Here is a 117,718-nt window from a genome sequence, read left to right as displayed (position 1 = left end):
CGGGCTGCAAGGACCCCACGTTACTTTGATTGACAGCCCGCACCGAGGCCGCGCGCGGGCTGCTGGGACTCGTAGTCCGTTTCAGAACCGCTCAGTTCCGGTCTTCTCGGAGGTACGCGCAGGGAAAACTGAGGCTCGCCCTCTAGCACCTCCCCCCCCCCACTCCCTCCTGACCTTCCATCTCCACGGAGACCCATCCCTCGCCCAACATCCCTGCCCAACCTGTGGTCAGGACCTCGGGAATGCATCTCAAGCTCTTCCCTTAGGCGAGCAGCGACTTCGTGGCTCCTGCCTCCGTTTACCTATCTGCAAAATAGGGTGAAAGGGGGCTTCATCTGCCCCACGGGCTAGCCGGGCTTTGGGAAGGAAGGGATCAAGTTGAGCAAGGGCCTCTGGTAGGCTGAGAGGAGGGCTGGCTTCCCCTCTTATTGGCGGATAACGGTGGAGCCGGAGCCCCGGCCAAGCTTGTCCACCCGGGCTGGGTGTCCACGAGGGTCCCCGTTTCTCCCAGGGAGGGGGAGTGGTCCTCCCCTTCCCAGCGCCAGGAGCCCCGAGCCGCCTTCCAATTGGCTCAGACGAGCCCACAGCCTCACGCCATTGGTTTGCGAGATCTTGCTCTCTATTGGCCAGTTGTCGTCGTGACGTCAGGGACCCAGGTGGGAGCTCGGCTTGTGGATTGGCTGGCGCTCCCAGCCAACCACCTCGGAGAAAGGAATTTCCACAGTAGCTGGGGCGGCGAGGCTGATTTAAGGTGGTCTGAGCAATCCCGAGTCCCAGCGCTGCTTCTCGGCTTTTTCTTTCCCTTTTTTTTTCTTCCTTTTTTTTTTTTTAAACCCACATGCACATCATAAAAACTCAGCCAGAAACCAGAGGCTGAGCCTTTTCTGTAGAGTTGGGAGGAGAGACTGGAAGGAGTGAAGCTCCTTCGATTTTTTTTTTCAAACCCCTTCCCCCCCATTTTTGCAAATGGGGAAACTGAGCCTCCCAGCAATCCAGTTAGGGTATGCCTTTTGAGGTAGGGGGGATTTGGCTGGGGATTTCCCGAACATCTTAGTTGCATTTCCCTTCCTCCCCCCCCAAAAAAAATTCCCAGCCTACAGCACCCAGAGGTGCTGTCTCTGAGAGACAGTAAGAAATGTGCCACCATCTTCCAGGCAGCTCTAGTGCACCCTGAGCCAGGGTTTGTGGTTTGTGTGTGTGTGGGGGGGGGGTGTCTTCTGGCTTCCCAGATTCCCTGGCTGGGAAAAGACTCCTTCCTCCAGGAAGCCTCCTCGGGGGACCCCCACAGCCCTGGCTTCCTCCTTTTGTTCTGCAATGACTAGGGTCTGGCAAATGTGTTCATAGGGTGTCCTTCCTTCCCTAGCCTTCCTGGCCTGGGCCCGACTCTCAACGTGCTATAACAGAAGATGGATCTAGAATTATTTGCATTCAGGGTGCTGGTGCTGGAAGGCGACCCAAAAGGCCCTGGAGAATTGGGGCTGGGCCTTGAATGCCAGGAGGGGGAGGAATTCCAGGAAGAGAGAGATAAGACACCAAAGAAAAGCCTCCCCACCCCCATGGGGAAGAATACAAATTAGATCATCCTGTGCTGGCGACTGGGGGTGTGGGTGGGGTTTTCTAGGGGTGTGGGGAAGCTGGCTAGGCCTAGTAGGGCTGGCTTGCCCCCCCCCCCCCCCCCGAATTAAGAGCTGCTAATGCATCCCCAGGGCAATAGGAAGCCATTGGAGAGTTTAAAAAGAGAAACTAAACTAAAAGGGGGAAGTCACCTCCTAGAGATGAAATGATTTGTGGCCTGGCCAGAAGAGGAGGAAAGGGGGTGGGGTGTCAAGGGGGAGAGGGCTGCTTGCCAAGCTGAGAACCACCAGCCCCAGAGTTGGTGAGGAAAGCTTGTCCATTTGTCCAGCTGAGCAGAGAGCCTGGAGCTGAGAGTTGAGAAAAGACCCTGAGTCTGAGGTCAGGGGCTTTGGAAAGAGAAGGCCCAGTGAAGTAAGGGATTTAGGGGTAACCTGATTAGAGGTGTCATTATTTGATCCAAGAAGGACTAATATTGGGGTCCCTAGTGATGGCTTGGAATGGGGAACTGGAACCACAAACTGGCACATACACACACACCTCTGACAGAACTAGGAAGAGAGGCAAGGCAAGGTGTTGTGTTTAAACCAGGCGCTGGTGGCTCACACCTGTAAATCCTAGCTACTCAGGAGACAGATCTGAGGATCTTGGTTCAAAGCCAGCCTGGGCAGGAAAGTCCATGAGCCTCTAATGTCCAGTTAGCCACTAAAAAGCCGGAACTGGATCCGTGATCTGTGATCCGTAGAGTGGCAGCCTTGAGCAAAAGAAACTCAAGTGCCCAGGCCCTGAGTTCAAGCCTCAGGATCAACACACACACACACACACACACACACACACACACACACACACACACAAAGAATGAAAAAAGATAGCTGGGCCTTGGTGGCTTACACCTGTAATCTTAGCTACTAAGGAGCTGAGACCTGAGGATTGTGGTTCAGAGCCAGCCTGAGCAGGAAGTTCGGTGGGACTCTTATCTCCAATTAACCACCTATAAACCAGGCGGTAGAGTGGGGGTCGGGGGAAGCTCAGGGATAGCACCAAGACCATGAGTTCAAGCCCCACGACTGACAATTTTATTTTTGCCGGTCCTGGGGCTTGAACTGTCCCTGACTTCTTTTTGTTCAAGGCTAGCACTCTACCACTTGAGCCACAGTGCTACTTCCTGCTTATTCTGTTTTTACATGGTGCTGAGGAATTGAACCCAGGGTTTCATGCATGCTAGGCAAGCACTCTACCGCTAAGCCACATTCCCAGCCCCCTAACCATTTTTAAAAAATGTGTTTAGGAAGGATAAGGTGGAGGGTGCAAGTTGCTTAAAGGGGTGACCAGGAGGAATAAGAAATAAAGGACAAGAGATACAGGAAAAGGGAACAGCATGTGCAAAGACCCTGGGGTTGGACCTAGTGTAGGGTGTTGGAATCCATCTGTAACACAGAGAACCAGAAATAAGAGTTATGGAGAGGAAGAAAGGACAGTGTTCATTTTTAAAAGCCTCATGGGAAGATAGAGGTGATTGAATTTTATTTGCAATACAGGGGAATGGACCATAGGACTTCATGTATATTAGGCATGTATACTATACCAGCCCTGAACTCCACCTCCAGTCCTAGATTTGATTTCTTTTTCCTTTGTTTTTTTGGTGCTGGTCCTGGGGCTTGAACTCAGGGCTTGTACAACAACACCAGTTCTGGCTTTTTCTGAGTATTTTTATTGGAGATAAGAGTCTCATGGACTTTCCTTCCCCGGGCTGGCTTTGAATTGTGATACTCAGATCTTAGCCTCCTGAGTAGCTGGGCCACCAGTGCCTGGCCTTAGACTTGATTTCTGTGTGGCAGGAAGGAGCCATTGAATACTTAGCACACCCTCCCGTGACTTCAGCATCTTGCTTCCTCTGACTTCTCACAGCTGCTAATCTTCAACCTCTCCTGGGTGCACAAGAATGTGGGCCCCATTTGGGCAGTCTCTACCACAAATAATTGTAGTATGCTTGGGGCTCCTTTTCTCTCATCCTGATTGTCTGGGATCAGTTTCCCAGCTAGCCTGAGACCCCTGGGATCCAGAAAGACATCTGGCTAGTGGTAGGAATGGAGCAAAAACTGGCTAGTGTGTGTATGTGTACGTGTGCATGTGTATTATAAGAGCCTTGTACCCTTTGGTTTACCTACCTGCCAACATCCAATTGTGGCCATGGTGGCTGAAATTTCTGCCCCAGACTTCCCAGGGTCTAGTCATTCCCAGTGTTTGCTGATGGACTTGATGAGTGACTCTGGGGTTTCTCATTGCAAGATTGGAACTAGAACTCCCCTGTGTAGGTGGCAGGCTGGCCGAGGTGGGTGGCCCTGGCCTTCCAAAGCTGGGAGTCCTGTAATCCAAGAGGCTGAGAGCTGAGGATGAAAGTTCGAGGCCAGTTCAGGCAGGAAAGTCTGTAAGAGTCTCATCTCCACTTCACCAGCAGAAAGGCCAGAAGTGGAGCTGTGGCTCCTGAGTTCAAGCCCCAGGACTCGTGCGGGGACACACACACACACACACACACACACACACACACACACACACACACAGAGCCCATAGTCTAAGAGGGGAGGCTGTCCAGTCTGCTGGTGGTGGCAGCCACAGTAGCCGAGGGACAGACTGACCACTGAGGCCCACGGCAAAGGCCAGAAGCCGGGGCCGGGCTGGGCTTGGCGCGGAGCCTGGCTGTGTCCCCGGCCCTGTCCCTTCCCTGGCAGGTGGCCGCGCTTGCAGTTTGGCTGAGCTGCTACCTCCTGACCCTTCCGTGGCCGCCCAATGTCACTGGCGAGGGAAGCCGCGCCGACCCCACCCCGCCGGCCGCCGGGTGTTTGTTTGTTGAGTTGCAATGGCCCAAGGCGGGGGAGGGGCGGGAGCCCGCGGGCCTCAGTTTCCCCGGCGGGCAGGGATGCCGGGCCGGGCGGGGGCGCGCGGACGGGGGGAGCGGGCCGGGCGCCGGCCTCAGTTTCCCGGGCAGGCAGGGGGCGGCGCCGGGGGCGCGCGCGGGGGGCGGGGCGGGCGGCGGCGCCACCTTAAGGCGGCTCAGCCCGCGGCTCCCGGCCGAGCCCCGCCGGAGGGAGGCGGCTCCGCGCGGGGTCCGCCGCCCGCCCGCCCGCGCGCCCGCGCGCCCGCCCGCACCGAACCCCAACCCCGCCGCGGCCGCCCGGCCGCGCCGCGCCGCGCCTGCGCCTCCCGGCCCGGGGAAGAGGACCCCGCGACCTGGGGCGCTCGCCCGCCGGGGACCCCGGGTCTCCGGCCCGCCCGTCCGCCCGCCCTCCTCTTTCTCCGGGCATCGTCCGCCCCCTCCCGCCCCCCTCCCACCTCAGCGCCTCCCGGGATCCGCGCCGACCCCCTCTCCGCTCGTCCCCCCCAACTCCGCCCCTCCCCACCTTCAGCTCCCCCGCGGCTCGGACCGGCAGGATGTACCCCCAGGGAAGGCACCCGGTGAGTGGGGGGCCCGGGGGCTGGGGGAGCCCGGCACTGCCTCCCGGCTTCCCGCGGAGCTCACACCCCGCGTGCCCCCCACGCCCCGCACCCCCAGACCCCGCTCCAGTCCGGCCAGCCCTTCAAGTTCTCGATCTTGGAGATTTGCGACCGCATCAAAGAAGAATTCCAGTTTCTTCAGGCTCAGTACCACAGGTGAGGGGCGCAGGCTGGGGGGACCCCGCCCTGGAGCGGGCGCACCTGGCCGGGGGCGGGGCCGGGGGGGGCCGCAGCCTGGCTGAGCCCCAGGTGAGGTAGGTGGGGAACTGGGGGGGGGGCTTTCAGCGCGGGGGTGCTGAGCCCCAGAAATATGGAAGAATGTTGGCGGCTGGGGGACTGAACAGGGGACCCCAGCCTGTCACCCTGTGCATCCCGTTGTCCCCCCTGGCTCCTGCCCAGCCTGAAACTGGAATGCGAGAAGCTGGCCAGTGAGAAGACGGAGATGCAGCGACACTATGTCATGGTGAGGGCCTGGAGGGGCCGCCCCTGCTCCGACTCACCCTGGCCCCCCCCCCTCCACTTTGAGCCTCATTTTTCCTGCCTGGAAGCTGGGCTGGCCAGGATTCCATGCTCTCTGTCCCCATCAGCCAAGCCCCACCCCTCCCTGGGGACGCCTCGGTGTTGCCCGAGGACCCTGGGCCTGGCCTGTAGAGGGGACCACATAAGGCCCTGTCCTGGCCAATATCCGGGGTTCCTCTTGCTGCGTTTCCTTTCTGGGACCCCATGAAGCTGGGGGGGATGTTCTATGTCTTGGGATCCACCCAGCTTGGGGGCTCTTAGAAGACCCCCGAATCACCCAGCATCTATCTACCTGCCCTCAAGACGTTCTAATGGCCTTTCCTTCCCAGTACTACGAGATGTCCTACGGACTGAACATTGAGATGCACAAACAGGTAACCAGGAGAGGGGTGTCCGGGTGTTTGTGTCAGAAGCTGGGGAGGGGCTGAGTGTGGGCCGCTGGGGGCCAAGCAGACCCAAAGGGAGGGGTCGTCTAAACCTGCAATTTCTATGAGGTCCCATAGGGCCAACCTGGGCATAAGGACCCGGACAGAGCTGGGTGGATGAAGCTGGGTGTCCTCGTGGAGGGGAGCACTCAGCAGAGGCTGTAGAAGCAACTGGTATTGGAGGAGGGAGTTGGGTGGGCAGGCTGGGAAGTCCCTTCCAGCCTGGAGACTGAAAGTTTCCTGATGGAGGCCTGAGATTCTCACAATTTTGTTTTTGTGTTTGTGTGAGTATTGTGACTTGAACTCAGGACCTGGGCTTTTTCGTTCAAGATTAGCACTCTAACCACTTGAGCTACAGCTCTACTTCTGTTTGTTTGTTTTATTTCTTCCCAGTCCTGGGGCTTGAACTCAAGGCCTGGGCACTGTCCCTGAGCCTCTCTGTGCTCAAGGCTAGCCCTCTATCACTTAAGCCATGGTGCCACTTCCGGCTTTTTTCAGTTTATGTGGTACTGGGGAATTGAACCCAGGGTTTTATGCATGCTAGGCAAGCACTCTTACCACTTAGCCATGTTCCCAGCCCACAGCTCTACTTCTGGTTTGATTTTGTTTTGTTTTGTGGTTAATAGGAGAGGTGAGTCTCCCTCCCACTTCCCGTCTGGGCTGGCTTTGAACTGCCATCTTCAGATCTCAGCCTCTTAAGTAGCTAGGATGACAGGTGTGAGCCACCAGCACCTGACCCTCTTGCAATTTTGAAGGGAGATTGGTCCTAGTGGAACTGGCCTGCTTCTGAATGTGATTGTGATTCAGACTTCAAGCTTCTGAGGCTGTTCCTTGGCTCTGAGTTTGACCCCAAGGCTGTCTGGAGTTCTTCCTAGCTTGCTCTCTTCCTGTTTCTGTCTATCTCAGTGTCTCTCTTCTCGTGCCAGTACTGGAGCTTTAAACTCAGGGTCTAGGTGCTATTAGCTTTTTCACTCAAGGCTACCACTTTGATCCACAGCTTCACTTCCTGCTTTCTGGTGGTTCATTGGAGATAAGACCCTTTCCGGCCCTGGCTGTCTTCCAACTGTGATCCTCAGACCTCAGCCTCCTGAGTATCTGGGAATGCAGACATGAGCTACCAGTGCCCAGTTATTCCTAGTTTTCTGACATAGATCCTCAGGGCTCTGATATTGACCCGAAGGCTGGGTGGCTCCTAGGTTCTTCCTAGGGTTCTGATAGACCCCTGTCAGACTCATAAATATTAGAATCAATGGCAGAGTCTCATGCTGAGGGTACCCTAGGGGTGTGGAGAAGAGCAGTGGGCTAGGAGTATGGGTACCTGGGGTACCTGCCCTGGCATGCTTTTCCAGTATGCCTGGGCTTTGCAAGGTATCCTTCCTTGCCTCCCTCCCTCCCTCCCTTCATTCCTTCTTTCTTTCCTTCCTCTCTCATTTTTTATGCCACTCCTGGGCTTGAATTTAGGGTCTGAGCACTGCCCCCAAATTTTCATGCTCATGGCTTTTGCTCTACCACTTGAACTACAGCTAAACTTTCTGCTTTTTTGATACTTGAGATAAGAGTCTCATGGACTTTCTTGCTCAGGCTGGCTTTGAACTGGGATCCTCAGATATCAGCCTCCTGAATAGCTAGGATGACAGACGTGAGCCTTCAGTGCCAAGCTTACAGGGAGTGAATTCTGTGTGGAGCATGGCTTAGTATCACAGATGCAGGCAATAGACTCGCTGTAAGGTGGAGGATGCGGGTCAGGGTCTAGGCCCTGGGAGCCTGGCTACGTGTCCCGGTGCGGTTGCCATGCAAACTCCTGCACATGCGCAGCATGCACCTGTAGTGGGCCAAGCCCAAGCCCTGGGCCCTTCACAGTGTGTGGCTTCTGCGCAGCCTGTGCCGGGTATCTGGCACAGACCCCTCATTGTCTGGGATGGCCCGGTGCCTCTGCACGGGCATGGCTCTGCAGCTGCGTCCTGCAGCCCCAGTTTCCCAGGCTCCTAGCCTTTCTCTGGGCATCCAGCTACGGCAAGGACTCCCTGGCCTTAGTTTCCTCACTCCTTAGACAAATGCTTCTTTTTTTAAAAAAAAAAATCTTAGATTTACAAATGCTTCTTTAAAAAATCTGCCTATCTGTCAAACCTTTAAGTTGTTATACAAAGGGACCACTATTCAACAAGTTTATAAAAATACAATAAGCTGGGCACTGGTGGCTCACACTTGTCATCCTCACTACTCAGGAAGCTGAGATGTGAGGATCCTGGTTCAAAGCCCACCCTGGACAGGGAAGTCCATGAGACTCTTATCTCTAGTGACCCACCAGAAAACTAGAAGTGAAGCTATGGCTTAAAGTGGTAGAGTGCCAGCTTTGAGTGCAACTAGGTCCAGGGATAGCGCCCAGGCCCTGGGTTCAAGCACCACAACTGACAAAAAATAAAATTAATTTTGATTGATGTCACCCCTTTCATCATTCTCCTCTTGCAAATGCATCTCAGATTTAAGGGTAAGGCTGGAGCGTCTTCTGTTCTCTCTCAGCTCCTGACTCTTCTTGCTTCCTCACCAGGCCGAGATCGTTAAGCGGCTCAGTGGAATCTGCGCCCAGATTATTCCCTTCCTCACCCAGGAGGTGAGTGGGGCCAGGCTGTCCTTGGGCAGAGGGGGTGGGACATGGGCGGGGGGGGGGGTGTATAAGTGGGTGGGGCAGGGGGATACCCGGTGGGCATGGTGTACGTGGAGAGTGGGCGTGACATGTGCATGGTGGGTGGGGCATAAGTGGAGAGTGGGCCCTGGCATAAGTGGGAAGTGGGGGCAGGGGCATGGTGTGCAGGGTGGGCATGGTGTGAGTGGAGAGTGGGTGTGGCATGGTGCAGTGGGCAGGGCATGTTTCTGGGCAGCTGAAGGCTGGCGCTGTGGCCAGGGATGCAGAGGTGAGGGGCGGTGGCAGCTGGGGGTGAGGCTTGGAAGCTTCTTCTCTTGGGTTCTGGTGTAGAGCTGACTATTCTTAGCTGGGCTTTGGGGCCTGAGGCACGAAGCGTGTCTGTGTGCTGGCCTCCGCACCTGTAGTGGCCAGGTTCAGGTGAGCTCAGGTGGTGTTGCTGCATGGAGGGCAGTTGGGTGCCCGGTCACAGATGCTCGGCCTCAGGGGCTCGGTCAGGGCAAGGTAAGGAGCAGCCATTGCAGAGGACTGGGTGACACCCCAGACAGGCAGACGCGCACTGTGGGACCCACTCTCACTCCTGAGATCCGGGCTCCTCAGATCCACAGAGGCAGGAACTGCGCTGGCCTTGAACCTTGGTCCTCAGATCTCAAGACTCCTGAGTAGTCAGGCTTACCGGGGTGAGCCACTGGTGCCAGCCCCAGCCTGTTTTTAAATTCATATTCAACAGGTCCAAATAAGAGCGAGTGCTTGCCGGGACTGATGGAAGCTCTGGGTTAAGAGATGCAAGTACCAACAAGAGAGAAGTGGGGAGAGAAGGAGGGAAGGGGACGGAGAGAGGATGTCAGTGGCCATTCCTGTGATCCTAGCTACTCAGGAGGCTGGGGTATGAGGATCACAGCTCCAAGCCAGTCCAGGGAAGGAAAATCCCAAAGAGCCTTATCTCCAATGAACCAGCAAAAAGCTAGAAGTGGAGCTGTGGCTCAAGTGATAGAGGATTGCCTTGAGCAAAAAAAAAAACAAAAAACAAAACACCTCAGGGACAGCAGCACCCAGGCCCTGAGTTCAAGCCTGAATACCGGCACAGAAAGAAAGAGAAAAAGGGAAAAGTGGAGCAGGGCTTAGAGCAAAGACGTGGACAAGCCGGGTGCTGGTGGCCCAGATATCAAGCCCCAAGACTAGCAATAGGGAAAAAAAGGACATGGACTGAGCAGGGCTTGGGGTGCCTGGCGGGGGCCCCCTCTAGCCTGGGCTCTGTGTTCTAGCACCAACAGCAGGTGCTGCAGGCGGTGGAGCGGGCCAAGCAGGTGACGGTGGGCGAGCTGAACAGCCTCATTGGGGTGAGTGGCCTGGCACCCAGCAAGCAAATGCAAAGCTGGGCTGGTGGTTGGGCAGGCAGCCAGCCTAGACTCTGATGACCCTGCAGCCCCCCAAGTGGCCAGACCCTCTGCTCACATGGATCCCCAAGGATCCATGCATCGGCCTGGGGTACATTGTGGGTGCCTGGCCTGCTCGCCCTGGCCCATCCTTTCTCCCCTCTAGCAGCAGCAGTTCCAGCCCTTATCCCATCATGCCCCACCCGTGCCCCTCACCCCGCGGCCAGCCGGGCTGGTGGGGGGCAGCGCCACCGGGCTGCTTGCTCTGTCGGGAGCCCTGGCCGCCCAGGCCCAGCTAGCAGCAGCAGCAAAAGAGGATCGCACAGGTGTTGATGCCGAGGGACCCAGAGGTGAGTGGGTGGCCCCAGAGGGGCTCTGGCAGAGGGTGGGGGGCACTGGCGACGGAGGAGCAGCAAGGCCAGTGCTGTGTGTCCTTGGGGAGAGGCTGTCCTTCTCTGTGCAGGAATGGGTTCAATCCACTTCCTGCAGGGTTGTTGGATGGATATGGGAGATTCTACTTTTTTTTTTCCTGGTGCCCATCCTGGAGTTTGAACTCAAGGCCCAGGCACTGTTCCTGAGCTTTTTTTTTTTTTCTGTTCAAGGCTGGCATTTTGACCACTTGAGCCACAGCTCCACTTCTGGCTTTTTGAGTGGTTCATTGGAGATAAGAGTCTCATGGATTTTCCTTCCCCAGACTGGCTTTGAACCAGGACCCCTCAGATCTCAGCCTCCTGGTAGTTGGGATTATAGGCATGAGCCATGACATGATGGCTGGGCTTGGATAAGGGAGATTCTGAGCTGCAAAGAAGGTTCTGTGAACTGGGTTGTACTGTACACTCCAGATTCATGAAATATGAAATCCTCATCCATATTCTCTCTCTCTCTCTTTCTCTCTCTCTCTCTCTCTCTCTTCCTCCCTCCTTCTTTCCTTCTCTCCCGCCATCCTCCAGTGGAGAGAGCTGTAAGCAGGGTAAGTTGAGGCCTGGAGGCCAAAGCTGCTGCCTGTCCTGACTCTGGGGGTGCAGAGGGAGGAGAGCCCTGGGATTCTGGGGAGACCAGAATTCTGACTTTCATACTGGGAGCCTTTTGGTGAACGAGGTGCCCACAGCATTGGAGTTTCCTTTGTTCAAAATTGCCAATCTGGAGCCGGTGGCTCATGCCTGTCATCCTAGCTACTCAGGAGGCTGAAATCGGAGGCCTGGGGCCTGACCCTCCCTCCCCATGTGTCCCCTGTCTCCCTGTAGAGTGCGTCCCCCTCGCCCCCCGAGAGCCTGGTAGAAGAGGAGCGACCCAGTGGCCCGGGAAGCAATGGAAAGCCGAGGGCCGAGGACAAGGAATTATCTGTACCTTACGTGAGTCCGGGACAAGGCCTGGCCGCGGGGAGTCTTCATAGTTCAGGACCGCCTGTGACCCTCATCTAGAACCTTGCCTGGCTCCCCATTGCTTGTGGAGCACTGCCAACCAGAAGAGACTGTCCACCAGGCTGGACTCTTAAGTCCCTGGAGCCCGCCTGCCTGCCTTCCTTCCTTCCTTCCTTCCTTCTTTCCTTCCTTCCCTCCCTTCCTCCCTCCTTCCCTCCTCTCCCTCCTTCCATCCTTCTCTCCCTCCCTCCTCTTTTTTTTTTTTTTTTGCCAGTCCTGGGGCTTGAACTCAGGACCTGAATACTGTTCCTTAGCTTTTTTACTCAAGACTAACGCTCTATCTGTTGCACCACGGCGCCACTTCCAGTTTTCTGGTGGTTCATTGGAGATAGAGTCTCACAGACTTTCCTGCCCTGGCTGGCTTTGAACCGTGTCCTCATATATATCTCAGCCTTCTAAGTAGCAGGGATTGCAGGCGTGAGCCACGGGTGCCTGGCTGAGCTTGGTCTTTCTCCCTGGGGTAAGGGAGCCATAAAAGGACATAGGGCAGCTCACTGCAGGGCAGCAGGACAGGAGGCCCGGAGCCCAGGGAGAGACTGGGAAGCTGACCACCTTCATAAAAGGAGATATGGAAGACTCCAGTCTCTGTCTCCTATCCCTCTCCCAAAACTGGGAAGGGATGTTGGGAGATGGGAGGGAGGCAAGGCGTGACCATGGTGCCCCCCCCCCCCCGTTTCTGACAGGAAAGCGATGAGGACAAAAGCGACTACAACCTGGTGGTGGATGAGGTAAGTGTGGGGGTCTGCCTCCCCTTCCCCCAGGCACAGAGAAAGGGGAGCCCAGAAGGAGTAGATCCTGACAGCTCTTCTTATTGACCCACATGGGCCAGAAAGAGTAGGGGACACGAGGCTAGTTTCCCTTAGAGCCCAGGTGGGGAAACTGAGATCTCGCCCTTGCGAAGCTGTCTTTATGCTTCGCAGGCCTGTATCTGAGGCATCAGGTCCCCAAGATCATCCCAGGGGCCTGGGCTGGGGGGTGGGGGGCCATGGGAAGAGAATACATAGAAAGGATTCCTTCCAACTCCCCACCTCCTTGAACCCAGGACCAGCCCTCAGAGCCCCCCAGCCCGGCCACCACCCCATGTGGGAAGGCGCCCATCTGTGTCCCTGCTCGACGGGACCTCGTGGACAGCCCAGCCTCCCTGGCCTCTAGCCTGGGCTCACCGCTCCCTAGAGGCAAAGAGATTGGCCTGGTAAGGAAAGTGGGGTAGGGGAGACAGGAGCCTTGAAACTTACTTTCTCCATCCTGCAGAGGGGGGAGCCTGGAAACAGACAGAGGACAATGAGAATTCAAGCTAGGCTGGAGCAGGGTGCTGTTTTTCTCCTGATTCTTTTGCCCCCTGATTTCTCCCCCCCACCCCACCCCGCACTCTGCAGAACTTCAGTAAATAGTAAAAAGGGAACTTTGTCACAAAGCTTAGAAAATACATAGGAGGCCTGCTCACAGCCTTACATGGAAACCGAAGGGCTCTTGAAATAAATAGGAAATAAACACAGGGCCGGAAGTAGAGGAAAGCTCGAGCATGGAAGGGGTAGCAGCACTGGACTTGAGAGAGCCAGCAGGCCCTGTGGAAGACACCCCATCATCTGAGCAGAACCCGCAGTGCCACCCCACTGGGGACATCTGCCCCCCCAGGGCTCCTCCAGACCCCTGCCTGGCGCTTCCCAGTGGAGACAGCCTGTTTCTAGGCCGCCCTCCCTCCCCCCTCCTCAGTACGGTTGCCATGGCAACCGCCAGAGGTTAGAGCTCAGACTCTAGTGGGGTTTTTGTTGTTGTTGGTTTTTTTTTTTTTTTACATTTTACTTTAGGGGCTTTGTTTATTATTTTATTTTATTTTTTTGCCTGTCCTTCTGGGGCTTGAACTCAGGCCCTGGGCGCTGTCCCTGAACTCTTGGGCTCAAGGCTAGTGCTCCACCATTCTGAGCCATGGTGCTGGGCACCCCACACCTTGGGCCTGGCTTTCAGTCTCTGCCTATCTCCTTCGCAGAACGACCTTCCCACTGGTACTTCTGCTTGCAAGTCCTCTGACTCCTCCCCACCCCAGGACGCCCCCACACCCGGGCCCAGCTCCACCAGCCACCTCTGCCAGCTAGCTGCCAAGCCCGCACCTTCCACAGACAGCATCGGTGAGCCCTTCTCCATCGAGGGACCCTCTTCCCTGGGGCTTCCAGAAAATGGTGGAGAAACTGAGGCCCAGATAGTCAAAGTGACCCCCTCTGCCTGGTACTCAGAAAAGAGTCAGACTTGGGTCACCTTGGGCTAGTGACTCAACCTCTCTGAGCTTCACTTTCCTCCTTGCAAACTTGAATCAGAGAGCTCTGTGACCCCTGAAAGAAGTTGGCTTTATGACCTGTCTCCCAAGAGCCACCAGGTAGTGGAGGAAATGACTAGATCCCAATATCCCCCCCCCCCCCATAAGACCAGGGCTAGAGGAGGAGGGAGTCAATATTTGGCTGTGGACTTTGAAGGATGTGTAGGAGTTTGCCATTCCAAGGCAAGGAAAGGCATGTGAGACCAAGGAATGGAATTTGTGTAGGTCTGAAGGTGTCCCTGGTATGGTTGTCTTGGAACCCCGACCTATAAATGTGGGCAGTGGGATCTGGATACAGAAATTCTGAGGCCCTGTCCTGCTCCCTGTTGCTCAGCCCTGAGGAGCCCCCTGACTCTGTCCAGCCCCTTCACCACGTCCTTCAGCCTGGCCTCCCACAGCACCCTCAATGGGGACCTCTCCATGCCTAGCTCCTACGTCAGCCTCCACCTGTCCCCCCAAGTCAGCAGCTCCGTGGTCTATGGACGCTCCCCCATGGTAAGTGTGCAAGGCATGGGGGGGCAGTGTTTGGGGGAGATAAACCAGGCGGGGTGGGAATGGGGTTAGGAGGCCCTGGGATTGCCATGCAGGTGGGAAGACAATCTGAGGGTCTCAGCACCCGCAAGCTTAATAAAAATCGTATCAGAGCAACTGGGAGTAGACATCATGAGGAAGAGCAGCATGAGTGAGGCCAGATGTGGGGGTGCATACCTGCAATCCCAGCGCCGGGGAGGCTGAGGCAGGAGGATCTCAAGTGTCAGGCCAGGCCGGCACCAGCGGCTCACGCCTGCCATCCCAGCTCCTCAGGAGGCTGAGATCTAAGGATCATGGTTCAAAGCCAGCTGGGGCAGAAAAGTCCATTAGACTCTTATCTCCAATGAACCACCAGAAAACCAGAAGTGCTGTGGCTCAAGTGGTAGAACGCTAGCCTTGAGCATAAGGAGGACAGTGCCCAAGCCCAGGGTTCAAGCTCCACCACTGACAAAAAAAAGCAAGGTGCCTTGCCCCTGGGTGGTTATTTCCAAAAATCAGGACTGGGGGCTTTGAAAACCCCTGGTCTGCAGCAAGTCTGGGGTTCTAGACTCCCTGGATAGACACTTTGGAATGAAAATCTCAGCCTTTTTTTTTTTTTTAACCTGTCTCTGTCAGGGTCTTCTGATAAATGGAAAGTGGGGGATTGGGACCAGTGAGCCTGGGAAGGGACAGGACATGGAAGGCTGGGGTCACAACCCCCAGGAGAGAACTTTTTGTCATTTTTGGCAGATGGTGTTTGAGTCACACCCCCATCTCCGGGGGTCATCCATCTCCTCCTCCCTGCCCAGCATCCCCGGTGGAAAGCCGTGAGTACTGGGCGGGTCTCCCCACGTGGGGACCCAGCTGTCTCCTGCCCTCCCGAGGGGGAGATGGTGTGGGGTGGACATGGGGTTTCCCAGCACTTACACTTCCAGAAAGTCCCTTCTATGTGGTAAATGGGGTTCCCTGCTGAGTTTCTGGAGGAAAAACAGCAAACTCCATGCTAGTAGTTTTAGGGGGAGGATGGGTAGATGCTACCCCTAGGAGACAGTTGGCCATATCTGGGGACTCGTGTACATGTCAGGACTGGGGGCTCCTGGCATAGGGTGGTTAGAGACCAGGGATGACCCCAGGAAACAACCTAGTGGCAAGTATCACTAGAACTTGCTGTAGTCTGAGAATATGTTATGTATTATATATTAGATATAATTTTTTTTGTTGGTCGTGGGACTTGAACTCAGGGCCTGGGTGCTGTCTCTGAGCTCTTTCTCTCAAGGCTAGTGCTCTACCACTTAAGTCATGGCGCCACTTCTGGTTTTCAGGTGTCTCGTGGAGATAGGAGTTTCATGGACTTTGGTGCCCCTGGCTGGCTTCAAACCACGATCCTCAGATCTCAGATTCTTTTTTTTTTTTTTTTTTTTACCTGAAATTATTATTTTTTAATTTTTTATTTATTTATTTTTTCAAATTTTTATTATCAAACTGATGTACAGAGAGGTTACAGTTTCATACGTTAGGCATTGGATACATTTCTAGATCTCAGATTCTTGAGTAGCTAGGATTTCAGGCGTGAGCCACCAGTGCCTGGTGTCTGAGAATATTCTAGACTTAGCATGGTCCACTCAGGTTGCCTGCAAGCATGTATGGTTTCTGAGCACTCACAATGCGGCCACAGTAGCTCAGCTAACGTTTTTTTTTTTTTTTTTTTTTCCTGTCCTGGGCCTTGGACTCAGGGCCTGAGCACTGTCCCTGGCTTCTTCCCGCTCAAGGCTAGCACTCCGCCACTTGAGCCACAGCGCCGCTTCTGGCCGTTTTGTGTATATGTGGTGCTGGGGAATCGAACCTAGGGCCTCGTGTATCTGAGGCAGGCACTCTTGCCACTAGGCTATATCCCCAGCCCTCAGCTAACGTTTTAGCCATTCACAGTCCAGTTATGTACTGGACACTAATGGCTCACAAAATCCTAGCTGGTTCAGGAGGCTGAGACCCGAAGATGAATTTCAAAGCCAGCCCAGACAGAAAAGTCTGTGACACTCTTATCTCCAATGAAGCATCAAAAGGCAGAAGTGGAACTGTGGCTTAAAGTGGTAGAGTGCCAGTTTTGAGTGAAAAAGCTAAGGGACAGTGCCCAGTTCAAGTCTTAGTCCTGGCACCAAAAAAAACAAAGTTGGGTTATATAACTGGCTGCCGGGCTGCTGGCCCCCAGCGATCCACAGCTGGGCTCCTTAGTGTCCAGCATGCACGCTTAGGTGTCATGCCCACCACTGGCCCAGTGCCCTGGCCTCTGGCCCCCAGCTGCCTGCCCAGCCCCTTGGCCACCTCTCCCTGGTATTCAGAGGCTCCCAGGGGAGGGAGGGAGGGAAGGAGGGAAGGAGAGTGGCAGCGGCTGGGTCCCCTGGGTCAGACCCCACACCTTGCAGGGCCTATTCCTTCCACGTGTCCGCCGATGGCCAGATGCAGCCGGTGCCCTTCCCCTCGGACGCGCTGGTGGGCACGGGCATCCCACGGCACGCGCGCCAGCTGCACACGCTGGCGCATGGCGAGGTGGTCTGTGCTGTCACCATCAGTGGCTCCACGCAGCATGTGTACACGGGCGGCAAGGGCTGCGTGAAGGTGTGGGACGTGGGCCAGCCCGGCACCAAGACCCCCGTGGCCCAGCTGGACTGCCTGGTGAGGGCGGGGCTGGCCGCGGAGTGGGCGGGGCGCACTCAGGGCGCAGAGCCAACCAGGAGAGAGTTACAAGGCAGCAGGGGCGGGCCTTAGGCAGATGGGTGGGGCTTGTAGTGGGAATGTAGGAGGAGGGGCTTGCATGTAAGCCAATCAGTGGGGTCTGTCGGCCTAAGGGGTGGGGCTTAATGAATGGCCTTTCAGCCCAAAATGGTGGGGTTACCGCAGAGGGGCAGAAAACGAGGTTTGCAGGGAAATGGGCAAGCGTTTACAGGCTGATGGGGTGAGGTGTAGGCCGAGGGCCGAGGGGGGATGCTTCCGGCTGTGGGCGCTGGGCTTTCAGGCTGGTGGGTGGGGCTTGTAGAATAGACAGCCCTTGAAGGCTTAGAGGGCAGGGTTTGCAGGTGGATGGATGGACCTCTAGGCCAATGGGTGGGGCTCAAAGGTTGGTGGGTGGGGTTCCATAGCCACGGGCGGGCGGGACTTACAGGCAAGTGGGCAGGGTTAAAGGCCTAGGGCCAGATTTATTGGCCAATGACATGAGGGTGTGCAGGTGGAAGGGCAGGGGTTGCATAGCTATGGGGCAGCAGTTTCAGGGCCCCCAGGATGAGTCTTCCAGGCGCATGGGACTGGACTTGTAACCGATGGGCGGGGTTTGCACGGACACAGTGCAGGGCTTGCTGAGCCACCACGGTAGGCAGCCTCCTCGGGTTGCGGTCCAGGCCCAGACCTGCCCTTGCTTCTGTCCTCCACCGGCTCCAGAACCGGGACAACTACATTCGCTCCTGCAAACTGCTGCCCGACGGCCGCAGCCTAATCGTGGGCGGGGAGGCCAGCACCCTGTCCATCTGGGACCTGGCAGCACCCACACCCCGCATCAAGGCCGAGCTGACCTCCTCGGCCCCGGCCTGCTATGCCCTGGCCGTCAGCCCCGACGCCAAGGTCTGCTTTTCCTGCTGCAGCGACGGCAACATTGTAGTGTGGGACCTGCAGAACCAGACCATGGTCAGGTGGGTGGGCCAGGGCTCTGGGCAGCCCTTTCCGGTCCTCAGGGCCCTGGGCAGCCCCTTCCGGTCCTCAGGGCCCTGGGCACCTGAGGATGGACTCGGACTCTGTGGCAGACACCACGCCTTTACTCCCCAGGCAGTTCCAGGGCCACACCGATGGGGCCAGCTGCATCGACATTTCTGACTATGGCACCCGGCTGTGGACAGGAGGCCTGGACAGCACCGTGCGCTGCTGGGACCTGCGCGAGGGCCGCCAGCTCCAACAGCACAACTTCAGTTCCCAGGTGCGACTGCAGGCCTCCCGGAGGGGGGTGGGTACCTACCCCCAGATGCAGGGGTCCCAGTGCCAGAGAAGGCCAAGGGTAGAGCTTCAGGTGTTATGCATTGCGTTTGTCAGTTGTGTACCTGCTGCTGTTCAGGGTTTCTGCAGGTTCTCTCTTTCTCTGTCTCTCTCTCAGACATACAGTTGCCGTGGGGTACCTTGAAGTTTCTGCCCATACTGTTCTATAGACAAAATGCTTTTATTTTGTGTCTTTTCTTTTTCCAGTTGGCAAACTCCTACTCATCCTTAAAGCCCACCTGCAGTTTGCCCTTCCCTGTAAAAACCCAAGGGCCAGCTATGCTCGCAAGCTCCATGTCTCCTCTCTGCTCTTATTTTTGGCTTCAAGATTTCTTGGCTAGGGAAATAAGGGTGCAGGGGGACTTAGCTGCCCATCCCTGGTCCCTCAAGAGTTAAAAGGGCTGGGAGTCCCACGAGGAGTTCCCACTGTATGTGGAGCATTTCTTACTGGTGCACACTTTGGGGTTTGATGGTTCAGAGCTTCACCATGCGCACCTAATGTTTGGCTGGATTGGTGCTATGCCACTTAAGCCATGCCTCCTTCCTGGCTTCTTGTTGATTCCTTGGAGAGGGAATATCATGGGCTTTTCTGTTCAAGCTGGCTTCAAACCTCAGTCCTCCAGATCGCAGCCTCCTGAGTAGCTGGGATTATAGGCGTGAGCACTGTTACCCAGCAGGAACATGCATACAAAGCCCTTCACACTTCTCTGCCATAAGTTATTTTATTCATTTATTTATTTTTAGTGTGTGTGCCAGTCCTGGGGCTTGAACTCAGAGCCTGGGTTCTCTGTCCCTGAGCTTCTCTTGCTCAAGGCTAGCATTCTACCACTTGAGCCCCAGCTCAAGTGGCTTTGGTGGAGTCTCATGGACTTCCCTGCTGTGATCCAAAAATCTCAGCTTCCTGAGTAGCTAAGATTCCCGGTATGCGCCCCTGTGCCTGGCTCTGCCATCCATTCTTAGCTCCCCTGGAGTCTTGTCTGTCAACGAGCCTTGGGGAGGTGGGCGCCGGCCGCCCTTCCTCGGGGTGCCTCATGTGGAGGCTCAGCAGAGAACACTTTGTGCTTTTCCAATCCAAACAAACCCAGAGTACTGGCAAAGTTCCAAGCTGCGTTTCCGAAGTTCTGGCTTCCAGACCTGCTCTTTCATGGTCTCCTGTGACCTTGAGCGTGCACACTGACCTTGAGCCCAGGCTTCCTCAGCCTCCACCATCTGCTGGGGGGGGGGGGATGGCCACTGCCCGGCTCAGCTTCCTCTTCTCCCCCCTTCCTCCCTCCTTCCTTCCCTCCCCTTTCCACAGCCCTGTGTGCTCACAGCAGAAAATGGATGTGCGGCCCCAGGGTTCTGTGTAATTCTGATTAATATTAATGACTCAACACGCACTGAGCCCGCTGAGCACCAGGCCCCAGGCCAGCTGCCTGCCTCCTGACTCCAAGGGGGCTGGTCTGGAAGAATGGGGGAATGCCACTGTTGTTTCTGGGGATCCCCCCAGCCCCCACCAAAGGGTCTGGAATTGCCACTCTTCTCTCTTTAGATCTTCTCCCTTGGCCACTGTCCCAACCAGGACTGGCTGGCCGTGGGCATGGAGAGCAGCAACGTGGAGGTGCTACACGTGCGCAAGCCCGAGAAGTACCAGCTACACCTGCACGACAGCTGCGTGCTCTCGCTCAAGTTCGCCTCCTGCGGTACGGTGCCTGTGCCAGCCTGGGGCTCTCTACAACTCCTTGGCCACTCCAAGTTGGGGGCTGTCCTCTTCCCCACCCCCACCCCCTCAAAAGAAAGTGAAGTGTGATGATTAGCAAGTGGTTTGCAAGCATATCAAAAGCATATGATCTGCTGGTGCTCACACCTGTAATCCCAACTACTCAGGAAGCTGAGATTTGAGGACCATGGTTTGAAGCCAGGCCAGGCAGGAAAGTTCGATTATCTCCAATGAACCACCAGAAGTGGCGCTGTGGCTCAGCATGGTAGAGCTCTGGCTTTGAGCAGAAAAGCTCAGGGACAGCGCCTGAGGCTCCAAGTTTAAACCCCACAACAACAACAAAAAGACCAGTTAATGTTTGTAATATTTCACATATTACCCTGAGTTCAAACCCCAGGACTGGAAAGAAAAAAAGTTCTTTATGAAGATGGGTGCCAGTAGCTCACGCCTGTAATTGCAGCCAGCCACTCAGGAGGGAGGCTGAGAGCTAAGGATCATGGCTTTAAGCCAGCCCGGGCACAAAAGTCCGTGAGACTTTTTTTTTTTTTTTGGCCAGTCCTGGGCCTTGGACTCAGGGCCTGAGCACTTCCCTGGCTTCTTCCCACTCAAGGCTAGCACTCTGCCACCTGAGCCACAGCCTTTTCCATATATGTGGTGCTGGGGAATCGAACCGAGAGCTTCATGTGCAGGAGGCAAGCACTCTTGCCACTAGGCCATATTCCCAGCCCCTCCATGAGACTCTTATCTCCAGTTAACTGGAGGGACGGGGGAGCCAGAAGTGGAGCTGTGGCTCAAGTAGTAGAGTGCTAGCGTTAAGCAAAAAAAACCCCAAAAAACAACCAAACTCAAGGACAGCACCTAGGCCCTGAGTTCCAATAAAACCTTATTATTGTAAGAGTCAAGGTTAGTTGGCAGCCTGCACTGGCCCAGCCAGGCCTCCTGAGGACCCCCTTTTCTCAAGAGCCAGGGGTCCCATAGAATGCTCACTGTGCCATGTGGATATGGGGGACGGAAGGAGCTGCCCTGCCACCACCACCCCCCCCCCCCAGCCAGGCCCCAGCCACCTGCACCTCAGGCCTCCCTCCCCTCCCCCTGCAGGGCGCTGGTTTGTAAGTACTGGCAAGGACAACCTGCTGAACGCCTGGAGGACACCCTACGGAGCCAGCATCTTTCAGGTACTGGGCTTCAGGGCATCTGAAGGGGATTGGGACAGAGAGAGCACCCATTCCATGTTTGATGAACCCCTCCAAAGGTCTGAGGCCCCAGGCCCCAGGGCCCACTTCCTGCCTCTGCATCCACCTATTCCAGAGGTTTTCTCTCATGTATCTGCTTCGCTTCCTGAGCACTGTGGCCTCCATGCTGGAGCGTGGGCCAAAGCTTTGCCTTTTCATGGCTGAGTAGTATTCCAGTGTGAGGATGGGCCGTGCTGGGTGTCCACTTATGTGTCCATGTTGCGTTAGCTACTGTGCATGCTATTACTCTGGATGTCTGAGGCCAGGTTTTCTGGGGCTGATTTTCATTCCTCTCGAGACATCTTGGAGGGTGGGTTCAGGTAAAACATGTTGAATCACTTGAGCACAAATGGACCAGGCCTGTCATCCTAGCTACTCAGGAGGCTGAGATCTGAGGATCACAGTTCAAGGCCAGCGGGAGCAGGAAAGTCCGTGAGACTCTTATTTTCAATGGACAACCAAAAAGCCAGAAATGGAGGCATAGCTCTAGTGGTAGAACACTAGCCTTGAGCCGAAAAACCAAGAGGGTGAAGCCATAGTGCCAGCGCATGCATGCACGCACACACACATACACACACACACAGGCACCACTGTTTGATGTGTACTAAATGTACTTGTCCTGCTTTACGTACATCACATACTACCTGAAGAAAATTTCATGCAACCTGTTTTACCCTAAAGTGCTCTTCGCCTCCTCTAGTGTTCCAGTGAACACGGAAAGAATTTGCACTTTTTTTTTTTGTCCTGTCCTAGGGCTCAAACTCATGACCTGGGAACTGCCCAAGCTGCTTCTGCTCAATGCTAGCACTTTACCATTTGAGTCACAGTGCCACTTCTGGCTCCTTTTGTAATTTATTGGAGATAACAGTCTGACAAACTTTCCTGCCTGGGCTGGCTTTGAACCACCATCCTCAGATCTCAGCCTCCTGAGTAGCTGGGATGACAGGCGGGAGGGCTCCCCGGCTTCACACTGTTTAGTCACACCATTGTGCCATTGTAAGTGGAGCAGTTGTAAATTGGAAGTCACAGCACCCCGGTGGTCAGCTCCTCACCACCCCTCTTCCTGCTTCCTCTCCCCCTCCCTGTTGCAGTCCAAGGAGTCGTCCTCTGTGTTGAGCTGCGACATCTCCAAGAACAACAAATACATCGTGACGGGCTCCGGGGACAAGAAAGCCACCGTGTACGAGGTGGTGTACTGAGACCGCCTCCCCCTGCGCCCCGCCTGACTCCCAGGGTGCCCAGGATGGGGAGCTCGGTGTCAACCCTGTGCCGGCTGGTGACCGGCTGTCCCTGCCGAGGTGGGGTGGGGCGGGGCTCTGGGAATAAACGTTCTCCTCACACCTGCCTGTCTGTCTCGGGTGGTGAATGGGCTGCGTGCACCCTTCTTGGCCACATCCTGGTCCTGCCAGAACGTCTGTGTGGCCCAGTGCCCGCGGCTCACGCCTGCCATCCTAACCACTCAGGAGGCTGAGATCCTCGGATCTTGGTTCAAAGCCAGCGGAGGCAGAAAAGTCCCTGTGAGACTCTCATCCGATGAAACCACCAGAAAACTGGAAGTAGCACTGTGGCTCAAAGTGGTAGCGTGCTAGCCTTGAACAAAAGAGCTCAGGGACAGCACCCAGGCCCTGAGTTCAAGCCCCACAACTGGCCAAACAAGAAACTTCTACATGGGACAAGGAGGTGTCTGTCCATCTTGGCAAAGGCCCCCAGATGCCTCTGGTTCCCCCCTCCTTGCACCCCCGGGCCAGTGATACCCTTAGGGAGAGGAAAGGCTTGAGTTGGAAATTTGCAGGTTCTAGTCTGACTGGCTGCTCCTGTTACTTGAGGTCTGGGGGTGACACAGCCAGACGCCCTCCCCCCCCCCAGCCAGAGGGCAAAAAAGAGCCAAGGGGCTGAGGTCCCATGATCCTCTTCAAAGACATGCCTCCAGTGATGTAATCCTTCTCCCCAGACCTCAGCACTGAGGCCGAGCCCAGCATCATGATCCAAACAGAATGGAGCCACGCCTGGCTGAGGGGGTGGGGAGGGGGAGTGTTAGGAATTAGGAACAGGGTCCCCACTCACTGTGCCACTGATGACTCTTAGAGCCTGGCCCACAGTCAGATGTCATTGTCCCCAGCCTGGGGGCTGCCGGCTGAGCTGGCAGGATCAAGGGCGTGGCCCAGGGTCGGTGGTGTCCACCTTCCAGGCCTTCCCAGGCTGGGCAGGGCAGGAGCCCTGGCATCCTGCTAGGACCTCCCAAAGGATATAGGGCTGGGTGGTTCGCTGGGGGGCCCCTTGAGGGCAAAGCCCAAGGATCTGACTTCACCCATTCCAGCCCCAGGACCCCCACCCAAATTGGGCTGGAAAGCATGGGACCCAACTGTGGGGACCTAGCAGGGCAGGGTACATACTTTTTTTTTTTTTTTTTTAAGTTTTTTTTTTTTTTTTGGCCAGTCCTGGGCCTTGGACTCAGGGCCTGAGCACTGTCCCTGGCTTCTTCCCGCTCAAGGCTAGCACTCTGCCACTTGAGCCACAGCGCCGCTTCTGGCCGTTTTCTGTATATGTGGTGCTGGGGAATCGAACCTAGGGCCTCGTCTATCCGAGGCAGGCACTCTTGCCACTAGGCTATATCCCCAGCCCCAGGGTACATACTTTTGATGGCCACTCTCAGAGTCATGGGTGGCATCCAGCCTCCCCCGCAGGGGATTGGACACTCTCACAGCCTTTTCCACATGCTTTATTACCTTGACAGAGACCAGGACCAGTGGAGCCCCTCTCCCCCAAGTCCCCTCCCCCACAACCTGGGGAGAACAAGGAGTGGGTGGGTGCCCATGTCCGTTGCCACTCAGTAAGTGATCTGGTAGACCGTGGCGTGGTCCTGGGAGCCGGTGACCACCAGACGGTTGCTGGAGGACACGGCACAGCAGTTGATGCAGGAAGCCTCGGGGACCTAGGAGGGTGTGGGAGGCAGGGAGCGCTGGGGTCACTCGGGGGAACCCACATCCCCCACTGCTATTTGCGTCCCCTCCTGGAGCCACCGTGGTACCTGGAAGACCTTGGCTCCCGTGGGCATGGCGTGGATGGTTACCATATCATCTATGCTGACGCTGGCCCACCACTGACCTGGAATGGGGGGGGGTGTGTGGGTCACAGCAGCAGCCCCCCCCCTTCCCACACCAGCAAAGGTCCTGGGTCACCCAGAGGGGTTGGGCAGGGCCTGGTGCTGCTTTAGCAGAGAATCCCTGGGGGAGTGGTTTCTTTTTTTTTGGCCAGTCCTGGGGCTTGGACTCAGGGCCTGAGCACTGTCCCTGGCTTCTTCCTGCTCAAGGCTAGCACTCTGCCACTTGAGCCACAGTGCCGCTTCTGGCCGTTTTCTGTATATGTGGTGCTGGGGAATCGAACCTAGGGCCTCGTGTATCCGAGGCAGGCACTCTTGCCACTAGGCTATATCCCCAGCCCCCCTGGGGGAGTGGTTGACACCCAGTCTGCCCATCACTCACCATACGGGGAGAACTGCACCCCGAGAATGGTGCCCCCTTTACTGCCCACCACGTGTGCTGGGGCCTCTGTGGAGGGCTGCAGCCAGTGCTGGCCATTGGCCAGGCCCAGGAGCACCCAGTCTCCCTGGGGACTCTGGCTCAAGCTCATGATCTGGAAGGGGGAGCAAAGGACCGTGATCAGACCCGAGAGGGGAGGAGGGGGACCGGGGCATGGGCTCCGCTCCGAGGCCGGCCAGATGCCCAGGCACTTCCGGCTGCCACAATCTGTAGAACACACAGGAGATTTACAGCAGAAGCCACAGGGGCACCAGAAACTTCTGTGCCAGGACTGGGGCTTGAACTCAGGACCTGGGATCTGTCCCTGAGCTTTGTCCCTCAAGGCTGGCCCTCTACCACTGAGCCATAGCCCCCTATCCCACTTTTTGCTGGTTCCTTGGAGAGGAAGAGGCTCATGGACATTCTTGCCAGGGCTGGCTTCAAACTGCGATCCTTAGCTCTCAGCCTCTGGAGTAGTTGGATTACAGGTGTGAGCCACTAGCACCAGGCTCGGTTCAGCCACCCTGGGGTGCCTGGCCATGCAGATCCCAGCCCCACCACGCACCTGAGAGTCAAATGTGAATTTCCTGAGCTCCCCCGGCACCCGCAGGTCCCAGCAACGCAGGCAGGCGTCCATGCCCCCGGCCCACACCTTGTGGTTCATCACCACCAGGCTGCGGGCTCCATTGGGGTGGCAGGAGATGTCCCTGGAGAGAAGACACGAGGGGAGGGGGAGGACAAGACCCCAAGAATGTGCCCCAGTCACCACTGACTGCTAGCTAGCTCCCTGCCCCAACAGAGGGTCTGTCACTCCAGAAAGGGGGCTCGTGAGGCGGAGCTGTGCCTGCAGTCCTGGACTCCATCCAGCACCAGTAGCCTCCCTGCAGTACAGAGCCTCAGGCTACCCATGCTGCCAAGAGGGCCCCAGAAATCCCCTCACAGCCCTTCAGGCCGCCGCTTTCCAGAAACATCTATGCAAGCACAGTCCACAAAATAAACAGTGTGCCTTCTGGGACTTCAAATCCTAGTACCGCCAAAAAAAAAAAAAAAATGGCTCATGCATGTAATCCCAGCTACTCAGGAGGCCGAGATGTGACAACTGAGGTTCAAAGCCAGCCCTGGGCAGGAAAAATTCATGAGACTTTATCTCCAAGTAACCATCAAAAGGTCAGAAATGGAGCTGTGGCTCAAGATGTAGAGCGCCAGCCTTGAGCATTAAAGCTCAGAGACAGGGCCCAGCACGCCCCCCCCCCCGCCCCCCCAACCCCCTAGTTCAAACCCCATGACCAGCCTGGAAAAAAAAAGTTACTTGGTAAGAGAAAGCAGGGAGCACGAAGGAGGGAGATGGGAGGACGGAGCAGGGAGAATGGGGCAGGGAGGATGGGGCAGGGAGGATGGGGCAGGGAGGACGGGGCAGGGAGGTCCCTGTCCCACACCTGACCACACTGTGATCCCGCAGGTCCCACAACCGGACAGTCCCTTCTCTAAAGCCGGCCAAGACCAAGTTGTCCTCCACCCTGGCGGCCAGGGCCTGGCAGGAGAGGCCCGGGCAGGGCAGCTGGCTCTTCTCGTACAGCGAGGGCGCCGACAGGTCCCACAGCTTCACTCCGGCCAGGTTGTGGCCGCCGGCCAGCAGCGTGGAGTTGTCTGCAGACAGCAGGCAGGTGCGCAGGGAGGCGGAGCCCGCAGTCCCGGGCGCCTGGGTGGGAGGGCGGGGTCAGAGGATGCCACGCCCCCAGAGCCAGCCCTGCCCAATGGAACTGTCTACCCCAGGTCTGGCCCCGTCCCCAGATCAGGACCGGTCCCCGGGACTGCCTCTGTTCACCGCTGGCCACGCCCCCGTCTCCGGCCCCGCCCACAGCCTGCCCCGCCTCTCACCTGTGTGCCCGGGCGCAGGTGGCTCTCGGGGAACCTGTCCTCGGCCACCTGGCCCACCAGGCTCCACACCTTGATGCCGCCCTTGCTGCAGGTGAAGGCGTGGCGTGAGAAGCTGCTCACCGCCGCAGACAGCACGGACTCCCCGTGTCTCAGCACCCGCAACTTCTCCACCTGGTGCGGGACGGCGAACCGCTTGGACAGCCACGGCTCCACAGCCGTCCTGTCCCACGCGTCCTCAAAGTCTTCGCGGTCCCAGGTTCTCGGGAGGGGAAAGGGGAGATGACCCGCCTGCCCACGGGCTCCATTCTTGCCACAGTGTTGGGGCTCCCAAGTCTTGCTCCCCCCCAGCATCTAACCCTGCACGTGTCCTGCTGGGGATGCTTCGCCTTAGGAGGGCGAACCTTTCCATTCACCCACCCTTGCTTCCTGGCCCTGCTTCCTGGCCTTGCAGGCAACAGGACAGACAGAGACACTCCATCACCCTCTCTCCATGGCAGCAAGCTGCAGGCACTTACGGGAGCTTCAGAAACGAACGCATGGTACCAGGTAGCTCCTGTGGGGTGAAGGGGCTCAGCGGCCAGGCCCCTTCATCCTCCCACACAGCCCTGCGGGTGGGCGCTCACCTGGGCCTCGGGGGGCTGAGGGCTCTCTTTTGGGGAAGGCAGGATGGACTTGGTCACCATGGAAATGGACGGGCAAGTACAGAATTCACTTTTGAAGCAGACCCTTTTACCCAGGATCGTTATTTCCTCCTCCTCCTCCTTTTCTTCCTCCTCTTCCTCCTCTTCCGGTTCCTCTTCCCATTCCAGGTCGTAGGGTCCCAGTACTGTGTTCCCCTGCCCCCGGGACCATGGGAGGCACAGTCAGGACCCCATGGTCCCCTTCAAGCCTGAGGACTGGAAGCCCCCAGTCTATGGCCAGGCAGCCCACATGGGGCTCCAGCCTGGGACCCCCCAGTGTCAGTGGGGTGGGGGGGAGCAGGCTGCAGATGCTGAGTTTCCCAGTCCTCTGGCAGGGCTCCCCTCCTGGGTAGACTGCTTGGGAGGCTCACAGGGTGACACAGCCCTGCCCCCCAGGTCCCCAGCCACTCACCCGGGCCTTCCAGTCGGTCACTATGGCGATGGAAGAGGAGAACGTGGAGAAAACAGGGGTTATGAGCTGTCCCCCCTCCTGTACCCCAACACCACCTAAGCCATCCCCTCATGTCTCTTCTCCCCACCCCCCACGAGATACCTTTCCAGCCGCAGGAACAGATGAATAGGTGCCACAGTTCCTGAGTGAGAACATCGTTCCAGAATTGGGGTTGCCAGCCACTGGGCAGGGGCTCCAGCTCCTCGTCCCCCTGCAGTTGGTGCAGCTGGGCAGAGGCCTCGGGGTCCCCCATGTCTGTGAGGTGCTGGGAGACCTTGGGGCTGGCTGGCTCCTTCGCAGCCCGGCACAGGCCTGGCTGGAGCTGCTGGGGGGATAGGTGAGGTACATGGGGAGGTGGCCTTCTATGAGCACCCCCTGCCGGCAGCAGGACCCCGAGACTTACCTCTGAGGCCTGGCTCTTCAGGAGGTCATTATACTTCTCCATCTGCTGCAAGAAATTGTTTACCTACAGGGAGGGGGCAGCCTTGGATGAGAGTCCTGACAATGGAATAGCCTGGGAAGCCTGTGAGACCCCATCTCAACCAATAAGCTGGGCATGGGAAGTTCACACCCATCATCCCAACTAACCCTGAGGGCAGGATAGGACGTTCACCGTTCACCAGCTAGTGTGAGCCTAGGGCAGGGGAAGGGGAACACAAACTAAGACCACTCCTGGGCCTTGAACTCAGGGCCTGAACCCTGTCCCTGAAGTTTTATTTTTATTATTATTATTTTTTTTTTTTGCTCAAGGGTGGTGCTGTACCATTACAGCCAGAGCCACATGCCTGGCTCTCTGCTGGTTAACTGCAGGGCCTGAGCACCATCCCTGGCTTCTTTTTGCTCAAGGCTAGCACTCTACCACTTGAGCCACAGCGCCAGTTCTGGCTTTTTCTATATATGTGGTGCTGAGGAATCAAACCCAGGGCTTCATGCATGCTAGGCAAGCACTCTACTGCTAAGCCACGTTCCCAGCCCCCTTAACTGCAGCTTTTAAGAGTCTCATGGAGCCAGGTGCCGGTGGCTCACGCCTGCCTAGCTACTCGGGAGGCTGAGGTCTGAGGATCATGGTTCAAAGCCAGCCTGGTCAGGAAAGTCTGTGAGACTCTATTTCCAATAAACTACCAAAACCCCAAAGTGGAGCTGTGGCTCAAAGTGATAGAGCGCCAGCCTCGAGTGAAAGAGCTTAGGGATAGCACCCAGGAGCAACAGCCCCCCCTCCCCCCTTCACAATCTCGTGAACTATCCTACTGGGCTAGCTCCAGCACAGTCCTCAGATCTCAGCCTCCTGAACAGCTAGGATGACAGGCGTGAGCCACTGGTCCCCACTTTCCTTCTCCCCCCCACCAGCCACATATCTCCAGGCTGCTCCACCAACCCCCCCAGGCTTGATCCTACCCCTGGGCCTTTGCATCTGCTACCACCTCAGCCTTAATAACTTCCCATCCCAGATAACCACTCCTGGTCTCTGACAACCTCTCAAGCATTGACACCCAAGTCACCTCCTCAGGGAACCTTCAGGACCCCCAGAAGTTGCCACCCACACCCAACAGGGCTCCCTCTCCATCCCCCTCCTTGTAACCACTCCATGCCAATCCCTACACCTGGCCTGGTCTAACGTCCAGTTCGCCAGGCCCCTCATCCCCAGGGACAGGGAGGCTGGGCCTGCTACAGATTTGCAGGCAAGCGGGTGATGGATGGAGTCGCCATGTTCCGGCTGTGTTCCGGCTGCTGCTCCCTGCTCTGCTCACCCCAGGCTGGGCTAGGATGCAGAAGCAGCCTGGCCTCTGGCCAGCTACATCTGGCCCATGCCCAGGCCTGCCAGGGCCCAGAATGGGCCAGGTGGCGGGGGCAAGGGTGTGGGCAGATGCCCTGGCTGGCAGCTGGGAGCTGGAGCCCCATGTGACCTCCCTTGGAGGTGGGGGAGCACAGCCCGTGCCTGCACAAAACTGGCCACATGGGCGGGGGTCCAGGGAAAGACAGGCCCAGCCCACCTCCTGCAAGGGGCTCAAAGAGAGACAAGGCCTGGCTACCCAGGCGGCTGAGATCTGAGGCTCTCAGTTCAAAGCCAGCCCAGGCAGTAAAGTCCGTGAGCCTCTTATCTCTAATGAACCACCAGAAAACCAGAAGTGATGCCATGGCTCAAGTAGTAGAGGCCCAGGCCCTGAGTTCAAGCCCCATGACCAGCAAAAAATAAAATAAGTGAGACATCCCAAATGTGGGGACCCAGGGGTCTCAACGGAGGACTCCCCGCGAGGCCTTCACTCTGCCTACAGCCCTGCGAGGCACACACCTGCCTCATGGACACAGCCCCAGGGTGCCCCAAATCCTGCAGGATGGGCTCTGGCTCCTCCCTGACCCCAATGCTTTCTGCTTTCCCAGGAGGGGTAGGTTGAGCCCCCTGCACCCCCACTTCCCTGCCCCACTCCATTCCCCACTCACCTGACTGTGATGTTGTTGGATATTCTGGTGGATTTCCTTGAGCTGAAACCAAGACATGGCTCTCATGCTGTGTGACCCCCAGACTCCCAAAGAAATGCTTTCCCTCTCTGGTCCTCTCAGATAGACTACATCCACCACACTCACACTAATTTAGGTCCCCTCTGCCCTCTCTTCCTCCTCCTCCTAGATGTCCCAATACAGCGGCCTCCAGGCATTGGCTCCAATTCTACCCCAGGACATTTGCACAGACTGCACCTGTCATCCCCAGCAGGATTTTAACTACTCCTCAGGAATGCTTCCACCAGGCAAAGTCACTTCCTGTGGAATCCCATGCCAGGGACCCCAGCTGCTGGCACCTCCTTGTCTCTAAGTCTTGTTTGTGCCTGTCCTCTCAGGTGGCCACATTATTATTATTTTTTTTTTGTTGCCAGTCCTGGGGCTTGGACTCAGGGCCTGAGCACTGTCCCTGGCTTCTTTTTGCTCAAGGCTGGGATTCTACCACTTGAGCCACAGCGCCACTTCTGCCTTTTTCTATATATGTGGTGCTGAGGAATCGAACCCAGGGCTTCATGTATGAGAGGTGAGCACTCTACCGCTAAGCCATATTCCCAGCCCCAGGTGGCCACAATTGTGGCCAATCACTGACATTAAATCTATTTAAAAACAATTCATGCTGGTGGGCACCTGTGGCTCACGCCTGTCATCCTAGCTATTCAAGAGGCTGAGATCTGAGGATGGTGGTTCAAAGCCAGCCAGGGCAGGAAAGTCCATGAGCCTCTTATCTCCAGTGACCCACCAGAAAACTGGAAGTGGTGCCATGGCTCAAGCAGTAGAGCTCTAGCCTTGAGCTGAAGAGCTCAGGGACAGCACCCAGGCCCTGAGTTCAGGACCCACGACTGACAAAAATACCACCACCCAGACTCCTCTGAAGAAGCCAATGCTGCTCTCTAGAGGGAATGGGGTGGGGGAGACACCTAGCCCCCCGGGGCTCCTGCCAGCCCCAGGGTCAGAGGTTCCCTCACCATGTGGTTGAACGTCATCAGGTGCTCAGTGAGCTGCTTCATGAGGTGCTCCGGGAGCCTGCAAAGAAAAAGAGGCTTTGGAACCCCAAACCTCAGCCCGAGCCTCTCTGCCCTGGGGGCTGGGAGCCCAGCGGAAGCAGGAGGCCCAGGTCCTCTGCTCTTGTGCAGGCCCTCTGCAGCCCAGCCTGGCAAGGGCTCTGGAAGCAGCACTGGCATCCCAGCTACTCAGGAGGCTGAGATCTGAGGATCAAAGCCAGCCCAGGCAGGGAAGTCTGTGAGACTCCTCTCCAATGCGCCACTCAAAAAGCCAGAGGTGGGGGCTGGGAATATGGCCTAGTGGCAAGGGTGCTTGCCTCGTCTACATGAGGCCCTGGGTTCGATTCCCCAGCACCACATATATAGAAAAGGCCAGAAGTGGCACTGTGGCTCAAGCAGTAGAGTGCTAGCCTTGAGCAAAAAGAAGCCAGAGACAGTGCTCAGACCCTGAGTCCAAAGTCCAGGACTGGCAAAAAAAAAAAAAAAAAAAGAAGAAGAAGCCAGAGGTGGAGCTGTGGCTCAAATGGTAGAGCACCAGCAAAAAAAAAAAAGAAGCTCAGGGACAGCACCCAGACGCTGAGTTTAAGCCCCAGTACTGACACAGACAGACACCTAGGAGACTCTCTTGCCCCAGCCTCCAGAGGCTGGCATTACAGGGGGGCACTGTTAACTGGGGGTGACCTCAGGGTCTGGCCCCCGAGCCACACTCCAGCCCCCTAAAGTGCTCCCCTCAAATGAAATGAACCAGATGCACTGGGAAGGGAGAAACAACAAGGTTTCAATCAATGCTAAGGTGGATTTCAAGGCTCCTGTATGGATATGGGGACTAGGCTTCTGTTTGGGGAAGGGGGGAGGGTGGTTCAGAACACCCAGGGGAGTTGATGGAGCAGATCCTCCCCACCTTGGGCATAGCCAGGCTCAGAAACCCCTTCACCTGTGGGGACCCTTACCTGGGGAGGCTGGCCTTGAGCAGGACCTGGAGGAAGGGGGAAAGGGAGGAGGCTGGAACTATCTGGGAGGAGCAGGACCCCAGTGCCCCCCAAGCACCCATGTTACCCTAAAAGGGATCACAGTCATGTTTTTTTGTTTTGTTTTGGTTCTGCCAGCCCTGGAGCTTGAACTCAGGGCCTGGGCACTGTCCCTGACTTCTTTTCGCTCAAGGCTAGCACTCTACCACTTGAGCCACAGCGCCACTTCCAGCTTTTTTCAGGTTCATTGGAGATAAGAGTCTCACAGACTTTCCTGCCTGGGCTGGCTTTGAACCACGATCCTCAGATCTCAGCCTCCTGAGTAGCTGGAATTACAGGAAGGTGCCACAGTTCCCCTCTAGCTTTCCTTCTCAATTTCTTTTGTAGGGGTGGGTTTCCTAGGGGGGGGACCCAGGGCCTCACACAGGTTAGCTAAATGCTCTACCAAAGAGCTACATCCCCAAGTCCTGAAAATTAAACTTTATCACTACATTCATAAGTAGGAGTAATATAGTATTTACATAGGGGCCTGGGAAAAGATTTCTGGATAAGAGCAATATTTTCAGATTGGCTTACAAAAAAACAACACCTCATATATTTACCATGTGGACCTTCCTGTCGGGGGGAGCATGTCTGAAGTTAAAATATTAACTGACTAGCCAGGTTCTTTTTTTTTTTTCTTTTGGCCAGTCCTGGGGCTTCTGTGTGTTCAAGGCTGGCACGCTACCTCTTGAGCCACAGCGCTACTTCTGGCCTTTTCTGTGTATGTGGTGCTGAGGAATCGAACCCAGGGCTTCATGCATCCCAGCCCCACTAGCCAGGTTCTGATGGCTCACTCACACCTGTTATCCTAGCTACTTGGGAGGCTGAGATGGGAGGATTGTGGTTCAATGCCAGCCAGGGCAGAAAAGTCCCTGTGAGACTCTCGCCTCCAATGAACCAGCAAAAGGAGCCGGAAGTGTATGGCTCAAAGTGGTAGAGCTCTAGCCTTGAACAAAAAGACCTCAGGGATAGCACCTGGGCCCTGAGTTCAACTCTCACAACTGACACACACACGCACACACACACACACTCATTAACTGAGTCTGAGAGGTTGAAGAGGCATCACCTGCCCCACTAGGCCAGCTTAACTAAGAAAGCAGGTGGGGCTGGGGGGGGGGGGACTTGGCTTTCAATTACAATGACCAGGAATGGGTCATTGCTGCCAGCTGCCCAGCCTGGGCTCTCTCCATTAGGCAAGATAGGTGGCTTGGCCCCTGGGTCCCCTCCCACCTGCCCTCCTCACCAAAGTATCCATGATGGGGACGCCCCCAGGGGACTGGTCCTCAGAGGTCATCTGAAAGCAAGCAAGCGCAGACAGGCTTCGGTCAGAGATTCCAGACACAACAAGGAGCCAACAGGCCCTGAAGACATGGCTGGGGCCCAGCGCTGTCCCTCCCACCACTCCCTGCCGGCCTGGCTGCCAGCACCCCAGTGCATTTGGAGGCTACAGCCACTAGCTGGTGCTGGTATGGGGTAGGCCTGCACCCAGGCCTGCACCCAGAGGCCCCGCACCCCCAGGCCTCCCCCCCCCCCCCCCCCCGGCCAGGCTTTGCCCTCTCTGCCATTTGAAAGAGGGTGGTGCCGGGCATCCACAGACTCCCTGTGGGAGTACCTTGGGGTGGAGGGCCCCAGAAAAACCCGCAGAAGGGAAATCTTGTGTTGAGAACCTCCTAAAGGCAAAAAAGCAAAGGGTTGTGTAGGACGAGTGTGCCATGTGAAGCAAAGTAGAATTTGAGAGGGAGAGAGCTGATCCCGCACCCCACCCGCACCCTCCCTCTGGCCGGGACCCTGCAATTCCCCCCCCCCCCCCCCCCCCGCAGGCAGCGGGCCTTCCAGCCACGCACCGCCCCGAGGGTGGCGTCTGAGCCCAGCAGAGCAGTAGCCGCCCGGATCAGCCAAGTTCAGGGCAAGAGGCGGCGCCTCCGCCCCCACGCGGGGGGCCCTTTGACCCTCCGGGCCCCTCCCCTCCCCTCCATGACCACGCCCCTTCCGCGTCCAGGCCCCGCCTACCCCGCCCCCACCCTCCGCCTTGGCCACCTGGACCCAGGAGCCCATCAATGAAGGAGCCGCAGCTGCACGTGGGCTCGGGCTCTCTCTGGAGCAGCCGCTGACAGCGCCGGCCAATCATAAGACGGGTGTCCCACGTGGATCACGTTCCCCGTCGCTGATTGGCCTGCTCAGCCGTGGGCGCTCGTCGGACTGTCAATCAAGGAGACCTGAGCTCTCTTAACCCTTTCCATCCCATTGAGGGAAAAGGTGCGATGCAGAGAAGCCGGCGATTTGGGGCGCAGGGAGGTGCGGGGTGTCCAGGCTGGGGCGCGGATGTTGAGGCTTGGAGAAGGGCCGGATTAGGAGTTTGGTTGAGAAGTCTGAGTTTGATGAGAAGTGTTTTAGCTTTTCCCTGGAGGGACCAGTGAATGCCTTGGGGTGGGTGGTATTTTTCTGTGTATGTGGTGCCGAGGAATGGAGCCCAGGGCTTCATGCATGCTAGGCAAGCACTCTACCACTAAGCCACATCCCCAGCTCCTTCAGTGAGACCCTAATCTCCAATGACTATCAAAAAGCCAGAAGTGGAGCTGTGGCTTAAGTGGTACAGCACTAGCCTTGAGTGAGAAAGCTCAGGGACAGTGCCCAGGCCCTGAGTTCAAGCCCCAGGACTGGCAAAGACTATTACAGAGGTGTGCCCCATCTTGGGACCTACCTCCTCCCCACCCAGTTGCATCCCTTTTATGCTGGGCAAGAAGCTGAGGGTTTTAACAGGGTACACAGGTCAAGATTTTGTGTCTGGTATCTGCTATATGTGAGCTACCAAAAGGGTTTTGCCAGAGCTGGGGCATCACTGAAGTGTATTTTATTTATGGCTTTGCCAGCTCATTGTCTTCTTCTTTGGGTTTTGTTTTGCTCCTGTTCCTGACTGTTGATTCAATGGGTCACATGAGTTTGTCTAAATCTCTCACCTGGCAGCTACTACTGGATGGTACATGTGGCTGCTGAAATTGTAATGAGTTAAAATTGGGGCTGGGGGTGCAGCTGAAGGCGGGGGGAGCACTTGCCTGCCTTCTGCAATTCCCTGATCCTGTCCTGGCACCGCAGAACAAACTAGTTACAGACTCACATCTGTAATCCAGCTATTTAGGAGGCTGAGATCTGAGGATCAGAGTTTGAAGCCAGCCTGGGCAGGGAAGTCTATGAGACACTTATTTCCAGTCAATTACCAAAATGCCAGAAGTGGAGCCTGTGGCTCAAGGGATAGCAGCCAGCCTTCAGTGCCACCTAATTGCCAGCTAAGGAAGGGCACCCATGCTCTGAGTTCATCAAGCCATAGTGCCAGCACACACACATACACAGATTAATTAACAAATTGCACACCTTAAGCAAACCAGTTACTACAGGTTAAATGCGTAGTTGCTACCTGTATTTGGATGTACCATTCTGGACATCCAAGATCTAGAACATCCCATCATGGAGGAACTAGCTCCTGGCACACTGATGTGAGGTTCTGAGCAAAAGCACATATTCTGGGTCCAGCAGGGCCTTGTGATGCATGCCTGTAATCCCAACACTTGAGAAGCTGAAGCAGGAGGAGCCTGTGTTCCAAGTGAGTCTGGGCTCCACCCTGTCACAGCACACAATAATAAAACATACTTAACAATGAAGGCCGGGCACCATGGCTTACGTCTGTAATTCTGGCTACTCAGGAGGCTGAGATCTGAGGATTACAGTTCAAAGCCAGTCCAGGCAGGAAAGTCCATGAGACTCATCTCCAGTAAACTACTCAGAAAAAGCTGGAAGTGGCACTGTGGTTCAAGTGGTAGGGTGCCAGCCGTGAGCAAAAGAAGCTCAGAGATAGCATCCAGACCCTATGTTCAAGTCCTAGGAAGAGCAACAAAATAATAATAATAAACCACACCAGGTTAGTGTTGGTTTTTTTCTTTGGCCAGTTGTGGGGCTTGAACTCAGGGCCTAGGCGCTGTCCCTGAGCTCTTTAGCTCAAGGCTAGCACTCTACCACTTGAGCCACAGCACCACTTTCAGGGTTTCAGTGGTTAATTGGAAATAAGTATCTCAAGTACTTTCCTGCCTGGGCTGCTTTTGAACCCCAAGCCCCAGATCTCAGCCTCCTAAATAGCTGGGATTACAGGTGTGAGCCACCACCACTGGGCTCTAAAGCCCCAGTTTAATTCCCAGCAAATAAAACAACCCCTCCCCCCCCAAAAAAAAGCCCCCAAACTCCACAGAACCCCTCCCTCCATACACACTAGGGCCTGAGATGGGAAGAGATGCAGGTGTGCAGATGTCAGGAGGCCTTGGAGCACGAAGCAGGCCAGGGTCCCTCAGACTCCCTGGCAGGGCTGGGGGACATTCCTCCCCTTTCTGAGCCTCCTCCAGACCCCCTGGCTCAGGGGTGAACCTCCCCAATAACCGGCATTGGGCTAGGTTGTCTTTGTGCCCCCTGGTGGACACCTGTTGCCATTGCACCCTGGTGGTGGTGGTGATTCCTTTCTCCCCCCAGGGCTCTGGGGACAGGACCAGGGTTTGCACTTGGGCCTCTCTGTGGAGCTGTCCCCCTAAGGGGGGTCCAGGAAGGGCCTCTCCTGCCTCTCCCAGGTCTCGTGGAGGCTTCTTGGGTCTCTTGCGTTGCGGAAGCATCGCCCCTATCTGTCTCCACCTCTATTTGTGTGTGGCTTCCTTTCTCCTTTCTTTGTCTATACTGGTATTTGAACTCAGGACCTTGCACTTTCCTTTGTGTTTTTTTTTCTTTTTAATTGTATTGTTTATGTTTGTTCAAGGATGGCACTCTACCACTCCAGCCACAGCTCCAGTTCCAACATTTTGGTGGTTACTTGGAGATAAGACCCCCAGACTTTCCTGCCTGGGTTTGTTTCAAACTTGGATCCTCAGCTCTTGGCCTCCTGAGTCGCTAGGATTAGAAGCCTGAGCTGCCAGCGCTGGCCTGGCCTCCTTTGATTTTTTCCCCGAGCCCTATGTTGCCTAAAATGGCCTGGAAATTTGTGTATTCCTACCTCCACCCCCCAAGTGCTGGAATTACAGGCATGCACTACTGTGCCTACCTAATCACGTTCTCATTTACCTATCATTTGAGGCTCTACTTCAATGCCATCAACAGGAGATTTTTAGGGGTAAGTTTCCCACTTGAAGCCGCTGTACCTCCCCTGAGCCCCCAGCTGCTAAAGTGGCCAAACAAGGATTTGCACCCAGTCCTCAGCTTCCAGGCTTGCACTCTTAACCCTTTCACTGCACAACCGAGGTCCATCCTCAAGTGTGGAACAAGGTAAGTTCTTTCTAGAAGTCTCTGGGCCTGTTGTAGCAGCTTGAGACCATCAGCATTACCAGGGAAAGCAGCATTAGGTCCCTAATGAATAGATGAGTGTGTTTGAGTCAGCAAAGGTGCAGCTCCGGTGAGCGCTGGTCTAGGATATCTGAGGCCCTGGCTTTATCTCAGTGCTGCATAGACTAAATCATGATTTTTTGTAGGTCATTAAAAATTCTTGTACTATTATTATAAAGGTGATTTACAGAGTGATTACAGCTACATAAGTCAGGTAAAGAGTACATTTCTTGGGGCCAGGAATGTGGCCTAGTGGTAGAGTGCTAGCCTTGAACACAGAGAGACTCAGGGACAGAGCTCAGGCCCTGAGTTCAAGCCCCAGGACTGGCAAAAGAAAATCAGCAACACAGACCACTATTTCCATTTCCTGGAGTTCATCTCAGTAATATTGTTTTATATGACCAAATGCAGAAATCATGACTTTATTAAAGTCTCCACAGCAAGGAGTCATTCCTGTTATTTTTTTCTCTCTCTAATATATATGCTTGTGTCAGTTTGGGGCTTGAACGCAGGGCTGGGCTTTTGAGCACAAGGTTAGTATTCTGCCATTTGAGCCACAGCTCTACTTCTGGACTTTCTTGTCCAGGTTGGCTATGAACCTTCATGCTCAGAGCTTAGCCTTGTGAGCAGTTAGGATTACAGTCATGAGTCACCAGTACCAGTGCCTGACACATTTTATAGTGGGTTTTTTTTGTTTTTTTTTGTTTTTTTTTTTTCAGTTCTGGGGTTTATAAACTCAGGGCCTTTCCACTTGCTACACAAGTGCTCTACCACTTGAACCAGGCCTCCAGTTCACGTTTTTGCTGGTTAAAATTGGAGATATGGCCTCACAGATTTTTCTTCTCTGGCTTGTTTTGAACCAAGATCTAGGTCTTAGCCTCCTGAGTAACAAGAATTCAGGTATGAGTCCAGTGCCTGACTGCATCATTTTTCTACTAGGGTCTTAATTGTAAGCTCGACCTAGTCTGGACTAGTTCTCTTATTAACACTTTTTTTTTTTTTTTTTTTTTTTTTTTTTTTTGTGCCAGTCCTGGGGCTTGGACTCAGGACCTGTGCACTGTCCCTGGCTTCTTTTGTCCCTGGCTTCTTTTTGCTCAAGGCTAGCACTCTGCCACTTGAGCCACAGCGCCACTTCTGGCCATTTTCTGTATACGTGGTACTGGGGAATTGAACCCAGGGCTTCATGTATATGAGGTGAGCACTCTTGCCACTAGGCCATATCCCCAGCCCCTATTTACACTTTCTACATAGCTGGCGTGACAGGTCTGCACTGCTGCTGTGCAACTGTGGATTGAGAATGAACCTTGTGTGTCCTCTCCATCTCTGCTTTTTTATTAGAGTGGGTGTGAGTAATTGACACTCAGCTATATTTACTTGTGTACATATATACATACATATATACCATTGAGCCACAGCCCAGCCCAACTTACTCTCCATCACGTCTAATTGAAGGGGTTGGCTTTGTCCAAGTATGAGCCCAGGGCTAGAAAGGCAGTGGAGTAACTTCATTCTGGGGGAAAAATGCCTATTTCATTTCTCCTCTATGCACTTTGCTCTGAGCTGAACTCATGGTCTCTGGCACCCTCTGTGGGTACCACCTCTCATTGCAGCTTCAAATCATCCCGAAGTGACTTAAAATACCTAAGGTGTCACCAGGCTCTCCCCCCCCCCCATCTTTCTCCCCTCCCCTTCCCTTCCCCACCCCTTCCCTTTGTTAGGCAGGTGCTGTACCATAAGAGCCATGCCCCTAACCACTTAGGCCAGGCACCCATCACTAGATTTACACCCCCAATTATTTTGTCGTTCAATATTTTATCTGGGAAGGCTGGAAGGCTTTGGATCATGGTTCTCTGACCTCTGCCACTATAGTAGCTGGGATGACAGACATGAGCCACCATACCTGTTTGCTTTTTTAAAATTAACATTGGCGTTCAAGAAGCAAATGTAAACTGTTCTAATAGTTGATTGATGTGTGTGTGTGTGTGTGTGTGTGTGTGTGTGTGTGAATGTTCGATGTGTCCAACTTAAGAAGCTTCCTTAGCCCAAAGTTCACAACAGCTTCGGTTTTGCCTTTCGGTAGTTGGAGTGGCAGTGTGCTCTGAGGTCGCTTTAGGGTGCAATGTTAGGGTGATGGCGCAAATTCTGAAGTCCTGGCTCCGTCCTCGAGGGGGGCACTAGCAGGTTGAATGGAATCCCCTCCGCCGAGCCCTCCCGGCAGAGCAGGGTGCTGGGGGCTGGAATCCAGCGGCGGCGGGCGGGGAGCGGGAGGAGCGCGCTGGGTGACACTCACGGAATGGTTACTAGATGCAAACGCTGTGGCCTTATGGAGTCCTGGCCCACCCAGCCTCGGGCGTGGGAGATTCCCCATCCCGAGTTTTAGCAGGGTTGGGGGGGGGGGGGAGCGCCAGGAAAACACTCGGAAATGTGAGCGGCGTCGCCATCTCGTGCGCAGGTCGACCGCGCGGGCGGTCGAGAGAAGCCGAAGGACATCACTGTCATAACAACCAAGTAATCAATGAGGAAAAGAAAAAGAAGGAAAGAAAAGCCACCGTGGAGACAGTGGCGTTCCACAGGACTGCTCCGCTGGAAGAAACAACAGACAAGGAAAAACAACTCCCACAGTGGGCACTTGGTGGCCATTTCTTGGCGCGAGTTGGCACGGCAAGTGATGCAGGAAGCGGGAACTAGCGGCTCTTTCGCCATTCAGTCTTCATCGGATTAACTGCGCGCAGGAGACCGCGCCCCGCCGGTCCACTAGGCCTACTCAAGGCCTTTGCCACGCCCACATCCGGTCCAGCCTCAGGGCAATTCCTCCTTTAGACCCGCCCCTGGAGGCCTAGCCAATGACAAGGTCCAATAGCGTCCCAGAATAGCCGGGACTAACGAGGCTCTGGCCAGCGATTGGACGAAGCAAAATGTCCCGCCCAATCTAGAGTACTCACCAATTCCAAGCGCAGGATTCATTTCCTCTTCCGTTTCCCAGAGACCCGGAGGCGGAAGTAGAGTGTCTCTCCGTAGCCGGACGGGCCTGCCGCAGTCCACCGGCTGCTGTCCGTCCGTCTGGCTTTTTTCTCGGTGCGTCGCTGTCCACCGGCCACCGATCGCGGGCGGAAGGGGGCCTTGGCTCGGGCGGCCAGCGTCTGGGGAGGAAGGGTCAAAGGGCAGAGGCGAGGTCGGAGGGCAGGTGGAGCGCCTCCCCCCTCCACTCCCGTCGGGGTTCGTAGTTTTTCCTGTCGGAAGAGAGGATCGAGCCTGGGGCTCTTGGTGGCGGACGCGGGCTGGGGCGACCCCGTGGGCTGGGGACCCTGAGCGGTCCTGACAGGATTGGCGGGCCGCCTTGGGACCCCCACACGAATCTGCCTGATAGGATTTGGGGTGGAGGAGGAGAGGCTTCCGTGGATTTGAAATGCTACGCGGTTTGCTGGGAATTCGGGGAGCCCGGTGTACCGTCATGTCCGGTCTCGGTTGGGAAGGGGACCCAGTCCTGCCCTTCCCGAGTTTTCATGGGCAAAGAATGTCAGGGGTTCAAGGCTCAGAGAAGGTTTGTTTTGTTTTTGGGTTTTTCTGCCAGTAATGGAACTCAGGGCCTGAGCTTGTCCCTGAGCGTTTTGTTTGTTTGTTTGCTCAAAGCTGGCGCTCTACCGCTTGTACCACAGCTCCACTTCCAGCTTTATACCAGTTAGTGGGCGAGAGTCTCGTGAATTTTCCAGCCTAGGCTGGATTTGAACTGCAATCCTCGGATCTTAGCCTCTTGAGCAGCTCGGATTACAGGCGTGAGCCATTGGTACCCAGTGAGGGTTTTGTTTTGCCGGTCCTGGAGCTTGAACGCGGCCTGGGCACTGTCCAGAGCTTCTTTGTGTTCAAGGCTAGCACACAGCGCCACTTCCACCTTTTTCTATTTATGTGTTACTGAAGAATCCAACCCAGGGCTTCATGCTTGCTAGACAAGCACTCTACCGCTAAGCCACATTCCCAGCCTCAGGGCGTTTGACACTTGGTAACTGCAGTGTGCCCAGCCTTGTACAAAAAAAAGGTTCAGGGACCTTGCCCAGGCCTGGAGTTCAAGCCCCTGTCCAGCGCACATGCACACAGGGAAAATGAAAAAGCAAATAAACTCCTCTCCTATGATACTTTTTAACTGTTAAATGACAGGATTTGGAGACTTAGGAGGGACTCTAAACCTGCTTTTTTTGAAATGGTCATAAATTGGTAAAGACATAAGGACAATGGGACATGGTAAAGAGTCCTTAAGATAGATGGGTTTGGGGTGGACTCCCATCTCACCTATCCAGAACCATTGTCCAAGGACGGGGAATTGCTAGACTGGCATGATCTATGTATTCACCCAGCTCAGAAGGTGTAAAGGTACACATAAGGACCTCCATTCTCTCTGGGCACCTCTATAATCACATTTTCTTTTCTTTTTTGCCAGTCCTGGGGTTTGAACTCAGGGCCTGAGCACTGTCCCTAAACTTCTTTTTGCTCATGTGTAGCATGCCACCACTTGAGCCACAGCACCACTTCTGGCTTTTTCTGTATATGTGGTGCTGAGGAATAGAACCCAGGGCTTCATGCATGCTAGGCAAGAACTTTGCCCCTAAGCCACATTCCCAGCCCTACAATAACAATTTTAACAGTTAAAAAAGAAGAACCTCCACTCTGCTACATGCTGGTGGCTCACACCTGTAATCTTAGCTACACAGGAGGCTGAGATCTGAGGATTAAAGTTTGAAGCCAGCCAAGGCAGGAAAGTCTGTGAGACTCTTAAAAAAACACACACACACACCAGAAAACTGGAAGTGGAGCTGTGGCTCAAAGTGGTAGAGCACTAGCTTACTTTGAGCAAAAGAGCTTAGTGGCGCCTAGGACTTGAGTTCCAAGTTCCACAAACAACAACACAAGCCTCCACTCTTGAGTCTTCAACTCTCATCTGTGCATGGGGAGCAGGAAATGTTTCTCTTTTTCTGCCTCTCACTATTTTAACAATGTTATATTGAAATATATCCTTGCTAAAACTTTCACCTGTGAGACTTTTTTCTTCTCTTTATTTACTTATTTTTTGCCAGTCCTGGGGCTTGAACACAGGGCAGGGGCACTTGAGCTGCTTTTGCTCAAGGTTAGTGCTCTACCACTTGAGCTACACCACCACCTCAGGCCTTTGCTGTTCATTTGGTACTGAGGAATGGGACCCGGGCTTCTTTATCTCTAAGCCACACTCACAGCCTGGACTCTTTAAAAGTGTAATTTTTTATTTGTTTTCCGGCCCTTGAGCTTGACTCAGGGCCAGGACACTGTCCCTGAACCTCTCTCAAGACTAGCAGGTTCGTAATTGGAGAGAGTCTCACAGACCTTCCCGAGGACCTCCTTTGAACTGTAATCCTCAGATCTCAGCCTCCTGAATCGCTAGGATCACAGGCTTGAGCACCGTGTCCGGCTACTCCTTGTTCCTCAGGAGTTCATTTGCTCCATGACCTCGCGGCCTGGGCCGAACCCTGACTTTATGGGACCCCAGAGCACCATTCCTCTCTTGCCCAGTCCTGTCCCTGAACACTAGGGGCCATAGGTGGAAAGAAACAATTCAGAGTTCCGATGCACACTGGCCCCTCCGTCCTAGGAGGACACAGAGGGACACCGTGTCCTCTCACTGACCAGGTGAGCTATGCTCATCCTGGGGAGTGACTGGGTCAGCTATGCAAGTCCTAGGCAGCTTGACACTCAGGCTGCAGGGGGCGGAGTCAGCCAGGCGCGCTGGTCACTCAGGCTGCAGGGGCGGGTCAGCCACGCGTGTTCCCAGCACGCTTTTCACACGGGCTGCGGGGCGGGGCATGTTCCCCCAGGGGACCCAGCACTGGGCTAGGAGTGGCCTGGGGACCCCGGAGGTCCCTGGGCTTCTGTTTCTCGGGTTATCTTGGCCAAACTCTTGGGGAAACCACCCAATCACGGCGTCTGTCCAATCAGAATCTCCGAGCTTAGTTTCACAGCCTAATCGTGAGCGCTGCCATCCTAAACTCTGTCCAATCAGGGCCGCGGGGCAGAGCGTCGCTGGACTGGGCTCGCGCTGCTCCAGCTTGGCTGCGAACTGGTCCTGGTGTCTGGTCCCCGCGCGCGCTGCCCAACACTGGCCATGGGGTCGCGGGGAGCGCGGCCCCAGACGCCCCAGAGCAAGCAGAGCATGGAGAGTGCGAGGCGGGAGCCCGAGCCCGGGCAGACCTCGGCGGGAGCGGGCCAGGGTCTCCGCGAGCCCCGGTCCTTGGTCCGAAGGAGAGAATGCTGGGGACGGGGGCAGCCGTGACATAGCGGCCTAGGAGGAGCTGAGGACTTGCGGGCAGCAAGGGGATAGTTTGGGGGTCGCCAAGGGCGGTAGTAGCTTGGGCGGTAAATGGGAGGGGGGCGCCACCGCGGGCCTGTGATAATCAAACGTGTACTTAGACCTTGTTCAAAAAGACTTGCCCCCACAGCACTGGAGGCCCCACAGGTCTCCAAAATCAAAAGCAAGAGGGGGCTGGGAATGTGCCTAGAACACACGAAGTCCTGGGTTCGATTCCTCAGCACCACATACACAGAAAAAGTGCCGGAAGTGGCGCTGGGGCTTGAGAGAGAGTGCTAGCCTTGAGCAAAAGGAAGCCAGGGACAGTGCTCCAGGCCCTGAGTCCGAGGCCCAGGACTGGCAAATAAATAAATAAATAAATAAATAAATAAATAAATAAATAAATAAATAAATAAATAAATAAATAAATACATACATACATACATAAATACATAAATGCGAGAGAGTCCCTGGGGTATGCACGCAGGGATTGAAGTGAGGAGGGCCAAGCTGGGGGGACAGTGATAGGAAATTATCCACTTGGCAGTTGGGGGGAGAGGGGTTGGTAGCCCACTTTTGTTATGGCTCAGATTTAGGGCACCAGCAAGTGGATAGAAGCCTGAGGATGATGGGTTGAGAAACAGGAGACTGGGATGCTGTGTCCTGCTTGTGTGAAATACAACAGCCAAACTTATTAAGGAAACAGTTAAAAAGGATTGCTGAGCTGGGTGTGGTTCGGCACACCTGTAGTCCCGGCACTCAAGAGGTGGAGGTAGGAGAATTGAGAGTTCCAGTCCATCCTGGGCTGCCTTGGAGGAACCCTATTTCAAAGCACAAAAAAATAAAAAGGAAGGAGAGGAAGGTAAGAAACGAGAGAAGGGGAGGAAGGGTTACTTGGTTACTGAAGAATTTGAATCCTCTGCCATTAGGTCTGCAAGCACCTGAAGAAGGAGCCATTCTCTTCCTCCAGAAGCAATAAAGACTTTTAGAGAAGGTCAGGGGTGGAGAAATGGGTTAACTCACAGCAGTGGCTGTAATGCTGGCCTGTTCTCAAGACAGGGAGTCTGCAGGTCCCGCATGACTGACTGTAGGGGACAGTGGCAAGCTGGCCCCAAGACTGAACAACACATGTTTTGTTAGGGTGCTCCCAAGGGAGGCATCCTGGTGGGTGGAGGGGTCTTCCTCTTCTGCAGAGGTGGGTGAGGGGAGTCCTTTAAGCCATCCTTTCAAGCAACATTGTGTGCGTGCGTGCGTGTATGTGTGTGTGTGCCGGGGTACCAGGGCTTGAACTCAGGGACTTATGCTCTCAGCTTTTTCTTTTTTTACTCATGGCTTATGTGTTACCATTTGAGCTACATCTTCACATTTGCTGGTTAATTGGATAGGTCAGAGTCTCATAGAATTTTTCTTGTCCTGACTAGCTTCAAACTTCAACCTTTTCAAGTTTCAGCCTCCTGAGTATCTGGGATTAAAGGTGTGAGCACTGGTGCCTGGCAAACAATTTTAGAATGGGCCATGTGTCCATTTCTGCTTGGTCACCTGAGTGGCAGTGGCAGTGTTCTGTGTGAGAAGGGGCTGAGCAGCTGGCGGGGTTCGGGTGGGGTGGGGGATTGGGGGTGTCTCTGCGCAGCTCCTAACTGTAGATGAAGGACGCCAGCCCATGAAGCTGGGTGTGCAGTCTGCAGTAGGAGGCATCTGGTCCATGTGATGCCCGCGCTGGGCATGTGAGGCCTGGCTCCCTACCGCAGTCACTGGAGTTCACACAGTGAGCCACTGAGACCACACCCAGTCAGAGAACCAGCCGAGTCAGCATGGCCACTGGCCAGCACCATTTGTTTTTAAATAATTTTCAGTGTATCTTTTTTTGGGGTATGTGTGTGTGTGCAAGTACCACGACTTGAACCCAGCTCAGAATGCTCTGAGCTTTTTCACTCAGGGCTAGTACTCTACCACTTGCACCACAGCTCCACTTCCGGCTTTTTGGCAGTTGACTGGCGATGAGCCTCAGGCTTTCCTGCTTGGGCTGGCTTTGGGCCCCCACCCTCAGATATGAGCTCCCTGAGTAGTTAGGATTCTAGGCATGACTACTGGTACCTAACTTATTTATTTTGCCAGTCCTGGGCTTGAACTCAGGGCCTGAGCACTGTCCCTGGCTTCTTTTTGCTCAAGGCCAGTATGCTACCATTTGAGCCACAGCGCCACTTCTGAATATGTGTATATATTTTTCTGTATATGTGGTGCTGAGGAATCGAACCCAGGGCTTCATGTATACGAGGCAAGCACTCTACCACTAGGCCATATTCCCAGCCCTAGCTTCTCTTTTTTTTTTGGCCAGTCCTGGGGCTTGGACTCAGGGCCTGAGCACTGTCCCTGGTTTCTTTTTGCTCAAGGCTAGCACTCTGCCACTTGAGCCACAGCGCCACTTCTGGCCATTTTCTGTATATGTGGTGCTGGGGAATCCAACCCAGGGCCTCATGTATATGAGGCAGGCACTCTTGCCACTAGGCTATATCCCCAGCCCCCTAGCTTTCTTTTTTTAGATGTCTTGTGATGTTTTGCACAGGGCCAGTGTTGGAGCTAGATCCTTTTATGTATATGTTGTGTGCAGCTGGCATCACAGGTGTAAACTACAATGTCTGGCATTTTGATTGAAATGGGGTTTGGCCATTTGGCCCAGGCTAGCATTGAACCATGATCTTTCTGATCTTTGCTTCCCAAGTAGCTGGGATTATAGGTATGAGCCACTACACCTGACCACATCATTCCTACTGTTAATGACATGGATCCTGCGCTTTGCCTTTGGCACAGCAGTCCTCTGGTGGATAACCACTGTGAAGGGAGGGCTGGGATGTAGCTCAGTGGCAAAGCACTTGCCTAGCAAGTGCAACGTCCTGGGTTCGATCCCCAGTACCAAAAAAGAAAACACAAAAAAATAGTTAAAAAAAAAAAACAAAAAACAACCAACCACTGTGAAGGGAGTAAAGAGCCTCAGGTGGAACAGTCTTGAGCCAGGGGCAGCGTCCTACTGTGAGAGATGTGGGAAAATACCTTCCTGCCCCCCATCATTTAAGGGCGAGGCGAGGGGTCATGGCAGGAAGAAAACCCACGGGTGTGACACATGCGGAAAGGCTTTTAAGTTCTTTTCCTACCTGAAAGGGCACGAGTGGACACATACAAGGGCGAACTTGTACTGAGTGTGGGAAAGCCTTCAATGCCCCTCCTACCGCTGTGACCACGAGGACGCACACGGGCGAGAAGCCTCATGTGTGCCAGCACTGCGGGAAAGTCTTCAGCTGCTCCTCCTCCCTCCACGAACACTTGAGGACCAGGAGAGGCCCCGCGGCTGGCAGGAGAGCGGCTAGGCCTTTTGCTACCCCTTGTCCTGAGCACCCACATGGCTACACACGTAGGGTACAAGGCCCACGCATGCGAGCCACGTGGGAAACCTTCAGCTGCCTCACCTACTGTAGGAGGCATGTGAGACTCCACGCACACTGGCAGTGTGGGAAAGCCCTCGGGTAGCTTGCGTCCCTGCGGGCCCACATGTAGACCCATGCCACAGAGAAGTTCTGAGGACACGGCATGGCATGGAGGGTGGCTCGGCTGGGTGTGTCCCAGGCCCTGCGTTCCAGGGTTTTGGGGGTTGTTGGGGGCTTGAACTCCTGGGGATCTTCTTCAGAGCAAAGCTGAAGGCCCTGTCTTAGGTCGGTCAAGCTGGCCCCGCCCTCAAACCCGTCTCTGGCTGCAGTTCCTCTCTGGGGAAAATTCATTTACTTGGAGCTTGACCATATGCAGCTGACTGGCTAAACTCATGAAGGAGTTTTGCAATATGCGTATAATGCAAGGAAGGCATAGGAAAACCATCAGCAAAAGTATCCCTGGGCCAAGCAATGTCATTAGCAGCCCCTTAACAATAGTCAAGGAAGGGATATACTGTTGAAGTTGTTCAAACAGTTCTTTTGCTGTATTTGCCAATTTAGAGTCCAGAGGCGGAGCTTGTTCTAGTCCTGCTATTTGCCTATGGAATTGAAAGAGATCTAAGGACAAATTATTATGGTGCCAAATACCATTCAGATGTGCTACAACTTGTTCCCAAGGATAGCTCGACCCATTATATTTATGGAGGGTCACACAGATAGAGTCAAACCCAACATGACAGCACACCTGTTGCAAAGTTTGTAAAGCACATATTTGTTCTCCCAGTGACAACACAGATTCATACAATGCTTCTAATTTTTGTTCTACCTTATCATCAATCCTGCCTTGAAAGTGCAGGGCTTGCGTAGTATTATGAGCAAGCTGATTAACATAGTGAGCTGTCTGCACATTTTGGGTTAAAGCCAAAGTAGCTGCTGTAGCAGAGGCAGCTAAGGAAATAAAGGCTACAATGCCTGCTATTAATAGCCCGATGAATCGTCTAGGGCTTTCCTAATACCACTCAGTACCAACACTGGACCACACTGCCCTTCAGTCCTAATTAGCACAAGTCTCCCAATCCCTGCCGTCCTAGGCAGGGACCCTGTGTCCCTCTGGGAAGTGAGCCCGAGCTGCGGTGCTACTACATGCTTGTGGAGTCATTCCTGGCCACTTCACGGCAGGAGGTGCTGGACACAAGTGTGTGAGACATGGTTCAAGTGCGTGTGTAAATGAGTTTGTGCTGACTGTCCCTGTCCCCCAATCCCTCCCCAGTCTCACTTCATCCTCCTTGGTCCCCAAATAAGCCAGCCTGTCTGCCATCCAGTTACTGCTTAGCAGATTGGGTCAGCACGTCATCAGCTCAGTGGACCGCAATGTGTCCACACTGTGCCAGTGGTGAAGAGGAGCTCACTGCAGAAACGAATAATAGAGGAATTCACTTTACTGGGAAGGCCAGGCAGGGATATGCCTGGTGGTGTTGAGTCAGAGAGGAATACACAAAGTTGACAATTTGATTATTCCAGTGCTTTTGGATTGGGCTTCACTGGGTTTTGAACTCAGGGCTTTGTGCCCACTAAGCACGTGCTACACCACTTGAGTCATGTCACCAATTCTTAAAGTTACTTTTCCTAGCAAGAGTTTATGGTTTGGTTTTTTGTTTTATTGCCCAGGGGTAAGCCTTGACCATAGTCCTCTCACCTAATAGCTGGGGTGACAAGTATGCACATCCCCAAGCAATTTTGTGTCGGTCGTGGGGCTTGAATTCGGCCTGGGTCTGTCCCTGAGCTCCTCAGTGCAAGGCTGGTGCTCTACCCACTTGAGCCACAGCGCCACTTCCAGTTTTCTGTTGGTTAATTGCAGAGTCTCACTGTCTTTCTTGCCCAGGCTGGCTTTGAACAGCGATCCTGAGATCTCAGCCTCCTGCGTAGTTAAGATGACAGTGTGAGCCATTGGCACCAGCTTGGCTTGAAGATACTTTTGAAATGAATTGGATTGATTTTTTGGTGCGGCCAAGGAGTCAGGATAGGAAACTGACCCCTGGTGTCACCTATCTAGCCATCTGTTTCCCTGTACTGGCTCAATGAGGGAATCATTGCTGCCTCCATTACGCACATGTCCAGCATGGAAGAAGGCATGCTGGGAAATGTAGTCCTACCTTTACCAACCTTAGCACATGACAACCCAGCAGAACTCTCTCCACTAAACGCCACTTGTCATTCCAAGCATCTCTTATTTCATACCCTGTCCAAGGCCTGGCCAGAAGCAAGGTCTGAGGGCAAGCAGCACCTCGTAGGCGGTGATACTCCAACCTTGGTATTTACAAATGTATGCCGACTCTTCATGAGCCAGCCAGCAAAATGGAATTACAATCGTCTGGCCAAAACTTAATTATCTGAGAATACATACCTACGTAAAAAAGAGTGTTAACAAGAAAAAGGTTGCTGGGGATGGAAGCACGGCCCATGCGTGGGGCATGGTTGATTGTTGGGGGCATGGTCGCTTGTGAGGGCGTGGTCAGTGGTACAAACCCCAGCGCACGTAATTTCCTCCGTATATATAAAGGTGATATCCGGGGCTGGGGATATGACCTAGTGGCAAGAGTGCTTGCCTTGTATAGATGAAGCCATGGGTTCCATTCCCCAGCACCACATCTACAGGAAATGGCCAGAAGTCACTGCCCTACTATGTAACTGTACCCTTTTTGCACAACACCTTGTCAAAAAATTTGTGTTTAATTAATAAATAAATTACAAAAAAAAAGAAAATGGCCAGAAGTGGTGCTGTGGCTCAAGTGGCAGAGTGCTAGCCCTGAGTAAAAAGAAGCCACGGATATGGCTCAGGCCCTGAGTCCAAGCCCAGGACTGGCAAAAAAAAGGTGATGTCAAGGAACATCCTATTTGGACACATTAAGAAATGATAACCAGGGGCTGGGGATATGGCCTAGTGGCAAGAGTGCTTGCCTCATATACATGAGGCCCTGGGTTGGATTCCCCAGCACCACATACACATAAAATGGCCAGAAGTGGCGCTGTGGCTCAAGTGGCAGAGTGCTAGCCTTGAGCAAGAAGAAGCCAGGGACAGTGCTCAGGCCCTGAGTCCAAGCCCCAGGACTGGCCAAAAATAAAAAAATAAAATAAAATAATAAAGCTAAAAAAAAAAAGAAATGATAACCAGTGCCACAAGTTCATTGGCGTAATGACTTCATAGTTACAGAATAACAACAACAAAAGGTTATATAAATGTATACTGGATGCATACTAAAATACACTTCAAATCATCCTGCATGCAAGACACTTCAAAATGGGAAACTTAACGGAATATGGGAGAATCTCCTCTAGGCGTAAACATTTATTCCCTGAAGATGAGAGGGGACTGGGCTGGGGATATGGCCTAGTGGCAAGAGTGCTTGCCTCCTATACATGAAGCCCTGGGTTTGATTCCCCAGCACCACATATACAGAAAACGGCCAGAAGTGGCGCTGTGGCTCAAGTGGCAGAGTGCTAGCCTTGAGCAAAAAGAAGCCAGGGACAGTGCTCAGGCCCTGAGTCCAAGCCTCAGGACTGGCAAAAAAAAAAAAGAAAGAAATGTATGGAACTGTAACCCCTCTGTATATCACTTTCACAATAAAGAAATGAAAAAACAAAAGAAATCCTAAAAAAAAACAACAAAATAACCCTGGAAACTCACTTGGTAGGGTTGGCTCTTCCCAAGCAGTCTCCTATTTACAACTTCCATGGCTTTCTCCGCGGGCCTGACTGGTGAATTACTCAGCACAGGCCTTCCCATGCCGTCTGTCTTCGCGTCACTTTGCCTTTTTGCCTCAGTTACTTTTCAGGCAGGGCCTCAAGGTTTTCCCTGGGATGGTGGAGGCTCACTAACCCTCGCAGCTGACTGGGATGAGGCTGTAGCTTAGTTTCACCTGGGCCAGCCTCCCGATCGTGGCCGGGACTACAGCAGTGCTCCACATCGCCGGGCTCATTTGATTCCTCTTGGCAGCTTTCTTTTCCGGTGTGATTTCTCAGACGATGCTGGACGGACCCGCGACGGCTCAACTCTTCCGAGCTGAGCTGTGTGGAAGGGCCGGGGGCCCCGAGAGGATTCTCCTGGTTGTCCGCGGCCCCAGATTGCTCCAGGGTGTGCATCCGCGTGTGCTTGCGCAGGGACGAGCGCTGGGCGAAGGCTTTCCCGCACGTGGCGCAAGCAAGCGTCTCCTGGCAGGTCCCCGAGGGCTCGGGCGCGGGCTTCGGCGCGGGACGGCCAAGCCGCGCTCCCGCCGGGGCTCCGCTCGCCCACGTCTTCCGGGCGTGCGCGCGCACGTGCTTGTGCAGGGACGAGGGCCAGCCGAAGGCCTTGCCGCAGCACGCGCATGCGTAGGGCTTCTCCCCATCGTGGACGCGCACGTGCTTCTGGAGCGAGGCGAGCCAGCCGTAGGCCTTGCCGCAGCGCGGGCACTCGTGCAGGCGCTCGCCCGCGTGCAGGCGGGCGTGCACGCGGGCGGAGCGGGGACAGCGGAAGGCCTTGCCACACTGCGCGCAGCGGTACGGCTTCCCCGCCGTGTGCGCCAGCACGTGCGCTCGGAACGACTTGGGGCAGCTGAAGGGCCGCCCGCAGCGCGTGCACGCAAAGGGCTTCTCCCCGGTGTGCACGCGCGCGTGCACCGTGAGCGAGTAGGGCCGCAGGAAGGCCTTCCCGCACACCCCGCACGCGTGCGGCTTCTCTCCGCTGTGGGTCTTCTCGTGGGTCCTGAGGTACGAGGGCCGGCTGAAGGCCTTCCCGCACTGCGCGCACTTGTGTGGCTTCTGGCCCGTGTGGATGCGGATGTGCCGCTGCAGCGACGAAGGATGTGTGAACACGTTCCCGCACCGCTCGCACTCGTAGCGCCGCCCCGGCCCTGCCAGTGAGCCGCGCAGCCTTCGGCCTGGCCCACGGCCCCCGACGTGCCGGCTCTTCTTCACCGAGACCCTGCAACGACAGCCAGCGTCACCGCGAGCGCTGACCCGAGGGCTTTGCTTTGCTTTATTTGGTCCCAGCCTGGGACTTGAACTCTGTACCTAACGCTCTCGCTCATTGGCTGGCGCTCTACCAACCCCAACAGGGGCTGCATTTCCACTTGCGAAGTGACGCCATGTGGGACACACGGCCCCTAAGCGGTGACAGGCAATGCCCGGCTCCATTCTTACACAATCAAATGGCATCCAATTGTACCTCATCAAATTAAAAATCTTCAAAATGGAATCCGCTGAATAAAAAAAAGTCTATATAACAGGTTTTAGAAATCAGTGTAGGATAATATGTGTCTTCTAGATTAGAGCGCGCCTACAGAATTCCCACTTGGACATCAGTGGCAGAGAAGTGGACACTCGGCTGGAGGCGTGGCTCAGCCGTTGGGGCGTAGCCAGCGCAGGGCGTGGCCAGAGCACTGGAGGCGTGGCTCGTTGGTGGCACAGCTCAAGCATTAGGGGAGTGTCTACGGGGGGCAGAGCTCAAGCGTCAGGGGCGTGGTTAAGAAGTGGGGGCGGGGCTCAAGTGACAGAGGCGTGACTAAAGTGATGAGCAAACTGCCTGGTAAACGCAAGGCCCTAAGTCCAAACCCCACTTCCAACAAAACAATGAATAAAAAGAAAAGAAAGCAACTGGAAATTCACTTGCTAAGGGTTTGCTTTCAGAATGAAATAACTAACGAAGCAATACCCTATTTCTTTTTGTTTTTTTGTTTGTGCCAGTCCTGGGGCTTGACCTCAGGGCCTGAGCACTGTCCCTGGCTTCTTTTGCTCAAGGCTAGCACTCTGCCACTTGAGCCACAGCGCCACTTCTGGCTTTTTCTGTTTATGTGGTGCTGATAAATCGAACGCAGGGCTTTATGCATGCTAGACAAGCACTATACCACTTAGCCATATTCCTAGCCCAACAATACCATATTTCTAACCTTTGTCTGTATACGTGTGTGATGTCTGTCTGGTTTGATTTATTCCACAGCAAAGTTAAGTAGTAACCCATTACTCATTTGTGGCCTTTTTTTTTTTTTTTTTTTTTTTTTTACCAGTCCTGGGGCTTGGTCTCAGGACCTGAGCACTGTCCCTGGCTTCTTTTTGTTCAAGGCTAGCACTCTGTCACTTGAGCCACAGCGCCACTTCTGTCCTTTTCTATATATGTGGAGCTGGGGAATGGAACCTAGGGCTTCATTGATACAAGGCAAGCACTTTTGCCACTAGGCCATACTCCTAGCCCTCATTTGTGGTTTTCTGGTGATATTTTTGATTAACACTTTTCTTTTTGGAGCCAATCCTAGGGCTTGAACTAGGGCCTGGGCACTGTCCCTGAACCTCTATGTGCTCAAGGCTAGCGCTCTAGCACTTGAGCCACAGTGCCACTTCCGTTTTTTTTTTTTTTTTTTGAGTGGTTGATTGGAAATAAGAGTCTCACGGGGACATTTTTTCTTCAAATTAGGACCATCAGATCTCAGCCTCCAGAATAGCTAGATTACCAGTGCCCAGCTCTACTAAACTATCTTTCACTTATTGTCTAAGGCATACTGAGGAAAAAGTCTGGAAACCTGGGAATAAATTTGGAGCTAGGTGGGTGTGCATGCGCCTGTACCTGGACTTGAACTCAGGACCTGGGCACTATCTCTGAGCTTTTTTGCTCACAGATCTACTTCTGGTATTTGAATGATTAATTGGAAATAGGAGTATCATGGATTTTTCTGTTTGGGCTAGCTTGGAACCATGATCCTCAGATCCCAGGCTCCTGAGTAGCTGGAATTACAAGCAGGAGCCACCAGCATGTTTTTGTTAGTATATTAAGAAGCAAGCCTGTCTCCTGGGTGAATTCTTTTGCTTCTAAGAGCCACTAACCTCAAATATCTTCTCTGTTTTTTGCGTTTACCTCTGTAATGCTCTTCCCAATTTTCTCCTACAAAAGAGGCCCATGTATCATTTCTGATGAACCTTGCTATTTTCTGCTTATTGGATAATTTTTCAGCAAGGAAATCCTGCTGAGAACTGAGTTGTTTCTGGTCACCTGAAAGAACAAAGCACGCAAATGTCAGGTAACAGACACTAGAGTGGACATGCAGACTCAAGCGTGGTGGACACGGGTGTAGATGTGTGAACTCAGGAGTCTGTTGTCGTGATCTCACTACTAACAGCATGAACACTGGTGATAGAGCTCAGAAACATCACAAGACAGCAGACAACTGGCCTCTCTGAAGTCCATTTGCTATTGCTGTAAGGTGCATGAGACGGGGTGATTTATAAAGAGGTTTGCCTGAGCTCATGGTTCTGGAGCTGGGGAGGCAGGACAGGGCCCCTGCACCTGACTGCATCTGCGGGGGTTGAAGAACACAGGGTCAACCCAGGGTAGAGGAGAAAGGGGAAGCAGATGGAGGCAGGGAGAGAGGCAGAACTTAGTGTGTGTGTGTGTGCACACCCACGTGTGTGTGCGCATACGTACCATGCTGGGGTTCAAACTTAGGACTTCACACTTGCTAAGCAGTTGTATACTGCTCAACCTGTAGCCCCCATGCTCTGTCTAATCTCTCCATCATCTCTTATCTATCATCTATCAATCATTTGTCTCTATCATCTATCTTATTTATGCAGCTCTAATCTCCCCATCTACCTCTCCTCTACCATCTGTCATATATATCCATCATCTCTATTATCTATCCTCTATCTACATGTCAATATAAGTATCTTTGTCATCTCTATCATCTACGTCTCTCTACCTTCTATAACCTATCATCCATCTGTGCGTGTGTGTGTGTGTATATGTATACCCAATGGTCTATCATCTATCCACCTATATACTCTGCATCTATCTAGGTATCCATCTATCTATACTCAGTCATTCTGTCTGTCCTGCTGGGGATTGAACCCAGGGCCTCCTGCCTGCTCACACAGGCCTGTGCACTAGCACTGGATCCCCCAGCTCTGCTTCAAATCTTTATCACAAAGGGCCTGTGCTGTTGGCAGTTCTGGTCTTGAACTGCAGTCCTCCCAATCTCTCCCTTCCAAGGAGCTCACATGACAGTCTGAGCCACCACACCCCTCTCCACCTACGAACTGTGAGACAAAAACCATAGCATTGTGTATTCTGGCCCACGGCTTAGGAGCGGTTACTCTCCCAATGCCTGTGTGGGACACCATGTTACCCTTACCTACAGAGGCCAGTGCCTGAAAGGTGTCCAGCACCACCTCTCTGTAGAGTCTCCTCTGGGCTGGGGTGAGCAGAGCCCACTCCCTGGGGCTGAAGTCCACGGCCACATCCTCAAAGGCCACGGAGCCCTGCAGCAAACCACAAGTGTGAGGGGGGCAAACCCACCAGATTCTGGCGTCTCTCAGCACCCCACCATGTCTGTCCCTCTCTGACCCCTTTGCCTGTGTCCAAGTGGCTTTCTGGGGGTTTGTCATCTGTTTTTCACTAGTATTGGAGCTTGACGTCAGGGATTTATAACTTGGTAGATAGGTGCTTTACCACTTGAGCCATACCTCCAGCCTTTTATTGGTTGTTATTTCTCAGGTTTTGCCCAGGGTTAGCCTTGGAACACAACCCTCCTACCTATACCTTCCACATAAGTTGTCATTAGATAGGTGCCACAGATCACACCAGGCTGAGTGATTGAAATGGGGTCTAGATAACTTTTGGTCCTTGGTGGCCTCAAACTACATTCCTCTTGATCTCTGCCTCCTGAGTAGCTGGGATTACAGGTGTGTACCACCATGCCTGGAACCTTTTTCTTTTTTTTTCATTGACAGTAAGCATCACATCTTTTTAGAGTATACCAGATCAAAGTCTCATACACACATAAATGACAGCACAAATATGCGGCTATCAAGTTAAGATACCCTCATTTCATCTTTATTTTGTCAGTCCTGGGTCTTGAACTCAGAACCTGGGTGCTGCCCCTGAGCTCTTTTTTGCTCATCTAGTGTTCTACCACTTGGAGCCACAATACCACTACCATTTTCTGGTAGTTGATTGGGGATGAGAATCTCACACACTTTTTCGCTTGGGCTGGCTTTGAACCACCGTCCTCAGATCTCAGCCTCCTGAGTAGCTAGGATTACAGGCATGAGCTACTAGTGCCAGCTCATCTCATATTTTTTGTTTTGTTCTGTTTTTGCCAGTCCTGGGGCTTGAACTCAGGGCCTGAGCACTGTCCCTGGCTTCTTTTTACTCAGGGCTAGCACTCTACGACTTGAGCCACAGCACCACTTCTGGCTTTTTCTATAGATATGATGCTGAGGAATTGAATCCAGGGCTTCATGTATACGAGGCAAGCACTCTACCACTGGGCCACATTCCCAGCCCCTCTGCTCATTTCCTTTGCTCATGCTCCTGAAAATCAAAATTGTCTCTTATGGTCTCAATACCTGCCTAGCAATCAAGAAACCCCAAGTTCAAACCTGAGAACTGCCTAGCAAAAGGAAAATCCCCACATGCCATGAAGACATCAACCCCTCTTTCAGTCATTCTCTCACGATTTATCAGCAATCCTAAATAGACACTCGTAGGCCGCTTAAGCGCACCTGCATGGATGGGGTGGGTGAGGGATTAGCAGGCCTCCCTAACATAGTGACTGGTATGGCCCAGCAGTGGCAGGAAGGCAGAGATGCCCATTAGGGTCACGTCTTTCCCCAGGTGGCCTCTTAAGGGCCTTCCCAAGACCAGCAGCAGGAGGGTGCAGCCCATGCACCCCACAAAGACCAGGTCCGGGGGCACCCCACACAGACTGGAACTTTGTCTCTGATTGCCCCAACACCACTCTGTAAATGGAGGTGGCAGTGATTGAAAACGAGGGCTGAAGGATGGCCCAGGCGGGGCCTGTGACTCCAGGCTGGTGACTCAGGGGTCGCCCGGGGCCGTGGCTCATGTCACCCTCCTGGTCTGCACCCCTCCTCCCCGAGCCACCTGTTCTCTGAGCTCCGGGACGGGCGCCAGGGGCTGGCTGGCCCTGTGCTTCGTGGGCCAGGAATCCTTCCTGCCTGTCGGCCTCTCTGTCCCCATCCTGCCGAAGGGCACCCCGAGGCTCTCGGCAGTGCCTGCGGGGTGGCCCCGACCTTCAGGCTCCCTGGAAGCCGATGGCTCCCGGCTGGACTCTGGGGCGAGCGTGGATGTGGCACTGCCACCCGTGGGCCGGGGTCCAGCTCTGCCCTGATGGCCGTGGTCCCCACCAGGTCTCAGGGTGCTGGGACATGGGGTGGGGTTCCCGGCAGCCCACTCACCATCCCTCATCTGCTCCGGACTTGAGGACGTTCTCTGGAGGTCCAACCGCCACTGCTAACGAGCACCCAACAACTGTCTAGAACCTATGCCACTGGCGCCCCGCCCCCCCACCCTCATTGGGCTACGCGGCTGACCTCCGTGCCCCTGATTGGATTGCTCTAGTTCTTCCTTCCAATTGGACAGTTCTCTAGTCCCGCCCCAGCCCCTCCCAATTGGACAGTTCCCCAACTGGACAGCTCTCCAGTACCACTCTAGTTCATAGGAAGGGGTGACATTGGTCCAAAAGAAATGTACCCCATACCCAACTTACGAACTTAGCCCTTGGGGCTAAGAATATGGCCTAGTGGCAAGAGTGCTTGCCTCCAAATGCTATACAACGCCTTTATAATAATGAAACTACATTTTTTTTTTTTTAATTTAGGGCTGGGAATGTGGCTTAGTGATAGAGGGCATGAAGGCGTGGGTTTGATTCCTCAGCACCACATAAAGAGAGAAAAACAGAAGTGGCGCTGTGGCTCAAGTGGTAGAGTCCCAGCCTTGAGCCAAAGTAGCCCAGGCACAGGGCCCAGGCCCTGAGTTCAAGTCCCAGGACTGGCAACAACAACAACAACAAAGAACTAAAGGCTGGACACTGATGGTTCAGGCCAGGCCAGTACAAGAGGCTGAGATCTGAGAGGATCTTGCTTCAAAGCCAGCCAGAGCAGGAAAGTCCCTGTGAGACTTATCTCCAATTAACCACACAAAGACCAGTTGGGCAAAAGTGCTCAGGGACAGCACCCAGGCCCTGAGTTCAAGCCTCATGACCCACAAAAAAAAAAAAAAAAAAGGAAAACATTTAACATTTGAAGTAGGGCTAGGTGCTAGCAGCTCATGTTTGTAATCCTACTCAGAAGGCTGAGATTTGAGGATCATAGCTTGAAGATAGCTGAGGTAGGAAAAAAGTCTTAGATGCTTGTCTCCAGTTAATGACAAAAAGCTGTAGCTCAAGTGGTACAGAACTAGCCTGAACAAAAAAAGTTCAGGACAGTGCCCAGGTCCCTGTTCAAGCCCCAGGACCACCACAAAACAAAACCCAATGTTTCTTTGCTGTCTCTTGGCTGTCTAATACAGCAGCTACTTCCCACATGTGGCTACCATGGAGCCTTGAAATGTGACTCCCAAAGTGGAAAATTCTGAAGACTTTGGTAGAAAAAGCCTGTATCTTATTATCAGCTCTAGTCATGACACATGATACTTTCACTGTGTTGGGTGAAATAAATTATGAGATTTTTGCTTGCTTTTTTTTTGTAGTGGCTACTAGATCTGGAATGGATTAAATGGGCTGGTCTAGGAAAGCAAGTCCTTTTTTCAGGGGGCCTTACAGGGGATCTCACCCAGGTTCCTTTCCCAGAGGATCAGTGGGGAGCCCCGAATGTGAACTTGTGTTGAGCAGGGGGAGGGGAGGTTGAGGGAGGACACCCTGCCACCTGCTGGGCACAGCCAGTAGGCAGAGTAAGCATCATCTGCAAATACTAAGCCCCCTGTGGGTTGTATGGCCCTGAACACAGGGCTCTCAGCCCCCAAGTCTGAGCACAGGGTGTGGGCTGTTCAATTCACAAGGCAGCTTCTAAGGGGTTCAGTGGTGACTCATGTTGAGAAGGAATTCCGAGTAAGGATAGAGAAGTTTCAACCACTTGGCCACGATGTAACCTTTGACCCAGGGGGTATGTTGATTGTGCAAGTCTAGTGCACTAGAAATGCTGTAACAAATAGCACTGATCCACTGACACTTCCCAACTCCAGAGATGTTTGCTCAGATCTGGAGTTAAAGGTAGAGGTGTGCAATTTGTGTCTGGTGAGGTGTGTGTGTGTGTGTGTGTGTGTATGCTGGCTGGTTCAGGGTCTTGAACTTGGGGCCTGAGTGCTGTCCCTTAACTTATCACTCATGCTAGGACATTACCATTTGAGGCACAGTTCCACTTCCAGCATTTTGGTAGTTTGTTAAAAATGAGTTCCGCAGGGGCTGAGAATGTGACTTAGTGGTAGAGTGCTTGCCTGGCATGCATGAAGCCCTGGGTTCGATTCCTCAGTACCACATAAGCAGAAAGAGCCGGAAGCTGGGCTGGGGATATAGCCTAGTGGCAAGAGTGCCTGCCTCGGATACACGAGGCCCTAGGTTCGATTCCCCAGCACCACGTATACAGAAAATGGCCAGAAGCGGCGCTGTGGCTCAAGTGGCAGAGTGCTAGCCTTGAGCGGGAAGAAGCCAGGGACTGTGCTCAGGCCCTGAGTCCAAGGCCCAGGACTGGCCAAAAAAAAAAAAAAAAAGAAAGAAAGAGCCGGAAGCAGTGCTGTGGCTCAAGTGGCACAGTGAGCACAGAGAGGCTCAGAGACAGTGCCCAGGCCAAGTTCAAGCCCCAGGACTAGCAAAAAAACAAACAAAAAAAAACGCAGTGTGATCCTCAAATCTGTTTCCTGAGTAGTTGGGATTACAGGAGTCACCAGCACCCAGCATGAGGGCTGTTTTGAGCATTCTGCCATGCAGACAGCATGCCCGAGCTCTCTGGGGTTTGCAGTTGTGGCCTCCCACATGCCAGGCACAGTCCAGCCCCATAGGGTCACCCTTACAAAGGGCCTGTGTTTGCTTCTGGTCACTGAGAATCTGAGACAGATGGCTTGTCTAGTTCTCTGGTGCAGTGTGGATGGGCCTGGGCCACACATGCCCCTGCTGTTCAATGACCAGAGGTGGTGAAGGTGTGGACACAGGTGCACACAGCAGTACAGAATCAGCAGGATGCACCCTAGTCCCCCAAATGCCTCATGGCTTCAGAGCCCCCATCCAGGAAGATAACCCAGCCAGAGCAGTTTGGGGTAGGACACCTCTGTAAGTCCCAGAGCTGTCCAAGCTGTCAACACGCCCTCCAAGCAGCTGTCCTCAGCTCTACCCACTGGCCCCACCTCCCCAGTGCTCATCTACTTCATGCTAGGCAGAGAGAGGCTACTTTGGGGCTGGTGGCAGATGAGGTGCCGGCAGGCGAGGGCCCCGCCTTGCTGTGGTCCCTTCGGGTTTATTTCAGGCCTAAGTGACAGCTGCTGGGCCTGACATGGGCTGGGCCCTGTGGCCTGCTGCCAGCTCTGCTGGGGACTGCCTTCCGCACCCCAGGCTCTCAGGCCATGGGAAGGGGAGCAGGCCTGGACAGAGACTGGCATGCACAAGGCAGCCATGGTGCCACCTCAGGAACACTGCACGTTGAAGGGAACCCAGCCTATCCTCGGAGTGATGGCTGACCCCAGCTCTGCAGTAGGCACAAGCCCCGAGGCACAAAACCTCCCCCCTCCCCGCCCAGGAGGCCGGTGCCCTCAGCCCCAATGACTGGTGGCCTGTGTGCACAGGGGTGTCAAGGCTCCCACAGTGACCCAAAGCTGAGTACAGACAGGGGGAACTTTCCAGAGCCCCAGCAGGGGAGATGTGGACCAGGAGCAGACAGCACTGGGGCTCTTCCAGCTTCCCAGCCTGGGTGGACCCCAAGCCCCGGACATGTCACACTCAGAGGACAGAAGGAGAGCCCAGGGTGCCCCACAGCTGTGATCGGGACCCCGGCCCTTGGTTGAGCTACCCGTGTGATGGAGGACAGGCAAGGACTAGGCAAGAAGCACCCTCCAAGTATTTAATGGCTGACCCACAGGACCACGTAGGAGCCGACAGCTGAGCAGGAGAGGACATTACGGCAGCAGAGCCAGGCCCCGCTGGGCTGGGGTGCTCAAAACCACACAGATGGGTGGCTCCCCCAGCTAGCCCGGCTGGCCCGGCCCATGGGGGTCTGCAGCCTGGACAGTGATGAGGAGCTGCCAGGGGCTTGCCCTGCCCGCCAGGCCCCAGGATCGCAGTGCTGGGACACCGTCCCGGCTGGGGCTAAGGCACGGAGCGGCGGGCGCAAGCAGGGACGGGGCTGTCAGCAGGCGGTCGCCTCACTGCTCTCCACCTGCAGCCCCTTGCTCAAGAGGAAGGCGTCTTGCTTGGGGTCTCGGCCCAGGAAGAGCCTGAGCATGGCGCTGGCGTCCTCGGAGCCGCCGGGCTTCAGGATGTTGGTCCTGTAGTCCATTCCGACCTGAAGGACACAGGGAGGTGGGCGAGGCCACCGGGGTGGGGGGGCCCCGCTACCCCCTCAAGGTTCCAGAGGCCTAGGGGGGTTCCATGGGCATGGGCACAGTGAGGGAGGGGCGTGGACTTGGTGTCAGGTAAGACTAAGAAGTGGAGTGGGCACCCAGTCCCTGGAGCTGTGGGCTAGGAACTCCTGCTGGGCCAGCAGCCAGCCCCACGCCCGCGGGCCTCACCTTGCGATTGAGAATGCCCTCCTGCTTGAAGCGTGTGTGGAACATGTCCATGGAGAACACCTCGCTCCACAGGTAGCCATAGTACTGTGCATCGTAGCCTCCCGCCAGGTGGCCAAACGTGGCAGGCATGTTGGTACCTAGACAGACACATGGCAAAGCTCAGGGTGCAGCTACTGCCACCTCGGGTGCTCCTTGCAGGACAGAGGACACCGGCAGCCTGTGTTCCTCTGGTGAGCCCTGGCCCTGCAAAGAGCTGAGTAGCTCACCACCAAGGGGCCTCCGTCCATGTCCCCACGTGGCCTAGTGTCCTCAAGAATGGCTTGTGGTGGCTGACACCAGGAGCCCACCCAGAAGGGGATAGGACACGAGTGACCTGTCAGCACAGTGCCCTCAGGTAGCTATGCCACAGCTAAGCCAGGCCATGGGGCTTAGCCTGCAGCAGGCGCCCGGTGCACCTGAGCAGCTACCTGGCGTGGCGGGGACCCCGAGGATCTCCTGGCAGAGGCGGGCGTACTCTTCGGCTGGGTCCACTCCGGTCCGTGTGTGCAGGGCCTGGTCCACCTTGGCCAGGACAATCTGTCGCAGGTTGAAGAGGCCAGTGTTGGCCTGCCGCGACTTGATGAGCTTGTCCAGCAGCTCCTGGGGCATGGTGCTGCCCGTGCGGTAGTGCTGGGACATGCGCAGCAGTGGCTCCTTCTCCCATACCCAGTTCTCCAGCATCTGCGATGGCGCCTCCACAAAGTCCCGCTCCACGTGGGTCCCACTGAACATGGCAAACTCGGCCTGGGAAGGATGGCACGGCCTCAGCAAGGCCCGACCCTCACCACTAGCCCTCTTGCAGGCCAGCAGGTGACACACCAGGGCTCACACACGTGACCCGATGGCCACAGGGCCAATGGAGCCCTCGACTGCACAAGGAGGAGCCACAGGCCATGCTCGGGGTGCTCATCAAAACACTAGAAGCAGGCTGAGGATATGACCTAGTGGCAAGAGTGCTTGCCTCGTATACATGATGCCCTGGGTTCAATTCCCCAGCACCACATATACAGAAAACGGCCAGAAGTGGCGCTGTGGCTCAAGTGGCAGAGTGCCAGCCTTGAGCAAAAAAGAAGTCAGGGACAGTGCTCAGGCCGAGTCCAAGCCCCAGGACTGGCCAAAAAAACCCACAAAACACAAAAAACAAAAACACCAGAAGCAGCCAGGGGCTCCCCACTCCAACTGCAGCTACTCAGAGGCTGAGATCTGAGGAGGGCGGTTCAAAGCCAGCCTAGGCAGGAAAGTCCATGAGCCTCTTATTTCCAATTAACCACCAGAAAACTGGAAGTGGTAACTGTGGCTCAAGTGGTAGAGCGCTAGCCTTGAGCTGAAGAGCTCAGGGACAGTGCCCAGGCCCAGAGTTCAAGCCCCATTACCATAAATAAATAAATAGAAGAGTTCAGGGCTGAATTTAAGCCCTGGTATTAACACACTAAAAACACACACACACACACACACACACACACACACACACACACACACACACGACATGTGGAGGCCAGGGCTAGAGAGGGGACGGGGTGACAGCTACAGTGTCTTCGAAGAGTGTGGGCAGGTGGCTAATCTAGTCTGCCATCTCCTAAGAGATCAGATGGCTGCAGGAAGAAGCAGCTGGGAAGCTTCACCCTGGATCCTGCCTGCAGGCCTGTCAGATAAGGGAACCCCCACCATCTCCATGGGGAGGCCTTTTAAGGGGAGCAGGAGAGCAGGGCAGGGCCACACCACACACCTGTGAGCACAGCTGGTGCATCACGTGGCCAAACTCATGGAAGTAGGTCTCCACCTCGTCGTGCTGTAGCAGGGATGGGGCGTCAGGAGTGGGCTTGGTGAAGTTAGCCACCATGGCGGCGATGGCGATCTGGCGGCTGCCGTCTTGCCGCAGGCAACCAGGCTGCAGGCCGAAGCAGGCTGCATGGCCGTACTTCCCTTCCCTGGGAGGCATGGGGAGGTGCACTCAGAATTTGCCACTTGTCTGCTTCTGCTTGGGCCCGTCCGTCATCCCACCAGGCTACTGGGCACAGAGGAGCTGGGATTCCCCAGGCAGAGCCCTACCCCCCTGACGCCCACTACTGCAGATGACCCACAACTCCTTGCTCTGTGGTCCCAGGACCGCCAGGCTGCAATCAGCTGGGGCTGGGGCAGGTGCGCCTCCCTCTCGTGCTGCTGGGGAAGGGGTTCCTGGGGTGCCCACCTGGGATACAGGTCCAGGTAGAACTTGCCAATCACTGCCCCCGAGGCTGCATCCTGCACGGAGTAGAGCCGCACGTCCTCATGCCACACGCTGGCATCCTCCTCCAGGGCGAAGGAGAGTCCCAGGAGCTCCTGGTAGATGGCCAGCAGCCCCTGGGTGACCACCTGCATGGGGAAGTACTCCTTGAGCAGGTTCTGGTCCACACGGTAGCGCGTCTCCTCCACCTGGTTCATGTAGTAGCGCATGTCCCACGCGTGGATGCGACCATCGAAGGGCAGACCCCGCTTCTCGCACTCGGCCTGCTTCAGCTCCAAGATCACGGCCCGCTCCTGCTCCCCAAGGGGCTTCAGCTTCCGGGCCAGCTCATCTGTAGACAGGGGGGTTCTCTGACACTTGGCTCCCGCCAGAAGGGGCACAGGGCAGTTACCAACACCCCACATCAGATGCCAGGCCAACGCCAGCCCACCAGAGTCATGACGAGATTCTCTAAGACTCAGCAAAGGAGACAGGACAGAGACATAAGCCTCAGTTTACAGGTGGCATCCCAGGCCTAGGGGGCCCTGCGCCCACCCCCGGGTGACTGGGGGTTACCTAGGAAGGTGGCCACTGCCTGGCTGTTCCTGGCCATGTTCATCTCCAGGACGTAGTCGGCATGCGTGCTAAACCCCAGCAGGCTGGACTTCTGCGCGCGCAGGGCCACCAGCTCCTTCAGGATGGCACAGTTCTCCTGCGAGCCACACACAGCATTGGCCGGGGCTGCACCCTTGGAGCAGGTGCCATGCCTGCGTCCTGCCCACCCTACCCATCCATGGGAGCCTGCTCGCCCAGCTCCCCTGCCGTTCTCACTCAGATGCCCACACACCTCGCCTGTCCTGAGAGCTGTGGGTGAGCCGGGGGTCTCCTCAAAACCAGAAAGGGACATGGAAGGGACAAGGCTGTCCCCAAAGGCATACCTCTGTGCTAAAGCCACATTGGACAGCACTGTCACTTAGGAGATGCAGGGCCCACTCAAAACCAAGCAGCCTGGGCAGCACCGAGAGGTGCCTGCCTGCCTCCGTGCTGCCAGCTGTATGCAGTGTGGGCCTGGACCTCACATGTGGACCAAGCTGCCCCTGACCCACGCCTGGTACTGCAAGGGACTGGAGAGTCCTCCTGAAGACCCCCAGCCAGCGGGGAGCTGCAGTCCCACCCGTGAGTGCTGTCTACAGGCTGGGGCCCACGGATTCGTGGTTAACCTTGTTCCTCAACAAGTGGTCCCACAATGCAGGTAGTCATTCCACTTGGGCGGGTCACCCCCCAGACCACCCCTCAACCTGCAGTGGAGAAGCCCTAAGTGACCCTACAACCTGTGAGGTCTGACTTGGGCTAGGAGGCAGAAGTGGGGGACCCTTACCGGCTTTGCTTAGCCTGGGAGAAATTGGGGGATCCTGGAGCTGGACATGTCCCGCACTGGCCTGTCATCCCAGGAGCCAGGAACCACCCTCCCTGCGGGATGGGCAGAGCCTCCCTGGGCACAAGCCGGAGCAGGGACACAGTGTCCTGTGTGCGTGGATGGCTGAGTTCTGACAGCCATTGCTGTTCAGTGTGGCAAAGCCCCTTAGAGAAGAGCCTGAGGCAGGTGGAGGCGGGCAAGGGAGCCTCACCTCCTTGCAGCGGCAGTTGAAGGCTGCCTCCACCTTCCTCCGGGTTTCGGGCACGTGGCACTTCTTCAGGAGGGGGAAGTAGTGTGGGTACTTGAGGGTAACTTTCAGCTTGCCCTCCTCAGTCTTCTCCAGGGAGTTCAGGAAGTCTTCAGGGAGCCCCCCTATGGGAGCAGGACAAAAAGCAGCACAGTGAGGGGTAGCATGCACCGGGAGTGGGGTGCCAAGCCCCTGAGATCTGTGCCAGATGCTCCCCAGGGACCGGTCAACTCTGACAGAGGCCTAGGAGTGAGGATGATGGTGGGATGAGGATGGTGATCGCACTGCCTAGGAGAGAGGCCAGCAAACCTCACTGGCCAAGGTGACATTGGGGAACAGCAAAGAGCCAGTGGGAAAGCGAGGATGCCCAGAGCAAGAGAGAGCGAGAGTGAGAGAACACCTCCTTGGCCTGCTTTTCCTTAAAGACGCACAGGCCAGCTTCCTTCTGAGGCTTGCAATCCCTGCTTTGTAGAAAGCATAGGTGTGGGAGGGGGCAGGGAGGGGGTGGAGGGGGAATCAAAGTCTAAAGCTGGCCAAGCAAAATTGCAAGATCCTATCTGCCAGACAACTAGACCAAAAAAGGGCTGAGGGCATGGCTCAGCACAGAGCATCTGCCCAGCAGGTGCAAGGCCAAGTTCAAACCGCAGTACCACCAAAGAAACAAAACAAAAAACAGGCAGACTGCTCGAGTGACCAACGAATCCAGAGGCTTCACACTGCCCAATCTCAAGACTCAAAACTCATACATGAATAAAAAAGCCCCGGGCTCCTGTTCTCAGATAAAAGCTGGGTCAGCCACTGGCCTTTCCAAAGAAGGATTTAGAAGGCCAGCAACCACCAAGCCCTCAAGTCCACCAAGAAGGCTTTGTGTTCCCATCTGGGCTGGCCAGGCAGGGTCTGCCCGTTGCCCCCGGTGGGTGGCTCACCCAGCTCCTCTCGCGTGAACGGCAGGAAGGTGGTGTCCTCATTCAGGTTCTTGTTGAAGTCGATGCACAGGAGGCTCAGCTTCTTCTTGATGTTCTTGATTTTCTGAAGGGCAAGGAGGCTGTGTGGGAGGAGGGCTGCAGGCACGCACGTGCGGGAGCCCTGCTGGGGTGCTCTTGGGGAGCCCCACTTACCTCCTGTGTTTCCTTGGGGAGGTGGAGGCCATTCCTCCGGCCCAGCTTGATGAGCCGTTCCAGGTACCGCGCAGCTTCGGGCCTCAGTGTGTCCTTCTGCACTTTCTCCTAGGAGGGTGACCAGAATGTTGGGGGGTGAAGGCAGAGGGGGCAGTGGTACCACCCGGACAGTGGGCACTGGACACTGAGGCTGCTCCCATGGCAGCCAGCTTTCCTACCAGTGCTGAGCCCACAGGTGGCAGCCTGTGTCCCTGAATTTGTGGCCTAGCTGAGATGACGCAGAGGGAAAGGGAGGAAGACACTGCACTGGGACAGGGGTGGCGGTGGGCTGTACTGATTTATACAACATGGCACCACTGGGGACTGGGCAAAGCACCCAGCTGTTATTGGCTGTGAACCAACTAGCATCTCAATAGAAACTGAATGGACAAATGGCCAAGTGCTGGCCTAGCATGGTGAGTCCTGGGCTCCAGTCCAGCACCACAGCTGTAAGCCATCACCTCCCTGGCACATCTCAGCCCCCAAAGCCAACGACAGTAGGAGGGACCCCTGGGGTCCTCACCACTGAACACAGCCCAGCAAGAGCAAGGACCCCATCAGGTTGGGAGGCGGCAGTGGGAGGGAGGCAGGAAGGTAAAGGACATTAGTGGGCACTGAAGGCTGTCGCTAAGCCACAGCTGGAGGATATGGGCACAGGTGGCTGAGTGGCCCCATGCCCCCATACTAGCTGCTGGGCTGTGGGTCCCCACCAGGCACCACGTAGCGCCCACCTGCAGCCAGACAATCCTCTGGTACACATCCTGTCTCATGCTCATCTCCACATCAAACTCGGACAGCTGCTTGTCTGCCTCCGTGCTGGCCGCCCGGATGTCCTTGGAGGGGGACACGTGCTGTGGGAAGTCCAGGGTGTTCCTCTGCACTGCAACAGGTGAGAGTGGACTTGGCACGACCAGTCATAGGGCGCTGACCAGGGTGCAGGAGGGGAGCGGCAGCAGGAAGGATGCCCAAGGACAGATGGGGCAGCAAGAAAATGCTGCTTGATGGTGGCTGGGCCACCACGGCCTGGACTGAACCCAGCATTCAAAGCCAGAGCCACCCATGCAGGTGACGCTTGCCACCAGAGCCCTGACGGCACCCGCTGTCCCTATCCAGTGGCAGCCCCAACCACATGTAGTCTGAGTGGTGCAAGGCAGGGACCACAAACCCAAACCCATCTGCCCACTGAGAGACCCATGAGAACGTCTCGGCTTAAAACGCAGGAAATCTATTTGTTTTGTTTTGTTTTGGCCAGTCCTGGGGCTTGGACTTAGGGCCTGAGCACTGTCCCTGGCTTCTTTTTGCTCAAGGCTAGCACTCTGCCACTTGAGCCACAGCGCCACTTCTGGCCGTTTTCTGTATATGTGGTGCTGGGGAATCGAACCCAGGGCCTCATGTATACGAGGCAAGCACTCTTGCCACTAGGCCATATCCCCAGCTCCCAGGAAATATATTTGTGCATGTGCATTAGCACTTGAACTCAGGGCCTGGGTGCTGTCACTTAGCTTCTTCCCTCAAGGCCACGGCTACATTTCCAGCTTTTTGGTGGTTAACTGGAAATAAGAATCTATCAGATTTTCCTGCCTGGGCTGGCTTTGAAATGCCATCCTCAAATCCTAGCCTCCTGAGCAGCTAGGATTGCAGGTATGAGCTACTAGTGCTGGCAAACTCAGGAACCTGTGAGGGCAGAAGTGCCCTGGCCCAAAGACCCTCACTTCAAGGTCTCTCGGCCCTTTGGCCCTTGTACACTGTAGACCACTATCAAAGAGCCTGAGACACAACTTCCAATCCTAGACCCTCACAGGGGAGCAGAGGCCTGAAGAGGCTGTGTGGTGAGAACAAGGTGGAAGCCTCTGGCAGACGGAGGTGGCAGGTGGGAGGCACAAGCACAGGGTGCACTCTGCTTGATTACTAAAACCATGGGGCCCCTGAGGGGGAACGACAAGGCAAGGGGCAGGGAAAGGCTGCTCCCAAGGGGGGGGAGGAGGGTGTCACTCCAGGTCTCATGTGTCCCACTGTCCTCTAGCTCCCCAACCCTGGGCCTATTCCCTGGGGCTGGTCTCTCCTCTCTTGTGACGCAAGCAGCACAGCCTTTGCCAGATGCCTTCTCCATCTTCGTTTCCAGCCTCCAGGGCCCTGAGCCAAAATCATCCTCTTTCCTTGGTTAACTGACCAGATCTCAGATAATGAGCTAGAATACCAGCTAGGAAGCAAGGCAGCTCTGTCACCTGATCTACTCAGCAGGCTGAGCTGGGGTAGTCCAACTATGACCAGAAGTTTGAAACCTGCCCCAAAAATGTAGTGAGCAGTGTCTCAAAAGAAAAGCCAAGGGGCTGGGGAGATGGCCTAGTGGCGAGAGAGCTCGCCTCGTATACATGAGGCCCTGGGTTCGATTCCCCAGCACCACATATACAGAAAACGGCCAGAAGTGGCGCTGTGGCTCAAGTGGCAGAGTGCTAGCCTTGAGCAAAAAGAAGCCAGGGACAGTGCTCAGGCCCTGAGTCCAAGGCCCAGGACTGGCCAAAAAAAACAAAAAAAGAAAAGCCAACAGAGCCCGGCACCAGTAGCTCATGCCTATAATCCTACTCAGGAGGTTGAAGCCAGCCCAGACTCCATGAGACTTGAGCTCTAATAAACTACTTAAGAGAGCTGAAGTGGCGCTGTGGCTCAAGTGACCTTGGGCCGAAGAAGCTCAGAGACAGTGCTCAGGTCCAGAGTTCAAGCCCCAGGTCCAGCCCCTCCCCCCCAAAGAAAGAAAAGCCAACAAAGAAGAACAGGGGTACAAAACTGCAGTTCCAGAGTTCATGCAGAATACAAATACTCTAGGAGGGAGGCGCTACAGGGGCTCAAATTTCAAGGCTGCCACCTGGGCTGGATTCAGATGGCACAATCGGAAAGCAGATTAACTGGAGGGCATGGGCGGGCACCTGACAGGTCCCTGCTAGACCTGGCTTGGTTTTCTTGTTCACCTGTCACACCCACCCTGCAAGTAAGCTGGGCCATCCCACGGCCAGGGCGTGTGTGCTGGGCTTTGATCTTCCACAGCAGCCTGAGCTGCTCCTGCCTGTTACATGACACGTGTCACACTGCCTCCTGGGCACTGGGCCCTGAGCCAGCCTCACCTGTGTAGGTCACCTCCACATCGGCCAGCGCCTTGAGTGTGCTCTCATAGGACACCTCCTCAAACTCCTGGGCACCGACCTGGTCGTATACACGCTTAGTCTGCTCGATGAGTTCCTTGGTGAGCGCCTGGATCTGCTGAGCGCTCAGGTCCCACCTGAGGTAATTCGTGATGGAGCATGGCGAGGTGGAGTCCAGGACATCCCCAGCACAGGCTAGACAGAGGAGGCAAAAGCCAGCGCTCATCAGGTTTGATCACCATACTCAGGGACAAAATAACTGGAGTGAGCCAGGCCGAGAAGTTTGGGAGTGGGAAAAGCAGAGACAGATCCTTTAGAGCAGGAGGAAGTGTCCCTGAGCCCCCTCCAGCGGTGGTGGTCATAGTTGAGGGAAGGAGAGGCGAACCCAGCCTGGGTGGAGGCCAGGCATGCTGTTCAACACCTCACAGGGCCCTATATGCCACCACCACAGGGGAACATGTCCGCCTCAAATGTCACTCATGCTGTTAAGATCCCCAATGTTGGCTGGCATTGATGGCTCCTGCCTGTAACCCTAGCTGCTACACAGGAGGCTGAGATCTGAGGACAGTGGTTTGAAGCCATCTCGGAGAGAAAAGTCTGTGAGAATTTTATCTCCAAATTAATCACCAAAAGATCAGAATTGGTGCTGTGGCTCCAGTGGTAGAACACCAGCCTAGAGTGAAAAAGAGATAGAGCCCACGCCCTAAGTTCAAGCCCAAGTACTGGTACAAGAAAACAAACAAGATACCACACATAGAACCAGGTAGAGATTACCCAGAGAACCTCAGCTCTTTACAGGAAAAAGGGGCCCAGGAGCATTAGAGTACTGCTGAACCCCTGCCACACCAGAGGGAAAAAGGGATGCAGAATGGAGTTCCTGGCAAAGCCTCTTCTACTTTTCCTCCAGGTCCACACTTAGAAAGGGGCACAGAGACCTTGAGTCCTGTCCTGGTGAGTCAGGGCAGGTGTGGCTGTCCAGATGCCCATCTTGTACTCTAGACACTACAACACCCATGTGGGGTGACAGTTGTTCCCATGGGGCATACCACCTTTTCTCACTCACAGGTTCCTAGAACCTGCATGTCTTGAAAATCAACTTTCCCAAACAGGTTGTAAGATATCACAAGAAATGCACACACTGCCCTACTATGTAACTGCACCCTCTTTGCACAATACCTTGTAAAAAAATTTATGTTCAATTAATAAAAAAAAATGAAAATCAACTTTCCCAAACTTCATGCCAAGGCCCCATGCTAGCAACACCCAGGAAGCCCTCTGCAACCAACTGCTCTGTGCTGTGGAGTGAGGTGCTAGACTTCACCCTAGCCCTTGGAGTGGCATCATTCTCCGGGGGTGAGGAGAGCCTCTGGGCCCTACAGATGTAGAGCAGGTCTCTGCCTCCATCCCAGGAGCTCCCTCACTGTGACAACCAGGCATCCTCAGATATGACCACAGGTCCCCAGAGGCGATACAAGCACCTACCACTGACAGTGAGAGGCATAGCTGAGAACAACTGCTGCCCACCAGGCACGGAAAAGGTTTTTCTAGCCAAGTGACTTTGGTGAGAACTTAGGACAAAGCTGTGTGCACAGCCCCTGGGACTTCAGAATGGAAGGGAACCATGTATTCAATTAAACTCTTGATCAAGAAGAGTTTCTAGGGGGCTGGGGATATAGCCTAGTGGCAAGAGTGCTTGCTTCCTACACATGAAGCTCTCAGTTCAATTCCCCAGCACCATATATATGGAAAACGGCCAGAGGGGGCGCTGTGGCTCAAGTGGCAGAGTGCTAGCCTTGAGCAAGAAGAGGCCAGGGACAGTGCTCAGGCCCTGAGTCCAAGCCCCAGGACTGGCCAAAAAAAAAAAGAGGAGTTTCTAGCTGGATGCTGGTGGCTCACGCCTATTATCCTAGCTACTCAGGATGCTGAAATCTGAGGACCAAGGTTTGAAGCCACCCCGCCAATAAAGTCTGTGAGACCATCTCCAAATAACCACTCCCCCCCAAAACAAAGTGGAGCTGTGGCTCAAGTGGCAGATCCACAGCTTTGAGCAAAAAGGTTCAGAGACAGAGCCCCGCCCCCACACACACTCAAAGGGATTTTGGGAAATTAGGCAAGGCGGGGAACTACAGGAGCTGGAACAATCTGAACCTGCTCAGGGAAGGACACAGGATTGCAATTTTTTTGTGTTCATGTCAACTCCAGGCCAATGCTCTACCACTTGAGCCATAGCTTCACTTCCAGCTTCTTTTGGTAGGCTTTCCTGCCCAGGTTGACTTTGAAGTGTAATCCTCAGCCTTCTGAGGAGCTAGGATTACAGATGTGACCCACCAACACCTACCTTGATTGCTAAATCTTGTGGGTATTCATCCACTCTCTCATTGATGCTGGAACCTCAGGCTCTCAACTTTGAACTCTACCACTTTGAGCCACTTCAGGTTTTTGGTGGTTAATTGGAAACAGGAGACTTACAGACCTTCCTGCCCAGGCAGGCCTTCAACTGTGATCCTCAGATCTCAGCTTCCTAAGTAGCTAGGATTATAGATGTGAACCACTAGCACATGGCCATCCATTCTCTTATTTACACTGTTGCCTCTGTGTCTGGTCTTTGAGCTAAAGATTCATTAGCAAACAAAGTAGACATCATTCCTGCCTTTCAGAAGGCTAAGTAACTAATTATAATTCATAATCACCATTACTAGCTGAGGGAGAAGAACTTAGGGAGGCCAGGTAAGAATCTAAGCAATAGGCATCACACAACCTCAATAATTTTCTGAAATATAGCATGCAGGTCATATTGCTCCCCTGATGAAACCCAACAGTACCTCCTGATCTTACAAAAAAAAAAGAGCATGCCCAGCTTACCACGGATGGGGAACATGGGGCCTGTAGGTTGTATCAAGCCTAAGAAATCATTTGGTACATGACAACAAATATGCTTCTCATCGGTTGCCCATCTTTACAATTACATATATGACCTGACAATGTTATTAATACCCAAATGGCCCTTGGGAGAAAAATGGTTCCTCACTCTTGATTTATTTGTGTGTGTATGCGTGTGTTTGTGTATGCACAGGTCCAAGGGCTTGAACTCATAGCTTGAGCTTTTCTTGCTCAAGACTAGTGTTCTACCACATGATCTACAGCTCCACTTCTGGCTTTTTTGTGTGTGACTGACTGAAGATGAGTGTTTCACGGACTTTCTTGTCCAGGCTGGCTTCCCACCATGATCCTCAGATCTCAGCCTCCTGAGGGGTTAGGATTACAGGCCAGAGCCACTGGCACCCAGCCCAGGTGATTATTTTTGTTTTGATATTACTGCCTACCAATCTTAGCCCCGGTGGTTCCTGCCATCTGGGAGGCTTTTCTCCCTGGGGTCTTGGGTAAGTGCTTCTCCCCTGGAGTCTTAGGTTCCAAGGCCACCACCCCTGAGAGGCCCTCCAGGAAATCTCTAAAGTCTTTTCCCCCAAGGCAGCCTCGACCAGGTTTACTTCCCTACGGCTCGTTTTCACTTGTTGGACGACCATTCAGGAGGAAGAGGAAGGGTCAAACCACACTCCACCGCCGAGCCCCACCTATCCCATCCGTCGTGGGAGTTTCCGAACGGACGCAGTGGGTTCAGTGCCTTCCCCAAACGAGGGTTCAGGGTCTCCCGCCGTCCTCCTCCCAGCCCGGGTTCGAGGGCCGCCCCTCCAGGGTCTCTCGGCTCCGATCCTAGGCCCAAGTCATGGTCCCGAGAGGCGCTCGTGTGGTAAAGGGCAGCTGGGTCCCCAGAGCCGGGCCTCAGCGAGAGGCCTCCAGTACCTGCGGGGGGCTTCATGGTGGATGGGTCTAAGCCGGCGGCCGCCTGCTCCCGGTACCTGGTCCTCGCCTGGCCGCCTGAGCCGCGGCGGGCGCCTCAGCTCCCGGTGGAACCGGGCGCCACCACCACGCTCTCCAGACTAAGGTGCCCGCCGCCCGCGCGCCCGGGGCATGCTGGGAGAGCGCCTGCGCACCGAGGGCAAGGCGCCTGCGCGCCTGGGCTCCGCCCACTTCAAGCTGATGGCGGGCATCGATCACCGCCCTCTCGGCCTATTATTGGCTCTCAGAGGCTATTGTGGGCGGAGCCTCCGTGTCCCACCCACCCAGCCAAGCCAGCCTGCCAGGAAGACTTGGCCAGAGAGTTTCCATGGAAACCGCTCACACCTGATGCTTTAGATCCTCTGTATTTGCCAGAACGTTGGCCTAGCGAGGCTCCCGAAATTCACTGGTAGTTTGCCTCCTTCTTTTCTTTTAGATTATTATTTTTTAATTAATTTTATTTATTTTTGATTATGTGGTACTGAGGAATTGAACCCAGGACCTCATGCATGGTAGGCAAGAACTCTGGCACTAAGTCACATTTCCAGCTCCCTCTTCAGTGTCCAATGAGCTCTACTGTTGCACCTGTTCACCCTTCTTCCTTTGAGTTCTGGACTTCAAGTTCTGACTCCCAACCCTTCTGAAGAGATGCACTTGAATACACCATACATGAGGAAAAGTAGAAAAAATAAAGTTTATAAACTTAAAAAAAAACAACTCTTGTTTCCACATCTTGGATTTCATTTCAATATGTATATTTTTATATAATGAGGCAATTAGTCATTGCACAGTTGTGTTTCCTAAGAGTATCCTCTCTTGGTCTCTGTGTGTGTGTGTGTTTTAATCATATCCCAGTGTATCTTAAGGCCAATTTCCAAATATCAGGGAGAATATGTGCCGTTTATTTCTCTGGGCTTGGCTTGCCTCACTTACTATGATTTGTTCTACTTCCATCCATTTCCCTATTCTTTCTAAATGGCTGTGTAAAATTCCATTGTATATAGGTATCACATTTCTTGTACCTACTGATATATTGTGGGATGTCTGAATGGTTTTCTTTCTTTCTTTTTGCCAGTCCTGGAGCATGGACTCAGGGCCTGAGCACTGTCCCTGGGCTTCTTTTTGCTCAAGGCTAGCACTCTGCCACTTGAGCCATAGCGCCAGTTCTGGCCATTTTATATATATGTGGTGCTGGGGAATCGAACCCAGGGCCTCATGTATACGAGGCAAGCACTCTTGCCACTAGGCCATATTCCCAGCCCCTGAACTATTTTCATATCTTTTTTTTTTTTTTGGTCGGTTGTGGGTCTTGAACTCTGGGCCTGGGCACTGTTCCTTAACTTCTAAGTTTCAATGCCTGCACTGTACCACTTGAGCCACAGAGCCACTTCCAGCTATTGGAGATAAGTCTCACAGACTTTCCTGCCCAGATTGGCTTCACACTGTGATCCTCAGATCTCAGCCTCCTGAGTAGCTAGGATTACAGGCATGAACCACTGGCACCCAGCTAGATTCAGATTTTTTTTTAACTTTTATTGCATCTTAAAGCTTTTTTGAAGGTTCCCCCCACCAACATCTAGCATCTTAAGGAATAGAGTGTCTAAGTGTTAGACTAAATTAGACTTTGGGGCTGGGAATATGGCCTAGTGGCAAGAGTGCTTGCCTTATATACATGAAGCCCTGGGTTCAATTCCCCAGCACCACATATACAGAAAATGGCCAGAACTGGCACTATGGCTCAAGTGGCAGAGTGCTAGCCTTGAGCAAAAAGAAGCCCAGGGACAGTGCTCAGGCCCTGAGTCCAAGCTCCAGGACTGGCAAAAAGAAAGAAAAAGAAACATAAATAAATTAGACTTTGCCAGAAAACCATGAAGGCATCCAGGTACAAAGAACAAAGAAAAGGTTTATTGGCAGCAAAGGGACTGGTAAGACTCCTTCTCCCAAGAGAGTAGAAGTGCCAGCTATTGTCTAAGGTGACCTATATAACCTACAGGGGCTAGATGTGCCCAGAGCCCTTTGGGTTTTTTCCCCCGTTAATTCCTCTCCTAGACTATTCAGTCTCTCCTCCATAATGTATGATATTGAAATTTATTTTACATTCTAATTTAAGTTCTACTCTGTCTATCCCACTATTAGAGTACTTTGTTGCTCTCCCCCCCTTCCCCCCCCCCCCCCAGTGCTGGGGTTTGAATTCAGAGCTTAGGCACTGTCCTTGAGCTTCTTTTTTTTTGGCCAGTCTTGGGGCTTGAACTCAGGGCCTGAGCACTGTCCCTGAGCTGCATTGGTCAAGGCTAGCACTCTACCACTTGAGCCACAATACCAATTCTGGCCTTTTCTGTCTATGTGGTACTGAGGAATCAAACCCAGGGCTTCATCCGTGCTAGCAAACACTACCACAAAGCCACATTCCCAGCCTTTTGTGCTTCTTTTTGCTCAAGGCTAGCACTTTACCACTTGAGCCACAGCGCCACTTCCAGCTTTTTCTGTTTAGGTGGTACTGAGAAATAGAACCCAAGGCTTCATGCGTGCTAGGCAAGCACCCTACCCTACCATTAAGCCACTTTCTTAGCCCCCCTCCTCCCCCCCCAAACCCCAAACTTTTAAACTTAGAAAAAAGAGGGCCAGGAATGTAGCTTGGTGGTAGAGTGCTTGCCTAGCATGCATAGAAGCCCTGGTTCAATTACACAGCATCACATAAACAGAAAAAGCCATGGCTCAAGTGGTGGAATGCTAGCCTTGAGTAAAAAGCTCTGGAGTAGTTCCCAGGCTCTGGGTTCAAGCCCCAGGGCTGGAAAAAAAATTATCTTTAGGTATTTTACAAAGGAGTTGCCTTTTAACATAGCAGTTCACGATGTCACCCCTTTGAGCATTCTCACTGATCCTCCCCTCTCCTCACTCTTAATTTTGTAGGTTATGCACTGAACTCTTGACTGCATTCTCCCACATTGCTGCTGTTCACAAGTTGGCTTGCAATAGTTATCCACCGGCCGTTTACTCGGTACGGATGGAAGGCACAGAAGGACGTATCTGTGCCTGAGAGGGGAATCCGTGGACAAAGAGAGCGGGAAACAGCGCTCCCCTTCACCCAGCATCCGGGAAGGTGCGGACGCCGGCGCTCTGGCGCCGCGGCAGTCACGTGTCCAGCCTCGCACCACGTGGTCCGCTCCGCGGACCCTCAGGAGTCTCTCACCCACCCACCATGCACCGCTTCACAGCCCAATTTCCGGCCTCAGATGTCAGTTGCCCTAAAGACCAGCTTGTTCCCGCCTCCAAATCGCGCCACTTCCGCCCAAACCCTCCTCGGTCAAGAGTGCGCTTGCGCAGTCCGAAAACAAACTGGCACGGCGCAGGCGCCTCGGAAAGGGGGCGGGGCCGGACGGCGCCACGGTGCGCAGGCGCAGCCGTCGGTGGGTCGGGGTTCGGTCGCTTGTGAGGTGAGTTGGGGTCTCTCTGTGGTGAGTTCGGTGGCCCGGGATATCTGCAGCTCGGGTCTTTCGGGGGTTCAGGAGCCGGTCAGAGGAATAAGGTGTGAGGCCGGCGTCTTTGAGTCGGGTAAATCCTGTGAGTGGGCGGCACGGAGTGGAAACTGAGGCAGGGCGGCGTCGAGCAAGGCCCAGAAAATGCCGCTGCTCCGGCGTGTGAAGGGGACCACGCGGGTTGTGGCAGTGAGGGAAGGCGCCGGACTTGTGGTCCTCGTGTGTGAGCTGCCGGGAAACACGGGCCGTCAAACTCGGGGGACCCCGTTTGTCCCCGCCTGGAAACACCGGCCCTCACACCCAGGAGACCTCGTTTATCTCCGCGCTTCAACTTTACATTGGGCTAATTTTTCAAAACCAGTCTGCTCAAAAGCCTCAGTTTCCCGTCTCTAAATCGGACATTATCACAGTTTGTCTGAGTAGATTGGACGCAGAGTCCAGCACAAAAGTGGGGAACTCTCCCTTCCCCCAAAAGGATGGCAGTTCTTAGGTCTGGTTCTCAGTTAGGGTCTTTTTTGTATGTGGAAGTAGAGTGGAGAAATGTGGGATGGAGGACCTACCACTGCCTCTCCCTGGCTGGCTGTGTGGCTTCGGGCATGTGCCTTTCCCTCTCTGAGCTGCCGTTTCTGCTCTATAGATTAGCTGTAAAAGTGTAAGCCTCTCAGAGTAGTTTGGAGGTTGCATGGCCCTCAGATGTTCACTGGCAGTGGATGGACACTTATGAGAGACTGGCCATTTTTTTCTTTTTTTGGTGAAGACCTGTCAGAAAAATATTTGGAATGTCTGCCTCACTGAGGAGGTTGAATGATTTTTAACTGTTCTTGATTGTTTGTATCTCTTGATCTTGTTTTGTGTAGCTTCTCACAGTGGTTTTCAACTGGGGGTAGTTCTGTCCCCTAGGCACCTTAGGCTATGTTTTGGAATATGTAGTTGTCATGGAATGAATGGTGGAGATCAGGGACAGTGCTCAGCATGCTGCAACTCAGGACACTCCGTAGGGAAGGATTAGCTCTAAAACTGCTGCTGCTAAAAATCCTACCCTCGCCAGGCTCCTGGGGCTCACGCCTGTCATACTGTCTGCTCAGGAGCGTGAGGTCTGAGGATAAAGGTTTGAAGCCAGCCTCTGCAGAAAAATCTATTGGGTGGGTGTGGGTGGTACTTGGGTCCTAACTTAGGCCCATGGCACTTTCACTTGGCTATTTATTTTGTTTTTGCCTGTCCTGGGAACTTAGGGCCTGAGCACTGTCCGTGGCTTCTCTTTTGTTCAAGGCTAGCACTCTGCCACTTGAGCCACAGCGCCACGCCACTTCTGGCTGTTTTCTATGTATGTGGTGCTGAGGAATTGAACCTAGGGCTTCATGTATAGGAAGCAAGCACTCTATCACTAGGCCATATTCCCAGCCATTTATTTATTTATTTAAATTATTTTTTTTCTGGTCCTATTGCTTGAACTCTGGGCCTGGGCGCTGTCCCTGAGCTCCTTTTTTGCTCAGGGCTAGTGCTCTACCGCTTAGGTTACAGTGCCACTTCTAGCTTTTTCTGTGATTAACTGTACATAAAAGAGTCTTATGGACTTCTCTGCCCAGGCTGGCTTCAAATTTAATCCTTAGATCTCAGCTTCCTGAGTAGCTAGAATTACAGGCATGAGACAACAAGTGCCAAGCTTCACGTGTTTTTTTTGGTCAAGGCTAGTGTTCTACCGCTCGAGCCACAGCTTTACTTCTGGCTTTTAGGTGATTAATAAGAGACGAGTCTCAAGGACTTTTCTGCTAGGGCTTACTTCAAACTGTGTTCCTCAGATCTGAGCCCCCTCAGTAGCAAGGATTATTAACATCAACACCTCCCTCAGTAAGACTCATCTTCCACTAACTAGCAAAAAGCCAGACTGGAGGTGTGTTTCAAATGGTAGGGTGTCAGCCTTTAGTTCAAGCCCCAGTACTGGCATTCACACCACAAGAAAATCCTACCCTTGACTAGTAACTCATCATAATTTAGGTCTCCACAGAGATGTGTGAGCCCTGAAAATTGTGTGCAGTTTGGTGTGTGTGTATGTGTGCGTGTGTACATGTGTACACATACATATGTATGTACACCCAATTTGGTGGGGAATGTTGGAGTTTAGGTGCAGGAATCAGAATGCCTAGGTTCAGAGCTCCTGGTTTAAGTTATTTATTGCTGGGACCTTGGGTTGCCCCAGGATCTTTCTGGTCCTTAGTTTACCCTTCTGCAGAGTGGGGAGTCAAGTAGTAGCCACCTCAAGGTGTGAGCATGAAGTGATCCTAGGTTGCATGTTTGACCAGAGAGCTGGCCAGTTCCAGCTTTTGGACTAAAGTCCCATGGGGATCTGGCCAGGCTCCTGGGACAGTTCACAATTCATCTACAGTTCAGTTTGAGCTATAATGGCCAAGGCCAAGTGGAGCATTGTCCCAGAGACCTGGCCTGTGAGGCTGGGGGCATTGCTGCTCTGTCCAGCTTAGAAACTGTCCCCTCATCCTGGAACTGTGCTCTCTCATGGATTGCAGTGTGCCTGTTTCGAGCTAGAAAATCTGTGGTGGCCAAGGATTTTAGCTGAGGTGAATCTAGAAGCAGGCATTAGTAGGTTTAGGTTTGTCCCAGGTTGGGGTCCCTTGATAGCCTCTTCCAGCTCAGTTGGCATGAACTAGTTGTTCATGATTGTGCTAAGATCCTGCCTGGATTGAAGGTTGAAGGGATGGAAGAAACTACAGGTTAACAGGCTAGATACTATTTATTACTTTTTTTTTTTTTTGTAGTACTGGGGTTTGCCCTTAGGATCTTACATTTGGTAGGCAGAAACTGAGCCAAGTTTGCTTTCATTGTTTTTCCACGAGTGTTTCACATTTTTGTCTGAGCTACTTGAACCTCTCTTCCTAACTTCTCAATAGTTGGGCTTGCAGGCATGCGCCACCACCAAACCTTGATTTGATGTTGAGTTGGGGGGGGGGTCTCTCACTAACTTTTTGCCTCAAACTACCATTTCCTGATCTCTTTCTCTGGAGTAGCTTGAAATATACTTGTGAGCCACAACTGGCCCTTTTGTTATCTTGTACCAAGGAGGAAATGGGCCAAAGAGACATGATCTCCCCTTAGAACTCAATCACGTGGCTCTGAGTTTGTCAGTGATCTGATGATGTCTGTGCTGGCCACAGGCTGCTGGGTAATTTTGTGGGACTCTCTCTCTCTCTCTCTCTCTCTCTCTCTCTCTCTCTTTCTCTCTCTCTCTCTCCCTCCCTCTCCCTCTCCCTCTCCCTCCCTCTCCCTCTCTCTCCCTCTCCCTCTCTCCCTCCCCATGAAGAGTCAGGCCTTGCTGGAGATGCCAGTGAGCAGAGGAGCAGCCCTGAGTGGTGGCAGAAATTGCAGTCTCCTACCCCCAGTGCAGGGCCCAGGTGAGCCCCAACTTGTATGAACAGCTAAAGCCGGGTACTCTGTGGCACCATCCTGGCCTCCCGACTGAGGGATGGGCAACACTCTTGCAGCCCCCCAGGCGGGTGTGCTGAGGCTAGCACTTAGCCTGGGGATGTGGATATCTGCCACAGTGCTGTTCTGAGGTCCAGGACCCTGAATGGCCATCTTCTGGAAGCTTCCATTCAGAATTTGCTGGGCCACAAGTCTGCCCTGGCCTTACCTGGAGCCCATCTTTCCCCCACTCTTCAGTCAGGGCACTTTGATGTTTGTGGACCCCTGTGGTTGTCATGACTTAGGGAGGTCCTAGTGTGGAGTGCATAAAGTTCAGGGGTGCTACTCAGCCCCTGCAGGGGCCAGGAGGGAGACTGAGGCAGCTAAGATGCCATCAGGGCCAAGGGGGAGACCCTGAGTTAGTTATTTGTGACAAAATATTCAGCCTGCTCCCCTCCACTACTAGATACCAGGATAGCTGTGTGAGTCCGGGGGCCCCAGCTTCAGGGACCCCCCTCTCTTCTTACTGCTAAGTGTGTGGTTTTCAATGTGGGCAGTATCCTGGGACCCCAGCAGGACAGAGGCCCTGGATACAGTCTCAGGGTCTGTGGGGGGACCCTGGGTCGAGCCCGGGATAGTCACGCTCATCGGAGAAGCTCTCTTCCTCTGACTACAGTTGTTGGCAAGTGAGGGTCCAACGGAGGGAAGCCCAACAGACAGAACCTGCAGCCAGGTCCCCAGTTCACAGGGCAGGCAGTGCAAACAGCAGAATGCAAGGCTTTATGCCTGGACCTCCTCTGTCCATCCTCTGCAATCGGGCCTCCTCCAGGTGGCCCTTCCCAGGCCCCATACCCACCTGCCCCCTGGATGTTTCAACCCCTGTGGCAGGGGCCCAGTAGCTTTGCTGGTAGAGTTGCTCCTGAGCAGGTGCTCCCCAGAGCAACCTTGTGGGCTTCAGGTCTTCACCTTCACCCCTGCCCAGCTTTGCCACAGATAGCCCTCAATGCTTGTGTGTGTTCATAAAGCTTTATTTAAGAAAGTGAGCCAGGGGCTGGGGATATGGCCTAGTGGCAAGAGTGCTTGCCTCGTATACTTGAAGCCCTGGGTTCGATTCCCCAGCACCACATATACAGAAAATGGCCAGCAGGGGCGCTGTGGCTCAAGTGGCAGAGTGCTAGCCTTGAGCAAAAAGAAGCCAGGGACAGTGCTCAGGCCCTGAGTCCAAGCCCCAGGACTGGCCCAAAAAAAAAGAAAAAGAAAGAAAGTGAGCCATTTTGGGGGAACAGGGCGCGATGTGTGCAAAGGCCTTGAGGCACAGAGGCGGTAGGGCAGCTAGGAACTGAGGCATGCCAACATTGTGTGGGACACTCAGCCATCCGTGTTGTCCCGTTCCTTGCTCGAATCGCAGGCTCAGAGCCAGGCCAAAGTTCAGGCTTCCTCCTTAGTTCTCTGTTAATGCCTGGAGGGAATTTGTGGCCCCAGCTCTCCAACACCCACGTTTTCACACTCCATGTTTTCCACAGAGAAAGGGCCCTCTGAATGGCCTGGGCCTCAAGTAGCCTGGGCCTGAGGTGGTCTCAGTGGATTACCACTGGGGGCAGAGCCTGTCCCCCCATACCACAGCCTTCTAGGTCTTTACCTTTGCTCTGAGGTAGATAAGGTAGGTGCAGCCATCCTCCTCAGCCAGTCTTTGTATCATTAAGTATGAACATTCTAGAAATCTGCCTTGGCACCTGGACGGAGCTGACCTTTGACCTAGATTTATTTATTTGTGCGTATATGTATGTGTCTGCTGTCCCTGAGGCTTGAACTCAGGGCCTGGGCACTGTCCCTGAGCTTTGTCACTCAAGGCTGGCGTTCTGCCATGTTAGTCATAGCTCCACTTCTGGTTTTCTGGTGGCTCATTGAAGAGAAGAGTCTCACAGACTCCCTTGCCTGGACTGGCTTCAAACTGTGATCCTCAGATCTCAGTCTCCTAAGAGACTAAGATTATAAGCGTGAGCCACTGGTGCATGGCCTTTCACCTAGATTTAGAATGCAGTGCACAAAAGAACCCAAGTCTAGAGTCACAGGTTTCCAGCCAAAGGAAGGGCCCTAGGCTTGGACAGCCCATCTGGTGGTTGTACTTATTCTAAAAGCCAGTCACCATTTTAACCATGTGAGGTGCACTGTCCAGCATCATGTAGCACAGTCATACAGCAGGTGGCCGTCCCCACCATCTACAGAACCTTCATTCTCCCACACTTAAACTGTTCCTGTTCAAAGCCATCTTCCCTCCCATTGGTCCCTGGCAACCCCGTCCTACTTTCTGTCTTTCTGGAGCTCCTGTGAATGGAATCTTGTAGCAGGTGTCCTTTGCAGTGTCACTGAGCACCATGTCCTCAGTCCCTCCATGTTGTAGTCATGTGTCAGAGCACAATTCCTCTTCATGGCTGTGTAATATTCCAGCATGCATGTAGACCACATTGTATGTTTCCATTCAGCTATCTGTTCATAGACAATTTGTTTTTCTTCACTATTGTGAATAATGCTGTCATTTGAAACAGTCATTTTAAAAGAAAAAGCTCATGTAAATCAAAACTATTTTGGCATTTTGCATAGGCCTTTGATTTTGAGGGTGAACAGACTTTGTAGGTTTTTTGTTTTTTGTATTCTTTTGGTCCTGGGCTTGAACTCAGGGTTTGGGCACTGTCTTTGAGCCTCTTAGTGCTCAACACTAGCACTCTACCACCTGAGCCACACAGCACTGCTTCTGACTTTCTCTGAGTAGTTTATTGGAAATGAGTCTCATGCACTTTTCTGCTTGGGCTGGCTTCGAGTGGTGATCCTTAGACCTCAGTCTCCTGGGAAGCTAGGATGGCAGACGTGAGCTACCAGCACCCAGCTTTTCGTTTAGTTTAGTTTTTCTTAAATTTTTTTATTATTATAAGGGTAATGTATAGAGGGGTTACATAAGCCAGGTAAATAGTATATTTCACCCCTTCCTCACTGTCTACCAGTTTTTCTCTCCCATCTCTACTCACAGGTTGTAGAGCTCATTTTCAGCATGGTGTCCAGTGTGTACCACTGCTGCATTTGGACTTGTCTAGTTTTCTCCCAGCCCAGTTTGCGGAGCAACTAGCTTTTCCTCTGAGGACTCATTTATTTATTTATTTATTTATTTAGGGCCAGTCCTAGGCCGTGACCTCAGGGCCTGAGCACTGTCCCTGGCTTCTTTTTTGCTCAAAGCTAGCACTCTGCCACTTGAGCCACAGTGCCATCTCTGGCCATTTTCTGTATATGTGGTGCTGAGGAATACAACCCAGGGCCTCATGTATATAAGGCAAATACTCTTGCCACTAGGCCATACTCCCAGCCCCTAAACAATTCTTATTCTTTATTTATTAGTGTTGGGGCTTGAACTCAGGACCTAAGCACTGTCCCTGGCTTCTTTTTTTTTTTTTTTTTGGCCAGTCCTGGGGCTTGGACTCAGGGCCTGAGCACTGTCCCTGGCTTATTCTTGCTCAAGGCTAGCACTCTGCCACTTGAGCCACAGCGCCCCTTCTGGCCATTTTCTGTATATGTGGTGCTGGGGAATCGAACCCAGGGCCTCATGTATGCAAGGCAAGCACTTGTGCCACTAGGCCATATCCTCAGCCCCCCCTGGCTTCTTTTTGCTCAAGGCTAGCACTCTGCCACTTGAGCCACAGCGCCACTTCTGGCCGTTTTCTATATATGTGGTGCGGAGGAATCGAACCCAGGGCTTCATGTATACAAGGCAAGCACTCTTGCCACTAGGCCATATTCCCAGCCCCCTTTGAGTGCTCATTGAACTCCCTCCTTGTGAGTGAGCCGCATGGGCCTGGGGTTCCGTGGCTGGCGGTTTGCACTCTGGGCTCTGGCCCTTCCTCATCTCTGGCCTCTAGAATTCTCTCCTCAGTTGCACAGTGAATAGTTCTTTGGGGCTTATCCCTTAAAAAAAAAAAAAAGAAAGCTATAATAATTATGAAATGCAAGGTTGTGCAGACATCTCTTGATTCTAGAACATTCTATCACCTCCTTCTCCAGGCTCTAGGTTCACCTGTTCTAGACATTTCCTGTTTGTGGGGTCATGAACTGGCTGATTGCGGGGGGCGGGGGGCATGGGAGGGGAGAGGTGTCAGTTTCAATATGGAGCCCCAGGCTGGCTTAGAATTCGCAATCCTGGGCCTGGGGGATATGGCCTAGTGGCAAGGGTGCTTGCCTCGCATACATGAAGCCCTGAGTTTGATTCCCCATTACCATATATATAGAGAAAACTGCCAGAAGTGGTGCTGTGGCTGAAGTGGTAGAGTGCTAGCCTTGAGCAAAAAGAAGCCAGGGACAGTGCTCAGGCCCTGAGTCCAAGGCCCAGGACTGGCAAAAAAAAAAGAATTTGCAATCCTGTCTCTGTTTCCTGGGAGCTGGTTCTACAGGTGTTTACCACCCTAGTGACCTTTTTCTTTTTCTGGCTTCTCTCACCCCCACTTTGGGGGAGGTAGTACTGTGATTTGAACCCTTATACTTGCTGGGCTTTATTCAAAGCTGGTGTTCAACCACTTAAGCCATGCCACTAGCCTGGTTTTTGGCCAGTAGTTTGAACTTTTCTGCCTGGGCTGGCTTCAAATCACTAGTAAAACCTCTAGATCTCAGCCTTCCAAGTGGCTAAGATTGCAGATGTGAGCCACAGGGCCCAGATCCCTCACCATCACCCCCCCCCCCCCCCGCATTCTGGAACAGAGAGAGACCCACAAGGCATCTGCATCCTTGACCTTGCTGTGTACCATCTTGGTACCTTACTGCCAGCACCATCCTGGACAGGCTGAACCGTACATTGGGCACTGCAGGCAGGAGGCCTGATCATTGCTTTCTAGGGAAGATGGGTCATTTGCCTTGCTGGGGACGTTTTAAGGGCAGGACATAGCATCAGAGCTCTCAAGGGAAGAACAGTCAGATCAGGCTGCTGTGGGTTCGATCTTGTCTTGCCTGTGGCTGCCTCCATCTGAGAGGTGCCGGTGGCCAGTGCTGGAGAGGCCGGTGGAGAAGGATGATGGAACGTGTGGAGTGAGTGCCTTCTCTAGTGATTGGCTCATGGAGCGTCTGTATTCTGGTCCCTGAGGGGGGGAGGGGGTACTGGACAGCACCCTGGCCTCTTTCTACTCCATGTCAGGAGCTCCCAGATGTGACAGCCAACAGTATTTCCCAGTGTCCCCAGGCCATTCAGAACCATTGCACAAGGAGTAAAATGGTCTGAAAGAGATGTGCCACACCTAGCTTTGCAGAGCATGGTGGGGAGATGGGTGAGAAGAGCCACAGAGTGCCTTTAGAATTGACTCCTGTTAACTTGTCTGATAAGCTAGGCTCTCATCCCAGCCAGTCATCCCAGCACTCAGGAGGCTGCCATAGGAGAATCATCTGAGCCTAGGCCCTCAAGACCACCTAGGCAACATAGCCAGGCGCTGTTGCAAACAGACAAAATGACCAGGGACTGGTGGCTCCTGCCTGCAATCCTAGTACTCAGGAGGCTGACATCTGAGAATCACAGTTCAAAGCCAGCTTGGGCAGGGAAGTTTATGAGACTCTTTATCTCCACTTAACCATTAAAAAGCCAGAAGTAGAGCTGTGGCTCAAATGGTAGAGAACCAGACTTGGGCAAAAGAAGCTCAGGGACAGTGCCAGGCCCTGAGTTCAAGGCCCAGTACTGGCACACGTTTAAAAAAAATGGAGCAGAGGGGCTGGGGATATGGCCTAGTGGCGAGAGAGCTTGCCTCGTATACATGAGGCCCTGGGTTCGATTCCCCAGCACCACATATACAGAAAACAGCCAGAAGTGGCGCTGTGGCTCAAGTGGCAGAGTGCTAGCCTTGAGCAAAAAGGAAGCCAGGGACAGTGCTCAGGCCCTGAGTCCAAGGCCCAGGACTGACCAAAAAAAAAAAAAAAAAAATGGAGCAGAACCCCTGTACATAGCAGGTATTTCCCAAAGCTGATGGCTGAGACCCACTTGCAGCAGAGCTTGTGCCCAGTGTTGGGTCCTTTACCCTGTGCCATGTCACACAGAGCCTTCATGCATCTGTGTGGGTATGCGTGCCCAGCCCCTTGTGATTAAGGTGGACTTTTAGTTCATGGTATGAGCTTCATGCTAGGTCAGAGAGACTGGCCCCTAGGTCCCTGGGGGTGCACAGCCAGTCATCCTGCCTGTGTTTGGGCCACGTCTTTTGTGAGTGAACATGTATTTGTGTCCATGTTCATAGCATGTGCGTCCTTCTGGCTGACCCTGGGTTCAGTCCAGGCCCGCTTCTAAAAATAGGGCCAACCTGCTGCTGAAAGCTGTCTGGGGACTGGGCCTGTGGTGCCCATCCTAACCCTGCCAGCCTCCCTGGGCACCATGGTACAGTTTCATGCGCCATGAGGCCTGAGGAACAGAGCCTTCTGCTTTCAAGAGTCCTGGAGCCAGAGGCCTGAGACCAAGGCAGGCTTCCTCCAGGGCCTGTCCCCGCATCCTGGTGGCAGATGAGCTTGTCAAAGCTTTGTCCCATCTCTGCCCTCACATGGCATCTCCCGAGCATGTCTACCTCTGTGTCCCATTTCCCTCTCCCCCCTTTTTGTTTTTTTGGTCCTGGGGCTTAAATCTGGGCCTGGGTGCAGCCCCTGAACTTTTTTTGCTCAAGGATAGTGCTCTGCTAAAAAAGAAAAAAAGTTTCTTATGTTCCTGCCTGGGCTGACTTAGAGCCATGATCCTCAGATCTCAGCCTCCTGAGTAGCTAGGATTACAGGCGTGAGCCACCAATGCCTGGCTATGTTTCCTGTTATTTCTCCATTTGAGTTGGATCAAGCCTCACCTGAGCTCCACTTTGAGGACCCCAGGTCCACACAGGCCTGGTTTGGACTTCACCCCACAGAGCTTAGGGGACGCAGTGCTGCCTGGTGGTGTTGCACAGCTGGGGTGCATCGGGGGTGCCTGGGGCCGCCAGCAGTGTGCTGCTGCAGGGGACTGGTATTGTAGCTATTTTATGAGAACTGGATCAGGGCACAGCAGAGCAAGGGACCACTGGGAAGCAGCCGTGACAGACAGAAGCACAAGAGTGAGGCCTGGCTTGTCTGTAGCCAGCAAATGCACTTTGAGTGTGTACCTGGTGGTCTCTCAGCCTAGTGGTAAAAGCCCCTCCCATGTGCACCCCCCCACACTTCTCATGGAGGCCCCTCACCTACCCCCACATCTCAGGTCTGCCCACTACTCCACCTGCCTTGGGCCAACCCAGGGTCCTGTGATAGCACTGAAAGGGCTAGCCCTGTCCCTGCCTGCCTAGTCCATCAAGGGAGATGAGACATGCAGGTGCAGAAGGCACAGGCTTCTGTCCTTTGTCACGCCTCGCAGCGCTCCAGGGCACCCCACGCCTTACTCCCTAAGGAACTTTCTCATTGCTGCTGTGACCCGCAGCATGGCCTCCACCTGTCCAAAGCCAGCTCCCACCCTGGTGTCCTGGTGCTTCAGTTGGACACTCAGGGGAGCCAGTGCTCCAGAGAGAACTGGTCGCCACCAGTGACTGAGGCTCTCACAGATATACAGCTGTACCCTGAGCCACAGTTACATTGGCGATGGGCCGCAGGACACTGAGAACATTGGGCTTGGGAACTTTGCTTAGTGTCCCCCGACATCACGGCAGCCATGATGGGGCTTCTCAATCCCATTACAGATGTAGATTTGGCTCCTGAAGCCCCAGGGTATCCAGCTTCTGAGCTTCTGGCTTCTGTCACTTTGCCCTGATCGGTGACCAGAGCTGACCAAACCTGTCCTCTGTGTGTAGGAGCTCGGATGGCCATCAGATGGCCATGCACCATGGGACCAGTTCTCTGAGAATTAGGCTACAAGCCTGCAACCTGTGTGGTCAGACCTCGCTCTTGTGGAGCCCCCAGGGACCCTCAGCTTGGGACCCCCATGCACCATGTCTGTGTTGCTGCCGCCACTGTCCTCCCACCATCTCACTGCATGTCCATGTGTCCCTCTGTGGTATCAACAGGGCAACTTGTGACACTTGTGAAGTCCTTGTTTCCAAAGGAGGTCCCTGTCTCAGGTTCGGAGCTGAGGCTTGGGGCAGTCCAGGACAAGGCGTCCCAGTGTTGCTGCTGCCATTAGATGGTTGGTCAGAATGCCCCATGTCTCTTGTTGGCTTGGAGGCTGAGCGGCTGTGGTGGCACTGCCAGGTGGCAGGCAGCGAGCCCCAGCCCTGTGTGGCATTCCTTGCCTACGTGAGGAGCACAGGCACCCATAGTCATTGTGTGAGGAAAGAGCCGCCATGGGCCTCGTCTCCACATTCCAGAACTCTCCTGATGTCACTGTCTAGCTTTTCTGGGAGAATTGGGAGGCTGTGTACTGGAGCTTTTGGGCAGGGAGTGAGGAGCAGGGTGAACAGCCACACACTTCTTTTTTTTTTGTGCCATCCCTGGGGCTTGCCTCAGGGCCTGAGCACTGTCCCTGGCTTCTTTTTGCTCAAGGCTAGCACTCTGCCACTTGAGCCACAGTGCCACTTCTGGCCGTTTCCTATATATGTGGTGCTGGGGAATTGAACCCGGGTCTTCATGTATACAAGGCAAGCACTCTTGCCACTAGGCCATATTCCCAGCCTAGCCACACGCTTCTGTCCATGCAAGGCGCTGGCTTATTGTTTAGTGACATTTCACAATGTGGTAAGCTGAGGAAAGGGCTGCTCAAAGGCAACAGCTTGGGCTACCTTGGCCCCTGGGACCAGGTCATTCTGGGTGTTCAGGCAGATCAGCAAACCCTGGGGCCTCTGTCTGTAACATGGGCACACTCCTACCTCAGCAGCTGTGATGTGGAATTGGCTGGCCATTTAGTGTGGCTCTCGTGGTGGCAGAGTGTGCATGGGCCCCACAGGGAGAAGAGCTCACCATGCCTACTTGTCCCGTAGATCCTGAACACCTGTGTTGCCCCTGCCTGTCTCAAGATGGACAACCGGAAGCGCCTGGCCTATGCCATCATCCGGTTCCTGCAGGACCAGCTCCGGCATGGTGGACTCTCGTCCGATGCCCAGGAGAGCTTGGAAGGTAGGTACCCCAGACCATGGGACACCCCACACAGTGCCATGCACTGGAATTAGGCTGAGCTCTGGGGTTTGTCATCTCATTGCTTCCAGAATATTCTTTGAGTGGTGCTTCTGCAGTGTTCTTGCCTCTCATGGGCATCCCTGCCTGGGCTTTCATATGCTGCTAGGTGCTGGGCTGGCCATCCTGTCTGCTTCAGCCTGGCCCTCCCTGTAGCACCACAGTTCTGAGGACAGCCTTGGACAGTGGGTTCCTGGACTGGAACCCTTCTTTCCTTTCAGGCCGGGTGGCATTCGACATGGTTCCCCCCCCCCCCCCCCATTTACCTGGGGTTAGGGTATGGTCTGCCTACTGGGCCTCTCCTGATTTGTGTGGTCAAGAGGAAACAGGGCTTCCTGGATTTCCTGTCCTGCATGTGACTGTCCAGGACTGGTGCTGAGGGACATCAATGGGGGCCTCAGACTCCTGCCTCAGGCCAGGCTGCACCCCTACCGCCTTTCAGCAGGTGACATGGACCCCCCTCGAGACCCTGAGGCACTCCCTGAGCCCCTGCATTGCTGCCTGCCCTGGTGTCTTGTTGTGCAGACTCATCCAGCGTCCCTTCATATCTGGGACAGGAGGTTGGCAGGAGGAGGGTGTCCAGGGTCAGGAGCTTGAGGGACACATGCTTCAGGTATACTGGGAACCTGGGGCACAGTGTCAGCCCTGCATCAAGGCTGTGAAGACTCGTTCCCAGCCCACATGGGCACTGTGGAAGTACCCTGTCTTCCCTTGTAGTCGCCATCCAGTGCCTGGAGACTGCCTTCGGGGTGACTGTGGAGGACACTGACCTGGCACTCCCCCAGACTCTGCCCGAAATATTTGAAGCAGCTGCCAGTGGCAAGGTAAGCCCTCCACCCCAAAGAAAAAAAGCAGCAGTGACTGTGGGCCCCCAGCCTGTGGCCTGCGTCTCCCTGAAGGTTGGGACCCCTTGGGCTGAAAGGGACACTGCCCTTCTCCTCCTAGGGTGGGGCCAGAAGCACCCTATCCTTGAGCCTCAGAGCCTGGCAGCTCCTGGTGGCACTTGGTGAGGGATGAGGCTGGAGGGTGGCTTGGGCCAGGGCCATAGTGGGGTCATCTCGCCTCTGAGCAGGAGAAGCCACAGGACCAGAGACCCCCTGAGCACACCCCGCCTTCTGACGAGGACTCAGCGGAGGCAGAACGCCTCAAAACGGAAGGTGAGGGAGGCAGTTCCGTTCCTGCTCAAGACGGTGGTCTGTGAGCCCTTGGGGACGGGGAGCCCCAGTGGGGCTCCTGGAGGCCCCATGCGGCTGCTTGGGGCCAGGCTTGGGTTTTTACACACTTGCCTAGATAGAGGAAAATGACCATAGCTCACAGAGGCCACTGGAGGGGACATGGCGTGATACCTCCCCACACTAGTGTGGCGGGACCCTGCCCTCACCACGCCCAGCAAGAGCAGTACAGAGGTGGAGGCCACGCCACAGAATGTATTAAAAGCTGATAGGTTGCAGTTTAAAAGTTTGGTTATAGTAAAACATTAAAGGAGTGCATGGAGATGCCTGATCATGACACAGAGTGGAGAGAGAGTGCGTGTGCAAGCGTGTGGAAGTGTATGTGCATGCTGCACACAGAGCTGTTGGAGGGGGCCCTGGACCATGCCTGAGGTCCTGGGTGTCTGCTTGGGCTCTTTCCAGAGAGCAAGGTAAAAGGGGCTCTGGGCCAATCCTGTCCCGGGCATTGCCTGCTGCTTGTGAGGTCACATTCCACCCCAGAATAGTGATGGCCAGGCCCCCAAGTGTGTTGTGGGTGAACTGTGAGCGCTCCTCTGTCCCTCCGTCTGCCTGCAGGAAATGAGCAGATGAAAGTGGAGAACTTTGAAGCTGCCATCCACCTGTATGGAAAGGCCATCGAGCTCAACCCTGCTAACGCTGTCTACTTCTGCAACAGGTACTGTGATGGAGGCAGGGAGGAGGGGAGGGGGCATCTGAGGAGTGGGGGTGGGGGTGGGGGTGGAGGGTGGAGGGTGGAGGGTGGAGGGAGGCATTCGGACTTCAAGCCATTTCCAGAGCATTCTGCATATTCATGGAAAATAGATTTGATGCGGTGAGTGAAAAATATGTCTGCCTCTCTTTCGGTGCGGGGCATGGAACCCAGGGCCTCAGGGTCACAGAGTGCTCACCAGCCTGCACCCCAGGCCCTGACAAGCTACCTCCCAGCCCTTTAGCCCCTGACTAGTAGTTTCCTGGAGAAGTCAAGCAACCCAGAGTCTTTTGTGGCGTGGAGAGGAAGTAGGAAGCAGATACAGAGTGTTGGTCTGGTGTCTTGGCTGTGACCAGGGCCCCATGAAAGAGGCCTGAGGAGATGTGCCAGATTAACCAACTCCACCCTGGGGCAACTGCTTTTCACTTCTTCCTGAGGTACTGAGACAGAGCTTTGTGCCTGCTGGGCAAGTTCTTTACCACTTGAGCCACCCTCCCAACCCTTTCTTGGCTCTAGTTATTTTTCAGACAGGGCCTGCCTATGCTTCTGGGATCGCAGGCTTGGCTTATTGGTTGAGATATTGCTAACTTTTTTTTTTTTTTTTTTGGCCAGTCCTGGGGCTTGGACTCAGGGCCTGAGCACTGTCCCTGGCTTCTTTTTGCTCAAGGCCAGCACTCTGCCACTTGAGCCACAGTGCCACTTCTGGCCATTTTCTGTATATGTGGTGCTGGGGAATCGAACCCAGGGCCTCATGTATATGAGGCAGGCACTCTTGCCACTAGGCCATATCCCCAGCCCCCGAGATATTGCTAACTTTTTGGCCTTGAACTTGGCTTCTCCCAGTGTCTGCCTCCTGGGTTGGTGGGATTAGAGGCATGAGGTACTGTGCTTGGCCTGCCTGATGTGTTTTGCTGAAACAAAATGGCAGCTGTGCAGTTCCTTGTGTTCTGAGGTCTCTGTTGTCACCAGTCACTGTTACTTCTTCACTTGTCCTAGTGCACTTGAGACCTTGCCTGTCTTTGGTTTCTGGTGACAGGGATGAAGGTTCCTAGGGTCTGAAGTCACAGGAAGCAGGAGCTCTGGGCTAGCCTATGACAGTCTCTCTGTCTCTCTGTCTCTCTCTCTTTCTTTGACAGTCCTGGGTCTTGAACTCAGGGCCTGAGCACTGTCCCTGGCTTCTTTTTGATCAAGGCTAGCACTTTACCACTTGAGCCACAGTGCCACTTCTGGCTTTTTCTATATATGTGGTGCTGACGAATCGAACACAGGGCTTCATGTATGCAAGGCAAACACTCTACCACTAGGCCATATTCCATTGTCTCAATAAGAAAAACCTAAAGTGTCACTCTACTCTCCTCATTCACTGGTTTGCTCTCTGCAGCCTCAGTGGACCACAGCCCCCAAATATTCCTATGGGCTTGGCCTCTAGAGAGAGGGGAGCCAGAGGCTACATCGGCACAGCTTTACTGTGGGTTGCTCTACTTAGTCTCTATTGCGCCTACTTTATAATAGAGCCTTTATTCTGCTGTCTACGTGGGAAAGAGTGTAGGGTTCACTGCTGTCCACGTGCTCAGCCTTCCCTGGGGCTTGGAATGGATCCCCTTGACTGAAGAGAGGTGATTGATTTTTTTCCTTTTTTCTTTTATCTTTTTGGTTGGTCATGGGGCTTGAACTCAGGGCCTGGGCACTATCCCTGAGCTCTTCAGCCCAAGGCTAGCTCTCTGCCCCTTTAAACCACAGCTCCACTTCTAGTTTTCTGGTGGTTAATTGGAAATAAGAGTCTCATGGACATTTTGGCTTTGAACCATGATCCTCAGATCTCATCCTCAATAGCTAGGAGTATAGGCGTGACTGAGCATCTGGAGCTCAGCAACTGTGCTTTCTCTGTGGTGCTGGGGACAAGCCCAGGACCACTGCTGGGCAATCGCTGGATGCTGAGTGGCCCCACCCCTGCCCCAGCTCACTGCCTCTGGGGATGCTATGGGATTTGTGGGAGGTTGTGGCTGGGCTGCCCCATGGTCTTCCCCAAGTGCTCGTTGTCTGGCCCGGTGCCTATGTGGGCTCCAGGGTGGCACAGCCCTTCCAGGCCTTACCCTGGAAACACTGCTCATCCTGATTCAGTGAGCCTGATCCATCCTCTTGGCAGATGGGTCTCTAGATGCCCAGATGCAGAGGGGGAAACTGAGGCACGGCTGGGCTCTTTACCATCCACTCTACTACCCCCAAGAGTACACATGTGGGGTGCAGTTGCAGTGCATGCTGGAATTAGCATGCTGGCTTTGGGGCCTCCCTGGCCCCTGGTAGGAGCAGTGACTTGGGTGGGCTCCAGTTCCTGGGCCTTGGCTGCCTACCCCACCTGGGCCAGCCTGGGTCTCCATAGCCTCCCGCATAACGGTGCATAGCCAGCTGGAGCCTCAGTCCTCAGTGGACCTAATGGCCGTGTCCCTCCCCAGGGCAGCCCCCAAGCTCCATTTCACAGGTGGCCCTGACTCAGGGCTCTGCCTCTGTCTCCCCAGAGCCGCGGCCTACAGCAAGCTGGGGAACTACACAGGGGCTGTGCAGGACTGCGAGCGCGCCATCTGTATCGACCCAGCCTACAGCAAGGCCTATGGCCGCATGGGGTAAGTGGGGCAGTGGGGAGGGGGACCCTTCCTCGGCACCTGTGATGACAGACACTGCCCCGCCCCACCTAGCCTGGGAGGCAGGGTCCCTGCAGCCCCTCTGGGACTCTGGTCATGCTGGCATGGGCCATGGAACTTGGAGAGGCACCAGATCCTTTGTATCCACAAATCAGGGTAAGCTACCTGGCTTCAAGTTCCACCCTGCTCACAGGCTCTTTCTGGAGCCCATCCCCATGAGCAGGCTCTTGGGGAAGGGGTCTCACTGGGTCCCCAGGAGACCCAGGGGTGACCCAAGAGCTTCCTAAAACACACACACCCCACCCCACCCCTCAGGATGGGGTTTGGCACCTGTGCCAGGAACAAAGGTCAAGGCTTTCTAGCTCTCCATCTGCTTCCACCTTTGCCTGGACCTGGCTTGCTACATGTTGGGGGCCACGGGCTGAGGACTCGGGGAGGGCTAGTTGTGGGTCCCTCACCTCTCCCGTCCACCCTATCCCCATAGCCTGGCGCTGTCGAGCCTGAACAAGCACGCTGAGGCTGTGGCCTACTACAAGAAGGCCTTGGAGCTGGACCCTGACAACGAGACATACAAGTCCAACCTCAAGATCGCCGAGCTGAAGTTGAGGGAGGCACCGAGTCCGGTAAACCCCACATGGCGCCCGCAGTGGGTGTGGGCTAGGGGTCTTTGGATGCCCAGACACAGGCAGGACATGAAGGGTACCCAGGGAGCTGAGGTCGGTCAGGAGGCCCGAGGAGTGGGGATGGAGGGCTGTGGCCCCATGGGCTCGTGGGCCACCTGATTGGAACTTGGGACGGGTTGGTGGAGTGACTTCAGGCTGCGGGCATGGAGTTGGCAGTGGCTGCGCAGGACACGGACCCCGGTGGGGGCGTGGAGTGGTTTGCCCTGCAGGACCAGGGTCCCTGGGGGAGCTGGGCCCTGCAGCCTAGCCAGGCCCATGGGACACAGAGTGAAAGGCATGCGTGGCTGCGGGCTCTACACCCCACGACTGCCAGGCCTGGCTGCTTGCCTCAGCCCCCCCCCCCCCCCCAATGAGGGTCATGTGTGTCACTAAATCCCGCTTCTCTCATCCCTAGACGGGTGGTATGGGCACCTTCGACATCGCCGGCCTGCTCAACAACCCCAGCTTCATGAGCATGGTAATATCCTGCCCTGCCTTTGCCTTCCTGCCAGTGCTCCTCACCCTGGCATCCCCACCCCTAGTGCTAAACACACTGTCCCCTCCTGAGGCACTGAGCACCTCAGACAGGACCAGGTGCTGGGGCCAGGGATTGCCCAAGGTGACACTGTAGGGCACTCCAGCCCTGCACTGCTGGAACTGTAGCTGGCAGAGAGGCTCCATGCTGGGAGGGAGAGAGGGTGATAGGGCACCTAGCGGGTATCTTCTCCATGGTTGGGTACAGGAGCCAGTCCGCCTTCCTGAGGGCATCCCTGCCCAGCCGTCATGGCTCCCCACCTCAGTGCTGCAGGGCCAGTAGCTTTCTCGTAAACAGCTTTACGGGCACAAGGCCTCACCCGCTCATGCCTAGTGTCATCCAGCCAGTCACCCTGAGGAGTCTGCTGAGTGGGGGCTCATGATCCCTGTGGCTGGGGAGGCCAAAGATGCTCCTGGTCTTGTCCCCCTGTGAAGGAGCTCCCCACCCACCCCATCCTGGGGGCGGGAGGAAAAGGAGTGCTGGGCTGCTGGAGCCAGGCGCCGAGGCTCAAGCCTGGAATCCCAGCTACTTAAGAGGTGGTGATTGGGACTGCTGTTCAGGGCGGGGCCTAAAACGTCTCAAACCGCCCATCTCCATGGGTGGCTAGGTGCCGCAGTATAGCCTGTCATCCCCACCCACACAGGGACCACTGGTGGTAGGATAATAGTCCAGACCAGCCTGGGCATAAAGTGAGACCCTAGCTCAAGCATAATGGTTTGGGCAAAGGCTGAGGGGTGGCCCAAGCTGAAGGGCACCGGCCTCGGAAGTACAAGGCCTCCAGTCCAAACCCAAGTGCCAGCATGGATGAGAGGGGAGCCACGCATGGCAGCCGCCCTGCCTTCCCAGCGCTCAGGATGAGCAGCGGCAAGATGCCGTGGGGTCTGAGCTTGAGAGTCCCCATTTCAAGGAGGGAGAAAAGGGTGTTGGTGCCCCCCTAGTTTAGGCTGTCTGTTCTTTTTTCCAGGCATCAAACCTGATGAACACCCCCCAACTCCAGCAGCTGTAAGTGTCAGCCCCAGCCACTCTCCTCCCAGCTTGACTTTATTTTCTGTTGTGGTAAAATTGTACACAGCAGTTTGGTGGCACTTAAGCCAGTCATGGTGGCATGCAACTGTGTTCCTAATTTTGTTCTAGAACATTCTTGGACCCCTCCAAAAGGAATTCTGCCCCCATGACCACCACCCTGTCCCTCCTTATCCCCCACGATTTCACTCTGTCTCTGGAGCCACCTGTTCTGAAGACGAGGTGTCCTCCGTCCTCTGGGATCGGCCATGGCCATGGGGTCACTGGCTGCTTTCATACACACACCTCAGCCCCAGCACTGCTGGCATTCATGGCAGGGTCCTTTGAGGGGTGTCCTGGGCACTGCAGGAGCTGGGCAGAACCCCTCCCCACTCCATGCTGGAGAGTCTTTGGTCTGTCCAGGCCGCCTCCAGTGTCCCCTGGCGTTCATTGCAGATGGTTGCTCACTGAGACTCCCTGTCTTTAGGCCAAAGAATGGTCTTTTCTGGGAAAGCCAAGGAACCAGGGGCCTGGGATGTGGGGTGCAGGCCTTGAGGCTGCCAGGTGGAGACTCCTGCCTGGGAGGGGCTGGGGCTCCCAGGCCCCCGCCTCTGGGCCTCACCTGCCCGCTCACCTTCCCGCAGCATGTCTGGGATGATTTCCGGCAGCCACAACCCCTTGGGAACTCCGGGCACCAGCCCTTCGCAGACTGACCTGGCCAGCCTGATCCAGGCGTGAGTGGGGTTGGCAGGGGCGGGGCCAGGGGGTGGGAAGAGGGGACACAGAAGGACACATCCCCAGGTGGGCCGCACCTCTGTCCTCCAGGGGTCAGCAGTTTGCCCAGCAAATGCAGCAGCAGAACCCGGAGCTGATTGAGCAGCTTAGGAGTCAGATCCGCAGCCGGACCCCCAGCGCGAGCAATGATGAGCAGCAGGAGTGACAGCAGGTGGGGGCCCGGGGCGAGGGCTGGCCACACTGGCTCACGTCACAGGTGGAGACCATAGTGGGGCCAGGCTCTCCCACTCCATGCTCGCCGGCGCTGGGTAGGCCCTTGGGGTTTGCTTTCTGTCTGAGAGCAGGAACTGTATCTGTGACTGCTTCAGAGTACACTCAGGGTCCCAGGGCTGAGACGTGTGGGCCTCCTTAGGCTCTGATATGAGGCACCCCACCCCCCATTTGCTTTATTTCATTTGCAGTACTGAGATTTGAACTTGACTTGCACTTGTTAGGCTGGCACTCTACCTTGGAGCCACATCCCCAGCCTCTTTTGTGCTGGTTATTTTTAGATAGGGCCCAGCCAATTCATTCTGTCACTTTTCACATGGGGTCTCATGCTTTTGCCAGGGGCTGATGAGACCTTGATTGGCAACCTATGCCCCTCCCTCCCTCCCTCCCTCCTGCTCTCTTTCACCAGTCCTGGGGCTTGAATTCAGGGCTGGGTCACTGTCCCTTGCTTCTTTTGCTCAAGACTAGCACTCTACCACTTGAGCCACAGCACACTTCCAGCTTTTTCTGTATATGCAGTGCTGAGAATCGAACTTAGCTAGGGCTTCATGTATGCAAGGTGAGCATTCTATCACTGGGCCATATTCCCAGTCCCTTTTTTCTTTTTCTTTCTTTTTTTTTTTTTTTTTTTTGGCCAGTCCTGGGGCTTGGACTCAGGGCCTGAGCACTGTCCCTGGCTTCTTTTTGCTCAAGGCTAGCACTCTGCCACTTGAGCCACAGCGCCACTTCTGGCTGTTTTCTGTATATGTGGTGCTGGGGAATTGAACCCAGGGCCTCATGTATATGAGGCAAGCACTCTTGCCACTAGGCCATATCCCCAGCCCTTTTTTCTTATTTTTTTTAAATCCTTTTTGGTGCCTGGGTTTGAACTCGGCTTCCTACATAGGTACTCTGCCACTGAGCCACGCTTACAGCCTTGGTGGCAGCTGTGTTTGAGGCAGGGGCTGGCATCTTTCCCAGGCATGTTGCTGGATCCCAGTCTTCCCATTCATTGTCAGGTCCCCCTCATAGGGATGAGAGGCATGCTCACCCCACCAGGCTTCGCCTCTGCATCTGGCCAGCCCTCCTCTTGCTAAGAAGCTTTTGAATGAGGCACAGTTCTAAACCTGCCTCAGTCCCTCAACAGCACTCCTGCCTGCTGTATTAGAACTTTCTGGATAATGCGCTGCGCACCATACAGCAGCGACCGTCCGTGTGGCCGTGGGTATCTGTGACATGGTTTTGACTGACGTTTGTAGTCCAGCTTGCGCCTGCGTGTCCGTCTTCAGGCGTGGTCTCCAAGCCCGCCACTGCTCTAACGGCCTATGTTCCTCTCTTCCTGCAGCCAACCAGCACCATCCTGTCCTGGCTTGCTGGCAGCCTTCTGGTATTTTGCCATTTTCTCCCGTCGGACTGCCCAAGAGAGAAAAAGAAAGAAGTTGGACCTGCATGTTAAATGGCTCCCCCCTCCTCGTTTTTTTTCTCTGCCCCCCCCCCTTTTGTACCATTCTTCCGGCCCCTTGTCCTGCATTGAGAGCAGAGCCAGCGAGCTGAATGTAGACCAGTGCTGGCTTCCCCCAGTCCCAGTTGTTCTAGAATTTTCTAGAATCTTGGGAGTACTCCCTTGAGCAACTTGGGGGAAGTGGCAGGTGTGAGGAGGAGCCATGTGGCACACATCGGTGGCCTGGAGAGGCCAGGACTTGAGGAGTAGACCTCGGGCCAGGCCTGGGCCCCTGGGAGCCCTCACTGCCAGCGCCACCCGGGTGCCAGCGCCGCCTGGGTGCCAGCGCCCATGGACCACACGTGTGCTCTCTTGGCAAACGTGGCTTCCGCACATCGAGCCTCATGGACGCAGGACGGCCTCAGCAGCTCCTTCCTGCCGCGCATGTGCGGACAGCTGTGCACCCACCTTCCCACCTGGTCCAGTTCTCATGGCCAGTTGCCATACGTGACCTTCTGTTCCCAGGCATGGGAGAGACCAGGATACCCCGGCCTGCCTGCGTCCCCTCCCACAGCCCTCACCCCGTGGCATCCAGCAGGCCCAGGGACTTCAGAGAGCTCTCCCCTTCTGCTTGAGGATGGGGGGCCTGGCACCACCCCTTAACCCTGAAAAGGCCACCAGAGTGAAAAGCCTGCCCAGGAAACGTCACCGTGATGTCCTTGCGGTCTTGTGGCAGTTCCATGGTGACCAGGCTGTGTGTAGCCATGTGCAAGGTAGAGACAGAACTGTGTGTGTGTGTAGGTAGCCGGTAGGAAGGGGCCACGGCCACCACCAAGCCCCAACGGGGTGGGCTGTGGGCCACATGCTCCATGCTGAGGTGATCAGTGTGGGAATAAAGCGACATCATGACCTCTGTTACTCTTGTGTTGATCTTTGTCACTTGCCGTACCCCCATAACCCCTAGGACTGCTGGTCTATGGCTACCTTGAGGCCTGGCCAGCCCCTCCCCATCATGTCCCCATGGGCAAGACTGGAGCACAAGGGCTGCGGGGTGAGCACGGGTATGCTTAGCACCCAAGCTTCTCAGTGGACTCAGTTCCTGCCAGCAGGGATATGAGGGCTTCTGCTGGCCTCATCTGCTTTTCATGCCCAGAACCCAAGATGCCTACCATCTAGCCTGAGGCCACCCGGCTGGGGAGCAGCAAAGTTGGGTGCAGCCGGTATTGGGGCCACCTGCAGCCCAGTCATGTCCAGGTGACCCCCGTGTGGGGGTGGGATTTGGTGGGCAGCATTACCTGCTGTCAGCTCCCACTGGTGACGGGAATCACTAGTGAGCTCCTGGCATGGGCTGGGGGAGACCAGGGGGGCTGCTCAGCCACCCCAGGGCCCAGCACTCCCCACAGATCCAAGTGGGAGAGGCCTTGTTTTATTTGCAATACAACCACATTTCCAGGTACAAGTGCTTCATGCCTGTAATCCTAGCTACTCAGGAGGCTAAGGTCTGAGGATGGAGGTTCAAAGCCAGCCCAGGCAGGAAAGTCGATGAAACTATCTCCAGTTAACCAGTAAAATGCCAGAAGCAGAGCTAGAGATTCGAGTGGTAGAGTACCAGCTTGAGAAGAAACAAACTAAGGGACAGCACCCAGGTCCTGAGTTCAAGCCTCAGTATTTGGGAAACCTCAACATCACACCCCTCATCTTACACAATCTGTGTTTCAGAATTTGATAGCTGGTCCTCCCATTGTCCAGGATGAGGGGCGGTGAGCGTGTGGCTCAGCCAGCAGGGGGCACACACACGCGCGCCACATCAGCTGGCACTTCAGGGCTGAGCCTAGCCAAATGGCTGAAACCAACCCAGCTGGAACCTGGCCTGGTGCTGGTAGAGTAGCCTCTCCTTCCAGAATTAGGAGACACTGACATACACGGGGACCTCTGAGCTGCCAATGGGTGACAAAGTTCAGGGAGACTCCATCGGTGGTGGAGCCCCCCCAGAAAGACACCCCAAGTTCTATTCAGATCAGGGTTGTTTTATTGCTTTGAAAGTTCTTCCTCTCCCCTTCCTCCATTCCTTTCTCCTTCCCCTTATGTTCCCCCTCCTCATTGTTTTAGATCCCCCACCTCCAATCCCCTTATGCTCCCCCTCATTGTTTTAGATTCCCCACCTCCAAAGTGGGCATACAGGGAAGTGTGGGAATTATATGCAAACATTTTCACAAAGAGAACCAGAACCCCACCAGCCCCCTACAAAACACTTTTGTGTTCATCAGCTTTCTGTGACTGTTACAAACACCTGTGATAAGCCATTTATAAAGGCAAAAGGGAGCCAGGAACCTGTGGCTCAAGCCTGTCATCCTAGCTACTTAGGAGACTAAGATCTGAGGATTGCAGCTCTAAGCCAGCCCAGACTGGAAAGTCCATGAGACTCTTATCTCTAATAAACTACTCAGACAAAGCTGGAAATGGCACTGTGGGGCTGGGGATATAGCCTAGTGGCAAGAGTGCCTGCCTCGGATACACGAGGCCCTAGGTTCGATTCCCCAGCACCACATATACAGAAAACAGCCAGAAGCGGCGCTGTGGCTCAAGTGGCAGAGTGCTAGCCTTGAGCGGGAAGAAGCCAGGGACAGTGCTCAGGCCCTGAGTCCAAGGTCCAGGACTGGCCAAAAAAAAAAAAAAAGAAAGAAATGGCACTGTGGCTAGGCATTCTAACAAAGAGGCACACATCTAGCCCTTGTTTGTATTTTTCCCCCCAGTCCTAGGGCTTGGATTCAGGGCCTGGGCACTGTCCTTGGCTTCTTTTTGCTCAAGGCTAGCACTCTACCACTTGACGCCGATTCTGTTTTTTTCTATATATGTGGTGCTGAGGAATTGAACCCAGGCCTTCATATATATGAGGCAAGCACTCTTGTCACTAGGCCATATTCTCAGTCCTGCATTGGTTGTTTTTGAGACAGGGTCTCACTTTCTGTCCAGGTATGCATCTGGACCTCTATCTATATATTTTAGGCTTCCCATTATAGTTGAGATGACAGGCATGTACCGCCACACCTGTCTTCTTTCATTGAGGTGGAGTTTTGGGGACTTTTCTACCTAGACTGGCCTGGAAGAGCAGTCCTCCTGGTAGCAGCCTCCTGCATAGCTAGGATGACAGCTGTACCCAGCTATCGACTGAGATGGAATTTCATGAACTTTTCTGCTGAGTCTGGATCTTCCCAATCTCACTCTCCCAAATAGCTAGTATTATATAGGAGGAGCTATATAATCCTGGCACCGGGAAACTTCTCCTTCCTCCACTTCCTCTCCCTTTCCCTCCTCCTCCTCTTCCTCCTCTCCTTATTTTGTGGTACTGGGTTTGAACTTAAGTCTTAGGTCTGCACATCTTTCTTGCTCACTACTGTCCTCTACCACTGGAACTATACCACCAATCTGGCATTTTGCTGCTCAGTTAGAGTTGTCATCTCCCAGATGTTGGCTTTGAATAGAGATTGCCTAGATCTCAGTCTCTTGAGTAACTGGGATTATAGATGTGAACCACAATGCTTAGGAAAACAAGTTTCTTTCTTTCTTTCTTTTTTTAAAAAGCTTATTTAGAATTAAATGTTTGTTTTAGACATTAAAAATACTATTTTACAACCAAATCAAGAATTTTGAAAACCTGTGAGAATAGCAAGATAAATTCCCTTATACTCTTGGCCTAGATTCACAAATTAGCATTTTGCTGACTTTGCTTTATATGTTTGTGTGTGTATATGTGTGTGTAAACGCGTGTGCACACACACCACTGTATTATATTTTGCTGTGCAATGAAAATGTACCTTCCAGGTGTTCTGCATTGTGTATCTTCTAACATCAAGGGCATTCTATTACATAAACTCGTTACAGTTAGTCAATCCGAAAAATTAGATTATATTATAGATACATACTCTTGTTAAATGTATAGTTTATATTAAGATCTTGTTAGTTCCTTCAAACGTGTGTTGTAACACATACTTTTTAGCCAGGATTTAATCCAAGACCTTCCCCTGCGTGTAGTTACTGTAAGGTTGGAAGATCATTCCCTTAATGTCAGCGTGTGTGCTGGACCTGGGGCTTGAACTTGGGGCCTGGGTGCTGTTCCTGAGTTTGAGGCACAGCTCCAATTCCAGCTTTTGGCTGCTTAATAAAAATAAGAGTCTCATGGACTTTCCTGCCCAAGCTGGCTTCGAACCTCGATCCTCAGACCTCAGCCTCCTGCTGAGGCGTGCGCAAATTGCAGCTTCTTTAGGAAAGCCATCCCCTCCTGCCAACCCTCCGATCCGCCGGGATTCAGCACCAGACGCCCCTGGACAGCTCATGAAGCCAAAGCCTTCCGGAACTACTCCTCGATGGTCCACGTTTCCCGCCGGAGACATTTGGTGATTGAGTCCACCGCTCCGCGGGAGGAAACTACTTTCTCTTGATGGTGGAGAGGTGGGGTCGCAGAACGAGTGGCAGCCATCACAGCCAATGAAACTTAGGGATCTGCCAGAGGTACTCGGAGCAGCCAATGGGCGAGGTGGTGGGCGGGGCGTGGGTAGCGGCGCGCTGAGCCGGGGTCTCGCCGGGTCCGCGGCGGCGGGGTCAGCACCGCGCGGGCGGTTGGCGGCGGGCGGCAGCTGCTGGCGGGCCCGGGACCTGGCTCAGGTTCGTGTGCGGTTGGGGAGGAGGACGGGGCGCAGCCGGGAAGGGGTCCTGGCGGACTCCGCTGGCCGGTGAGTCGAGGCCCGGCTCCAGTGTCCAGCGGCGTGGGGTATTCAGAAGGCGCTCAATAAGTGCAGAAAGGAATGAATGAATGAGTCCGCCTCCTCCTCGGCCGAGTCTCATTAGCCTCGGGCCTGAGGCCACGCTCAACACCATTCTATGGGCCGGGGCATCCAGACACCCAGTTGGTATTTATTGATCGCCTACTGTGTGCCTTGATGGTTCTGACTCCATAGCTTGGAGGGAGGGTTGACTGCAAACGACTTTAAATCATTAAATCCCCCTACCTCCTCTAGCCGGTACACAAACAGAAGAAAATACTGCTAGGAAAGGGCCTGGGAGAGACCCCAAGGCCTGAATTGAAAGGAGAAGGTGGTGTGGGAATGGACGGGTGGATCGCTTGATTGGTAGGGAACCACAGATAAGGAAGAGCTGAGGTTCTTGCTAGTAGCAGTGATTTTGGATGCAGGGTAATATTTCCATTTGGGGCCATTGAGTCACACAGAAAGAGGTTCACAGGCATAGCTGGCCCATTTGTTCTTTGCCAGGCCTTGGTATTGGTGTACAGGAGGGAGTTGACCAGGGCAGGAGCTGGGGGCAGTGAAGTAAAGGGAAGGGAAGGGAAATCAAAGAAGGATGTTGTAGACAGAATAACCTGTGCAAAGGGCCTGGGGGAGGAACAGACTTGGCACTTTTGTGGTATGGGAAAGTGAGTGTAGGCTAGAGTGAGGCAGAAGTCAACAATGCCAACCTTAAGCCTTGCAGTTAAGAGTTAGGATTTTCAGCTGGGCTCTAATGGCTCACACATGTAATCTAACTACTCAGAAGGCTGAGATCTGAGGATCAAGGTTCAAAGCCAGTCCAGCACAAAAAAGGAAAGAGCTGGGATTCTGTTTCAGGGGCATGAGAAGTCATTTGTGACAATAGAAGGAGGGGGGCCTTTTCTGTGCCTGGGAAGCCTAATGTTTCTGCTACCAGGCTTACATAGCTACTGACCCTTTGAAAGGTGGCCTGGAAGCAGAATTTCAAGTTTTATTTAATTTGGATTAGTTTAAACAGATACGTGTGGCCGATGGCTATTGGCTTATTTTTTTTCTTCAAATTTTTATTATCAAACTGATGTACAGAGAGGTTACAGTTTCATACATTAGGCATTGGATACATTTCTTGTACTGTTTGTTACCTTGTTCCTCATACCCCCCTCTGGCTTATTTTTATTTTTTTTTCGTGTGTGCTAGTACTGGGACTTGAACTCAGGGCTTGGACACTGTCCCTTAGATTTTTCACTCACAGTGAGTGGTAACTTGAACCACAACTCCAGTGTCCATCTTTTTTGGTGCTTCATTGACGATAAGAGCCTCAGAGACTGTCATCCTCCTATCTCAGCGTCCTGAGTGGCTTAGATTATAGGCGTGTGCATTGGGGTAGAGTCTAGTCCCCACATATGATGGGTAGCCTTGCCCCTAAAGCTGACAGCTCACTGTCATCCTGGTATTCACAGTTGCCAGGCTGAAGCATGCGCCCCCAACCGTGTGGCTTGATGCGGTAGCACCTCGTGGCACCAGCGTGTTCGTCCATCCACACATGGTTTGGCCCATCCCAGGCCACCACCATGGTGAAGCTATTAGTAGCCAAAATCCTTTGCATGGTGGGCGTGTTTTTCTTCATGCTGCTGGGCGCCCTGGTGCCCGTGAAGGTCATCCAGATGGACTTTGAGAAGGCCCAGCGCTCCCGGAAGGTTCTGTCCCTCTGCAACACGTTCGGCGGAGGCGTCTTCCTGGCCACCTGCTTCAATGCCCTCCTGCCTGCTGTGCGGGAAAAGGTAAGCCCTCCACTCCTTGGGAGACTCTGCCACCATGCTCTGAGAGTGACAGAAAGGACAAAGTACTTTGCTGCATGTCTTACCAGATGATGAAGCTGTGGATGGGACCTGGGTCAGGACCACTGAGGAACCCAGTGGACAGTGATTGTGTTTGTGATCCTGGCTACTCAGGAGGCATAGGTTGGAGTGATTGGGGTCCAGGCTGGCCTGGGGAAATTAGTGAGATCCCATCTAGACAAAACAAGCTAGTGTGGTATCAAATACCTGTCATAGGTAGAAGACAGTTCAGGCTAGCCCCAGGCAAAGACTCAAGATTATCTGAAAAAGAACTGAAATGAAAAGAATGGCAGCTTGGATCCAGCAGGGGTGTGGCTTGAGAGATAAAGGCGTGGCCTGAAATGCAGGGATGTAGCTCAAGTGTTGGCCTGGTGTAAATGGTGGTGGTGTGGTTCAAGTTGGGAGTGTGGCTTCCTGGATAGGTAGGACCCCTCTTTACCAAGCAAGGGGCCCTGAGTTCAAATCCTGGTACTACCAAAATGAAAGTAAAATGTGACCTGCCTTCAATGTCTGCATCTGTCAGCTACTGCTGTGTAACAAATCACAATGAACTTGGCATCTTGAAACCACAAAGTGTTTATTCCCTCAGGGTTTCTGTAGGTCAGGAGTCTGGGTGCTGCTTAGTGGGATTGCTGGCTTCCTGGCTAAATAAGGCTCTCTGGGGCAGGAGTCCCGGCTAGACCCCCGCCTGGGGGTGGACCGGCTGTGAAGCACTCATGGTTGGGAGCTGGGTTCGGATCCTTGCTCACTGTGGGACCTTGGGCTTCTGAGTCCTGGTGGGGTGGGCATCCTGGCTTGGTGGTTTGTGTCATTAACAAGCTGCCAAGACTGCAGGGCTTCCAGGCATGGGAGTGGTGGGGGGGGGGTGAAGTGGCCCCTCATCCAGGGAAGACAGCCTGAGGCCAATTTGGACTTGGATTGGCTGGAGGCAGTATTAGAAATAGCTCAGGATGTTGGGGTGTCCCATAGGAATAAGGATACGAATTTGAATCTGCAAGCCACAGTTTCCTTCTGCAGAAGGGTGTGCATTCGCCAACAATCTGGCCAGCAAGCACAAGGAGCGGGCAGGCTGCTTCCTTCCTATCCCCAACCTGCAGGCCCTGGGCCTCCACTCCCATTGGCTGAGCTCAGGCTTACTATCTGCAAAAGGATGTGGCCTAATTAACAGGATGTAGTTAAAATTCACGAAACTTCTAACAGTTATGTCTTCATTAACGTGCTCAGGAGGGGCTGGGATAGGAATGTGGCTTAGTGGTAGAGTGCTTGCCTAGCATGCATGAAGCCCTGGGTTCGATTCCTCAGCACCACATAAACAGAAAAAGCCAGAAGTAGCTCTGTGGCTCAAGTGGTAGAGTGCTAGAAAAATAAAAACAAAACAATAAAGTTCTCAGGAAAAGGATGTATGTAACAAAAAATAATTAACGAAGGGCTAATCCACCTAGCTTAGGAGCCCTTCAGAAGAAAATGTTCTCTCATAATGAACAGAAAGGAAGCAGACTACTTTGATAGAAAAGATGCTTTTCTATGGGCTGGGAATATGGCCTAGTGGTAGAGTGCTTGCCTCATATACACCAAGCCCTGGGTTTGATTCCTCAGCACCACATATATAGAAAAAGCCAGAAATGGCGCTGTGGCTCAAGTGGTAGAGTGCTAGTCTTGAGCATAAAGAAGCCAGGGACAGTGCTCAGGCCCCAAGTTCAAGCCCCAGGACTTGGGGCTGAAAAAAAAAAAAAAGGAAAAAAAGAAAAAAGAAAAAAAAGATGCTTTTCTAAAAGCAGGGTGCCAGGGCAGTACGAGGGCCTGTGGCTGTGTCCTGACCACAGAAGCCAGCAGCAACCTTCATGGGGGGCTAGGGCCACATCCTCTCTGCCTGATGAGGACCCCTAGTCTTGGAGTCTGAATTTGTAGGAGCTCCCCACCCCTGGCCTCTCATCCCCCCCTTTCCCTCAGGCTCAGGGTGGAGAAGGGAGGGACCTAGGCTTAGGTTTGCGTTGCACAGCCCCTGGGGTGCACCCCCACCCCACCCATCTGCTGGTAGGAGGAATTTTGTGTGTATTGAAGGCCCCGATTCAGCTGACCATGGAGGTCATCTATGTGGAAATGACCTGGGGTGGCCTGGCCTAATCAGGCAAGCTGCTGTCCTCCTCTTGGGGGATACTTGTGAGCATCAGTGTCCCCAGCGGGGCCTGTGGGAACCTCTGGTGGCTGCCCAGCAGCAAAGGTGGTAGCTTCTCTACAGCATTGTGCTGCGGCTAGGACCTTGTCTGTCTCCTCCCACCGGGAACACCAACACTAGGAGATATGTGGGGACACACTGTCATGATGGGGGGCTTCTGGCTGGAGGAGGCTGGAGACACTGCATAGCACCCCACAGGGTTCAGGATGCCCAAGTGTCATTGCTACCCCAGTTATCATAAAAACCAAAAATGTTGAGACTGGGGATATGGCTTAGCGGTAGAGTGCTTGCCTAGCATGCATGAAGGCCTGGGTTTGATTCCTCAGCACCACATATATAGAAAAAGCCAGAAGTGGCACTGTGGCTCAAGTGGTAGAGTGCTAGCCTTGAGCAGAAGAGCTCAGGAATAGCACCCAGGCCTGAGTTCAAATCCTAGGACTGGTACACACAAAAGAAATGTCCTCAAACACTGGCATGTGGGAACACCACATACATGTGTTGGGCATGAGTGTACGTGTGTGTGTGTGTGAGAGAGAGAGAGAGAGAGAGAGAGAGAGAGAGAGAGAGAGAGAGAGAGAGAGTGCTCATGATGATCCATAAGGAAATGGGGGGGAGGAAGGGTGCATGTTGGGTGCTGTCTATCCCTCTAATATTGCCCATCCTGGGGGGGGTCTGTGAGCCAGAGTGCAGGTGGGGTATGGTTGGGAGACAAAGGGAACAGCTCACAAAATGTGAGGACAGAGACACTCGGTCCTCAGACCCTAGAGAGACCAGGCCGCCACCTTGCCAGGCCAGTGGTGGAGTCACCTGCAGGGCCCACATAGGCAGAAAGTCGAGGGCCAGGGGCTCTCTGTCACATGAGGCTGGAGCCCCTTGCACCCCAGTCCTACTGAGGCCAGGGAGAAATAGATGCCCACAGTGCTTGCCATGCCTGGTAGTTCTGTTTCTGGAACATTCAATCAATTAAGTGCCAGCCTTGGCCTCACTTGGTGCCAGCCACATGCTGAGGGCCTGCTGACTATGTGAGACCTGTGCCTTCCAATTTGCTTTGGAAAGTTCTCCAGTGGCTCTGGGGTCCTGGGGTCAAGGAGACATGTCACCAGGCTCCATAGTCACTTTCAGATGTCTTCAATGCTGGCTCTGGTAGCAGAGCCCCTCCTACACAGGCAGCAGGCTGTTGCTGCTGTCCTGGGACCAGCTGCCCAATATGGGGCTGGGCTGGCGTGTGTATGTGTGTGTGTGTGTGTGTACACGTGTGCAGGTGTGCATGTGCATGTATGCTGGTCTGGGGGCTTGAATTCAGAGCCCGAGTGCTTCCCCTCAGCTTTTTCACTCAAGGCTGGTGCTCAGCCACTTGAGCCACAGCTCCACATCCAGCTTTTTGGTGGTTCATTGGAGATAAGAGTCTCACGGACTTTCCTGCCTGTGCTGGCTTTCCAGCTGCGATCCTCAGATCTCAGCCTCCCGAGTAGCTGGGATTGCAGTATGAGCCCCTGGCTAGCTGCCTGGCTGGCCTTTATATTTGTTATTTGGGTCTTCGATGCATCCAGGCCGGCGTGGAACTCTCGCTCCTCCTGCTTCAGCCTCCCAGGTGCCTGGCCACCGCCTGCCTGCTGCCACGTCCTGCTAAGGCCTCCTCCTGGCTGCCTCTCTGTGTGTGTCTTCAGGGCAGGCCTCTCATTGTTAAAGCCACCTGTTCTTTGGATTAGGGTCTTCAGTGGCCCCACAGTCACCCTGGGCCTCTGTAAAGGCCCTAGCTGCAACTGTATCCCTATTTTTGACATACTAGGAGTTAGGGTGCTCCAATGTATGATTTGGGGTGGTGGGCAACAATTATATCTGCGCTCTGCCAGATGCTGCTGTGTTCTGCAGTTCCAGGGGACCATACCTCGTGGGGGCCTTGTGATGCCCCAACAGTGGGATCTTTTGTTTGGTACCACTCTTGGTTTTTGGCAGTACTAGGGTTTAACTCAAGCCCCTTGCATTTGCTAGGGAGAATTGCTATCAGGGGAGGCACACCCCCCTCCACCCCTTTTTCTCAGGTAGGGTCTTCTTTGTTTGGGCCAGGCTGGGACCACCATTCCCCTCTCTATGCTTCCAGCATAACTGGGATCACGGGCATAAGCCACCACACCTGACTTAGTGGTCGAGATGGGGGTCTCATCTTTGGCTCTGGCTGGCCTTGGACAGTTGACCCTCCTGATCGCCATCTCCCGAGTAGCTGGGATGGCAGGCATGGTGGCCCACGCTAGGCCCTCATCTTGCGGCCTCGGGACGACGTGCTGGGTGGGGGTGGGGGGACAGTGGGCTCGGCTGACTGTCCACCCTCCCACCCCCCCACCTGTCCCCCGTCTGTACCTCCTGCAGCTCCGGCAGGTGCTGAGCCTGGGCCACATCAGCACCGACTACCCACTGGCCGAGACGCTCATGCTGTTGGGCTTCTTCCTGACAGTCTTCGTGGAGCAGCTGGTGCTGACCTTCCGCCGGGAGCGGCCGTCCTTCATCGACCTGGAGACCTTCAATGCCGGCTCGGACGCCGGCAGCGACTCCGAGTACGAGAGCGCGGGCGCAGGCGCGGGCGGGCGCGCACTCTTCGCGGAACCGCACGCGCACGCGCACGGCGGGCTTCGCCTGCAGGAGCTGGCGCGGCCCGGCCCGCTGCGGCTGCTGGGCCTGGTGTTCGCCCTAGCGGCGCACTCGGTGTTCGAGGGCCTGACGCTGGGCCTGCAGGAGGAGGGCGAGCGCGTGGTGGGCCTGTTCGTCGGGGTGGCCGTGCACGAGACGCTGGTGGCCGTGGCCCTGGGCATCAGCATGGCCCGCAGCGCTGTGCCCCTGCGGGACGCGGCCAAGCTGGCGGCCGCCGTGAGCGCCACCATCCCGCTGGGCATCGCGCTGGGCCTGGGCATCGAGAGCGGCGCGCGGCGTGCCGGGCAGCGTGGCCTCCGTGTTGCTGCAGGGCCTAGCGGGTGGCACCTTCCTCTTCATCACCTTCCTGGAGATCCTGGCCAAGGAGCTGGAGGACAAGAGCGACCGGCTGCTCAAGGTGCTCTTCCTGGTGCTGGGCTACGCCGTGCTGGCGGGCATGGTCTTCCTCAAGTGGTGAGGCCACTGCGCAAGGCCACGGCGCCTTCGTCCTCCTTGCCCTTGAGCCCGCCACACCAGCCCGGCTGGAGAGCTAACAAGAGGGGCTCTGGGACCACGACCGCGGATGCTGATCTTAACATACTCTAACAAGGGAACTAACCAAAGCCATAGGACCATGTCAGCGGCATCAGCAACAGCGTGGCCACCGCCCACAAAGGGGGGTGGGCGGCCGGGTACCACCAACCCAGACCCCTTCCCCTACTCCAACCACCCCATTGCCTCCCCAGCTGTGCCCAGAGCCCTCACAGCCACTGGTTCCCCTCACCCCCGAGGCCCGTGCCCTCCAGCCCTGCGTCGCTGAGACCCTGCCTGCCTCCAGCACCCCAGTTCTGAGGGCTCATGAGAGGCTTGTGTCATAGCCCCAAGAGGGAACATCTATTCCGCAATTAGAGGGCTCTGTTCCTCCTGCCATGGGAGGTTCTGCCTTGGGACAATGCCAACCCCGGTACCCACTCAAGGCATAGGTGTTTCCTGAGCCCTCAGTAGTGCCCCTCCTCTCCCCCCACTGCTGTGGCCAGGGGTGGGGCTGGGGGCCTGGCCTGGGGTTAGCACTGCCGCCCAGGCCTCCACAGGAAGATGGACTCATGCAGGGCATGGGGAGCAGGGCAAGCTGTACCCCCTCATCACCCAGAGACAGCCTCACCTGGGGTGCAGCGGCACAGCGGGAAGCAGAGGGCCCAGGGGGCCAGGAAGACCGGACCGGAGCCACAGCAACCTCGCCATCTGACCTGTCGCTGAGCAACCCCAGCTAGCATCTGGGACCCAGAGGCAGGCGACATTGCTTTGCTCTGGGAATTTGCTGCACCCAGCTCCAATCCACCCGTTGCCCTCCGTGGCCTTTACCGCCTCTCAGTCACCTGGAGCCTGGGCTGCAGGCCTGGCTGCGGAAGCCACCTTGTCTCAGGTGCCCACGCTGTCTCACCCCTCCATGCTGGGCATCCTTCCTGTGCCCAGCACTGGGTCCCCACTGCCCTCTCCACCGGGGGCTGCCCCCATCTGCCTGGGGCCCTGGGCCTGGCTGCTCTGCACTCTGGCCCAGGCCAGGTGGGTGCCAGGCTTCAGGACAAATGAACTTGGAAAGACCTTAGCTCTCCTTTTGGTTACCCGGAAGAACTTCCCAGAAGCCAGGGTGAGTGCCTAGATGCTTGTAAATAAAGGAGATTCCCACCCCACCTCTGGACACTGGGGTGTGTCACCTCCCCTCCCCCATCAGGGCCCCACCTGCTCCCAAAAGAGGCTCATCCTGGGTTTCCGGTCCATCAGGGTCCCAAGGATGAGGCTGGGTGGGGTGGGAAGGCTTCTTCCCCCCATACTGCTGAAATGCCAAAAGCACAGTATAGCAGCCGTCTGCCAGCTTCATGGCACAGTCCTGGGGACACCAGAAAGCCTGTGGACCTGTCCCCACACCACTGAGGAGTCTACGAGATCTTGCCTGCCCCCTTGGTGCAGAATTACCCCACATGCCCACCACACCGGCCACCTCCTCAGGACCCAGGCCCAGCTGCGGAAGGGCTCCTCAGCCCAGAGCCCGGGTAGCCCCAGAGCCCACCTGCAGCTGCTTTGCTTCAGGTCTGCCCTAAGGGCTAGCAAAGCCTGTCCAGGTTTGGGCAAGGCTCAGGCTGTGACCGTGCAGCCTGCCTGCTTGCCTGCCACCAAGATCCTGTCCTTGGGCTGTGGACAGCCCTGGGCTCTGTGCTGGGGGCCTCAGGCAGCTGGCCACTGGTTTTGGCTCCTTTTTTGTAGCTTCCTCCACTTTGTTTTGTGGGTGTTGTTTTTTTTTTTTTTTTTTTTTTTTTTTGCCAGTCCTGGGGCTTGAACTCAAGGCCTGAGCACTGTCCCTGGCTTCTTTTTGCTCAAGGCTAGCACTCTGCCACTTGAGCCACAGTGTCACTTCAGGCTTTTGCTATATATGTGGTGCTGAGGAATGGAACCCAGGGCTTCATGCATGGTAGGCAAGCACTCTACCACTAGGCCATATTCCCAGCCTGCTTCCTCCACTTCAACAAGGGGATGTGCACATTGCCATATTGGGGTCCCAAGCCAGACACGGCCATCTGACAGGGACGGGAGAAGCAAAGCTTGATCCCTGACATGGCCAGGTCGGGGCCTCCTTCAGCTTGCTAGGCAGGTGCTGTGCCAGGGGAGCCATGCCACCAGCCCTTCGGGCTTAGTGATTTTTCCTTTAGGCTGGAAAGTTTATGTCAGCTTGGACAATGATCTTCTTACCTAGGCCTGCATATCCAGAATGGCAGATGGGATCGGTGAACCCAGCTTTTACTGATTTTTTTTTTTTTTTTTTGCCAGTCCTGGGCCTTGGACTCAGGGCCTGAGCACTGTCCCTGGCTTCTTTTTGCTCAAGGCTAGCACTCTGCCACTTGAGCCACAGCGCCACTTCTGGCCATTTTCTATATATGTGGTGCTAGGGAATCGAACTCAGGGCTTTATGTATACAAGGCGAGCGCTCTACCACTAGGCCATATTCCCAGCCCAGCTTTTACTGATTGACATGGACTCCTTCAAACTTTTTCCACAGCCTAACTTCAAATTATAATCCTCCTGGCCTCATCCTCCTAAGTTGCTTGGATTTCAAGCTGGGAGACCCTTGGGCCAGGGCCTCCTCAGGGCCTTAGCACCCCATCTAATGGCATGTACCTGGTCCCAGTGATTGGCTTGGATAGCACTGAAGTCACAAGCCGGATGCTGGGGGCTCACTCCTGTAATCCTAGCTACTCAGGAGGCTGAGGTCTGTGGATTGAGGGCAGTTATAGCTCTACTTCATGCTTTCTTGGTAGTTAATTAGAGTCTCAAGGGGACTTTTCTGTCTGGGCTGGCTTCAAACTGCAGTCCTTAGATCTCAACCTCCTGAGTAGCTATAGGAGTGAGTTGCCTAGCCCTGAAACTTCTCACTAATAAACTACTCAGAAAAGGCTGGAAGTGGAGTTGTGGCCCAAGTGATAAAGTGCTAGTCTTGAGCAGAAAGCTCAGGGACTGCCCAGGCCAAGTTCAAGCCCTAGGACCTGCAAAAACAAAACAAAAAAGACTGGAGTCACACTGGGCACCCCCACCGCACCCCCTGGCTGCCATTGACTATGGAAAGCATCTACATCTATGTGATTTCAATGCCTGGAAAATTAGGGGGTCCCAGGCACTGGGCTTCCCCTTAAGGGTCCCTTACTGACTGTGACTCTCACTTGAGGTGACTGCCAACCCCCAGGAGCCCTGAACCCTGTCTAGGCTTCTGTGACTGGGGCAGTACCTGGGGTACAGTGGGTGGAGGCCAGGCCCCCCCCCTCAGTGTGCCTGGTGAGAATTGCTGTGGGTGTGGGGCACAGCGGGGCGGGTGAGGGAGGTAATGATGGCATGTCGGGCTCGAGTTTGTGCCATGTTTGTGCACAACTTATTAGCGTGGGTGAGCAGTGATGGCACAAGGCAGCTCCTCCTCGCAGCTCCTGCTCCCAGCTCCCAGAAGACTGAGCCTCCAGGGGGCCCCAGAGAAGCCGGCGGGCGACGGTCAGCCATGCCTTCCTCCAGGGCCCTCAACTGGGCTTTCCTGTGCATCCTCCTCAGCCATCCTGGTCCCTCCAGGGCAGACTGCAGGCAGGTGCAGCAGAAGCAGTCCTGTCCTCAGGAGCTGGGGTCTGAACCCCCCAGAACTCATGAGGATTGTGTCCCAAGACTGGGTTGCAGTGGGGCAGGAAGAGTCCCTGTCACCCAATCTGACCAGGTGGCCTTTAGAAACGTGGCCTGTCACCTCAGCGCTAGGGACATGGGGGCCCAAGCAGCATCCTTGGTTCTAGGCTGTGATGGAGAGTTCGGATCTCACCTAAGATCCTGGGCTGGGGACAGTGTGCCCCATGGCCTCCCCTGCAGGGCCGCCCCTGGGCATGTGGGAGCAGTATCAGGCCCTGTGGGCTTCGTGGGTCCTTCAAGGTGTGGAGCAGGGTCTCTGGCCTCCACCCAGTCCCTGCGCTGCGCGAATGGCACCATCTTAATGAATGCATGTGACCAGGCCTCAGCCTTCTCTTGTGATGCTCAAAATGGCTGGGTTCCCAGTAAAGAGACACTATCCTGCCAGGGATAGAGGCCTCAGTAATTGCCCCACACCCCTAGTGTGTATATTGGGGTGGGAGGGTGAGGGTGTGTCTTCCTTGATGTCCTGCCAGCACCTGGAGATGCCAGCCTATTTACTGGGTTGTGTTGGTGCCAGTCCTGAGGCTTGAACTCCAGGCCTTGGCACTGCCCTCAGTTTTCACTAAAGGCTGGTGCTCTACCACTTGTGTCACAGCTCCACTTCTGGCTTTTTGGTGATTAATTGGAGATAAGAGTCTCATGGACTTTCCTGCCCAGGCTGGCTTAAAACTAGGATCTTTAGATCTCAGCCTTGTGAGTACCTGGGATTACAGGAGTGAGCCACCAGCACCCGACTGCTTGGTGTTTTTTGTTTGTCTTGCCAGTCCCGGAGCTTGAACTCAGGGCCTGGGCACAGTCCCTTAGCTTCTTTTGCTCAAGGCTAGCATTCCACCACTTCAGCCACAGCGCTTTTCTGTGCATGTGGTACTGAGGAATTGAACCCAGGGCTTCATGCATGCTAGGCAAGCACTCTACCACCAAGCCACATTCCCAGCCCATGTTCAGTGCTTTTGAGACAGGGTTTCACTATGTTACCAGGCCAGCCTAAAACTCACAATCTCCCTGTTCCCACTTCCTAAGGGCTAGAAATACAGTTGTGTACCACCACATCTAAGATTTTTAAAAAATTTTTAGTCAGTTGTGGGGCTTGAACTCAGGGCCTGGGCACTGTCCCTGAACTCTTTTGCTCAAGACCAGCACTCTACCACTTTGAACCACAGTGCCACTTCTGATGTCTTGGTGGTTAATTGGCAATGAATCTCATGGACTTTCTTACCCCAGCTGGCTTTGAACTGAGATTTTCAGATCTCAGTCTCCTGAGTGGCGTGAGTCACCAGTGCCCAACCCTATTTGTTTTGTTGTTGGTGTTGCATTAGTGTATATCAAGAACCTAGTCATTTTGAAAAGCAAGCTAGATTTTGACAAATGATCTCCTTATTTGAAAATATCAATGCCAAACTTAAAAACACAAAGTATTGATGACCTTCGTGGGCCAAACTGGCCTGTGATGGCATCTTCTGAAGCCAGAGGCAGCCTCTGCCCACATGGCTGGGCTAATCCAGGGAGCCCAGAGGGAATGGAGGATGACAGCTCTGGGATATACGGAGATGATGGGACCTGGCCAGATCATGGTGGGTGGGGGTGGGGTCCCACAGGGCTGTGGGTCCAGAAGAAGTGCTTTGGGGTGAGTGGCTGTAGAAAGAGGGTCTGTAAGACAAGACCCAACCAAAGACCCCTCTACACCATGACAGGAAGCAGGGGTTTCTAGTTGAGGCCATGCCTGTTCTTTGCTGTGCCACTTTGAGCTGCTCACTTACCCACTCTGGTCCTCCGTTTCCAATCAGTAGCCCTGTGTGTATGCAGGAACCCTCATGGGGTTCACTGTGAGGAGTTAACATAGATGCTGAGCCTGTGGGGATACTGGAGGGGCTGGTGAAACCAAAGGGAGTTTCTCTCCCTGCCCATGGTTCTCAGACTCCCCAAAGGGAGAGTGGGATGTGAGGGCTTTGGTAGGGGGACTTGCCCCCGCCCCAAGTTCATGCACTCCTACTCAGCCTCCCTAGGGCCTCGAGTCACCCCATCCCTGTGTCTGAGTGATGCAAGAGGGGGCAGAGCTGGAGTGTCCACCAACCCAGCCATGGACCAAGGCTACAGCCACCCTGATTTGGGAGGCAGAGCAAGGCGGGACTGAGGCCTGTCCTCCGCTGGCTCTCGAGGCCTGGAGCCTGGCCTGGCAAACTATAAATAGCCAGAAGGAGCAAGGAGCTGCTGCTCTGCCCACTCTTCCTATGCATGAGTCAGCCTGCCCAGCCTGGGTGGTGCCCGAGGAAGCAGAGCCCAGCCCAGGGCCCAAGGGGCACAGAGGAGCCAGCACCCAGGGCGGCCATTGTCTGTGCCCTGTGCCCAGCAGCCCCATGTGGGTGGGTGTTGGGCATGCCTGACCCAAGAAACCACAAGGTGAAACCTGATCCTATTATAGACAGGGAAACCGAGGCTCTGCCTCTCCTGCACAGCACCAGACCATAGTAGCTCTGTGTGCCCATGGGGCTCCTGTGGTTGAGAGATGAAGGGTGTGGGGCCGTGTCAAGGACCCCTGTAGGTCCATGGAGGAGGGGGTCATAGAGGAACTGGGCCCTCAGGCAGTGGTGGGAGCCATGGAGAGCATTAGAGCGGAAAAGGTCATGGTCAAGGCTGAGCATTGGATGCCAAGCTGAGCGCAGTGAGCCCAGAGGCCAGGAGGCAGAGCTGGGCTGAGTCAGGGAGACTTGGTAGCACAAGAGAGAAGATGGTACATTTGGGGGCACTGCCAAGTCTCTAAGCAAGCAGGAATGGTGCCCCCCTCAGCCAAAGCCATAGAAACTGGTCAGTGGAAATCAAGGAGCCTGAGAGCCTGAGGAGCCCCGGGTTCTCACACCCCACAATGGGAGCTCCCACCTCTGATGTGCGCTTCCAGCTACCTGGGCTCTGGGAAGCCCCTCTTGTGGCTCCTGAGGGGCCACAAGATTTCCTAGGAAAGCACAATTCACAGTAGTGGACCACTGGCCTCCCATGTCCAGTTTCCTGTGACTTTGCCTAGATGAGGT

General features: G+C 54.4%; 6 protein-coding genes across 13 annotated transcripts; 3 read left to right on the top strand and 3 right to left on the bottom strand.

Moving 5' to 3' along the window:
- Positions 1 to 3,705: 3,705 nt before the first annotated feature.
- Positions 3,706 to 24,668, top strand: Tle2 (TLE family member 2, transcriptional corepressor). 4 transcript variants are annotated; one of them, XM_048342006.1, is made up of 21 exons: positions 3,706 to 3,831; positions 4,977 to 5,025; positions 5,123 to 5,220; positions 5,464 to 5,527; positions 5,913 to 5,957; positions 8,557 to 8,619; positions 9,915 to 9,989; positions 10,192 to 10,375; positions 10,976 to 10,995; positions 11,270 to 11,377; positions 12,130 to 12,174; positions 12,489 to 12,638; positions 13,434 to 13,572; positions 14,092 to 14,252; positions 15,018 to 15,094; positions 16,688 to 16,937; positions 17,697 to 17,944; positions 18,078 to 18,225; positions 19,813 to 19,963; positions 21,079 to 21,155; positions 22,304 to 22,555. In XM_048342006.1, the coding sequence occupies exons 2-21, from the start codon at positions 5,002 to 5,004 to the stop codon at positions 22,409 to 22,411; spliced, it is 2,235 nt and encodes a 744-aa protein (XP_048197963.1). In that variant the 5' UTR covers positions 3,706 to 3,831; positions 4,977 to 5,001; the 3' UTR covers positions 22,412 to 22,555. The 4 variants fall into 4 exon arrangements, 3 of the variants coding, with proteins under 3 accessions (XP_048197963.1, XP_048197965.1, XP_048197962.1); XR_007210394.1 differs by lacking the exon at positions 3,706 to 3,831 and adding an exon at positions 24,651 to 24,668 and having other exon boundaries at positions 4,668 to 5,025; positions 22,304 to 22,478; XM_048342008.1 differs by lacking the exon at positions 3,706 to 3,831 and having other exon boundaries at positions 4,668 to 5,025; positions 10,195 to 10,375.
- On the bottom strand, positions 23,924 to 34,336 carry Tle6 (TLE family member 6, subcortical maternal complex member). 3 transcript variants are annotated; one of them, XM_048342015.1, is made up of 17 exons: positions 34,284 to 34,336; positions 33,859 to 33,916; positions 33,490 to 33,540; positions 32,187 to 32,212; positions 31,201 to 31,258; positions 30,179 to 30,220; positions 28,143 to 28,205; positions 27,842 to 28,064; positions 27,701 to 27,720; positions 27,232 to 27,444; positions 27,124 to 27,161; positions 26,609 to 26,867; positions 26,167 to 26,429; positions 25,296 to 25,437; positions 24,695 to 24,845; positions 24,241 to 24,317; positions 23,924 to 24,144 (listed from the first exon to the last, which is right to left on the bottom strand). In XM_048342015.1, exons 3-17 carry the CDS (start codon positions 33,538 to 33,540, stop codon positions 24,040 to 24,042), a joined length of 1,731 nt encoding a protein of 576 aa, XP_048197972.1. In that variant the 5' UTR covers positions 33,859 to 33,916; positions 34,284 to 34,336; the 3' UTR covers positions 23,924 to 24,039. The 3 variants fall into 3 exon arrangements, with proteins under 3 accessions (XP_048197972.1, XP_048197974.1, XP_048197973.1); XM_048342017.1 differs by having other exon boundaries at positions 27,842 to 28,061; XM_048342016.1 differs by lacking the exons at positions 33,859 to 33,916; positions 34,284 to 34,336 and adding an exon at positions 34,091 to 34,130.
- Positions 34,337 to 50,979: 16,643 nt separating this feature from the next.
- On the bottom strand, positions 50,980 to 55,520 carry Znf556 (zinc finger protein 556). Its single transcript, XM_048342051.1, has 3 exons — positions 55,478 to 55,520; positions 54,205 to 54,339; positions 50,980 to 52,281 (listed from the first exon to the last, which is right to left on the bottom strand). The coding sequence occupies exons 2-3, from the start codon at positions 54,246 to 54,248 to the stop codon at positions 51,144 to 51,146; spliced, it is 1,182 nt and encodes a 393-aa protein (XP_048198008.1). The 5' UTR covers positions 54,249 to 54,339; positions 55,478 to 55,520; the 3' UTR covers positions 50,980 to 51,143.
- A 5,659-nt stretch (positions 55,521 to 61,179) lies between these two features.
- Thop1 (thimet oligopeptidase 1) lies at positions 61,180 to 74,044 on the bottom strand. Its single transcript, XM_048342013.1, has 12 exons — positions 73,862 to 74,044; positions 70,043 to 70,255; positions 67,655 to 67,803; positions 66,885 to 66,992; positions 66,693 to 66,795; positions 65,731 to 65,891; positions 64,679 to 64,814; positions 64,088 to 64,454; positions 63,626 to 63,827; positions 62,328 to 62,643; positions 61,861 to 61,997; positions 61,180 to 61,634 (listed from the first exon to the last, which is right to left on the bottom strand). Exons 1-12 carry the CDS (start codon positions 73,875 to 73,877, stop codon positions 61,479 to 61,481), a joined length of 2,064 nt encoding a protein of 687 aa, XP_048197970.1. The 5' UTR covers positions 73,878 to 74,044; the 3' UTR covers positions 61,180 to 61,478.
- A 3,177-nt stretch (positions 74,045 to 77,221) lies between these two features.
- On the top strand, positions 77,222 to 117,250 carry Sgta (small glutamine rich tetratricopeptide repeat co-chaperone alpha). Of its 3 annotated transcripts, XR_007210397.1 has the most exons (14): positions 77,222 to 77,331; positions 89,712 to 89,847; positions 90,622 to 90,728; positions 90,974 to 91,061; positions 91,692 to 91,791; positions 94,341 to 94,445; positions 94,948 to 95,086; positions 95,541 to 95,603; positions 96,625 to 96,662; positions 97,307 to 97,396; positions 97,488 to 97,608; positions 98,992 to 99,769; positions 99,839 to 99,843; positions 117,235 to 117,250. XR_007210397.1 is itself a non-coding variant. In XM_048342060.1 (12 exons), the coding sequence occupies exons 2-11, from the start codon at positions 89,748 to 89,750 to the stop codon at positions 97,600 to 97,602; spliced, it is 942 nt and encodes a 313-aa protein (XP_048198017.1). In that variant the 5' UTR covers positions 77,222 to 77,331; positions 89,712 to 89,747; the 3' UTR covers positions 97,603 to 97,608; positions 98,992 to 100,005. The 3 variants fall into 3 exon arrangements, 2 of the variants coding, with proteins under 2 accessions (XP_048198017.1, XP_048198016.1); XM_048342060.1 differs by lacking the exon at positions 117,235 to 117,250 and having other exon boundaries at positions 90,977 to 91,061; positions 98,992 to 100,005; XM_048342059.1 differs by lacking the exon at positions 117,235 to 117,250 and having other exon boundaries at positions 98,992 to 100,005.
- On the top strand, positions 103,646 to 111,067 carry Slc39a3 (solute carrier family 39 member 3). The gene is given in 4 exon segments (XM_048342061.1): positions 103,646 to 103,817; positions 105,308 to 105,628; positions 110,229 to 110,774; positions 110,776 to 111,067. Coding segments are annotated over 3 exon segments (945 nt in total). The 5' UTR covers positions 103,646 to 103,817; positions 105,308 to 105,418; the 3' UTR covers positions 110,965 to 111,067.
- Positions 117,251 to 117,718: the final 468 nt, after the last annotated feature.

This window comes from Perognathus longimembris, chromosome 3, assembly GCF_023159225.1.
Source record: "Perognathus longimembris pacificus isolate PPM17 chromosome 3, ASM2315922v1, whole genome shotgun sequence".
Classification (NCBI taxonomy): domain Eukaryota; kingdom Metazoa; phylum Chordata; class Mammalia; order Rodentia; family Heteromyidae; genus Perognathus; species Perognathus longimembris.
The sequence above is the reverse complement of the archived record's forward strand: the minus strand, read 5'-3'. Positions and strand labels throughout refer to the sequence as shown.

Coding starts and splice junctions, on each gene's coding strand:
- Tle2 (XM_048342006.1), top strand. CDS start 5,002: ATGTACCCCCAGGGAAGGCACCCG. Junction 11,378..12,129: donor AGGAATTATCTGTACCTTAC/GTGAGTCCGGGA, acceptor CGTTTCTGACAG/GAAAGCGATGAGGACAAAAG. Junction 19,964..21,078: donor GCTCAAGTTCGCCTCCTGCG/GTACGGTGCCTG, acceptor CTCCCCCTGCAG/GGCGCTGGTTTGTAAGTACT.
- Tle6 (XM_048342015.1), bottom strand. CDS start 33,540: ATGACCTCTGAGGACCAGTCCCCTGGGGGCGTCCCCATCATGGATACT. Junction 31,259..32,186: donor CTCAAGGCCAGCCTCCCCAG/GTAAGGGTCCCC, acceptor TTTTCTTTGCAG/GCTCCCGGAGCACCTCATGA. Junction 27,445..27,700: donor TGACCGACTGGAAGGCCCGG/GTGAGTGGCTGG, acceptor TCCCGGGGGCAG/GGGAACACAGTACTGGGACC.
- Znf556 (XM_048342051.1), bottom strand. CDS start 54,248: ATGGGCCTCTTTTGTAGGAGAAAATTGGGAAGAGCATTACAGAG. Junction 52,282..54,204: donor TTGGGAAGAGCATTACAGAG/GTAAACGCAAAA, acceptor CTGTCGTTGCAG/GGTCTCGGTGAAGAAGAGCC.
- Thop1 (XM_048342013.1), bottom strand. Junction 67,804..70,042: donor TGTGGAGGTGACCTACACAG/GTGAGGCTGGCT, acceptor CACCTGTTGCAG/TGCAGAGGAACACCCTGGAC. Junction 63,828..64,087: donor TACCTGGACCTGTATCCCAG/GTGGGCACCCCA, acceptor CATGCCTCCCAG/GGAAGGGAAGTACGGCCATG.
- Sgta (XM_048342059.1), top strand. CDS start 89,748: ATGGACAACCGGAAGCGCCTGGCCTATGCCATCATCCGGTTCCTGCAG. Junction 90,729..90,973: donor AAGCAGCTGCCAGTGGCAAG/GTAAGCCCTCCA, acceptor CTCGCCTCTGAG/CAGGAGAAGCCACAGGACCA. Junction 94,446..94,947: donor AAGGCCTATGGCCGCATGGG/GTAAGTGGGGCA, acceptor CTATCCCCATAG/CCTGGCGCTGTCGAGCCTGA.